At 36.8% G+C, this 144,179-nt stretch overlaps 3 protein-coding genes across 4 annotated transcripts; all 3 read right to left on the bottom strand.

The window, feature by feature from the left end:
- Positions 1-37,297: 37,297 nt before the first annotated feature.
- Positions 37,298-81,204, bottom strand: LOC582705 (protein dopey-1). The gene is given in 28 exon segments (XM_030994912.1): positions 37,298-41,250; positions 41,967-42,072; positions 42,769-42,971; positions 43,687-43,770; positions 49,780-49,985; positions 50,578-50,639; positions 51,250-51,399; positions 51,844-51,953; positions 52,750-52,898; positions 53,424-53,620; positions 54,555-54,715; positions 55,348-55,482; positions 55,814-55,939; positions 57,501-57,689; positions 58,495-58,699; positions 59,545-60,684; positions 60,687-61,688; positions 62,373-62,476; positions 63,282-63,434; positions 63,836-64,107; positions 64,790-64,936; positions 65,534-66,569; positions 67,007-67,873; positions 68,457-68,646; positions 69,360-69,547; positions 71,419-71,583; positions 73,434-73,677; positions 80,208-81,204. Coding segments are annotated over 28 exon segments (7,974 nt in total). The 5' UTR covers positions 80,255-81,204; the 3' UTR covers positions 37,298-40,914.
- Positions 81,205-93,483: 12,279 nt separating this feature from the next.
- On the bottom strand, positions 93,484-125,858 carry LOC100892664 (nose resistant to fluoxetine protein 6). 2 transcript variants are annotated; one of them, XM_030994909.1, is made up of 16 exons: positions 125,725-125,858; positions 111,454-111,736; positions 109,400-109,562; positions 107,175-107,274; positions 106,508-106,613; positions 105,378-105,616; positions 104,337-104,519; positions 102,877-102,970; positions 101,900-101,992; positions 100,804-100,966; positions 99,631-99,710; positions 98,560-98,661; positions 97,291-97,441; positions 96,482-96,668; positions 95,186-95,328; positions 93,484-93,966 (listed from the first exon to the last, which is right to left on the bottom strand). In XM_030994909.1, exons 4-16 carry the CDS (start codon positions 107,242-107,244, stop codon positions 93,838-93,840), a joined length of 1,740 nt encoding a protein of 579 aa, XP_030850769.1. In that variant the 5' UTR covers positions 107,245-107,274; positions 109,400-109,562; positions 111,454-111,736; positions 125,725-125,858; the 3' UTR covers positions 93,484-93,837. The 2 variants fall into 2 exon arrangements, with proteins under 2 accessions (XP_030850769.1, XP_030850770.1); XM_030994910.1 differs by having other exon boundaries at positions 111,454-111,726; positions 125,725-125,851.
- An 11,384-nt stretch (positions 125,859-137,242) lies between these two features.
- LOC105439406 (toll-like receptor 4) lies at positions 137,243-139,486 on the bottom strand. The gene is made up of 2 exons (XM_030994128.1): positions 139,358-139,486; positions 137,243-138,013 (listed from the first exon to the last, which is right to left on the bottom strand). The coding sequence occupies exons 1-2, from the start codon at positions 139,484-139,486 to the stop codon at positions 137,243-137,245; spliced, it is 900 nt and encodes a 299-aa protein (XP_030849988.1).
- Between the last annotated feature and the right edge of the window lie 4,693 nt (positions 139,487-144,179).

Here is a 144,179-nt window from a genome sequence, read left to right as displayed (position 1 = left end):
AGGGGCATTTTTCACATTTCACGAAATGATCTTTAAAAACATATTTTGTATAGACATGGGTCAAAGACATCTTCTAGAGATGAAAAAAGGCCTTTTTGAAAATTAATGAATTTTGGCCAAAATGATGGCTAACCCCTTGCCTTTTTTTCAAAAAAGGGGCATTTGTTACATATCACGAAATGATCTTTAAAAACATATTTTGCATAGACATGGGTCAAAGACATCTTCTAGAGATGAAAAAAGGCCTTTTTGAAATTTAATAAATTTTGGCCAAAATGATGGGCTAACCCCTTGCCATTTTTCTCAAAAAGGGGCATTTTTCACTTTTCACGAAATGATCTGCAAAAGCATATTTTGAACAGACAGGGGTCAAAGACATCTTCTAGAGATGAAAAATGGCCTTTTTGAAAATTTATAAATTTTGGCCAAAATGATGGGCTAACCCCTTGCCATTTTTCTCAAAAAGGGGCATTTTTCACGTTTCACGAAATGATCTTTAAAAACATATTTTGTATAGACATGGGTCAAAGACATCTTCTAGAGATGAAAAAGGGCCTTTTTGAAAATTAATAAATTTTGGCCAAAATGATGGGCTAACCCCTTGCCTTTTTTCTCAAAAAAGGGGCATTTGTTACATATCACGAAATGATCTTTAAAAACATATTTTGCATAGACATGGGTCAAAGACATCTTCTAGAGATGAAAAAGGGCCTTTTTGAAAATTAAGAAATTTTGGCCAAAATGATGGGCTAACCCCTTGCCATTTTTCTCAAAAAGGGGCATTTTTCACATTTCACGAAATGATCTTTAAAAACATATTTTGTATAGACATGGGTCAAAGACATCTTCTAGAGATGAAAAAAGGCCTTTTTGAAAATTAATGAATTTTGGCCAAAATGATGGGCTAACCCCTTGCCATTTTTCTCAAAAAGGGGCATTAGTTACATATCACGAAATGATCTTTAAAAACATATTTTGCATAGACATGGGTCAAAGACATCTTCTAGAGATGAAAAAAAGCCTTTTTGAAAAGTCATGAATTTTGGCCAAATTTTTTTCTCAAAAAGGGGCATTTTTCACATTTCACGAAATGATCTTTGAAAACATATTTTGCATAGACGTGGGTCAAAGACATCTTCTAGAGATGAAAAAAGGCCTTTTTGAAAATTCATGAATTTTGGCCAAAATGATGGGCTAACCCCTTGCCATTTTTCTCAAAAAGGGGCATTTTTCACATTTCACGAAATGATCTTTAAAAACATATTTTGTATAGACATGGGTTAAAGACATCTTCTAGAGATGAAAAAAGGCCTTTTTGAAAATTAATGAATTTTGGCCAAAATGATGAGCCAACCCCTTGCCTTTTTTTTCAAAAAAGGGGCATTTGTTACATATCACGAAATGATCTTTAAAAACATATTTTGCATAGACATGGGTCAAAGACATCTTCTAGAGATGAAAAAAGGCCTTTTTGAAATTTAATAAATTTTGGCCAAAATGATGGGCTAACCCCTTGCCATTTTTCTCAAAAAGGGGCATTTTTCACTTTTCACGAAATGATCTGCAAAAGCATATTTTGAACAGACAGGGGTCAAAGACATCTTCTAGAGATGAAAAATGGCCTTTTTGAAAATTTATAAATTTTGGCCAAAATGATGGGCTAACCCCTTGCCATTTTTCTCAAAAAGGGGCATTTTTCACGTTTCACGAAATGATCTTTAAAAACATATTTTGTATAGACATGGGTCAAAGACATCTTCTAGAGATGAAAAAGGGCCTTTTTGAAAATTAATAAATTTTGGCCAAAATGATGGGCTAACCCCTTGCCTTTTTCTGAAAAAAGGGGCATTTGTTACATATCACGAAATGATCTTTAAAAACATATTTTGCATAGACATGGGTCAAAGACATCTTCTAGAGATGAAAAAGGGCCTTTTTGAAAATTAATAAATTTTGGCCAAAATGATGGGCTAACCCCTTGCCATTTTTCTCAAAAAGGGGCATTTTTCATATTTCACGAAATGATCTGCAAAAACATATTTTGAACAGACAGGGGTCAAAACATCTTCTAGAGATGAAAAAAGGCCTTTTTGAAAATTAATGAATTTTGGCCAAAATGATGGGCTAACCCCTTGCCTTTTTTCTCAAAAAAGGGGCATTTGTAACATATCACGAAATGATCTTTAAAAACATATTTTGCATAGACATGGGTCAAAGACATCTTCTAGAGATGAAAAAAGGCCTTTTTGAAAAGTCATGAATTTTGGCCAAATTTTTTCTCAAAAAGGGGCATTTTTCACATTTCACGAAATGATCTTTGAAAACATATTTTGCATAGACGTGGGTCAAAGACATCTTCTAGAGATGAAAAAAGGCCTTTTTGAAAATTCATGAATTTTGGCCAAAATGATGGGCTAACCCCCTTGCCATTTTTCTCAAAAAGGGGCATTTTTCACATTTCACGAAATGATCTTTAAAAACATATTTTGTATAGACATGGGTTAAAGACATCTTCTAGAGATGAAAAAAGGCCTTTTTGAAAATTAATAAATTTTGGCCAAAATGATGGGCTAACCCCTTGCCATTTGTCTCAAAAAGGGGCATTTTTCATATTTCACGAAATGATCTGCAAAAACATATTTTGAACAGACAGGGGTCAAAACATCTTCTAGAGATGAAAAAAGGCCTTTTTGAAAATTAATGAATTTTGGCCAAAATGATGGGCTAACCCCTTGCCATTTTTCTCAAAAAGGGGCATTTTTCACATTTCACGAAATGATCTTTAAAAACATATTTTGTATAGACATGGGTTAAAGACATCTTCTAGAGATGAAAAAAGGCCTTTTTGAAAATTAATGAATTTTGGCCAAAATGATGAGCTAACCCCTTGCCTTTTTTTTCAAAAAAGGGGCATTTGTTACATATCACGAAATGATCTTTAAAAACATATTTTGCATAGACATGGGTCAAAGACATCTTCTAGAGATGAAAAAAGGCCTTTTTGAAATTAATAAATTTTGGCCAAAATGATGGGCTAACCCCTTGCCATTTTTCTCAAAAAGGGGCATTTTTCACTTTTCACGAAATGATCTGCAAAAGCATATTTTGAACAGACAGGGGTCAAAGAGATCTTCTAGAGATGAAAAATGGCCTTTTTGAAAATTCATAAATTTTGGCCAAAATGATGGGCTAACCCCTTGCCTTTTTTTTCAAAAAAGGGGCATTTGTTACATATCACGAAATGATCTTTAAAAACATATTTTGCATAGACATGGGTCAAAGACATCTTCTAGAGATGAAAAAAGGCCTTTTTGAAAATTAATAAATTTTGGCCAAAATGATGGGCTAACCCCTTGCCATTTGTCTCAAAAATGGGCATTTTTCATATTTCACGAAATGATCTGCAAAAACATATTTTGAACAGACAGGGGTCAAAACATCTTCTAGAGATGAAAAAAGGCCTTTTTGAAAATTAATAAATTTTGGCCAAAATGATGGGCTAACCCCTTGCCATTTTTCTCAAAAAGGGGCATTTTTCACATTTCACAAAATGATCTGCAAAAACATATTTTAAACAGACAGGGGTCAAAGACATCTTCTAGAGATGAAAAAAGGCCTTTTTGAAAATTAATGAATTTTGGCCAAAATGATGGGCTAACCCCTTGCCATTTTTCTCAAAAAAGGGGCATTTGTTACATATCACGAAATGATCTTTAAAAACATATTTTGCATAGACATGGGTCAAAGACATCTTCTAGAGATGAAAAAAGGCCTTTTTGAAAAGTCATGAATTTTGGCCAAATTTTTTCTCAAAAAGGGGCATTTTTCACATTTCACGAAATGATCTTTGAAAACATATTTTGCATAGACGTGGGTCAAAGACATCTTCTAGAGATGAAAAAAGGCCTTTTTGAAAATTCATGAATTTTGGCCAAAATGATGGGCTAAGCCCTTGCCATTTTTCTCAAAAAGGGGCATTTTTCACATTTCACGAAATGATCTTTAAAAACATATTTTGTATAGACATGGGTCAAAGACATCTTCTAGAGATGAAAAAAGGCCTTTTCGAAATTTAATAAATTTTGGCCAAAATGATGGGCTAACCCCTTGCCATTTTTCTCAAAAAGGGGCATTTTTCACTTTTCACGAAATGATCTGCAAAAGCATATTTTGAACAGACAGGGGTCAAAGACATCTTCTAGAGATGAAAAATGGCCTTTTTGAAAATTTATAAATTTTGGCCAAAATGATGGGCTAACCCCTTGCCATTTTTCTCAAAAAGGGGCATTTTTCACATTTCACGAAATGATCTTTAAAAACATATTTTGTATAGACATGGGTCAAAGACATCTTCTAGAGATGAAAAAGGGCCTTTTTGAAAATTAATAAATTTTGGCCAAAATGATGGGCTAACCCCTTGCCTTTTTTCTCAAAAAAGGGGCATTTGTTACATATCACGAAATGATCTTTAAAAACATATTTTGCATAGACATGGGTCAAAGACATCTTCTAGAGATGAAAAAGGGCCTTTTTGAAAATTAATAAATTTTGGCCAAAATGATGGGCTAACCCCTTGCCATTTGTCTCAAAAAGGGGCATTTTTCATATTTCACGAAATGATCTGCAAAAACATATTTTGAACAGACAGGGGTCAAAACATCTTCTAGAGATGAAAAAAGGCCTTTTTGAAAATTAATGAATTTTGGCCAAAATGATGGGCTAACCCCTTGCCTTTTTTCTCAAAAAAGGGGCATTTGTTACATATCACGAAATGATCTTTAAAAACATATTTTGCATAGACATGGGTCAAAGACATCTTCTAGAGATGAAAAAAGGCCTTTTTGAAAAGTCATGAATTTTGGCCAAATTTTTTCTCAAAAAAGGGCATTTTTCACATTTCACGAAATGATCTTTGAAAACATATTTTGCATAGACGTGGGTCAAAGACATCTTCTAGAGATGAAAAAAGGCCTTTTTGAAAATTCATGAATTTTGGCCAAAATGATGGGCTAACCCCTTGCCATTTTTCTCAAAAAGGGGCATTTTTCACATTTCACGAAATGATCTTTAAAAACATATTTTGTATAGACATGGGTTAAAGACATCTTCTAGAGATGAAAAAAGGCCTTTTTGAAAATTAATAAATTTTGGCCAAAATGATGGGCTAACCCCTTGCCATTTGTCTCAAAAAGGGGCATTTTTCATATTTCACGAAATGATCTGCAAAAACATATTTTGAACAGACAGGGGTCAAAACATCTTCTAGAGATGAAAAAAGGCCTTTTTGAAAATTAATGAATTTTGGCCAAAATGATGGGCTAACCCCTTGCCATTTTTCTCAAAAAGGGGCATTTTTCACATTTCACGAAATGATCTTTAAAAACATATTTTGAACAGACAGGGGTCAAAGACATCTTCTAGAGATGAAAAATGGCCTTTTTGAAAATTTATAAATTTTGGCCAAAATGATGGGCTAACCCCTTGCCATTTTTCTCAAAAAGGGGCATTTTTCACATTTCACGAAATGATCTTTAAAAACATATTTTGTATAGACATGGGTCAAAGACATCTTCTAGAGATGAAAAAGGGCCTTTTTGAAAATTAATAAATTTTGGCCAAAATGATGGGCTAACCCCTTGCCTTTTTTCTCAAAAAAGGGGCATTTGTTACATATCACGAAATGATCTTTAAAAACATATTTTGCATAGACATGGGTCAAAGACATCTTCTAGAGATGAAAAAGGGCCTTTTTGAAAATTAATAAATTTTGGCCAAAATGATGGGCTAACCCCTTGCCATTTGTCTCAAAAAGGGGCATTTTTCATATTTCACGAAATGATCTGCAAAAACATATTTTGAACAGACAGGGGTCAAAACATCTTCTAGAGATGAAAAAAGGCCTTTTTGAAAATTAATGAATTTTGGCCAAAATGATGGGCTAACCCCTTGCCTTTTTTCTCAAAAAAGGGGCATTTGTTACATATCACGAAATGATCTTTAAAAACATATTTTGCATAGACATGGGTCAAAGACATCTTCTAGAGATGAAAAAAGGCCTTTTTGAAAAGTCATGAATTTTGGCCAAATTTTTTCTCAAAAAAGGGCATTTTTCACATTTCACGAAATGATCTTTGAAAACATATTTTGCATAGACGTGGGTCAAAGACATCTTCTAGAGATGAAAAAAGGCCTTTTTGAAAATTCATGAATTTTGGCCAAAATGATGGGCTAACCCCCTTGCCATTTTTCTCAAAAAGGGGCATTTTTCACATTTCACGAAATGATCTTTAAAAACATATTTTGTATAGACATGGGTTAAAGACATCTTCTAGAGATGAAAAAAGGCCTTTTTGAAAATTAATGAATTTTGGCCAAAATGATGGGCTAACCCCTTGCCATTTTTCTCAAAAAGGGGCATTTTTCACATTTCACGAAATGATCTTTAAAAACATATTTTGTATAGACATGGGTTAAAGACATCTTCTAGAGATGAAAAAAGGCCTTTTTGAAAATTAATGAATTTTGGCCAAAATGATGAGCTAACCCCTTGCCTTTTTTTTCAAAAAAGGGGCATTTGTTACATATTACGAAATGATCTTTAAAAACATATTTTGCATAGACATGGGTCAAAGACATCTTCTAGAGATGAAAAAAGGCCTTTTTGAAATTTAATAAATTTTGGCCAAAATGATGGGCTAACCCCTTGCCATTTTTCTCAAAAAGGGGCATTTTTCACTTTTCACGAAATGATCTGCAAAAGCATATTTTGAACAGACAGGGGTCAAAGACATCTTCTAGAGATGAAAAATTGCCTTTTTGAAAATTCATAAATTTTGGCCAAAATGATGGGCTAACCCCTTGCCTTTTTTTTCAAAAAAGGGGCATTTGTTACATATCACGAAATGATCTTTAAAAACATATTTTGCATAGACATGGGTCAAAGACATCTTCTAGAGATGAAAAAAGGCCTTTTTGAAAATTAATAAATTTTGGCCAAAATGATGGGCTAACCCCTTGCCATTTTCTCAAAAATGGGCATTTTTCATATTTCACGAAATGATCTGCAAAAACATATTTTGAACAGACAGGGGTCAAAACATCTTCTAGAGATGAAAAAAGGCCTTTTTGAAAATTAATGAATTTTGGCCAAAATGATGGGCTAACCCCTTGCCGTTTTTTTTTCAAAAAAGGGGCATTTGTTACATATCACGAAATGATCTGCAAAAGCATATTTTGAACAGACATGGGTCAAAGACATCTTCTAGAGATGAAAAAGGGCCTTTTTGAAAATTCATAAATTTTGGCCAAAACGATGGGCTAACCCCTTGCCATTTTTCTCAAAAAGGGGCATTTTTCATATTTCACGAAATGATCTGCAAAAACATATTTTGAACAGACAGGGGTCAAAACATCTTCTAGAGATGAAAAAAGGCCTTTTTGAAAATTAATGAATTTTGGCCAAAATGATGGGCTAACCCCTTGCCTTTTTTCTCAAAAAAGGGGCATTTGTTACATATCACGAAATGATCTTTAAAAACATATTTTGCATAGACATGGGTCAAAGACATCTTCTAGAGATGAAAAAGGGCCTTTTTGAAAATTAATAAATTTTGGCCAAAATGATGGGCTAACCCCTTGCCATTTGTCTCAAAAAGGGGCATTTTTCATATTTCACGAAATGATCTGCAAAAACATATTTTGAACAGACAGGGGTCAAAACATCTTCTAGAGATGAAAAAAGGCCTTTTTGAAAATTAATGAATTTTGGCCAAAATGATGGGCTAACCCCTTGCCTTTTTTTTTCAAAAAGGGGCATTTGTTACATATCACGAAATGATCTGCAAAAGCATATTTTGAACAGACATGGGTCAAAGACATCTTCTAGAGATGAAAAAGGGCCTTTTTGAAAATTCATAAATTTTGGCCAAAACGATGGGCTAACCCCTTGCCATTTGTCTCAAAAAGGGGCATTTTTCATATTTCACGAAATGATCTGCAAAAACATATTTTGAACAGACAGGGGTCAAAACATCTTCTAGAGATGAAAAAAGGCCTTTTTGAAAATTAATGAATTTTGGCCAAAATGATGGGCTAACCCCTTGCCTTTTTTCTCAAAAAAGGGGCATTTGTTACATATCACGAAATGATCTTTAAAAACATATTTTGCATAGACATGGGTCAAAGACATCTTCTAGAGATGAAAAAGGGCCTTTTTGAAAATTAATAAATTTTGGCCAAAATGATGGGCTAACCCCTTGCCATTTGTCTCAAAAAGGGGCATTTTTCATATTTCACGAAATGATCTGCAAAAACATATTTTGAACAGACAGGGGTCAAAACATCTTCTAGAGATGAAAAAAGGCCTTTTTGAAAATTAATGAATTTTGGCCAAAATGATGGGCTAACCCCTTGCCTTTTTTCTCAAAAAAGGGGCATTTGTTACATATCACGAAATGATCTTTAAAAACATATTTTGCATAGACATGGGTCAAAGACATCTTCTAGAGATGAAAAAAGGCCTTTTTGAAAAGTCATGAATTTTGGCCAAATTTTTTCTCAAAAAAGGGCATTTTTCACATTTCACGAAATGATCTTTGAAAACATATTTTGCATAGACGTGGGTCAAAGACATCTTCTAGAGATGAAAAAAGGCCTTTTTGAAAATTCATGAATTTTGGCCAAAATGATGGGCTAACCCCTTGCCATTTTTCTCAAAAAGGGGCATTTTTCACATTTCACGAAATGATCTTTAAAAACATATTTTGTATAGACATGGGTCAAAGACATCTTCTAGAGATGAAAAAAGGCCTTTTTGAAAATTAATAAATTTTGGCCAAAATGATGGGCTAACCCCTTGCCATTTTTCTCAAAAAGGGGCATTTTTCATATTTCACGAAATGATCTGCAAAAACATATTTTGAACAGACAGGGGTCAAAACATCTTCTAGAGATGAAAAAAGGCCTTTTTGAAAATTAATGAATTTTGGCCAAAATGATGGGCTAACCCCTTGCCATTTTTCTCAAAAAGGGGCATTTTTCACATTTCACGAAATGATCTTTAAAAACATATTTTGTATAGACATGGGTCAAAGACATCTTCTAGAGATGAAAAAGGGCCTTTTTGAAAATTAATAAATTTTGGCCAAAATGATGGGCTAACCCCTTGCCTTTTTTCTCAAAAAAGGGGCATTTGTTACATATCACGAAATGATCTTTAAAAACATATTTTGCATAGACATGGGTCAAAGACATCTTCTAGAGATGAAAAAGGGCCTTTTTGAAAATTAATAAATTTTGGCCAAAATGATGGGCTAACCCCTTGCCATTTTTCTCAAAAAGGGGCATTTTTCATATTTCACGAAATGATCTGCAAAAACATATTTTGAACAGACAGGGGTCAAAACATCTTCTAGAGATGAAAAAAGGCCTTTTTGAAAATTAATGAATTTTGGCCAAAATGATGGGCTAACCCCTTGCCTTTTTTCTCAAAAAAGGGGCATTTGTTACATATCACGAAATGATCTTTAAAAACATATTTTGCATAGACATGGGTCAAAGACATCTTCTAGAGATGAAAAAAGGCCTTTTTGAAAAGTCATGAATTTTGGCCAAATTTTTTCTCAAAAAAGGGCATTTTTCACATTTCACGAAATGATCTTTGAAAACATATTTTGCATAGACGTGGGTCAAAGACATCTTCTAGAGATGAAAAAAGGCCTTTTTGAAAATTCATGATTTTTGGCCAAAATGATTGCCTAAACCCTTGCCATTTTTCTCAAAAAGGGGCATTTTTCACATTTCACGAAATGATCTTTAAAAACATATTTTGCATAGACATGGGTCAAAGACATCTTCTAGAGATGAAAAAAAGGCCTTTTTGAAAAGTCATAAATTTTGGCCAAATTTTTTCTCAAAAAGGGTCATTTTTCACATTTCACAAAATGATCTGCAGAAACATATTTTGAACAGACAGGGGTCAAAGACATCTTCTAGAGATGAAAAAAGGCCTTTTTGAAAATTAATGAATTTTGGCCAAAATGATGGGCTAACCCCTTGCCATTTTTCTCAAAAAGGAGCAATTTTCACATTTCACAAAATGATCTGCAAAAATATATTTTGAACAGACAGGGGTCAAAACATCTTCTATAGATGAAAAAAAGGCCTTTTTGAAAATTAATGAATTTTGGCCATTTTTCTCAAAAAGGGGCAATTTTCACATTTCACAAAATGATCTGCAAAAACATATATTGAACAGATAGGGGTCAAAGACATCTTCCAGAGATGAAAAAAGGCCTTTTTTAAAAATTCATAAATTTTGGCCAAAATGATGGGCTAACCCCTTGCCATTTTTCTCAAAAAGGGGCATTTTTCACGTTGCACAAAATGAACTTTAAAAACATATTTTGCACAGACATGGGTCAAAGACATCTTCTAGAGATGAAAAAAGGCCTTTTTGAAAAGTCATAAATTTTGGCCAAATTTTTTCTCAAAAAGGGTCATTTTTCACATTTCACAAAATGATCTGCAGAAACATATTTTGAACAGACAGGGGTCAAAGACATCTTCTAGAGATGAAAAAAGGCCTTTTTGAAAATTGATGAATTTTGGCCAAAATGATGGGCTAACCCCTTGCCATTTTTCTCAAAAAGCGGCATTTTTCACATTTTACGAAATGATCTGCAAAAACATATTTTCACAGACATGGGTCAAAGACTTCTTCTAGAGATGAAAAAAGGCCTTTTTGAAAATTCTTAAATTTTGGCCAAAATGATGGGCTAACCCCTTGCCATTTTTCTCAAAAAGGGGCATTTTTCACATTTCACAAAATGATCTGCAAAAACATATTTTGAACAGACAGGGGTCAAAGACATCTTCTAGAGATGAAAAAAAGGCCTTTTTGAAAATTAATGAATTTTGGCCAAAATGATGGACTAACCCCTTGCCCTTTTTCTCAAAAAAGGGGCATTTGTTACATATCACGAAATGATCTTTAAAAACATATTTTGCATAGACATGGGTCAAAGACATCTTCTAGAGATGAAAAAAGGCCTTTTTGAAAATTCATGAATTTTGGCCAAAATGATGGGCTAACCCCTTGCCATTTTTCTCAAAAAGGGGCATTTTTCACATTTCACGAAATGATCTTTAAAACATATTTTGTATAGACATGGGTCAAAGACATCTTCTAGAGATGAAAAAAGGCCTTTTTGAAAATTCATGAATTTTGGCCAAAATGATGAGCTAACCCCTTGCCTTTTTTTTAAAAAAGGGGCATTTGTTACATATCACGAAATGATCTTTAAAAACATATTTTGCATAGACATGGGTCAAAGACATCTTCTAGAGATGAAAAAAGGCCTTTTTGAAAAGTCATAAAATTTTGGCCAAAAATTTTCTCAAAAAGGGGCATTTTTTCACATTTCACAAAATGATCTGCAGAAACATATTTTGAACAGACAGGGGTCAAAGACATCTTCTAGAGATGAAAAAAGGCCTTTTTGAAAATTAATGAATTTTGGCCAAAATGATGGGCTAACCCCTTGCCATTTTTCTCAAAAAGGGGCATTTTTCACATTTCACGAAATGATCTGCAAAAACATATTTTAAACAGACAGGGGTCAAAGACATCTTCTAGAGATGAAAAAAGGCCTTTTTGAAAATTAATGAATTTTGGCCAAAATGATGGGCTAACCCCTTGCCATTTTTCTCAAAAAGGGGCATTTTTCACATTGCACAAAATGAACTTTAAAAACATATTTTGCACAGACATGGGTCAAAGACATCTTCTAGAGATGAAAAAAGGCCTTTTTGAAAATTCATAAATTTTGGCCAAAATGATGGGCTAACCCCTTGCCATTTTTCTCAAAAAGGGGCATTTTTCACATTTCACGAAATGATCTGCAAAAGCATATTTTGAACAGACAGGGGTCAAAGACATCTTCTAGAGATGAAAAATGGCCTTTTTGAAAATTCATAAATTTTGGCCAAAATGATGGGCTAACCCCTTGCCATTTTTCTCAAAAAGGGGCATTTTTCACATTTCACGAAATGATCTTTAAAAACATATTTTGTATAGACATGGGTCAAAGACATCTTCTAGAGATGAAAAAAGGCCTTTTTGAAAATTCATAAATTTTGGCCAAAATGATGGGCTAACCCCTTGCCATTTTTCTCAAAAAGGGGCATTTTTCACATTTCACGAAATGATCTGCAAAAACATATTTTCACAGACATGGGTCAAAGACATCTTCTAGAGATGAAAAAAGGCCTTTTTGAAAATTCATAAATTTTGGCCAAAATGATGGGCTAACCCCTTGCCATTTTTCTCAAAAAGGGGCATTTTTCACATTGCACAAAATGATCTTTAAAAACATATTTTACACAGACATGGGTCAAAGACATCTTCTAGAGATGAAAAAAGGCCTTTTTGAAAATTCATGAATTTTGGCCAAAATGATGGGCTAAACCCTTGCCATTTTTCTCAAAAAGGGGCATTTTTCACATTTCACGAAATGATCTGCAAAAGCATATTTTGAACAGACAGGGGTCAAAGACATCTTCTAGAGATGAAAAATGGCCTTTTTGAAAATTCATAAATTTTGGCCAAAATGATGGGCTAACCCCTTGCCATTTTTCTCAAAAAGGGGCATTTTTCACATTTCACGAAATGATCTTTAAAAACATATTTTGTATAGACATGGGTCAAAGACATCTTCTAGAGATGAAAAAAGGCCTTTTTGAAAATTAATAAATTTTGGCCAAAATGATGGGCTAACCCCTTGCCTTTTTTTTCAAAAAAGGGGCATTTGTTACATATCACGAAATGATCTTTAAAAACATATTTTGCATAGACATGGGTCAAAGACATCTTCTAGAGATGAAAAAAGGCCTTTTTGAAAATTAATAAATTTTGGCCAAAATGATGGGCTAACCCCTTGCCATTTTTCTCAAAAAGGGGCATTTTTCACATTTCACGAAATGATCTGCAAAAACATATTTTGAACAGACAGGGGTCAAAGACATCTTCTAGAGATGAAAAAAGGCCTTTTTGAAAATTCATAAATTTTGGCCAAAATGATGGGCTAACCCCTTGCCATTTTTCTCAAAAAGGGGCATTTTTCACATTGCACAAAATGAACTTTAAAAACATATTTTGCACAGACATGGGTCAAAGACATCTTCTAGAGATGAAAAAAGGCCTTTTGAAATTCATGATTTTTGGCCAAAATGATGGCCTAAACCCTTGCCATTTTTCTCAAAAAGGGGCATTTTTCACATTTCACGAAATGATCTGCAAAAGCATATTTTGAACAGACAGGGGTCAAAGACATCTTCTAGAGATGAAAAAAGGCCTTTTTGAAAATTAATAAATTTTGGCCAAAATGATGGGCTAACCCCTTGCCTTTTTTTTCAAAAAGGGGCATTTGTTACATATCACGAAATGATCTTTAAAAACATATTTTGCATAGACATGGGTCAAAGACATCTTCTAGAGATGAAAAAAGGCCTTTTTGAAAATCATAAATTTTGGCCAAATTTTTTCTCAAAAAGGGTCATTTTTCACATTTCACAAAATGATCTGCAGAAACATATTTTGAACAGACAGGGGTCAAAGACATCTTCTAGAGATGAAAAAAGGCCCTTTTGAAAATTAATGAATTTTGGCCAAAATGATGGGCTAACCCCTTGCCATTTTTCTCAAAAAGGGGCAATTTTCACATTTCACAAAATGATCTGCAAAAATATATTTTGAACAGACAGGGGTCAAAACATCTTCTAGAGATGAAAAAAAGGCCTTTTTGAAAATTAATGAATTTTGGCCATTTTTCTCAAAAAGGGGCAATTTTCACATTTCACAAAATGATCTGCAAAAACATATTTTGAACAGATAGGGGTCAAAGACATCTTCTAGAGATGAAAAAAGGCCTTTTTGAAAATTCATAAATTTTGGCCAAAATGATGGGCTAACCCCTTGCCATTTTTCTCAAAAAGGGGCATTTTTCACATTGCACAAAATGAACTTTAAAAACATATTTTGCACAGACATGGGTCAAAGACATCTTCTAGAGATGAAAAAAGGCCTTTTTGAAAAGTCATAAATTTTGGCCAAATTTTTTCTCAAAAAGGGTCATTTTTCACATTTCACAAAATGATCTGCAGAAACATATTTTGAACAGACAGGGGTCAAAGACATCTTCTAGAGATGAAAAAAGGCCTTTTTGAAAATTGATGAATTTTGGCCAAAATGATGGGCTAACCCCTTGCCATTTTTCTCAAAAAGGGGCATTTTTCACATTTTACGAAATGATCTGCAAAAACATATTTTCACAGACATGGGTCAAAGACTTCTTCTAGAGATGAAAAAAGGCCTTTTTGAAAATTCTTAAATTTTGGCCAAAATGATGGGCTAACCCCTTGCCATTTTTCTCAAAAAGGGGCATTTTTCACATTGCACAAAATGAACTTTAAAAACATATTTTGCACAGACATGGGTCAAAGACATCTTCTAGAGATGAAAAAAGGCCTTTTGGAAATTCATGAATTTTGGCCAAAATGATGGGCTAAACCCTTGCCATTTTTCTCAAAAAGGGGCATTTTTCACATTTCACGAAATGATCTGCAAAAGCATATTTTGAACAGACAGGGGTCAAAGACATCTTCTAGAGATGAAAAATGGCCTTTTTGAAAATTCATAAATTTTGGCCAAAATGATGGGCTAACCCCTTGCCATTTTTCTCAAAAAGGGGCATTTTTCACATTTCACGAAATGATCTTTAAAAACATATTTTGTATAGACATGGGTCAAAGACATCTTCTAGAGATGAAAAAAGGCCTTTTTGAAAATTCATAAATTTTGGCCAAAATGATGGGCTAACCCCTTGCCATTTTTCTCAAAAAGGGGCATTTTTCACATTTCACGAAATGATCTGCAAAAACATATTTTCACAGACATGGGTCAAAGACTCTTCTAGAGATGAAAAAAGGCCTTTTTGAAAATTCATAAATTTTGGCCAAAATGATGGGCTAACCCCTTGCCATTTTTCTCAAAAAGGGGCATTTTTCACATTGCACAAAATGATCTTTAAAAACATATTTTACACAGACATGGGTCAAAGACATCTTCTAGAGATGAAAAAAGGCCTTTTTGAAAATTCATGAATTTTGGCCAAAATGATGGGCTAAACCCTTGCCATTTTTCTCAAAAAGGGGCATTTTTCACATTTCACGAAATGATCTGCAAAAGCATATTTTGAACAGACAGGGGTCAAAGACATCTTCTAGAGATGAAAAAAGGCCTTTTTGAAAATTCATAAATTTTGGCCAAAATGATGGGCTAACCCCTTGCCATTTTTCTCAAAAAGGGGCATTTTTCACATTTCACGAAATGATCTTTAAAAACATATTTTGTATAGACATGGGTCAAAGACATCTTCTAGAGATGAAAAAAGGCCTTTTTGAAAATTAATAAATTTTGGCCAAAATGATGGGCTAACCCCTTGCCTTTTTTTTCAAAAAAGGGGCATTTGTTACATATCACGAAATGATCTTTAAAAACATATTTTGCATAGACATGGTCAAAGACATCTTCTAGAGATGAAAAAAGGCCTTTTTGAAAATTAATAAATTTTGGCCAAAATGATGGGCTAACCCCTTGCCATTTTTCTCAAAAAGGGGCATTTTTCACATTGCACAAAATGAACTTTAAAAACATATTTTGCACAGACATGGGTCAAAGACATCTTCTAGAGATGAAAAAAGGCCTTTTGGAAATTCATGATTTTTGGCCAAAATGATGGCCTAAACCCTTGCCATTTTTCTCAAAAAGGGGCATTTTTCACATTTCACGAAATGATCTGCAAAAGCATATTTTGAACAGACAGGGGTCAAAGACATCTTCTAGAGATGAAAAAAGGCCTTTTTGAAAATTAATAAATTTTGGCCAAAATGATGGGCTAACCCCTTGCCTTTTTTTTCAAAAAGGGGCATTTGTTACATATCACGAAATGATCTTTAAAAACATATTTTGCATAGACATGGGTCAAAGACATCTTCTAGAGATGAAAAAAGGCCTTTTTGAAAAGTCATAAATTTTGGCCAAATTTTTTCTCAAAAAGGGTCATTTTTCACATTTCACAAAATGATCTGCAAAAACATATTTTGAACAGACAGGGGTCAAAGACATCTTCTAGAGATGAAAAAAGGCCTTTTTGAAAATTAATGAATTTTGGCCAAAATGATGGGCTAACCCCTTGCCATTTTTCTCAAAAAGGAGCAATTTTCACATTTCACAAAATGATCTGCAAAAATATATTTTGAACAGACAGGGGTCAAAACATCTTCTAGAGATGAAAAAAGGCCTTTTTGAAAATTAATGAATTTTGGCCATTTTTCTCAAAAAGGGGCAATTTTCACATTTCACAAAATGATCTGCAAAAACATATATTGAACAGATAGGGGTCAAAGACATCTTCCAGAGATGAAAAAAGGCCTTTTTGAAAATTCATAAATTTTGGCCAAAATGATGGGCTAACCCCTTGCCATTTTTCTCAAAAAGGGGCATTTTTCACGTTGCACAAAATGAACTTTAAAAACATATTTTGCACAGACATGGGTCAAAGACATCTTCTAGAGATGAAAAAAGGCCTTTTTGAAAATCATAAATTTTGGCCAAATTTTTTCTCAAAAAGGGTCATTTTTCACATTTCACAAAATGATCTGCAGAAACATATTTTGAACAGACAGGGGTCAAAGACATCTTCTAGAGATGAAAAAAGGCCTTTTGAAAATTGATGAATTTTGGCCAAAATGATGGGCTAACCCCTTGCCGTTTTTTTTTCAAAAAAGGGGCATTTTTACATATCACGAAATGATCTTTAAAAACATATTTTGCATAGACATGGGTCAAAGACATCTTCTAGAGATGAAAAAAGGCCTTTTTGAAAATTAATAAATTTTGGCCAAAATGATGGGCTAACCCCTTGCCATTTTTCTCAAAAAGGGGCATTTTTCATATTTCACGAAATGATCTGCAAAAACATATTTTAAACAGACAGGGGTCAAAGACATCTTCTAGAGATGAAAAAAGGCCTTTTTGAAAATTCATGAATTTTGGCCAAAATGATGGGCTAACCCTTGCCATTTTTCTCAAAAAGGGGCATTTTTCATATTTCACGAAATGATCTGCAAAAACATATTTTAAACAGACAGGGGTCAAAACATCTTCTAGAGATGAAAAAAGGCCTTTTTGAAAATTAATGAATTTTGGCCAAAATGATGGGCTAACCCCTTGCCTTTTTTCTCAAAAAGGGGCATTTTTCACATTTCACGAAATGATCTTTAAAAACATATTTTGCATAGACAGGGGTCAAAGACATCTTCTAGAGATGAAAAAAGGCCTTTTTGAAAAGTCATAAATTTTGGCCAAATTTTTTCTCCAAAAGGGGCATTTTTCACATTTCACAAAATGATCTGCAGAAACATATTTTGAACAGACAGGGGTCAAAGACATCTTCTAGAGATGAAAAAAGGCCTTTTTGAAAATTCATAAATTTTGGCCAAAATGATGGGCTAACCCCTTGCCATTTTTCTCAAAAAGGGGCAATTTTCACATTTCACAAAATGATCTGCAAAAACATATTTTGAACAGACAGGGGTCAAAACATCTTCTAGAGATGAAAAAAGGCCTTTTTGAAAATTAATGAATTTTGGCCATTTTTCTCAAAAAGGGGCAATTTTCACATTTCACAAAATGATCTGCAAAAACATATTTTGAACAGATAGGGGTCAAAGACATCTTCTAGAGATGAAAAAAGGCCTTTTTGAAAATTCATAAATTTTGGCCAAAATGATGGGCTAACCCCTTGCCATTTTTCTCAAAAAGGGGCATTTTTCACATTGCACAAAATGAACTTTAAAAACATATTTTGCACAGACATGGGTCAAAGACATCTTCTAGAGATGAAAAAAGGCCTTTTTGAAAATCATAAATTTTGGCCAAATTTTTTCTCAAAAAGGGTCATTTTTCACATTTCACAAAATGATCTGCAAAACATATTTTGAACAGACAGGGGTCAAAGACATCTTCTAGAGATGAAAAAAGGCCCTTTTGAAAATTGATGAATTTTGGCCAAAATGATGGGCTAACCCCTTGCCTTTTTTTTCAAAAAAGGGGCATTTGTTACATATCACGAAATGATCTTTAAAAACATATTTTGCATAGACATGGGTCAAAGACATCTTCTAGAGATGAAAAAAGGCCTTTTTGAAAATTAATAAATTTTGGCCAAAATGATGGGCTAACCCCTTGCCATTTTTCTCAAAAAGGGGCATTTTTCATATTTCACGAAATGATCTGCAAAAACATATTTTAAACAGACAGGGGTCAAAGACATCTTCTAGAGATGAAAAAAGGCCTTTTTGAAAATTCATGAATTTTGGCCAAAATGATGGGCTAACCCTTGCCATTTTTCTCAAAAAGGGGCATTTTTCATATTTCACGAAATGATCTGCAAAAACATATTTTAAACAGACAGGGGTCAAAACATCTTCTAGAGATGAAAAAAGGCCTTTTTGAAAATTAATGAATTTTGGCCAAAATGATGGGCTAACCTCTTGCCTTTTTTCTCAAAAAGGGGCAATTTTCACATTTCACGAAATGATCTTTAAAAACATATTTTGCATAGACAGGGGTCAAAGACATCTTCTAGAGATGAAAAAAGGCCTTTTTGAAAAGTCATAAATTTTGGCCAAATTTTTTCTCCAAAAGGGGCATTTTTCACATTTCACAAAATGATCTGCAGAAACATATTTTGAACAGACAGGGGTCAAAGACATCTTCTAGAGATGAAAAAAGGCCTTTTTGAAAATTCATAAATTTTGGCCAAAATGATGGGCTAACCCCTTGCCATTTTTCTCAAAAAGGGGCATTTTTCATATTTCACGAAATGATCTGCAAAAACATATTTTAAACAGACAGGGGTCAAAGACATCTTCTAGAGATGAAAAAAGGCCTTTTTGAAAATTCATAAATTTTGGCCAAAATGATGGGCTAACCCCTTGCCATTTTTCTCAAAAAGGGGCAATTTTCACATTTCACAAAATGATCTGCAAAAACATATTTTGAACAGACAGGGGTCAAAGACATCTTCTAGAGATGAAAAAAGGCCTTTTTGAAAATTCATGAATTTTGGCCAAAATGATGGGCTAAACCCTTGCCATTTTTCTCAAAAAGGGGCATTTTTCACATTTCACGAAATGATCTGCAAAAACATATTTTGAACAGACAGGGGTCAAAGACATCTTCTAGAGATGAAAAAAGGCCTTTTTGAAAATTCATAAATTTTGGCCAAAATGATGGGCTAACCCCTTGCCATTTTTCTCAAAAAGGGGCATTTTTCACATTTCACGAAATGATCTGCAAAAACATATTTTGAACAGACAGGGGTCAAAGACATCTTCTAGAGATGAAAAAAGGCCTTTTTGAAAATTCATAAATTTTGGCCAAAATGATGGGCTAACCCCTTGCCTTTTTTTTCAAAAAAGGGGCATTTGTTACATATCACGAAATGATCTTTAAAAACATATTTTGCATAGACATGGGTCAAAGACATCTTCTAGAGATGAAAAAGGGCCTTTTTGAAAATTAATAAATTTTGGCCAAAATGATGGGCTAACCCCTTGCCGTTTTTTTTTTCAAAAAAGGGGCATTTGTTACATATCACGAAATGATCTTTAAAAACATATTTTGCATAGACATGGGTCAAAGACATCTTCTAGAGATGAAAAAAAGGCCTTTTTGAAAATTAATAAATTTTGGCCAAAATGATGGGCTAACCCCTTGCCATTTTTCTCAAAAAGGGGCATTTTTCATATTTCACGAAATGATCTGCAAAAACATATTTTAACAGACAGGGGTCAAAGACATCTTCTAGAGATGAAAAAAGGCCTTTTTGAAAATTCATGAATTTTGGCCAAAATGATGGGCTAACCCCTTGCCATTTTTCTCAAAAAGGGGCATTTTTCACATTTCACGAAATGATCTGCAAAAACATATTTTAAACAGACAGGGGTCAAAGACATCTTCTAGAGATGAAAAAAGGCCTTTTTGAAAATTAATGAATTTTGGCCAAAATGATGGGCTAACCCCTTGCCATTTTTCTCAAAAAGGGGCATTTTCACATTTCACAAAATGATCTGCAAAAACATATATTAAACAGATAGGGGTCAAAGACATCTTCTAGAGATGAAAAAAGGCCTTTTTGAAAATTCATAAATTTTGGCCAAAATGATGGGCTAACCCCTTGCCATTTTTCTCAAAAAGGGGCATTTTTCACATTGCACAAAATGAACTTTAAAAACATATTTTGCACAGACATGGGTCAAAGACATCTTCTAGAGATGAAAAAAGGCCTTTTTGAAAATTCATAAATTTTGGCCAAAATGATGGGCTAACCCCTTGCCATTTTTCTCAAAAAGGGGCAATTTTCACATTTCACAAAATGATCTGCAAAAACATATTTAAACAGATAGGGGTCAAAGACATCTTCTAGAGATGAAAAAAGGCCTTTTTGAAAATTCATAAATTTTGGCCAAAATGATGGGCTAACCCCTTGCCATTTTTCTCAAAAAGGGGCATTTTTCACATTGCACAAAATGAACTTTAAAAACATATTTTGCACAGACATGGGTCAAAGACATCTTCTAGAGATGAAAAAAGGCCTTTTTGAAAATTCATAAATTTTGGCCAAAATGATGGGCTAACCCCTTGCCATTTTTCTCAAAAAGGGGCATTTTTCACATTTCACGAAATGATCTGCAAAAGCATATTTTGAACAGACAGGGGTCAAAGACATCTTCTAGAGATGAAAAATGGCCTTTTTGAAAATTCATAAATTTTGGCCAAAATGATGGGCTAACCCCTTGCCATTTTTCTCAAAAAGGGGCATTTTTCACATTTCACGAAATGATCTTTAAAAACATATTTTGTATAGACATGGGTCAAAGACATCTTCTAGAGATGAAAAAAGGCCTTTTTGAAAATTAATAAATTTTGGCCAAAATGATGGGCTAACCCCTTGCCATTTTTCTCAAAAAGGGGCATTTTTCACATTTCACGAAATGATCTGCAAAAACATATTTTCACAGACATGGGTCAAAGACATCTTCTAGAGATGAAAAAAGGCCTTTTTGAAAATTCATAAATTTTGGCCAAAATGATGGGCTAACCCCTTGCCATTTTTCTCAAAAAGGGGCATTTTTCACATTGCACAAAATGAACTTTAAAAACATATTTTACACAGACATGGGTCAAAGATATCTTCTAGAGATGAAAAAAGGCCTTTTTGAAAATTCATGAATTTTGGCCAAAATGATGGGCTAAACCCTTGCCATTTTTCTCAAAAAGGGGCATTTTTCACATTTCACAAAATGATCTGCAAAAACATATTTTGAACAGACAGGGGTCAAAGACATCTTCTAGAGATGAAAAAAGGCCTTTTTGAAAATTAATGAATTTTGGCCAAAATGATGGACTAACCCCTTGCCCTTTTTCTCAAAAAAGGGGCATTTGTTACATATCACGAAATGATCTTTAAAAACATATTTTGCATAGACATTAGTCAAAGACATCTTCTAGAGATTAAAAAAGGCCTTTTTGAAAATTAATAAATTTTGGCCAAAATGATGGGCTAACCCCTTGCCATTTTTCTCAAAAAGGGGCATTTTTCACATTTCACGAAATGATCTGCAAAAACATATTTTGCACAGACATGGGTCAAAGACATCTTCTAGAGATGAAAAAAGGCCTTTTGGAAATTCATGATTTTTGGCCAAAATGATTGCCTAAACCCTTGCCATTTTTCTCAAAAAGGGGCATTTTTCACATTTCACGAAATGATCTGCAAAAGCATATTTTGAACAGACAGGGGTCAAAGACATCTTCTAGAGATGAAAAAGGGCCTTTTTGAAAATTAATAAATTTTGGCCAAAATGATGGGCTAACCCCTTGCCTTTTTTTTCAAAAAGGGGCATTTGTTACATATCACGAAATGATCTTTAAAAACATATTTTGCATAGACATGGGTCAAAGACATCTTCTAGAGATGAAAAAAGGCCTTTTTGAAAAGTCATAAATTTTGGCCAAATTTTTCTCAAAAAGGGTCATTTTTCACATTTCACAAAATGATCTGCAAAAATATATTTTGAACAGACAGGGGTCAAAACATCTTCTAGAGATGAAAAAAAGGCCTTTTTGAAAATTAATGAATTTTGGCCATTTTTCTCAAAAAGGGGCAATTTTCACATTTCACAAAATGATCTGCAAAAACATATATTGAACAGATAGGGGTCAAAGACATCTTCCAGAGATGAAAAAAGGCCTTTTTGAAAATTCATAAATTTTGGCCAAAATGATGGGCTAACCCCTTGCCATTTTTCTCAAAAAGGGGCATTTTTCACATTGCACAAAATGAACTTTAAAAACATATTTTGCACAGACATGGGTCAAAGACATCTTCTAGAGATGAAAAAAGGCCTTTTTGAAAAGTCATAAATTTTGGCCAAATTTTTTCTCAAAAAGGGTCATTTTTCACATTTCACAAAATGATCTGCAGAAACATATTTTGAACAGACAGGGGTCAAAGACATCTTCTAGAGATGAAAAAAGGCCTTTTTGAAAATTCTTAAATTTTGGCCAAAATGATGGGCTAACCCCTTGCCATTTTTCTCAAAAAGGGGCATTTTTCACATTTCACAAAATGATCTGCAGAAACATATTTTGAACAGACAGGGGTCAAAGACATCTTCTAGAGATGAAAAAAGGCCTTTTTGAAAATTGATGAATTTTGGCCAAAATGATGGGCTAACCCCTTGCCATTTTTCTCAAAAAGCGGCATTTTTCACATTTTACGAAATGATCTGCAAAAACATATTTTCACAGACATGGGTCAAAGACTTCTTCTAGAGATGAAAAAAGGCCTTTTTGAAAATTCTTAAATTTTGGCCAAAATGATGGGCTAACCCCTTGCCATTTTTCTCAAAAAGGGGCATTTTTCACATTTCACAAAATGATCTGCAAAAACATATTTTGAACAGACAGGGGTCAAAGACATCTTCTAGAGATGAAAAAAGGCCTTGTTGAAAATTAATGAATTTTGGCCAAAATGATGGACTAACCCCTTGCCCTTTTTCTCAAAAAAGGGGCATTTGTTACATATCACGAAATGATCTTTAAAAACATATTTTGCATAGACATGGGTCAAAGACATCTTCTAGAGATGAAAAAAGGCCTTTTTGAAAATTCATGAATTTTGGCCAAAATGATGGGCTAACCCCTTGCCATTTTTCTCAAAAAGGGGCATTTTTCACATTTCACGAAATGATCTTTAAAAACATATTTTGTATAGACATGGGTTAAAGACATCTTCTAGAGATGAAAAAAGGCCTTTTTGAAAATTCATGAATTTTGGCCAAAATGATGGGCTAACCCCTTGCCTTTTTTTTCAAAAAAGGGGCATTTGTTACATATCACGAAATGATCTTTAAAAACATATTTTGCATAGACATGGGTCAAAGACATCTTCTAGAGATGAAAAAAAGGCCTTTTTGAAAAGTCATAAAATTTTGGCCAAAAATTTTCTCAAAAAGGGGCATTTTTCACATTTCACAAAATGATCTGCAGAAACATATTTTGAACAGACAGGGGTCAAAGACATCTTTTAGAGATGAAAAAAGGCCTTTTTGAAAATTAATGAATTTTGGCCAAAATGATGGGCTAACCCCTTGCCATTTTTCTCAAAAAGGGGCATTTTTCACATTTCACGAAATGATCTGCAAAAACATATTTTAAACAGACAGGGGTCAAAGACATCTTCTAGAGATGAAAAAAGGCCTTTTTGAAAATTAATGAATTTTGGCCAAAATGATGGGCTAACCCCTTGCCATTTTTCTCAAAAAGGGGCAATTTTCACATTTCACAAAATGATCTGCAAAAACATATATTAAACAGATAGGGGTCAAAGACATCTTCCAGAGATGAAAAAAGGCCTTTTTGAAAATTCATAAATTTTGGCCAAAATGATGGGCTAACCCCTTGCCATTTTTCTCAAAAAGGGGCATTTTTCACGTTGCACAAAATGAACTTTAAAAACATATTTTGCACAGACATGGGTCAAAGACATCTTCTAGAGATGAAAAAAGGCCTTTTTGAAAATTCATAAATTTTGGCCAAAATGATGGGCTAACCCCTTGCCATTTTTCTCAAAAAGGGGCATTTTTCACATTTCACGAAATGATCTGCAAAAGCATATTTTGAACAGACAGGGGTCAAAGACATCTTCTAGAGATGAAAAATGGCCTTTTTGAAAATTCATAAATTTTGGCTAAAATGATGGGCTAACCCCTTGCCATTTTTCTCAAAAAGGGGCATTTTTCACATTTCACGAAATGATCTTTAAAAACATATTTTGTATAGACATGGGTCAAAGACATCTTCTAGAGATGAAAAAAGGCCTTTTTGAAAATTAATAAATTTTGGCCAAAATGATGGGCTAACCCCTTGCCATTTTTCTCAAAAAGGGGCATTTTTCACATTTCACGAAATGATCTGCAAAAACATATTTTCACAGACATGGGTCAAAGACTTCTTCTAGAGATGAAAAAAGCCTTTTTGAAAATTCATAAATTTTGGCCAAAATGATGGGCTAACCCCTTGCCATTTTTCTCAAAAAGGGGCATTTTTCACATTGCACAAAATGAACTTTAAAAACATATTTTACACAGACATGGGTCAAAGATATCTTCTAGAGATGAAAAAAGGCCTTTTTGAAAATTCATGAATTTTGGCCAAAATGATGGGCTAAACCCTTGCCATTTTTCTCAAAAAGGGGCATTTTTCACATTTCACGAAATGATCTGCAAAAGCATATTTTGAACAGACAGGGGTCAAAGACATCTTCTAGAGATGAAAAATGGCCTTTTTGAAAATTCATAAATTTTGGCTAAAATGATGGGCTAACCCCTTGCCATTTTTCTCAAAAAGGGGCATTTTTCACATTTCACGAAATGATCTTTAAAAACATATTTTGTATAGACATGGGTCAAAGACATCTTCTAGAGATGAAAAAAGGCCTTTTTGAAAATTAATAAATTTTGGCCAAAATGATGGGCTAACCCCTTGCCTTTTTTTTTCAAAAAAGGGGCATTTGTTACATATCACGAAATGATCTTTAAAAACATATTTTGCATAGACATTAGTCAAAGACATCTTCTAGAGATTAAAAAAGGCCGTTTTGAAAATTAATAAATTTTGTCCAAAATGATGGGCTAACCCCTTGCCATTTTTCTCAAAAAGGGGCATTTTTCACATTTCACGAAATGATCTGCAAAAACATATTTTGAACAGACAGGGGTCAAAGACATCTTCCAGAGATGAAAAAAGGCCTTTTTGAAAATTCATAAATTTTGGCCAAAATGATGGGCTAACCCCTTGCCATTTGTCTCAAAAAGGGGCATTTTTCACATTGCACAAAATGAACTTTAAAAACATATTTTGCACAGACATGGGTCAAAGATATCTTCTAGAGATGAAAAAAGGCCTTTTGGAAATTCATGATTTTTGGCCAAAATGATTGCCTAAACCCTTGCCATTTTTCTCAAAAAGGGGCATTTTTCACATTTCACGAAATGATCTGCAAAAGCATATTTTGAACAGACAGGGGTCAAAGACATCTTCTAGAGATGAAAAAAGGCCTTTTTGAAAATTAATAAATTTTGGCCAAAATGATGGGCTAACCCCTTGCCTTTTTTTTCAAAAAGGGGCATTTGTTACATATCACGAAATGATCTTTAAAAACATATTTTGCATAGACATGGGTCAAAGACATCTTCTAGAGATGAAAAAAAGGCCTTTTTGAAAAGTCATAAATTTTGGCCAAATTTTTTCTCAAAAAGGGTCATTTTTCACATTTCACAAAATGATCTGCAGAAACATATTTTGAACAGACAGGGGTCAAAGACATCTTCTAGAGATGAAAAAAGGCCCTTTTGAAAATTAATGAATTTTGGCCAAAATGATGGGCTAACCCCTTGCCATTTTTCTCAAAAAGGAGCAATTTTCACATTTCACAAAATGATCTGCAAAAATATATTTTGAACAGACAGGGGTCATAAACATCTTCTATAGATGAAAAAAGGCCTTTTTGAAAATTAATGAATTTTGGCCATTTTTCTCAAAAAGGGGCAATTTTCACATTTCACAAAATGATCTGCAAAAACATATATTGAACAGATAGAGGTCAAAGACATCTTCCAGAGATGAAAAAAGGCCTTTTTGAAAATTCATAAATTTTGGCCAAAATGATGGGCTAACCCCTTGCCATTTTTCTCAAAAAGGGGCATTTTTCACGTTGCACAAAATGAACTTTAAAAACATATTTTGCACAGACATGGGTCAAAGACATCTTCTAGAGATGAAAAAAGGCCTTTTTGAAAAGTCATAAATTTTGGCCAAATTTTTTCTCAAAAAGGGTCATTTTTCACATTTCACAAAATGATCTGCAGAAACATATTTTGAACAGACAGGGGTCAAAGACATCTTCTAGAGATGAAAAAAGGCCCTTTTGAAAATTGATGAATTTTGGCCAAAATGATGGGCTAACCCCTTGCTATTTTTCTCAAAAAGCGGCATTTTTCACATTTTACGAAATGATCTGCAAAAACATATTTTCACAGACATGGGTCAAAGACTTCTTCTAGAGATGAAAAAAGGCCTTTTTGAAAATTCTTAAATTTTGGCCAAAATGATGGGCTAACCCCTTGCCATTTTTCTCAAAAAGGGGCATTTTTCACATTGCACAAAATGAACTTTAAAAACATATTTTGTATAGACATGGGTCAAAGACATCTTCTAGAGATGAAAAAAGGCCTTTTTGAAAATTCATAAATTTTGGCCAAAATGATGGGCTAACCCCTTGCCATTTTTCTCAAAAAGGGGCATTTTTCACATTTCACGAAATGATCTGCAAAAACATATTTTCACAGACATGGGTCAAAGACTTCTTCTAGAGATGAAAAAAGGCCTTTTTGAAAATTCATAAATTTTGGCCAAAATGATGGGCTAACCCCTTGCCATTTTTCTCAAAAAGGGGCATTTTTCACATTGCACAAAATGAACTTTAAAAACATATTTTACACAGACATGGGTCAAAGACATCTTCTAGAGATGAAAAAAGGCCTTTTTGAAAATTCATGAATTTTGGCCAAAATGATGGGCTAAACCCTTGCCATTTTTCTCAAAAAGGGGCATTTTTCACATTTCACGAAATGATCTGCAAAAGCATATTTTGAACAGACAGGGGTCAAAGACATCTTCTAGAGATGAAAAATGGCCTTTTTGAAAATTCATAAATTTTGGCTAAAATGATGGGCTAACCCCTTGCCATTTTTCTCAAAAAGGGGCATTTTTCACATTTCACGAAATGATCTTTAAAAACATATTTTGTATAGACATGGGTCAAAGACATCTTCTAGAGATGAAAAAAGGCCTTTTTGAAAATTAATAAATTTTGGCCAAAATGATGGGCTAACCCCTTGCCATTTTTCTCAAAAAGGGGCATTTTTCACATTTCACGAAATGATCTGCAAAAACATATTTTCACAGACATGGGTCAAAGACTTCTTCTAGAGATGAAAAAAGGCCTTTTTGAAAATTCATAAATTTTGGCCAAAATGATGGGCTAACCCCTTGCCATTTTTCTCAAAAAGGGGCATTTTTCACATTGCACAAAATGAACTTTAAAAACATATTTTACACAGACATGGGTCAAAGATATCTTCTAGAGATGAAAAAAGGCCTTTTTGAAAATTCATGAATTTTGGCCAAAATGATGGGCTAAACCCTTGCCATTTTTCTCAAAAAGGGGCATTTTTCACATTTCACAAAATGATCTGCAGAAACATATTTTGAACAGACAGGGGTCAAAGACATCTTCTAGAGATGAAAAAAGGCCTTTTTGAAAATTAATGAATTTTGGCCAAAATGATGGACTAACCCCTTGCCCTTTTTCTCAAAAAAGGGGCATTTGTTACATATCACGAAATGATCTTTAAAAACATATTTTGCATAGACATTAGTCAAAGACATCTTCTAGAGATTAAAAAAGGCCGTTTTGAAAATTAATAAATTTTGTCCAAAATGATGGGCTAACCCCTTGCCATTTTTCTCAAAAAGGGGCATTTTTCACATTTCACGAAATGATCTGCAAAAACATATTTTGCACAGACATGGGTCAAAGATATCTTCTAGAGATGAAAAAAGGCCTTTTGGAAATTCATGATTTTTGGCCAAAATGATTGCCTAAACCCTTGCCATTTTTCTCAAAAAGGGGCATTTTTCACATTTCACGAAATGATCTGCAAAAGCATATTTTGAACAGACAGGGGTCAAAGACATCTTCTAGAGATGAAAAAGGGCCTTTTTGAAAATTAATAAATTTTGGCCAAAATGATGGGCTAACCCCTTGCCTTTTTTTTCAAAAAGGGGCATTTGTTACATATCACGAAATGATCTTTAAAAACATATTTTGCATAGACATGGGTCAAAGACATCTTCTAGAGATGAAAAAAAGGCCTTTTTGAAAAGTCATAAATTTTGGCCAAATTTTTCTCAAAAAGGGTCATTTTTCACATTTCACAAAATGATCTGCAAAAATATATTTTGAACAGACAGGGGTCATAAACATCTTCTATAGATGAAAAAAAGGCCTTTTTGAAAATTAATGAATTTTGGCCATTTTTCTCAAAAAGGGGCAATTTTCACATTTCACAAAATGATCTGCAAAAACATATATTGAACAGATAGGGGTCAAAGACATCTTCCAGAGATGAAAAAAGGCCTTTTTGAAAATTCATAAATTTTCGCCAAAATGATGGGCTAACCCCTTGCCTTTTTTTTTTCAAAAAAGGGGCATTTGTTACATATCACGAAATGATCTTTAAAAACATATTTTGCATAGACATTAGTCAAAGACATCTTCTAGAGATTAAAAAAGGCCGTTTTGAAAATTAATAAATTTTGTCCAAAATGATGGGCTAACCCCTTGCCATTTTTCTCAAAAAGGGGCATTTTTCACATTTCACGAAATGATCTGCAAAAACATATTTTGAACAGACAGGGGTCAAAGACATCTTCCAGAGATGAAAAAAGGCCTTTTTGAAAATTCATAAATTTTGGCCAAAATGATGGGCTAACCCCTTGCCATTTGTCTCAAAAAGGGGCATTTTTCACATTGCACAAAATGAACTTTAAAAACATATTTTGCACAGACATGGGTCAAAGATATCTTCTAGAGATGAAAAAAGGCCTTTTGGAAATTCATGATTTTTGGCCAAAATGATTGCCTAAACCCTTGCCATTTTTCTCAAAAAGGGGCATTTTTCACATTTCACGAAATGATCTGCAAAAGCATATTTTGAACAGACAGGGGTCAAAGACATCTTCTAGAGATGAAAAAAGGCCTTTTTGAAAATTAATAAATTTTGGCCAAAATGATGGGCTAACCCCTTGCCTTTTTTTTCAAAAAGGGGCATTTGTTACATATCACGAAATGATCTTTAAAAACATATTTTGCATAGACATGGGTCAAAGACATCTTCTAGAGATGAAAAAAAGGCCTTTTTGAAAAGTCATAAATTTTGGCCAAATTTTTTCTCAAAAAGGGTCATTTTTCACATTTCACAAAATGATCTGCAGAAACATATTTTGAACAGACAGGGGTCAAAGACATCTTCTAGAGATGAAAAAAGGCCCTTTTGAAAATTAATGAATTTTGGCCAAAATGATGGGCTAACCCCTTGCCATTTTTCTCAAAAAGGAGCAATTTTCACATTTCACAAAATGATCTGCAAAAATATATTTTGAACAGACAGGGGTCATAAACATCTTCTATAGATGAAAAAAGGCCTTTTTGAAAATTAATGAATTTTGGCCATTTTTCTCAAAAAGGGGCAATTTTCACATTTCACAAAATGATCTGCAAAAACATATATTGAACAGATAGGGGTCAAAGACATCTTCCAGAGATGAAAAAAGGCCTTTTTGAAAATTCATAAATTTTGGCCAAAATGATGGGCTAACCCCTTGCCATTTTTCTCAAAAAGGGGCATTTTTCACGTTGCACAAAATGAACTTTAAAAACATATTTTGCACAGACATGGGTCAAAGACATCTTCTAGAGATGAAAAAAGGCCTTTTTGAAAAGTCATAAATTTTGGCCAAATTTTTTCTCAAAAAGGGTCATTTTTCACATTTCACAAAATGATCTGCAGAAACATATTTTGAACAGACAGGGGTCAAAGACATCTTCTAGAGATGAAAAAAGGCCCTTTTGAAAATTGATGAATTTTGGCCAAAATGATGGGCTAACCCCTTGCTATTTTTCTCAAAAAGCGGCATTTTTCACATTTTACGAAATGATCTGCAAAAACATATTTTCACAGACATGGGTCAAAGACTTCTTCTAGAGATGAAAAAAGGCCTTTTTGAAAATTCTTAAATTTTGGCCAAAATGATGGGCTAACCCCTTGCCATTTTTCTCAAAAAGGGGCATTTTTCACATTGCACAAAATGAACTTTAAAAACATATTTTGTATAGACATGGGTCAAAGACATCTTCTAGAGATGAAAAAAGGCCTTTTTGAAAATTCATAAATTTTGGCCAAAATGATGGGCTAACCCCTTGCCATTTTTCTCAAAAAGGGGCATTTTTCACATTTCACGAAATGATCTGCAAAAACATATTTTCACAGACATGGGTCAAAGACTTCTTCTAGAGATGAAAAAAGGCCTTTTTGAAAATTCATAAATTTTGGCCAAAATGATGGGCTAACCCCTTGCCATTTTTCTCAAAAAGGGGCATTTTTCACATTGCACAAAATGAACTTTAAAAACATATTTTACACAGACATGGGTCAAAGATATCTTCTAGAGATGAAAAAAGGCCTTTTTGAAAATTCATGAATTTTGGCCAAAATGATGGGCTAAACCCTTGCCATTTTTCTCAAAAAGGGGCATTTTTCACATTTCACGAAATGATCTGCAAAAGCATATTTTGAACAGACAGGGGTCAAAGACATCTTCTAGAGATGAAAAATGGCCTTTTTGAAAATTCATAAATTTTGGCTAAAATGATGGGCTAACCCCTTGCCATTTTTCTCAAAAAGGGGCATTTTTCACATTTCACGAAATGATCTTTAAAAACATATTTTGTATAGACATGGGTCAAAGACATCTTCTAGAGATGAAAAAAGGCCTTTTTTTGAAAATTAATAAATTTTGGCCAAAATGATGGGCTAACCCCTTGCCTTTTTTTTCAAAAAAGGGGCATTTGTTACATATCACGAAATGATCTTTAAAAACATATTTTGCATAGACATTAGTCAAAGACATCTTCTAGAGATTAAAAAAGGCCGTTTTGAAAATTAATAAATTTTGTCCAAAATGATGGGCTAACCCCTTGCCATTTGTCTCAAAAAGGGGCATTTTTCACATTGCACAAAATGAACTTTAAAAACATATTTTGCACAGACATGGGTCAAAGATATCTTCTAGAGATGAAAAAAGGCCTTTTGGAAATTCATGATTTTTGGCCAAAATGATTGCCTAAACCCTTGCCATTTTTCTCAAAAAGGGGCATTTTTCACATTTCACGAAATGATCTGCAAAAGCATATTTTGAACAGACAGGGGTCAAAGACATCTTCTAGAGATGAAAAAAGGCCTTTTTGAAAATTAATAAATTTTGGCCAAAATGATGGGCTAACCCCTTGCCTTTTTTTTCAAAAAGGGGCATTTGTTACATATCACGAAATGATCTTTAAAAACATATTTTGCATAGACATGGGTCAAAGACATCTTCTAGAGATGAAAAAAAGGCCTTTTTGAAAAGTCATAAATTTTGGCCAAATTTTTTCTCAAAAAGGGTCATTTTTCACATTTCACAAAATGATCTGCAGAAACATATTTTGAACAGACAGGGGTCATAAACATCTTCTATAGATGAAAAAAAGGCCTTATTGAAAATTAATGAATTTTGGCCATTTTTCTCAAAAAGGGGCAATTTTCACATTTCACAAAATGATCTGCAAAAACATATATTGAACAGATAGGGGTCAAAGACATCTTCCAGAGATGAAAAAAGGCCTTTTTGAAAATTCATAAATTTTGGCCAAAATGATGGGCTAACCCCTTGCCATTTTTCTCAAAAAGGGGCATTTTTCACGTTGCACAAAATGAACTTTAAAAACATATTTTGCACAGACATGGGTCAAAGACATCTTCTAGAGATGAAAAAAGGCCTTTTTGAAAAGTCATAAATTTTGGCCAAATTTTTTCTCAAAAAGGGTCATTTTTCACATTTCACAAAATGATCTGCAGAAACATATTTTGAACAGACAGGGGTCAAAGACATCTTCTAGAGATGAAAAAAGGCCCTTTTGAAAATTGATGAATTTTGGCCAAAATGATGGGCTAACCCCTTGCCATTTTTCTCAAAAAGCGGCATTTTTCACATTTTACGAAATGATCTGCAAAAACATATTTTCACAGACATGGGTCAAAGACTTCTTCTAGAGATGAAAAAAGGCCTTTTTGAAAATTCTTAAATTTTGGCCAAAATGATGGGCTAACCCCTTGCCATTTTTCTCAAAAAGGGGCATTTTTCACATTGCACAAAATGAACTTTAAAAACATATTTTGCACAGACATGGGTCAAAGATATCTTCTAGAGATGAAAAAAGGCCTTTTTGAAAATTCATGAATTTTGGCCAAAATGATTGCCTAAACCCTTGCCATTTTTCTCAAAAAGGGGCATTTTTCACATTTCACGAAATGATCTGCAAAAGCATATTTTGAACAGACAGGGGTCATAAACATCTTCTAGAGATGAAAAAAGGCCTTTTTGAAAATTAATAAATTTTGGCCAAAATGATGGGCTAACCCCTTGCCTTTTTTTTCAAAAAAGGGGCATTTGTTACATATCACGAAATGATCTTTAAAAACATATTTTGCATAGACATGGGTCAAAGACATCTTCTAGAGATGAAAAAAGGCCTTTTTGAAAATTCATAAATTTTGGCCAAAATGATGGGCTAACCCCTTGCCATTTTTCTCAAAAAGGGGCATTTTTCATATTTCACGAAATGGTCTGCAAAAACAAATTTTAAACAGACAGGGGTCATAAACATCTTCTAGAGATGAAAAAAGGCCTTTTTGAAAATTAATTTTGGCCAAAATGATGGGCTAACCCCTTGCCATTTTTCTCAAAAAGGGGCATTTTTCACATTTCACGAAATGATCTGCAAAAACATATTTTAAACAGACAGGGGTCATAGACATCTTCTAGAGATGAAAAAAGGCCTGTTTGAAAATTAATGAATTTTGGCCAAAATGATGGGCTAACCCCTTGCCATTTTTCTCAAAAAGGGGCATTTTTCACATTGCACAAAATGAACTTTAAAAACATATTTTGCACAGACATGGGTCAAAGATATCTTCTAGAGATGAAAAAAGGCCTTTTTGAAAATTCATGAATTTTGGCCAAAATGATTGCCTAAACCCTTGCCATTTTTCTCAAAAAGGGGCATTTTTCACATTTCACGAAATGATCTGCAAAAGCATATTTTGAACAGACAGGGGTCATAAACATCTTCTAGAGATGAAAAAAGGCCTTTTTGAAAATTAATAAATTTTGGCCAAAATGATGGGCTAACCCCTTGCCTTTTTTTTCAAAAAAGGGGCATTTGTTACATATCACGAAATGATCTTTAAAAACATATTTTGCATAGACATGGGTCAAAGACATCTTCTAGAGATGAAAAAAGGCCTTTTTGAAAATTCATAAATTTTGGCCAAAATGATGGGCTAACCCCTTGCCATTTTTCTCAAAAAGGGGCATTTTTCATATTTCACGAAATGGTCTGCAAAAACAAATTTTAAACAGACAGGGGTCATAAACATCTTCTAGAGATGAAAAAAGGCCTTTTTGAAAATTAATTTTGGCCAAAATGATGGGCTAACCCCTTGCCATTTTTCTCAAAAAGGGGCATTTTTCACATTTCACGAAATGATCTGCAAAAACATATTTTAAACAGACAGGGGTCATAGACATCTTCTAGAGATGAAAAAAGGCCTGTTTGAAAATTAATGAATTTTGGCCAAAATGATGGGCTAACCCCTTGCCTTTTTTCTCAAAAAGGGGCAATTTTCACATTTCACGAAATGATCTTTAAAAACATATTTTGCATAGACAGGGGTCAAAGACATCTTCTAGAGATGAAAAAAAGGCCTTTTTGAAAAGTCATAAATTTTGGCCAAATTTTTTCTCCAAAAGGGGCATTTTTCACATTTCACAAAATGATCTGCAGAAACATATTTTGAACAGACAGGGGTCAAAGACATCTTCTAGAGATGAAAAAAGGCCTTTTTGAAAATTCATAAATTTTGGCCAAAATGATGGGCTAACCCCTTGCCATTTTTCTCAAAAAGGGGCATTTTTCATATTTCACGAAATGATCTGCAAAAACATATTTTAAACAGACAGGGGTCAAAGACATCTTCTAGAGATGAAAAAAGGCCTTTTTGAAAATTCATGAATTTTGGCCAAAATGATGGGCTACCCTTGCCATTTTTCTCAAAAAGGGGCATTTTTCATATTTCACGAAATGATCTGCAAAAACATATTTTAAACAGACAGGGGTCAAAGACATCTTCTAGAGATGAAAAAAGGCCTTTTTGAAAATTAATAAATTTTGGCCAAAATGATGGGCCAACCCCTTGCCATTTTTCTCAAAAAGGGGCAATTTTCACATTTCACGAAATGATCTGCAAAAACATATTTTGAACAGACAGGGGTCAAAGACATCTTCTAGAGATGAAAAAAAGGCCTTTTTGAAAATTCATAAATTTTGGCCAAAATGATGGGTTAACCCCTTGCCTTTTTTTTCAAAAAAGAGGCATTTGTTACATATCACGAAATGATCTTTAAAAACATATTTTGCATAGACATGGGTCAAAGACATCTTCTAGAGATGAAAAAGGGCCTTTTTGAAAATTAATAAATTTTGGCCAAAATGATGGGCTAACCCCTTGCCGTTTTTTTTTTTCAAAAAAGGGGCATTTGTTACATATCACGAAATGACCTTTAAAAACTTATTTTGCATAGACATGGGTCAAAGACATCTTCTAGAGATGAAAAAAGGCCTTTTTGAAAATTAATAAATTTTGGCCAAAATGATGGGCCAACCCCTTGCCATTTTTCTCAAAAAGGGGCATTTTTCATATTTCACGAAATGATCTGCAAAAACATATTTTAAACAGACAGGGGTCAAAGACATCTTCTAGAGATGAAAAAAGGCCTTTTTGAAAATTCATGAATTTTGGCCAAAATGATGGGCTACCCTTGCCATTTTTCTCAAAAAGGGGCATTTTTCATATTTCACGAAATGATCTGCAAAAACATATTTTAAACAGACAGGGGTCATAAACATCTTCTAGAGATGAAAAAAGGCCTGTTTGAAAATTAATGAATTTTGGCCAAAATGATGGGCTAACCCCTTGCCTTTTTTCTCAAAAAGGGGCAATTTTCACATTTCACGAAATGATCTTTAAAAACATATTTTGCATAGACAGGGGTCAAAGACATCTTCTAGAGATGAAAAAAAGGCCTTTTTGAAAAGTCATAAATTTTGGCCAAATTTTTTCTCCAAAAGGGGCATTTTTCACATTTCACAAAATGATCTGCAGAAACATATTTTGAACAGACAGGGGTCAAAGACATCTTCTAGAGATGAAAAAAGGCCTTTTTGAAAATTCATAAATTTTGGCCAAAATGATGGGCTAACCCCTTGCCATTTTTCTCAAAAAGGGGCATTTTTCACATTTCACGAAATGATCTGCAAAAACATATTTTAAACAGACAGGGGTTAAAGACATCTTCTAGAGATGAGAAAAGGCCTTTTTGAAAATTCATAAATTTTGGCCAAAATGATGGGCTACCCCCTTGCCATTTTTCTCAAAAAGGGGCAATTTTCACATTTCACAAAATGATCTGCAAAAACATATTTTGAACAGACAGGGGTCAAAGACATCTTCTAGAGATGAAAAAAGGCCTTTTTGAAAATTCATGAATTTTGGCCAAAATGATGGGCTAAACCCTTGCCATTTTTCTCAAAAAGGGGCATTTTTCACATTTCACGAAATGATCTGCAAAAACATAGTTTGAACAGACAGGGGTCAAAGACATCTTCTAGAGATGAAAAAAGGCCTTTTTGAAAATTCATAAATTTTGGCCAAAATGATGGGCTAACCCCTTGCCATTTTTCTCAAAAAGGGGCATTTTTCACATTTCACGAAATGATCTGCAAAAACATATTTTGAACAGACAGGGGTCAAAGACATCTTCTAGAGATGAAAAAAGGCCTTTTTGAAAATTCATAAATTTTGACCAAAATGATGGGCTAACCCCTTGCCATTTTTCTCAAAAAGGGGCATTTTTCACATTTCACAAAATGATCTGCAAAAACATATTTTGAACAGACAGGGGTCAAAGACATCTTTGACAGTTGAAAAAAGGCCTTTTGAAAATTGATAAATTTTGGCAAAATAATCTGCAGTTACATATTTTGAATTAAAGGCATCGTTATCAATGTTAATACTGAGATGCACGGCCCTATGACTTATCGGTGTATGTGATATGGTGTAATATTGAAGCCCTAAAAAAATTGTGATTCAAAATGATCAAGAAGTGCCTTAAAAGTGTAAAAATCTTTGAGTGACCAGCTTTACCATACTGATTTTCCCCAATAGACTGTAGTGCTATGAATACCTTTAGGAAAACGCAAAACTTGATTTCGATTTCTAATCATAAATATCTTGATAATCAGACACGCGATCAGCTTGTAAAAGTCATGGGGTTTCCGACTGACCGTCTCAAGGTTTATAATTATCATTGCAGCATGAGCTAAATCCAGGATTTTGTTTAGAATCTGAGATAAAATTACCCAATCCCTTTAACAGGGGTCATAGACACCTTCCACAGATGAGATGAGGCCTCTTTGAAAATGTTCGAATTTTAACCCACAATGATGGGCTAACCTCTTGCCATTTATTTATCTTTTTTTTGTTGAGAGAGAGAGAGAGACAAGAGAGATTTAAGAGATGGCTGGATGGAAAAAGAACTAAAATCAAAAGACATGTGATTGAGAGTTAGAGAGGGCTACAACACAATAATGAACACAGAATAAACTTGTGTTGTCATACAAAGTGCATCAAATCTACTTTGTTTCTGTATTTATTCCCATAAACTCCATTTATCTCCTCCAATTTAGAACGTACAATAGGCAGCCACACTGAAAACATCAAGCCTTTAAAGACAACATACAGACTTCTGTCATAGAATATTCTAAACACTTGCATGTACAACTGTTAACTTTTTAACTTTCTTTGTTAAACAATTTCTTTTACATAGAGCCACTTCATTTTTCATTAAGCCGATTAACAAAGTATAGAATCTTTATCCACAAAATAAGAAAGAGTAGATTATACATGTACATATAGAAAGGCAAGTACGTTTGTACATTCATGTTAAATAAATGTCCAAAGGAATTCATCCATATACAAGTACTGAAGGCTCATATAGCATATCAATAAAAACTATTGTCTTTCAAATAAATTTAAAATGAAAGAAAGAAGATTAAAATGCTAAATATTATCGAAATTTTCTTCTTGGTTCACATGATATGCCTGTAGACTTGTACATGTTGTTTTATTCATGAATATGTTAATGTATAAATCTAATAATTTGAATATAAGATACGAAAATTTTCTTTTCACCAAATATGTACACATAAATAATGAGGTCACTTGCAGTGATATGAAGTATACACCATAACATTTCAGAACAATATGGTCCTATGCTATCCACTCTGTTGAGTATTCTATTCTATTTTTCACTGCCTATGTCATCCAATGCACATGCTTTGAAAAGAGAGTTTAATATATAACAAGCAGCATATAATAATCTATATTCAAAACAATATTACAGGTAGATAAATAAAACACGTTATATTCTTTCAGTTATACATTCCCATGAACATAAAAAACATTGATATAAACTTTCTGATGATTGAATTGTTTGCTTTTCAAAGATTTACAAACTCTTCATATTAAGAGGTACATGTATGTAAACTACCTCACTCAACTCTTTCTGCACTTTTTGTCAATTTTCTTTTGGATAAAAGAACCTCGAAACAGATTAATTAGGAAAGAAAAGATAAATTTCTTGTTAAATCATCTGATCGCCTACATGTAAATCACCATATTTGTGTCCATGTATCTCTAAGGCAATATTGACTTCAACCAAGAGTTTAACAAAAATTAAATGTTTTTATCTACGACTGCATGGAGCTGAGAAATACTATACTTCTTGAACAGATCTTGTTACATATTAAAGGCTTCACAAATATTAATAATGAAATAATTTATGAATATTTACATATCATTCTCCTGCTGTTGACTTTATTACAACAGAATAAACGGAGTCAATCGATCTCTTGAGAGAACAGAAAGTCATCTTTTCGACAAAATGTTGTAAAGCACAAGTTATTTAATGTCAGTGAAACTGCTCAATTTAGAATAATGAGTCTAAATTTTTATCCAATCTTGTTCATATATCCTAAGGATGATAGACTATACATGTACTTGTACAATGTTTTATCTCGTTTCATATTTTTCTTTACAGTGAAATATTCGAACATTATGTTACGTACATGAAATATTTGATGTATGAAACAAAATAAAATCCCTATGAAAAGAATTTTTTTTTTTTTTTACTAAACTTTATAAAATGGAATGGTATGAATAATAGAAACATAATAAAAATAACAGGCAATTATTATTTCTTTTCAGAAAATGGCACTTAACTTTTACATGTCTTTGACAGGAATATTAATATAAATAAAAACAAAGACTGTAATTGTAAATTGGAACGCAATGGAATCTCTGTATGAAGGAATCAGTGTTACGTACGATGAAATGACATGCATAACATCAATGAGGTTAAGAGCATCGATGAGCCCACTTACAGTTCAAACTTTAATGTCAGTTACACAAACATTGCTTGGGGAACATACGTACGATACAAAGTTCATCTGGCAGCATGGGACCTCAGGTTATACAGTTAAGTTGCAGAAAGTCATCCATTAATCAACCAATCAATCAATCAAACATATAATTTTTCTAGCAGTATACATGTACATGTAGATCACATATAATCATACCACTGACAGTACAAGTATGGCAAAATTACATCCAAATATCATTAATTGAACTACAGGTACTGCTTCTAAGAGTGAAGGGGCTATGTTATTTATGGACTTTGTAACCCTTTCGGTTCGAATCTATGTAGATGTTACATGTATTCAGAACATCTCAATTCACTTTCATTTGGTGTGGCACTACACACAGCATACATGTATATTCTATCTTACAATCATTTCCATACACGTATCACATTCAATGGCATATTTTTCAGGCACATCTTTAATTTGAATGAAAATAAAACAAAAATATTGCACTACAGAGAACCTGGACAAATCCATCATTGGAAAAGGTGAACTTCTTTCAAGGCTTTTGCAATATTCCACTCATAAACAAACCATCATGTCTGTCATGACACCCATGGCTCACTCACTCACACCGGGTACTAGGAAACATGTTTGTTTTTCTGGTGGATTACATCAATAAATCTCTTAATCATTGTAAGATCTATCTACCTCGCCAAATAATTAAATCATTTATATTCAGGACATTCGTGAATGAATAGGATGAATTCAATTCTGATAAACTGCATGACGTCATTTGGAATGCATAATATATTCCCCTTAAATAAGTAACATATCTAAAATCTTATGTCCAAGCTCAGTATACATATTCTTCCAAGTTTCAACACTGACATCTTTTATTGTATATACACACCTCCATGTGTATACATACAAAAGCTTTAGATAATTTGTAAAAGAAAAATTGTAAAGAAAAATGCCCAATACAAGTAAAAGGTAAATATCTTTGAGGAATTTGATATATTAGAGCAAAATAGACAAAAAGACAAAAAAGAGCAAGCATGCATTAACAATGAAAGCAATTAAAGGAAAATCTAAAATATTGGTAATCCTGAAATTCTGCTAGAATTAACAGAAATCAATTTTGGTTATATAAGGTTCCATAAGTTCATCATCATGGTCTGTTTTTGAACCTCCAATAATATATTTGCACATTGATGCAGCATCTCCTTCAATTTTGAAGCAAACAATTTTCTTTTAATAGAAATTAATAGGAATGAATATCAGTTGGTTTTGACATAAATAGCAACAAAATAACCGTCACCTAATTTCACCAAGCATATGCTTGTACTTGTGGTTCAGTTTCTCTTGTTAACACTTCAGCTCCTCTACATACATACATCTCTTGTTCTTAATTGCATGTATACCTTTGCCCCTGGCATAAAGAGGTAGATCTTTAGAACAGGTCTTCAGTCACAGAAGGAGGACTTTTACATCAGTCGTGTTGTTCAACTAGGAAAACCTAGCAACTGTCAAAAGGATCTCCTTTCTTTTTGTTATAATGGTCTTTTTGTGTGGTATTGCCTATACATCGTGTTGCAAGATACTGGCATCATAAAAGGAATGAAACCTGTGTTTAGCAACCATGTGTAAAGAAATATGACCTGTCTATAAAGACCATGTGTCTTGTCTTCTGTGAGAAGTTTTGCACAGGTTTGACTGTATCACACTCGAGATGGCAAACTCTTTATCTTCCCATCCTCCATCTTTCTTCCCATCTAGTTTGAGTTCCATCCTCACTGCATCATCACGCTATGAGGAGGAAATCTCTTTCCACCAGATGTTCTATCAGCTCGTCATCAGCCATGGCAGACTGGACACTGCTCTCCTTCTTGTCCCAGACGACAACCACCTCCTCCTCGTCATCAGCCCGGCCGTTACTCTGCCTGTTGTCATGGCTACCGGAGGGCGTGGTCGGTCCCTGAGATGATGTGGTCCGAGGTCTGGCAGTGGATGACTGCTGCATGCTGCATAGCGTGTTGAAGAAAGGCATGAGCTCTTCCACTGAGCGGATGTGATGCATGGCCAACAGAGGGCGCCCTTGGCTAGTCCTCTGCATGATGGTGTGGTTCAGACTCTGGTCCTGAAAAAAATTGAAAGAAAAAATATTTAATAACAATAATAGCTCACATTTCTAATGCACCTAATACTTTGTTTCTAGGCGCAGTACATATTATTACCCCTGTCATCGGATTCAGGCTTACCCACACACAATGTATGCACATTCTCCACTCCCTGGGGAGTATTACAGCCAGTCGGCATTTACAAGCGCGACTAGCTCATCAATGTTGGGACTACTACACAGTAAGTCCATAAAAGGTGAATACATGTACATGTACATACATTGTTTTGTTCCTCTCTGTAACAGGTTAAGGGATATCTTACATTTATGACATGAATATTTTGACACAAAAGTTTATCTCATAGATCATTATCTTGAATGAAGTTGGTTGAAATCTCTTTAAGAATATTCAATGGTGAGTCGATGTATCAATATAGTTAAGTCAAGCATGTATACTCTCATAACAGTTTTATTTATGTTCATATTTCCAGTTGAATTTGTAATATGTCCTTTTCCAATTGGTTTGAAATTTGACATTATCATCACTATTCACACCAACATTGTACATATCATCTCTAGATTAAATCAAATGTTCAGAGTTATAATATGATATTATCCTTACATATTATTTATGAAACAATCTTCATCTTGTACAGAATACATGCAAGTCTGAGCATTATACATTGAAGCACCACAATACATTGTTATGATATCAGAGTTGAGTGAATGATTTGTACCTGTTTCTTCTTGGCTCTAAGCAGCTTGGTGACCCTGGCAATATGAGGAACAAATCTGGTCTGAGAATCACCCTCATTGCTCTCACCAACAAATGCCCACTTGTAACTGCATGTAGAAAAAATTATAATAATACCATAACAAAAAATAACATACAAAATGGCATATGAAGGTAATTATCATCATGTTGTCCGAGGAAGGGCACCAAAATCAAATTTCTTGACTCTATACATGTAACTGTTCAAACCACCAAAAAACAGAGTCCAACCCGACAGAATTTGGAAAGAAAAATCTTTTTCTTGTGGTCTGTTTTAGGTCTGGTGTCTCAGTCTGGCTTGTTAATATGCTGGGGTATAGGTTTCGATTACTAAACAATTATTATCATTGTTTTCAAATTTGTATGATACACAGACTAATAAAATGTAGTTAAACTTAAATACCTTTTTCTCACAGTGTTTATCTGTTGTATGTCATTATTCCACAAAGTAGGGTTGCCACATATCAATGAACAAATTATTAAAGTACAATTATAGTAACTCGCTTCTGACGAGTAATAATTTCTTTGTATGTTTCTAAACATCCTCATACATGCCAACATTTGAAAATCAGAAATCTGTACAAATTATGCTATTTTAAAAAAAAAGAGGAACAATCCTAACTCTCCTATTCAATACTACAGACAAATTTGTACAGGAAGAGGAACACCTGCATTAAAATGATAATTATCTTCTCCCAAAAAGAGGAATGTTCCTCTTTAATCTGAACAGTTGGCATGTATGCATCCCTGATGAGTGTAGAACTTACACTTGGAACTGAGGAAGCGATTCCGAAGGCAAGCAGAGTGCGAGGTCAAGGAACTTTGAAGCAGCGAGGTAGAGATTAAGGAATGTCTTCAATGCGTTGCCTCCATTGGAACCCAGCTGGAAGAAACTGACCAGTGCTGACCGTTTGGAACCATCCTGGGCGCTCTTAGCTAACTGCTCCTCCATGTGAAGGAATACTTGAACCTAACAAGATCAAAACAGATTATAACACTTATGAGGAGGGTGACAAAAGCAATAATGAACATCAAAACAATATTCAATGTCTAGACTATGCCATGGACTAGAAATAGCCTGGCCCTGTGTTACAGCATTATTTTCTCTTACAAAATTTCTCCCATAAAGCTTATTAACGTTACAGACACACACACAAACAAAAATCTGTATCAATTTTATGGCTTCAATGCAAGGAGAGAATAGGACATCGGGTTTAGTACATCTTCAAATTGATTATCCACTATTAGAATTTGTATCTTCTTACCGGTATATATTTTGTCCTTTTTTCTTCTAATTTCTCACTTCTTTTGACATTTTTTTTATTGGTTATCCTGTTTTCAGTGACACATACTCTAGCAACTGATTCTGAATTTAGTTATTTGGTATTCTACAAATACATGTACCTTGAACATGGACATGGTAGCCCCTTGGGAACTGTAACTCATGGAAATGGTGATTTATAGATAATCATAATAACCAAATCTAATCTGAACAGACAAGTTTTCACTGCAATAATTAAAAAAACTCATAAACCTTGGGTTGTTTCACAAAACTTGCTATCAGTGACAAATGGCAGTTTTTGTTATAAGCTATGGAAATCCTTGCCTCTGATTGGTTATCAGCAGGTTTGTCATTGAAAAAAGGTTTGTGAAACACCCCCCTGATCTATCACAAGGATATTTACCATCTCAGTGATCATGGTGGGCCAGAGACCGGTCAGGTGATGAGGGGACACCCGAAGAAGGAGAACTCGGAAGAACATAAACACCTGCAGAATGACAAGAAACAAATAATGATGAAATATGTCTGAAATTATTAGTACATGCTATCTCTTCATTTAATAGCTAGATATACATTTATAAATGGCAGTTCTCTTTAGTCACAATTCTGTCTTTAAGGGCTGTGATGGCAGGGGAGCTATAGCTATTTTCGGGCGCGTATCGAACAAGACGAAAGAATCATATCGAGCAAGCCGAGGAGAGCCAACATGATTTCTTAAATCATATTACCGAAATAATGTTTTACTTCGGCGGGGGTAGGGGGGGGGGGGGGGGTAGGGGACGATGTTAAGCTCCTAATGCCGCTTGAATGCCCAGAAAATATGCTTCTATGTATATCGTATGATTCAAGATGAGAGCAAATTAAAGACATGCAAACCAATGAATCACACTTTTAAAGCAATTCAACAGACTTCTTGGTAAATGACTTAACAAATACATGTACCAACAATAATGTTGACCTGATTGAGAAAGATTAGAGCCCAAGCTGAGTTTTGTTTGTCATTTTGCTTGAACTCTGTGTAGCTTCCGAGTTTAATTTTGTTCACCTCTCTATAAGTATTGCATGATGATCATGATGACAATGTATTTATCATTGTTCACAATTCAGCTCCATTTTGACATGATGATAATGGAAGTTGTAATATTTGTTTTGACATTGACTGAATGGTTAAGATATTATATACATGTAAATAACAGGTGTGTCTTATACTTTAGTCACACAGACTAGGCAGATACCAAACTGACATATTTTTTTTGTTTAAAATATATGGATTTAAAACAAATATATAAATAACCCCCCTCTCCCCCCCAAAAAAAAAATTTGGCATGTTTTTTATATGGATATTAAAACCAAACCAAACGAAAGTGATAGATATCAGGAGTGATCTGTAGGGCATTTTAAATAACTTTACACAGCTTTACACAACAAATTTACAGTGTATGCGCTTGGAGAGCAAAATAATTATTCTGTTTTATTTACTAATGTAAAGTGCTTTGAGCATATTTATGTAAAGGCGCTATATACCAATGTAAGATCTAAGCCCGACGTTCAAAAGGTTTTGCAACTGAAACTAAAGTTAGTCTTCACCCACCCATTTTTGTTATAAAGAAATCTAGACAATGAGTAATTTCAAAAGTTAAATTAAGTGGTTTGTTTGTTAGTCTTCAAGTCTCTTACAGATCATCTTTCAATGATATTTATACAATTAAAATAAAAGTGATCACTTGTGACTGACTGGTTAAGCTGTGATTTGGCGCTTTAGCCTAGTTGCCGATTAACGATCAATATCTGACACTTGATACCCTCAAGAGGGTAATATCTGAAACCATGGCTAATTTGTATCTTTACATACATGTAATATGAAAAGAAAGTAAGACAATGGCCTTTTTTTATTCACGCCTCAAACAGATAATGTTCCAACATAATTATTCACATAAAATTAAAGTGATCACTTGTAGTTGGATTGTCAAGCTGTGATTGGGCGAGTTGTAATAGGTTGGTGGATACAGCTTCATGCTCTGAAAGTATCTTCCAAAAGATATATTGGTACTTTGTGGACGTCTTCATATATCATGTCGAGTCTAACTGCTCTATATACCTGCACATCTGAGTTCTCACTCTTCAAAAGCCAGTTAGTTCACAAACTTAACATTTAGAATATTGTCAAGAATGTTTTTGATCCTCACCATGAAACTATTTCTACTTCTTTTCATTCTGCAAGTTTTCTATCAGAAGTCTATTTCTACTGAAGTTTGTGGTAATTATATATACCAATCTTTCGAGGGAGTTATTGGCAAAAATGTCTCTGTTAAATTTAAGGTTACACAATCACTGCTTACAATGCAAAGTCTACGGTGGACGAAATATCGGAATATTATACTTGGGACGTACGACAGTTCCAGTCGTAATTTCACACGCTTTGTGGGTAATGAACGTTTTACATTGGCTAAAGGATTCGATGACAACACTTTTGAAATATCTATAGAACTCGCACAAGAAACAGATTCAGGGACTCACAGCATTTACATTTACAACGGGCTTCGTTCAGTATGTTTGGCTTTCCAACTAACTTTAATAGTGTATAATAGCAACCCTACTTGCAATGCTCTTCTTTACCATACAGCGGGTAAGGTAGAGTTGTCTTGTCGCTGGATCCAGTTTGATAAAGGAGACTACGCAGAGATTGTATCGAGAGAAAGTGTAGTATCCAAGGATGTGACTGGAATGAACTATTTGGGTTATGTCCACAGGAAAATAACTAACACCTTCAGCGTTTATGTGACAATGAAAAACCTACTGGCTGGAAATGAATTGCCCGTCAAATGTTTATTTGTTCATGGACAGTTGACTGTGAATAAGACGTGTGATTTTCCATCAATGATGCAACACACGATTCGGAACGACCAAACTGAGCAGTTCATGATTGAGCGTTGCGTTCCAAGTAAGCATATTTCCCCTACGTGGTGGTACAGTGTTGATGAAACATTGATCCCTCTCAAATCTACAACAAATTATACTTTGTCTAACATTCATAATATCGTTTTCTTTTATGGAGAACAGGATGATCACTCAAATATGATCCTACATAGCATGGACAAATTACATTTATTGGACTACCGGTTCAGTAATATTTCGTTCATTGTTGAATCTAGCAACAACACACAACGGCAAGCACATTCAACAGAAAATCTGCAATGCAAAACCCTCACTGTGACCGTCAACGTAACAGCTCTTACAATGATTTCTACTTCAAATTTCACAAGGCCTAGTGCTCCATTAGCCGACATGGCAACTACTGAAAGTACATTTCCAAATACATATATTGCCGAAGGTCATACAACACGTTGGATCTTCGTGACTGCGGGAGTAGCATCAACGCTTGGATTCATAATTTGCATTTGTTTTACAAAACTGTATGGCATGTTCCGAGAAAAATATAAGACGATGGGTCTTCAAAGGAGTTCAGCGACTGCAGTAGTTGAAGATAACGCAGAATCTGTGGGGATGGTCACCCAGTCACCTCGACCTGATGAACGTTCTCTTCCACATGGGACTGTCTCAAATCAGCCATTAGAAGATATGTCAATTAATGATCCACGGTTTGATTCCCTGCATTCTGGTCGGCACATTACATCAAGCCTTCCTGCCTCTCAGTCATTGGTAAAGAAAGAGGACAATTCTACTTCACATCTCACAAACAACTGCAGTGAAGCTAACTTTGCCTCTTCAAGACTTCTTGGTAATTCTAGACGCATCTACGAAAACTCGGGAGGAAATACTCCCAATGATGGAGAGATCCGAAAGACACACACTCCGAGTACAGTCATTGGGAGTGGGTCATCTCTGGAAATCACTTATTGTTCTGTGGATGATATTGATGGCTCCCCCTTGAAAACTGAGATGGAAGATCTGCCGTTGTCATCGACTCCCATGAAACGGACCCTCCGATTCAGTGGCCACAAGGATTGCAAGAGTCCATTCAGTATCAGTGAAGGGACTCTACCACCTGTTACACCAACTAATGCGCAGAAAGACGTATCGGTCAAACCGATGGTAGACGTGGAGGGCCTTTACGCCAATCTTGACATGAGCCGAAAGACCAAGAAGATCTATCCCTCTGCAGCATCCAGAGGTGCTACCAAGCAGCATGATCAAGGAGACAGAGCTCCAAAGAATGACTGGGGGAATCTGAAGATAGCAATAAATCAGACAAATCGTGTTGCAGAAAATGATGTAGACCCTGATGTTCTTGTCGATGTTCCTATCTATGGTAACAGTGCGAGCATTCTTAATCTTGAATATAAATCTGCTGAAGAATACTCTTTGTATGAGAATTTTTCTGGAGAACAGTATAATTGAAGACAGTGCAGAACTACATGCAGCCATGGATACCTTAAACAGATTCATAATGGATACACAATGCACTGTATATTTTATAATTATAACAAGATTAGTAATATGAAGCAAAAAAAAGGGTAACTATAAATAATGTCTTCATTTAAATGCACACATTATAGTCTCCAGCATCAATGGAGTTTGAAGTTGATGATGTATTTAAAACCTATGAGATACATGTATAAAGACATTGGTGTGTGTGTGTGTATTGGGTTTTTACAGACGTGTATCAATCAGATATGATTATTTACGTCTGGGACCGACCTTTAAACGTCACCATCCGAAAGACGTGACTCAGTTTCGAACCTACGTCCTCGGCTGAATCAGTTTGTAACTTCCACTTTTTTTTAGCTGGATTACAGGCGCACGCCACAACGCCTAGTTGGATATATTACATTCCAATACAAGGTCTTATGATGTATAGCCGGTAACGGTTATCTGCTTTATGCAATTGTTCCAACATTTAAAGTTCTACACAAGCAAACACATTTATCATGTGATTTTCATGTAGGAATCTTGGATAATATTATTCTATCTCACAGCGTTAATCGGATTGCAAGTTCCTAATTATTTCACAGATTTGCGTAACGTTAATCGCATCGTGGGTTATCGGCTAAAAAGAGTGTATATGCAGGTAAGTTCAACGCTATAATAAACTCTTAAATCATTGAATATAAAGAAGCAAATGCGGGTCTTGTTGAAAAGATAATTCCCAGTAGAGACCATTTTTAGCTAAAAGTCTATCGGATGTCATGATAAATATTTTCCTTCTGTCATTGAGAAGACGATTTATTTTTCCTCACGAGCTAAATTTCTTTACATAAGATGAGAACACTCAAGAAATTATTTATTATTGCTCGTCAAATTAATCATTATAACTTCTAGATTCATGCCTTATGTCTTCATTCATTTCAAGAAATGGTGTGGGAAGGATGCTAAAGTTTGTCTTCATCAATGTTCAAAACTAAAGAAAACCAGCAAATGACCTTTATGTAGATTCATAAACTCCGCCCATCACAAACCACTTCTTTTATTTTAAATTATTGTTGGTCTAAGTTAGTTTCCAAACGAAAGATGGGCAGGTAATGTAATCATCATAATTGCCTGAGAGAATGTAAGGTGATATATGAATATGAAACGACTCAGATAAACCACAAAGGTTGATTGCATACATTGCTCTAAAAAAAACATATTTAACAAAGAGATCATACCGAGCAAGTGTGCTATATCAAATGACAAGGGGACAAGAATGGAATATGTACATTTTCTACAATACAATCACTTTTGATTAGAAAAGACCACAATTTAGGTGCTGTTTCTGACGTTTGCAAGTTAAAATACTCAAAAGTCGCATCATGTTGGTAAGGTACTGATGGTAATCTGGTCCCATTCGGTATGATCTCTTACAGTCTCCAGCTGTACAGGTATTTTGAGGGCCTTTTTTGATCCGAACATAAAGTTGAAATGATATCATCTTTTCTCGATTTTTTTCCACGTAACTTTATTAATTTTTTAATAGATGAGATGAATGAATATACCTAAATAACACTTCAAAGAACTTCAGCACATAATAGCTAATAATAAGCTGGAAAACTTTGTCAAATTATTAGGGATACATCTCGGCTTCTGTAGAAGCCCGTTGTCACAGACTTAACAACTCGCTCGGCTTCTGTAGAAGCCCGTTGTCTCCAAAGTGTTAATATTCCCACAGGGTAAAAGGAGTCATTGAACAATACACATGCAAGCTGGAATATGCATAGATAGGAACAAACAAATGAAGACTGTTATGATGGAGAATGTCTCAACAGAAGGAATACCATGCTTGAACGTGTGTTTTAGAAGAAAAGAGTTAACAAGAGGTTGAAGAAATGTAAGGAATGAAGTATTTTAATAAATAGTAAATTTTAGTAAACATAAATGAATTATTTTAGGATGACAATATGGGGAAGGAAATGAAGAGAACAAATTTATGAAAAAAGAGAGAAAGGAGAAGGCGGGAAAGGGAAATATGATCGAGCTGATAAAGAAGATCAAGAAGAAAACAGGTATCAAAATATAACTTAAAATTCAATTACAGAAGAGACAAAAAAGGGAATCTGACCTGTTCATGAACGACAGGGCTCTGACTAAGTCTCAGACTCTCAGCCAGTCTCTCCTGTATATCTGGTAAGGAGCGTACATACTGATCTCTCTCACTGCAGAAGACTACGAAGCTAAGCCTCTTCAGGAGCTGAGCTCTCTGCTCCATCTCCTGCTCCTTGCTTGCAAAGATACTCAGGGATGTATTCTGTAAGGCTGCTACTCGAGCTGTTAAGCAATAGGGAAATGTACAATGCATCATATTAACTAGAGTCTTACATTATCATATCCATTAGTTGTGGGGTTGTTACAATCCATAGTCCTTTGGAAGTGAATGGAGATTTTGATCATAAACGATATGTGCTATGCACAAACAGAACATTATTATTATTTGATATCATTACAATGAATTTTGTAAGTTTATTCTTTAACCTTTTGCTCCCCTCGTAGTAAAGTGTTGTTTGTTCTCTTGTACTTATAAATGAGTAATTCCTTGTTCTTCATGAAGTCCTGTCTATGTATTATTATGAAATATTTACTTATATTAACATATTCATAAATTTGTGAAAGTAAAAGTAATTGTCATATCTTTTCAGTTGAGGATGAGAAAAAACAAATTCAGTTTTATGAATTGTACAGCTAAAGTAAAATAAACATGTAAAATTAACTGAAACAATAGAATGAAACATTTATTTTTCATATTCCAACGTACAACACAATAAATAGATATGTAATGACTACAACACATTAGAGATATGTGTAGTGAATGTTGGAGGGGGTAAAAGGAGAGATGGAATTAAGATGGACAATTACTACTTACTCATGAGATCTTTGAAAGTTGTTCTGTCATGCGTCATGAGATTATCAATGATACATCTCCACCTGGAATATAAAGTAAAAGACATGGAAGAACATTTTAAAGATGTTTGCCGACACCATAATTCTCACATATCTAGGATCTTTAATGTTCAAAGATGCGTTCTCTACTACTATCATGGCCATTATCATCATTGTCCTCTTCTTCAAAATCAGTCCTTAAATGATGGAAGAACAAATTAAAGTATTAAGAGTATCATAACCAACCATCAATCACTTTAACCCCAAAATGCAATAAAACGATTGCCATCACCATTGCCGTTCCCACCAATGTCATAATGACCACTACCAACATCAGGACCATTACAATAACAATACAAAGATAATAAATGATCAGAAACAATATCATGATTACCACCACTCAATCCTAAATTTTAATCTTTACAGAACAATAAGCGATCCACTGGGCCCCGTCTTAGAAAGAGTTAAAATTGATCCAAATCAATCGCAAGCCCTCCAATCAATCGCAAGTTTGCAGTGTTCTATTTCTTATGTAAATAGTTGCGATTAATATCAATCGTGAATAAGCTGCGATTGATATCAACTCTTTGTAAGATGGGGCCAAGAAGTGAAATTTAATCTGAGTGTTGAATAACATTTCAAAAGTGTATCTCACCCTCCTATACAAGATGTGTCCATCTGAAAGAATGAAGCATCTACCAGCAGATCAAAGGCATCCTTCTTCCAAGCTTTCCTGGTATACTGGTAGTCACTCAGACTTGAGACGAGTGATGTGCAGGCACGGAAACTGGGCATGTTTAGGGCACTATCCAATAGAATAAGAAAGTGGGACGTGTACCTTAGTTTGAAACTCGATCATTTAGCAACTGGCAAGGGATAACAGTACTTGTTAATGATTAATGTAAAGGAGATGACTTCAATTTCATTCAACACAATTTTCATGTACCTATGTCTCGGTATTTACCAGTTTACAGTTGAAATGGATATGCAATATATATATGTACAATGTGTTATTTACTGCACAAGATAACTCAGAAAAAGTAAATGGAATGAAAATTACTTTTCATACTTTGTTATATTTCAACATCCAAACATGACAATCATTTACATGTAGCTTGAAGTTGACACCATCCACTACCATTTTCCCCCCAACAATTCAAAATAGTTTTTTAAACAATTCATCTGCAGAAGAGTAATTTTAGATGGTAGACGTATAGCTTCTATTGCAGTGCTTGGTAGATGAACTTACCTATGGTTCTTGAGGTACGGTGTGACATTGTGCATAATGGATGTAAGGAGAGGTACCACTTTGTCTTTCTCATCGCTGCCATACACCATGTCCAACAGAGGAGCCATCAACTGGTAAAAGAAAACAATATTGACTAGCCATAAATGTAAAATTTTGGTTGGTGCAAATTACAGGAATTAATATTTTATCTTTTTCTCCAGAGTTTTTCATGTATCCTTTTGTTGTATATTATAAACACATATTATCCAAGTGTATAAACGCTTTGTTTCTGCAACTACTACATGTTATAAAGAAAAAGAAAAAGGTTATTCTTTCTATTGTTGAAAATCAATGTAACTTGTAACTGACAAATACTGGTCTATACAATTGAATGATACAAAGAAAGGACAATGAGGCGATTGAATGATTATCTAGTTTATATGTTTCATATCTCACAAGATAATCACATTCTAGAAAAACAAGATGACATAGGAGAGAAAAGTATGAAGAACAAAATGGAGAAAGGAAAACAAAATCATAGTCACAGCTCATCTATTTCCCCTTTCCAATAAACACTTTCCTGATGTCAAATGTATAGATGTCTCTTCTTAGAGCCTAGTGACATTAAATATATTATTATAATATCACAAAGCATAGCCAAAGCATACAAATTCAGCAGATTCATTTTTATACCGACAATGACTGGAGGAAAGTGCTGTACAACATTTACAGGGTGATATCATTACGTACATTTCAAAGCCATTGGTCTTTGAACAATGTAAGCCACGCATTCATCCTCGCTTACCCAGTCCCTCTGATAGGCTTAAAATAGTGAGTCCCCTGGAGTTTTCTTTCAAGCACATACATGTTTGTTCACATGCTTTCTTACCATCTAGATAACATATGAAATCATTTTCATGAACTTACCTCTGCAAGCAGAGTGAGTGCTTGCACGCTGTATTGTGAATAGGAATGCTGTGCAGGCGGGGTGCTGAGGGGAGGGGAGGTCAATGCACTATTGCCATTATTGACAGCGCCCTCTGTGGGTGACTCTGGGCCAGCTGCTGAATCTGAGACTGAAAAAAGAAAGGAGACAGAGTAATGTTTAAACCCGATGATCTGATAGATTAGCTGGTTTATAGTGGATTGTACAAGACACGTTCCAGCAACAATTGATTCCTAGTCAACTTTTAACAGTAACCTAACAGTATACATGGACCCAACACTTATACCTTACCCAAACCATAACCCCAAACCTACCTTCAATCCTATTCACATCCTTATCGCTAACTATGTTACTCTGATGAATTAAAGCCCTGAGTCTTGTTATTGAAGCAAATATCAGACCAATGATCAGTGATGTTAATAATCATAATGACTGTGACCAAGGATGACTGCAGATCTTGCAGGAAAGCCTAATAGGTTTTACTTTCTCCAATGTTCTAATTTGTGTGAGCATACCAAACACATAAAAGTGTTCGGTCGACAAAGGAAAACTATGTTAACCTGGCTTCAAATTTCTTCTGTCAACATAATTATTGAGAAAAGGTCTGTTGACGACAGCACCAACACATTTGAGAAAGAAATTTGAGTCCCCTTACCATCAGCATCAGATTCTGAGATTTGAGAAGCATTGATTTTGACAGAGACGTTTCTCCTGAGCCATGTGGTCTGTTCCAGTGAGGATCCAGCAATGGTGTTTGCTGCCTCCATCAGACGCTGGCTGATCTCCTGTAGGTCTCTCTGATCCTTACGCTCATCAAACGGAAGCAGTTTATGGACAATCACATTCAGGATCCTGCACAGAAGATATGCATTGTAAACATTCATCAGATCCAGTTTTAACCAAATCTAAATCTAATCATTTCAGTAATCAACTGCATCCATTATTTTGTGGGAAATACACACTTCACCAACACGCACACACATAAAGAAGAAAAATAAGATACTTGAAAGATTTAATGAATGATTGTTGTGAGAGCAGAAAGAGAGATCAAAGAAACAAGACCTGTTGGAATCCAGGATTGGTATTTCAAGTGACCAGAGGACACATTGGAGACTCCCAAATCAATCAAGTACCAGCTGGACATTCTCAAAGACAATGTGTCAACTAAGGCTGTGCATAACCGTGTAATGAGGGACTTGAGTACACTCCCAGGCTTACAGGCGAATACTCAAATATTCGGACGCCATGTGTTTTTTTTTAATTTTTGATATTTTTGTTGTTGATTTTTTTGATTGTTTTTTGCCACCACCATACTACTGCAGAAGTATCCCAAGTCTGTCCCTGAAAACTCAAGCGATTTTACTTCGAGTAGCAGTTGAAGGCACTGAACTTATAATAATAATAATAGTAAACATGCTGTTTTATAAACCAAAGATGACAGAATAATCCATTTTCCTCTGAGTCCAAAAATAAATCGGGACATTTGGTCCCAGTTTCTGAGTGGTGAGTTGACAGTAATTGAGCTGGGAAACATTTTTACCCGCTGTACCATGCCGGCGCTGCCTCCTGGGCACGGGTGAGCGTCGGCCTGGACAGTGCCAGGCGCTGGCAACAAAACAAAAAACAAAAAACAAAATGGCGGCCGAGTATCGTACTCGAGTAGTTGTTAACAGTGCAAGTACTCAAGTATTTGACTGCTTGTCGCTAGCTTAGTGTCCAACTACCACCTTATACTCACATGGAAATGACAGTAGACAGAGCTTTACAGGCCCAGTATAATACTTACCCTAGTAATAGAAACTGAGCTGGAGCAGACAGGTTGAGTTGAAGACCATCCTTGAGTAGTCCTAAGATGGAAGGCCAGGAGTCCCTGAGGGGCGCAACAGCCATCTTCTGGACATAGGCATAGAGGAACTGAAGCATGCTCACCTCAAGTCCAGGTTGGTTCTATAAAACACATTGAGAACATAATACCATAAAAAGGAAATCCTGCTAAAGCCTGTTCACTACTTGCAGATGTTTTTGAAAACAACTCTTTGTTACAGAAGCTTCTTTGAAATTTTCAATATAAAAATGAGATCTTCTGTATTTTGCCCCTTTTTTTAAAATTTCCCATGCCTATTTCACATAAGTATCAGTTTAAAGAGCTCAGTCTCACTCTCACATCATGTACATGTAAACAATTTTTGCCGCTTGTTCAACAACAGCATGTTTTGGAGAAATTGTATGAATTTTCAAATACTAACTAAATTTAGTACAATAGCACAATAGGTTAAAACAGCAAGGGAAAGATGTTTCTACATGGAAGTAAACTTTCAAGCAAAGGCTAAGACAAAAGACAAAAGCTGATACAGGCCATAAAAACAAAAACAACAACAACAGTTTCTTCAGCATTCTACAACATCAAAGCAGTCTAATTTTGTTTAAATTCATATGCACACAAATTTAATTATATACTCTATCGGAAGAGCTTCTAACAAAATAAACAGAAAGTGACAAAGCCTAAGGATTCTAATTTGCTTCCTTCCCACAAAGGAATAGGTGATAGTCTGTTAAGCTTCCTGGAGTCGTTACCATACCTTGTCTCTGATTGTGAATGGTGGTGCCTTGAGAACCAGCTTGATGGTCTGGACCAGGGTGTCTGTCGGTAGAGCTTTGATGGCACTCACAAGCTGGACCAGGACTAGCTGTTCTTCAGAAGGCTGGGCTAGGACCTGAGAGGAGAGGAAAGAAATCATGGAAACTTCATTTATCAGATAACAGGTGGAATATCTACAGGTGTACAGAATATTTACTACTTGTTTAGTATCATATTCATCTTTCTGTATATGTTTTATCATCTTTCTTTTTTTCCCAATATTCTGTCAAGCTAATTTACAGAATTTACATTTTAAGATAATTCATTATTGAAGGAAAAAATATTATCTGAAGATCATAATGGTTTGGGCAACCAATGGCATGAATGGCCTGCCATAGTTAAGTCCAACTTAAAGTTGATCTTAGTCTTTTTGAAACACCCCCCTGACTTAAAGAAAGTGTACTCACCTTTCCCTTGGGTGGTTTGTGCCTGCGTCTGCTATCACTCCACACCACTCCTACAGCAGCTAGGAGGTTGGTAGAATGGTGCAGTGCAATAGGGCTTAACAGCTCCATGATCTGTTGCCTCACAGCCTGCAAAAGAAAAATGCACTCTCATGTTATAAAGAATAATGAAGTAAATTCATCAAGGCTTTAGTTATCTAGCACTTACGATATATCATTTGAAATGAAATAAATTCAAAAGCACAATTCACATTCCTTGCACAATCTTTAGGATTGTAATATTTTGAGATGAATAACACTTTAGGTATCTTACAAGACAAACATTAAAGCAGATGTTTTGGTTTCATATAAAAAAATGTTTTAAAGAGTACTGCTGGATGCATTTCACCTAATGAATTATCCAGAAGAGTCTTTCTTACAATTACAACAGACAGAAAGGTAAGGGGTGCTCTATTCTCAGATAAGGAGGAGAAAATACAAATAACATCTTCTTACTACACGATGAATGATGTTAACAAGCCATTACCTGCAGTTCATCATGAAAAGGATCTGGGAGTAATATTCGATGATAAAATGTCCTTTTCTAATCACATTGACACTGCTTGCAATGCTGCAAACCGGAAACTGGGTATCATCAAGCGTACTTTTTCAACAATGGACAACAAGGGACTCACACAGTTATATAAGTAAATTGTGAGACCAGCACTAGAATACTGCTCTCCCGTGTGGCACCCTTATATGAAGAAACATATTCTCAAAGTGGAAAAAGTTCAACGCCGTGCAACTAAACTCCTTCAACCTCTCAGAAGTCTTCAGTACAAGTTAAGGCTAGAGCAACTAAAATTGCCTTCATTATCATACAGACGTCATAGAAGTGACATGCTACAGGTCTATAAGATAATGCATGGAATCGACGACCTCCAGTCAACTAATTTCTTTCATCGTACCCCTGTCACAGTAACAAGAGGTCACCAGTTTAAACTACAAAAGAAACATGTAAAATCTAAATTGAGGCAGAGCTCTTTTTCACAGAGAGTAGTAAATGAATGGAATGGTCTCCCATCATATGTAGCAGAAAGTCCATCACTCAATTCTTTCAAATCAAATCTTGACAAGTACTGGTCACTGAAGAAGGACAAGTTTAATCCTGATGAACTATTCAACTGTCCATGTTCATCCGTAACTGCACAACGCCAAATTCAAGAGTAACCCACTAGCAGACACCGAGGGGCAAATAAGTTTTGTATAACTTTATGCCTACTTCCAAGGTATGATATCCAAGGTATGATATAATAATTGTGAAATTCATATCTACTGTACATTTCCAAAGGAACTACAAATTAACAGGATTAGTTTCCCAAGAACATATTGCAGTGAATATTCTGCTGCCTCCCCCCCCCCCCTTCCAACACAGCCCTTTGGGTTTGAAACACATCCATCTAACATTATGTTTCATGTTCATTTCATTTCATTTATTGACCATTAAAAATAACAAAATATGCAAAATCATCAATACAATAGAAGAATCATATCAAAGAACAACAACATAAGAAGTAGTAATGGCCAGGGCCCCTAAGAAGCAAGACTGCTTTTAATCGGGACCCTACATACAAGTACATTATAATAGAAATATAAATTTGTATACATCCATGTACAGTACCATGGTCTTCAATTCAATGCTCAATCTTACCTTTGGTGTTCCCATGCTGAAGCTAGGATACTCCTGCGTCTTCTCCAGGTCTTCCCTGAGGAGCTCAGAGCTCTGCACAGCGCTCCACAGACGTGCTATACTGGCCATGATCCTGGGTAGCATACCGAGGAGCCCCTTCCTGGCCTCCGTCTTGGGGCTGCTCATCGGGCCATCAGGTGTGGCAGCACCCTGCAGGGATACATCCAAAACAAACAGCAGACAATTACAGAAATACCCTTAAATGCAATACCTTGGACATAAACCTTGGAAGTAGGCATTTAAAGTTAAAAATTTATTTGCCTCTTGTTGACATCAGGATGAAGAATCCATACTGGAAAAACATGTTTATTGGTGCTGTACAGCAGTTCACGAACATGGACAAACAAAGGACTCTTCTGGATCAAACTATCTTTTCTTGACGACCAAAATTTCGACAAATTGAATTTAATGCATAACAAGTCCTAGAATGTTTTTGTCCCAAATTTTACAAACGAGTCTATTTTGTTAATGCTGTTGGTTAGGTCTATGTCTCCAGTTACAAATCAACAGAATATGTTGTAGCTGAGATTAAATTTAATTTGATGACCAATTCTCTGTCTAAACATCAACCCCCAGTCTGGCCTGAATAGAATCAAATCAAAATCTCAAGCCCCATGGTTGCTTACCCCCAGGCAATCACTTCTTTTCTGGGAACGTTAAAACATGTAACTTGATTGTGAATCTGTAGCTCTTGAGTAAAAATTTCAGATTACAGACAGGACTGGGTGGTCGGAGTTGACTCATTCTCGGGACTGGATGCGCTGTGTCTGACGGTCATCGACGACAGACTCGATGTCGACTCCAGCAGGACTAAGTAAATCAAATTTCTTGAAAGCTTCACACATTATTTCATTTTTTAAAGCACATCCTAATCACATGTCAATGAGCAGAGTCTGATCTCAAAGAATCCACAAAATGGAATGGCCAATTTGAAGATCCCCCAACGACTACTGACCTTTGTTTTATCTCTGGTCAGAGCACCGATCAAGCTGCTGAAGAGCTGAGTGGTCGGAGTCGACTCATTCTCGGGACTGGATGCGCTGTGTCTGACGGTCATCGACGACAGGCTCGACGTCGACTCCAGCAAGCAGAAGTGACAGATTTGGGTGAGGCCTTCAAGCATGGTGATTACATGATCAGGGGGAAGGTCTTCCTTGTCACTGATGAAATAAGAAAGTTCTTACTTTATTTAGTGATCATAACAAAATGTGTAAAATATCTGTAAAGCGCTTTATAGACACATCATTGTATCAATGTATTGGGCGCTATATAAAAGCGGAATATCATTATTACTAATATTGTGGTGGTGGTTATTTTAAGCTGGCTGCTAAGAAAGCATAAATGCTAGTACTAACAGAGTACAAGATGGAGGCTTCAAAATGTCTATACATTTAAAATACTGACACTTTTATTTACAAATGACCGAGCCAGAGATTCAACAAGTATGATGTAGTAAGGGTGAATATTGACAAATTATCATAAAAAGCATATTGAAATATTACTGATTATAACAGTATTACATAATTGTATGATCTTAAATAAATATATCAATGGTACGATAAAGATGTTTCACAATGTACATGCCATAATGATTAGTTTTCTTCTACTCAAAATTATCTTTCTTCATTTCAACAGGGAAGCAAGAAGATTCTTGGTTTTACATAGAATACATTTACACTATATTCGTGCATTTCTACTTTTAAAGGAGAATTCCTAACAATCAAGGCCACCTGGCATAATTACAAATGCCTGCAGAACTAGCATATCTCAATGGTCTGCTAATAAAGAACAATTTAACATTATACAGTCTAACCTGTCTACAGCGACCGCCCAAGGGAAGCACAAAAAGTGGTCTTTGTAGACAGGTTCCTTTAGTACATGTTTCAATGAGAAACCATTTTCAAGGGGAACAAAAAATGTGCTTGTTGTAGACAGGTGGTCTTTGTAGACAAGTGGTCACTAAAGCAGGTTTGACTGTATATTAAGCATGATAACCTGAATTTACCTTTTACTACTCTCCTGTAGCTTGTAGACGCCAGCCAGGGATTCCAGATTGCGGCACAGTTGACTGGTAAGGGGGATGACCAGCTTAGGCAGACCCCTCTCCAAGTAGGGCAGTGATTCTGTCATGAGGGCTATCCAGTGACGATGCATCTTGGCATTGTGGTGCTGCTTGAGGGCGGTCTGTACCGCTGTCAGGAGTAGACCCTGACACGACAACCGCTCTGACTTGAGGAAACCCATGGCAGAGTTCGGCGACTGGAACTTGAGATGGCGGAACTCCCATTCCCCGTCGTCCGCTGCGGCTGATTCTAGAGACGAATCCCTGAGGGGAAAGAGGTGGTCTTCCAGGACGATGATCGTCAGGACCAGTTTCAGGAGTTGGATTTGGAAAGTTTGAGCAACCTCTGTGAGAAGCTCTGGATGGGCATCCTGTATGATGGTTTTGTCCTTGTCCGCCAGTGATGACTTGGACTTCCTGGCACCATACACTGACGCCAGTAAACAATACACAACAGCCTTTTGGACCTTGCACCTGACTAGGAGATCGCTGATAAAGGTGGCTAGTCCTCGACCACCATTCTTGACAACATCCACTAGTTCAAACAAAACATGCTGGAGGACTTCCATGCTTGCTGTCTGGACATCCCGATTCCCAAGGGCATCTCTCTCTCTGGCACGGCCGTCCTGAGGGTAGTAGCTGCGCATGAAGTAGACACAAGTGAGGATGAGAACCTCCAGATAGGTGGTGCTCCTGAAACTGAGAAGTGCTTCTTGCTCAAGCTGGGTGTAGAAGTCCCATCCCGTGATGCAACGCTTATGACGGGCAAGCAGCTGCTGAAGCTTGATCAGCTGGGGAGTGTTCGTGCTACTGATATTTGTGGAGGACATTGCACAGACAAACTGTCGTGGGCACGTGTGAAGGATAGATTTTAGCCTCGCAAGAACATGCAAGATTTGTTCCTCATCATAGACTTGAACATAAAGTAGGATATGCTGCTGAAGTGGGTGCAAGGAAGTCAGTTTTGATTCCGGCAAAAGACGGATGCGTTTCACATCAAACGCCTGACAGTATTCTTGAGGATATCTCCATGTGATTTCAGAGTCGCTTGTTGGTTCTGTTTCCATGCCTGACATGACTCCTTCTAGATCGTCCAACATGAACTCTTCTGATCCTTTGACAGGGGAAGTAGGTGCAGCTGTACCTCCTTTGGCTCTAATATAACCCTTAGTACTATGGTGTGTACTAGCAGGTGGTGATGACGATGGGGCGCTCTTATAACAGACATGGAGTCCGATTCGTCAATCTCCTTCTCCTCAACGTTTGCAATAACCTTATCCACCAATGCATAGAGGATACTTCTGACTGCATCCTCTATGGATTCATCTACCTCTTCGTTGTACACATAGGATGGTTCATCATAGCCATCACTCACAGACAGATCATCGGTGCTCCCCTCTCCGCTTCCTCTGACAGGGGTAGCAGTGTCTGAACCTGAGTCTGTCTTTCTGTCTGAAGCCATCTTCCCTTTAGTACTGATGCTTAGCTTGGATTTATCCCCAACACTTGTCCCACTGGATTTCCTCCTCTCTGATGATCCTTCGGGGTTCTTGGAGGTTGGCGCGCTGGCATCGCTATCAGAATCGCTGAACGACGCCGCGTGCGCACCCATCATCATCGGATTGATCGTCACACTGAGAGGCTTGTGATGGAAATCTGGCGGCTGGCTGAAACGTAATCCCAGGTTACTCCGCGTCACAAAGTTCATCTTCTCGTCGACACTCGTGCAGGCAAAGACCGGGTCCTGCTTTCCTGCATTCATCACAAACTTCTGCTCCCCATCTTTCAGGACGTAGAACCTGACGTCCCCGTCGACATTGCTGATACTGTAGATGCGATTCTCGATACCATCCAGGTGCTGCTCTCGCTCCCGGAGCTCCTCCTCCATCTGTTTCCTCCGCATGGCGTCAGCTCCAAGGAATTGGACCGACGCCCTAGCTGTTGCGGGATGAAGCAGGACCAGTAGGATGGGTTCTAAGAGCCTCGCTATGTCACCACGGTTGATAGCATCTAATAGCCAGCTCTGTGTGGTGGAGCGTATCATGCTGCTAGGGTGCTCCATACTGTCTAGGACCACTAATAGAGATCTGTAAAAACAACAGCATCAACATCTCTTGATATACATCTTACCAATCTGACCCATGATGAAGTAAAGGAAACATATTTGATTGGAAGCCTACTCCAGTGGATGGATTGTGCCTAAGTGACATTGTAAGTTGTTTTTCAAAATCAGGGACTGACCATATCAAGATAAATTATCTCAACATAGTACTATAATGGGATTTTACTCTTTATTCCATGAGGAAATCACAGTTTAATATGTACATTTAAAATTATCCCATAACACCAGACAATTATATGAGCGCTATACAAGAACCCAATAATATTATTAATATTATTATTATTATTATTATATACAATGGATCTTACTCTATGTTTGTGTTCTTTAGTATTCTGTAACCCATAATAATTTCTACTGGTTATAAATTAAGATACACAAAAAACTGGCCTTGAGTAAATTTATGAATGACATTTTACCATATTCAATACCCTAATTCATCAACAGTAACAATCAAATAAATGTTTGTTTAAACATATTTGTGGCTTACACCCAGTAAATAAGATCGATTGATCGATGTTATTTACTGGATGTAAGCCACAAATATGTTTACCGGTAAATAATTGACATTTCTGCCAGGAAGCATTACATTTATAAAAACAAATAATTGTTTTGTTTATTATTTCACAAAGAGTAGAGACAAGTTTCTCACCTGTCAAATGTTCTGATCTTGGAAGCTGGGCTACTTGATCTTATCTGGCTACGTATCAGGTGCCATAGCAGAGCAAACTTGGTGTGAGCTTCCAATGATCCAGTCTGAACAAAATCAAGTGATAAAGGATGTTAATTAACAGTATACCATAAATCAAAGGCTCTACTCGATTGCTAAGAATCCATCTTTATCTTAATTTAAAAAGGGACTGGAGAATGATCTGCAACAAAATTTGTGAGGTTAATATATAAATACCAAACAAAGGAATTAAGAGCCAATACAAAATAGTAATAACAAAAAGAAGTTGATTTTGAAGCAATAACTGTACAATCACAATAACATTTAATGTTTTTACGCAATCTTCATAAATATCATTATTTTTAAATGAGAACTCTGAAAATGCATGTAGGTTATTCTCAATAAAAGCAGTGGAAAAATGTCAAAACATCTTTTGAGGAACATCGCGACACCCGAAAGTGTAATACATTAATGATATGATGAAGTTTGTTGTGATAAATTTGGGAAATCCATTCATCAATCTATGATGTCTTTAATAGCAAAACTATCCAGTGGACTTTAATGTCGCCATCTGGAAGATGTGACTCAGGATCCAACACAAAAAGACCCTAGAGTCACCCACCAAACCAGATCAAACCAGCCTCTGCATTCATCTTAGTATTCACTATACAGTCAGACCTGTCTATAAAGTATTCACTATACAGTCAGACCTGCCTATAACGACCACCCAAGGGAAACAGAAAAAGTGGCCACTGTAAACAGGTTGCCTTTCTAGACAGGTTCTACAATACATTCTCTCTCATGGGATACAAAATGCATGGCCACTATAAACAGGTGGTCTTTATAGAGAGGTGGTTGCTAATACAGGTTTGACTGTAGTTCTTATCTTACCGTTCTGCTCTGGACCAGTGAGTTTCCGATGATGTCTTCACAGATGTACGCATCAGGTGTAGCATTATGAAGCTGATGAAGCAGATCTGCACTACGGGCGTGGTAGTCTGGTGTCTGGGGGCTCAGGTGGGACCAAAGACCTACTGCAACTCTCTGTATAAACATGATCAGCAAATGTGATATTTAGTTGTAGTTGGAAAATGAAAAAATAGCTTGACACTGTTGGATATTCTACATGAACTTATGTTAAATGACGTGTGTCAGATATTCAAATGTTCTGTCCATGATTTCCAATTAACACAAGTGTAAATATCTCAAAGGCGCACGCACCATCTCAAGGATATTGCTCAACATCATTTATGCTGGAACGGTGAAACCTATCAAAGAGATTTGTACAGTTACAGTGATATCTAGCTATGTCCATTTTCTGGGAACATGTTGTATCTTCAGCGCCTAATCATGGCAGATACCACGATCATTTTAATCTAAAGACAGTTCTACGCGAACCTGCTGTACTTCATTTCTCCAGAGAAAAACAAAAAGGCTTTCCCTACCTGGAAATAGCTGGAGCTGTAGTTGAGGCATTCCAAGTGTTTGGATGAGATGGCCGGGATGAGAACCACTGATATTGTGCCTGATTCAAAGCGGGGTGAGTTGGGCGGGTTGGGCAGCACCAGTTTGTTGTCTGAGCTTGACATAACTGATTTGGTCAGGGTTATGAGTTCCAGGACAGTTGAGATGGCCATGGTCTGTGTTTTAAAGTCTTTGAGGAAGCAGCAACAGGTAAGGAGGTTTTGAAGCCAGTCTGGCAGGCCTAGCATACTCCCTGTGGTAGGAAATGTGGAAACATAAGAACAAATATGTGGGACTAAATATAAATAATAAATTCTAAATATACTAATAAAACAATAAGACTTTTCATGGTTATGCGTTCCAGGACCATACAGATGGCCATGGTCTAAGTTTAAAAGTCTTTAAGGGAGCAGCAACAGGTCACGAGGTTCTGAAGCCAGTCTGGCAGGCTTAGCATACTCCATATAGGTAAATCATAAGACAGGCAAGTTGGAATTAGATTAATCATCATATTCCCAGGAAACCCCAATCAATTCGGGAGGACCATCTTCTAAAGATATTCTATTTAAAATTACACTCTATACATCAACAAAGTATGCAGTGTTTTCATAATCTGGTGACCCGGGTATCGAAAACCAATCAATGTGCTAGAGCCTTTTGGTAAGGCATTAATCCTCAATACCAGGTCCCTCAGAGAGGACCTAAAGCCGTTGGCCATCTGGTTGCTTACTTACAAGCATTTATGCTTTCTTAGCAGTCAGGTTTTAAAAATAAAAAAACCCACAACCACCACCACCTCTTTTTGCTTGTGCTTATTCTGCATTATTAATGAAATACAATGCACTATAAGATCACAGAGCCATCTCTTTCATATATATCTGAAGTGATTTTTGTACAGTATATTGAAGATATAGATGAGAGTTCCGCTTACTTACCTTTGATCCTGGGTGCTTTGAGTAATGAAGCTGAAACGGTTTCATTACAGTACATTGGAAAGCAAGCAAACTCAACTAACAGATTACAAGCTGTACTGAACGCCTGACATAGCACCTTGGATGATGAACAATTGATAGTCACATCAGCTACATAGGACACAAAAATAATAGTGATTTACAATTATACATTTCAAACAAAAATATCGTCAACATTCACAAAGATATCATAGAGATCATCATACATGTACACTTTCTCAAAGATTTTAAAAAAAATGCACATGAATATGAATGCAATGTATATACAAAGTATTTTGTTTGGAAAACTAAGGACAAAGCTTACATTGTGTATTAAAATGTTGTTCATGGGCCACGATATGTAGTGCACAAGTAAACTTAATTTCAAAAAATTAATTGATGCTATATTTCTGAGTACACATATATTATCAAGCTAATAAAATTTACAGTTCAAACTACTAAGATTATCATTAGCCATAAAAGCCTTTACTCTCTTGACTTAATGTACATGTAAGTACAGTATATCAAAATCGAGTCAGTTTCAATTGTCAATAATGAAGCCTGATATCACGTGTCCCCCCTAAAAAAAAAAAAAATTAAACAGATTTTTTTTATTTTTTTTAATCTGAGCATTTGAGTTTCAAATGGTTATATCCACACAGATATCCCAAAAGTGCTGGTACTGTTAAAATGAAATCAGGCATAGAGGAAAAGGTTCAATTTGCTCACCTAAATACTGCCTGGCAGCCTCATCACTTGTCAATGCAGAGTCTGTTCTTGTCCTCACATCCTCCATCTTGTCACTCTTTGGTTTCCATGGCAACTCCTCCCATGAATTCCTCTTCTTTGTCTCTCCCTCCTCTGCCTGATCATTGTCTTTGTCAGAAGCATCCTCAGGCTCTTCCTGACCATTTTCCGAGGGACCTTTGACAGGGGAAGCAACCACGTCACCCACCTGAAGCTTGGTCATGCACGTCTTGACGATGTCCGCGTTGGGCAAGATCTTCTTGGTGATCAGTTTGGCAAAGAATGTCTGAAAGCACTGGACGCAGGCCTGCATCAAGAACATGGGAGGTCCATCCTTGTCACTCTCGCTGTTGCCCATGGATGAGATGCTAGGATTAGGTGGCTTTCTGTCAACTGTTTTGGCCTGTTCAGGACTGTCCATAGATTCGTCCAGGAGGGAACTGGAGTCCTGTCTACTGCTGAGACTGGTGGGACGACGCAGACGGGTGGGAGGGGGGTTGTTCTCGCTGAATTTCGTAGGCTGCGAGGAAAGGCGGTCAAGCGATTGCACTGTCCCAGAATCATCATCACTATCCTTGTCCTTAGCATCAATTAGTGTACTAAACTCATCATCCTCCTCTTCCTCATCCTGCTTCTCCCCTTCCTTATCCTTCAGTTCTGTTCCTACATTCATCCCCTTCCCATCAGACTGCTCACCCTTGCGTGTGGGAACTGGCGCTCTCTCTTGCCTGGCTTCACTACGCTCAGGTTCAATCATCTCGTACCCATTCTCTATCCCCTCCAACTGCTTGAGAAGAGCCTGCGGAAGCTGGTCTGGTTCGGGGTGTGGTATCAGAACGGTCTTGGTATCAGGGCTGGTCACCATGGATGGCTGGACTTTGGTCAGTAGTTTGAGGCACAGCCCAAGGGCGTGGTGAATGTCACTCAGGTCCAGGTAGCCACAATAGTTGGTCAGGGTCATGATGATCTTGCAGAGAAGCTGCGGTAGATATTCTGTTGGGGTTTCAGGGTAGGTTTCCTGTGTGGAGAATGTCATTGAAATAACAGTTAATGGAGCCAACAGAAAAGACTCTGAATCCTCTAACATTTATCAAGGATCAATAAGAAAAGAGAAACATAGTACATACATGTAGTCAACTTTCTCTACAAGAATTTATCTTGACTTAAGTCCTAAATTATGAGAATTATCTTTTTTTATAAATTAACATTTGTAATTTAATTTTGAAATAAAATTAAGTCAAATTATTTGCAGGTAATCCCCTATTAAATGTGACAACTAATGAAACCAAGTATGAAGTTCAAAGTTTAAATAGACATTGAGATACAGTACTAACAGTGTTGTCCGGTAGACCACCCAAAAATAAACTGCTCTAGAACTACCATCAGCAGTAGTGGTATACTAAATCAGCAATATGTATGAATTTGGAAAATGCAAAAGAAAGGGTAAGTACTCACTAAGGCCACAATGTCCAAGAGAAAACTGACAAGGACACAAAGTTTGGTACAAGTAAAGTTAGTACTGGTAGAGCTGGTAGAGACAGAGCCCTGTGCAGTACTTCGAAGCACACTATGCTGACAGCACAGTTCAAATTGCTGGGCAATGTATTCCCATATGAAGTACGGTTCAAACGAGTTAAAGAGCAAGTTAGCCGTCTTGATCAGCTCGATGGGCTTCTCTGCTCCCTGCAGCATCTCCCAATGAGCAAAGTCCACTTCGTTGTTTGTCGCCAAGGGAACAGAGTTGTCCGGTTTTGAGGGTGCCTTCCGCTTGGTGCAGTGGGTGAAGAGAGCCAGGAATACTTCCAGGAGGATTTCATCGATGATAGGGGTGCTGATCTCGGGCTTGTCCAGAAGGCTGATCAGGATGCGATACGGCTTGAAGAATCGCTGCTTGCTGTCCAGGTTGTACGGATCCAGCGGCGGATCGTGGAGCCACTTCCGCAGCCCCTGGATCAGCAACCGTTTGGAATGAATCTCAAAGTACTCCGACACCTCATCCTCATTGCTAACCATACTGTCATTGGTAAGCACGCTATTGGTTCTTCGATGCGCCATCATGGATTTGTCCATCCCTACCGGAGGAGCGGGAGGCAGGCTGGGTAGCTTCTTACCGTTCTCGATACCCAGCAACCAGGAGAAGAGTCTTCTGTTCAAGGACATGTCCCGACGTAGAAGAACACCGAGAGATGCCGTGAGTAGCTGGGCAAGTTCATCAGGCTCTAAGCCGCAGTTGTGGATGGGGAAGCAGATCATTATGAGGTCTAGCACACTGCGTTGAACGAGCACCACAGCATCGTTGATGGCTGCACATACAGCTTTCACCTGCAAAATAATCATTTCCATTACAAATGCAATAAATGTACATATCATTTCCAGTATCACTCATATTTTACTTCATGGCTACATCTCATTGCATTACCACAAAAAGATCTTCATAAGTTCCCCTTTCTTTTTTTCATTATTGAGATTACCAAGTACATTGTGTATGACGGTGTCTCATCCCTGTTCTGATATCCATAATTTACTTGAATACTATTTGATTGTTACGACACAAGTTTTTCATAGACCCTCAACTTTCATGTATCTTGGGCTTTGTACTCAATGGCAATTGTACGCATATGAAAAGAACATGCATTTAGAGAGTAAAAGTACACCATCTATACCTGATCTCACTATAAAACAATCTGAATTTAATATGACCATGCAAAAAGCGATACAAAGTGTAGATAACATAACCCATGTATATAGTTTTCAACTCCCAGAAAAATCTGCACTCAATAGGAATTATGTAATTGTTCTCCTGATTCTGATGTTTGTCATAATATTGCTAATAATGTAATGTTAATTGCACAAAGCAGAATTACTCAATGATGATAAAGAGATAAAGAGAAATATAAGTACTGACCATGATGCATTTGTTACTACCAAGGAAGTACTTCTGGTCACTGATAGGCAGTTTTCTGTCCACCTGAGACAGGATGAAGGAGATGGCCGGTAGTCTGACCACTGGACTGGACAGAACACATTCCCACAAAGCACCATAGAAGTTTGACTTGACCATACCGGCACATAGCTGCTCTAGCAGCGCGTTGGTACTAGGATAAACAAAAAGAAAAGAAAAACGATGGGGTTACTCTTTCTTCAAAATAATCATTCATGAAAGTTAACTGAAACGCCATTCTGATGCATGAAAATGAAAAATATGTGGAGATTATAAAGAGCTACTACTACGCTGTATCATTAAGTGCCCTCCAAGCAAACACATTTTAAACAACCTCTAAACCATTTCAATGATTGATTGCTGAAGTAATACTTTAAAGTATAGCTAGGAATAATTTAGACAATGTAAAGATTCAATGCCCTGTAGTCAACTAATTTCAAACCTGACACTGGGTTGAGGCTTTTGTCCTAATAAAGTTGGGTGGAAGTTGTCTGAGGTCTATGTTTTCCTTTAGTTAAACATGATTTTAGAATCAGGGTCAGGTTCAACTGAATTAGTGGAATACAGACCTACATGTACATGTAAGAGTTTGGCAATGAGAACTAGTAGAGTCAACACAATGCCGACTTGGTCAGGGTTATTTTTTCTGAGGAAGTATACAAACTCCTTCCAGCCTCGTTCAGATATGGGGTGGCGAAAAGTGGAGAATTTTGTTGTGATAACATAAAGTATAATAAGCTTCATATTTCTGTATCTTTAAACACGGAGCTCAGTCAGTACGGTAGGACCTTTGTCACATGCAGTTGCCATTCAATTATCTGAACAAGCCTTTAGCTTGTTAGCCAGGTTTGTTCTCATGTGCCATACCTGTCAAAAAAATCTGAACCTTCCTCTAAACCAGGAAGGATGCCCTGGAGGAGACCTGTGAGGGCAGGCTTCAGATGCTCTCCTAACGGAAGATAATGCTCCTCGTATATATTGAGTAGAACAGGCTTGACCGACATGGAGGCATTGCCGAGCAGAGGGAATAGACCTGCACTGTATATGAACATGTCCTGAAAAGAAAACAATGTTTTTTCTTCTAAGTATAATTCTAAGTATACTGTTATAAGTATACTTTCTTACAGACATGTTTTAAAAATGTAAATGTAAGGTATCTTAATATGCAATACCATTCATATAGCATTTCTACAATATCACTTTATAGTTGTTAAGCCTTATAAAAACTATAATTGTACCACTTTATACATTCCATTGTTCTACAGTTGTCCTTAACAAAAAAATAGATTGCTCAAGACTTCTGGCAATGACTTCTGTTTTGTTTGTTTTGTTTTACTATAGTATAAAAACTCAAGATACTATACACATTACCTTTTTTTTCCCCCACCAATATGTTCACGATTGTTATACAAAATTGGGTTTTTATTTTAAATTAAGATTCATTGCACATAGCTGTATGAATAAGTTAAAATCAATCCTAACTCTCAAGCTTTGAATCTAGCTGGCATTTGTTTGAATCCACCATAACTGATATCTTGATCTTCATAATGCTAAAGATTGACATCATAAACGGTAGCAAGTGAATGCAATCAGGTGATAATAATAATAATAATAGCCTAATAGTCCACTCCAAATTTTATTAAACCGAAACAGAAATTATTTTTGCCCAATTGATCGTGAGCCCGGCAGCCACTGAGCAGCGCCAGATCGACGTTGCTCTAACCCTTATTGTTGAACGCCAAACAAGGTAGCAACAACTCCCATCTTTTAACGTCTTTTGGTATGATGCGGCCGGGTTCGAACCCACGACCTCCCGGTTGTGAGGCGGACGCTCTACTGACTGAGCCAACACTCCCGTTTCATAGATATATATATATATATATATATATAAAGAGTAAACACAAAATAAAACCAGCTGTTCAGTTTTAAAGGCCAGATGCTATTAACCATGAGATTTTCCCACAATAATAAAGCAGTGGTTTCTGCTGTGCGATGTAAGCTACCGGTACACATACAGTGTAGCAGATATATCTTTAATTATGTACAATGTTCTACATGTAAGCATTGAAAAAAGGCAGGTACCAATTTCTTCTTGCATTAAGCAAACAGACATGATAAATGAGAGCTACAATGACAGATATATATATATATATATATATCTGCTGAGTACATACATGTACAATGTATATCTGTCATTATGAACAATGTTTACAAACATAATTAATATGTAAGCATTGTAGAAAGTTATGCCCTACGCAAACTGACATTTAAAAAAAACAGACTCAGTTGCTGAATTGAAACAAAATCCCTCAGTACCCTGAAGATATCCTTTGGTAAAAATGATTGAAAAATGTGGATTCACGCAGCCATATGGCATTGCAGCATCTGCCATGGATGCTGAATACAAAACACCACAATCTGGCTTAATGCCACATATTTCAAGGGATGTTTCTACAAATTGTTGGATCAATGAGATTCAGTGCATCTAATATCATAAAAACATGAATATTTTGTTGCTTTGATTGATCCTGTAGGGATAAATACTGCAAACTTTGGTACATAATACTTCATTAGTATGTACTTTGAATACATAATCACCTATTGGTAATGGAGCGGAAAAGTGTGTGACAAAAAATCTATCCAATGTACATGTACACACCATTACAAAATTGCATTAGGATAGTTGTCATGCTTCAATTATCTTTCTCATGGACACATGGAAGAAATAGTCATGTTGCAGACTTACTTTACATTTCAGTGCACGTCATGGTTTTATGCCCTTTATTATGGGTATGCCCGTTTGGTTGTACTCTTTGGGCCTCTCCACACTCTTGCTCTAACAGCTTACCTGACATAGCAGCTTTGGTCCGATGAATCTAAAGATAAGATCATAAGTTTCTAAGGCCTTGAGGTTACCTGAGCTTACCTGACATAGCAGCTTTGGTCCGATGAATCTGAAGATAAGATCATATGTTTCTAAGGCCTTGAGATGGACCCCGCTAGGAAGGGCAGGATGCGTGCACTGGGCCAAACGTTTCCCAATCAAGAGACGCTTTGGAATGATACGGTACCGCGAGTTTGTTTGCAGGACCTAGATGTAGATATATAAAGGATAAACAGAAGTTACATGTATCTTCAATCACATTATTAAATTAAGGTTAAACAAATATTTTTTGGGAAGTCAATGGAATATTGATGTTAAAGTAGTGTAAGCCATTCGCAGTGGGTTATAAGGATTAGGTGATGTGGGCTTGTGGAGAAGTCTCCAGACTGTAAATCACAAGGTACAGGGTTCAAATTCCTCCCTTTGGCAAGACAAAGGGATTTGCTAAAATTGATTTTGATTTATCATTATTGATTTACCAATTTACCTCTACATTTGCCACACTCAACACTGGTGTAAGTGGATACTACATGCATACCTGCCAACCTGAGACAAGAGAAATTAGGAGTAAATTTTTCTGGACGGACTACGAGGTCGCGAACCACCGAAGGATTGGGGTAGTAGCTCGTAGATTGGGGGGGGGGGGTACACAGGACTTTAGGGTCTATTTTTTTTTCCATGTCGCTGTGTATATCTTCTATGAGCGCCAGCGCGGATGTCGGCGTGATCTGGTTATCAGTGCTGTGTTATGCTTTAGTCTTATACATATTGGTATTTATTGAGCGCCTTTACATGAACATGCTCAAGGCGCTTTACATTTCAAAATACAAACATAATAGTTATATACTCTCCAAGTGCATTACACTCTTTTTAAAAATTAAAAAAATTAAAAAAAATTAAATTTTTTTTTTTTTTAAATCAGAGTTTTGAGGCATGCACTCGGAATTCGGAGTTGGTATGAAAAATGCGGAGGAACTCCGCCTAAATCGGGGTGGTTGGCAGGTATGTACATGTATGTAGGATTATTTCCTTGAATTTACTGAGCTCTACAGTTGCTGGAGCGAAAAGCTGGATTATATATCCAAAGTCCTTTGGAAGCGCATAGAGATGTTATTTCATAATGTAATAAGTGCTATACAAGAACGGAATATTATCGTATTAAGGGTTAGCCAGGGAATTCAAACATGTATTCTCTATCATAAATACACAACAAAATGTGTATGAATGTTACGGGCATGAATTGGCTCTACTCTGCATGTCTAAGACTCAAAATCTTAGTAATAGAATACTATTAGAAAATAGAAATTCAGTCAAAGTTTTGGTTCTCATTATTTGTTCTACACTCTTAATTAATGAATGGCTTTCCCCTTCGTACAGGAAAGGAAGTCACATGAAGTATAAAGGCTAATCACATTGTTTATCTCACTCACAATGGAAAAGATACAAAATGAAAATGAAACTTGTTTGAAATGGAAGTGGTAAAATCCTGCTGCAGTTACTTGTAAATATTTAGACCACAAATAATACAAAGAGAAGTAGTTTCACAATTGGCAAGATATATATTTGATTTAATTTATGATCATGTGATTTTTGTTTTCTTCTCTTGTTTAATACTTGCCCTATGTGTTGAACCATATGGATCTTTTGAATTTTTATTTAAATTTATGTAAACAAGGAGGATTTTTGTCTTACAACATTAATTCACTTATTTGAAAATCATATGTACATGTGTATATTGTATAGGTCTTCCCAGACAAGACTAAAAAAAAATGTAGTGTAAAGCCTCATTCACATATTGTAGGACATGGTAAACCAAGTAAACAAAGTAAAAACCTTTTAGCATGTAAATGGCAGGCATGTAAGGACGAAAAAGAAGTAGCTGTTTGCAACAAAGGTCCGTACCTGGACTCATTTATCTATATGATATCAGAAACAGAAATGTGAAGAGCACTATGCTTAATTTTGCCGAGCCAGTTTTGAGCCAGTTTTGAGCCAGTTTACCACATCCTACCATGTTAGTGAAAGGGGTCTAGCCCTGACGGTAATACCATCCATACCTTGTTCAGCTTTCCCAATGCCGAGATGAGGTCCGCCCATTCACTGGAGTACTCGAAGGCCTTGAGCGCCTTCTCTACCGCGCTGACATAGGCACGGTACTTGGGCTCCGACAGCAGCTCGTTCTCATCCATGTTCATGGAATCTGGTAAAGAACGCTGTCCATTGGATTGACCAAGGATGATAGGTCCTAGGCTGACCTTGGGAAGGTTCTTCACACCGTTGTTGATTGCAGTCACTCCCTTCCTGTTTGAAGATTTAAAAAACAAAGATGCATATTAGGCTAGATTTTCCACCAAAAAATGATAGCTTCTTTTCAGTTGGTGAATACACATACCGGTACCCTGTCAAATCTATTTTTGCTGTCAGAGTGCAGTTAATATTTCATGGGTATAGCAGAGAATGCTTTTGATTGGACAGACCACTGATGACAGTTTCCAGGCTGGCCTTAGGAAGGTACTTGACCCCCCTGTTGATAGTGGTCACTCCCTTTATTCGAGATTCAGAGTCTGGAATACAACAATTTGGTTAATTTTCTTCAAAAATTTAAACATGGAGCTCTTCTCTTTTTTTTAAAGTGCCATATCAATTGACTTTGGCGATCATGCTGTTCCACAACCCTTGGCTCCTAGTCTTCTATATTAGCACCACTCCCAGTTCTTTCACTCCTCTTTCTTCTAATAATTTCTGCAGACTGTCCATCCAAAGTATCCTCCTTCTTCCCCTACTCCTCCTTCCCACAATTTTCCCTGTCAAAGCAAGATGCTCTAGGCCTTCTTTACATGCAATGTGACCCATGAACTACCTAATTAACATCTCATGTATCATTTCTCTTTGCACTCCAGGGGGGTATTTCATAAAGAGTTTGTAAAGTTACGCATGACTTTACGCACGACTTGTATATGAAGTGCCAGATAGGATGCCCTAAATTTTTTCTGATATTTCCAATAACCTCAATTAAATTATGGCAAAAAATAAACTTTGTATTAAAAATGTTTGTTATAATAAGAATGTTAATCTACATCATCACAGTTCAACTTAATAAATAATAATCAAGAATGATTAAGTATCCCATTTCATATACAAGTCGTTCGTAAAGTCATACGTATAACTTTACGAACAGCTTTATGAAACACCCCCAGCTCTTCTAAGAACTTCCTCATTACTAACTTTGTCAGTCCAAGGGAATTTTATCATTCTTCTTAAAAACCATGTTTTGCAACTTTCCAAATGCTTTTTTAGTATCAGAGGCTAAAGTCCATGTTTCACTTAGTTCAATGACTAGTAAAAAAAAAAATTATTGAAAAAAAAGGAAAAAAGCTTGAAGTAACTGGAAAAAGCTACTTGACAATCAATGTAGATGCTTCTACGTACGCTTCTGCCTAATCAACATCTCACATATCATTTTCCTTTGCACTCCAGCTCTTCTAAGAACTTCCTCATTACTAACTTTGTCAGTTCAAGGGATTTTCATCATTCTTCTTAAAAGCTACATTTCGCAACTTTCCAAATGCTTTTTAGTATCAGAGGCTAAAGTCCATGTTTCACTGAGTTTCAATGAGTATATAGTAAACAAATTATTCTTAAAAAGAAAGAAAAAAGCTTGAAGTCACTTGAAAAAGCTACTTGACAATCAGTGGAGACGCTTCTACGTACAAAATATGTACAAGGGATTTTCATCATTCTTCTTAAAAAACACATTTCGCAACTTTCCAAATGCTTTTTTAGTATCAGAGGCTAAAGTCTATTTTTTACTGAGTTTCAATGAGTAGTACAAAAATTATATATAAAAAAGAAAGAAAAAGCTTGAAGTCACTTGAAAAGGCTACTTGACCTTCAGTTGAGATGCTTCTACAGTACGTACACAAAATGTACAAGGTGTTTGCTACATTTTACAGAGCATGTACAATTTTATATTCCACTTACAATCGCAGAAAGTTTGTATTGTAACACTAGAAAAAAATGAACTCTTTCTCTGTACCAAGAGCTGCAAGTATAAAAAAGAGATGATTAAAAACTCCATGGATCAACACTAATTCCTCTCTAATCCCTGCTAATATTATCTAATCCTCAATGACATAATAGTGCATAAGCTTTGACAATAATCTCTTTATTCTCTCCCCTCTCTCTCTCTCTCTATCTGACACATTCACTCTCTCTCTCTCTCTCTCTCTCTCTCTATCTATCTCTCTCTCTTGCTTTCTCTCTGCCTCGATACATTTTGCAAGAGCCAATTTCCATTCATCAGATTTCCCTGATTTTGAGATGCTTATTCTAAACAGCTGTGAAGTTTCTGTCTTCTACAGTCAAGTAACAGTAACACATTTTGAAGAGAGAGTTGAAAAATTATTTGCAGGCTGCCACATTATTTTCCTTTGCTTTCTTACATAATTTGCATCTACATGTAAGCCTCTGTGTGTTCAAATGATGCAAGTTTAAATACAAGATGATCGAGAGTAAGTTTTACGCTCAGTTCACAGTAGGCTACTGCAGAAAGACGTTTGTGACTTGCAGTTATGAGAATATTCTTATGGCAGACAGTATGCACTCATAAATTCCAGAAAGTTCATGATTTAAAAAAAGAACAAAATCTTTGCATTCACTGATCCACTTTAAAAACAAAATTGCATTATAAGTCAGTTATTAGTGGGGTAATTAACATTTTCATACTTTGCCTTTAAGGTTTTTTTTCCCCCCTCCCCCCAGCACTACTTTTCAAGTTTTCCATGGGTGCAACCAACAACCAAATTGCTCTCCGCTCCTACATGTACATGTATGTACACATATTCCTTCATGGTGCATAATATTGCAGGGAGTCTGAGCTTGTAGACTACTAAGCATCTACACAGCAGGGAAGTTTTCAACTTGAGAGAACATTCAAAGGAAGTGAGATGACAGCGATAGGATGACACATCAAGACATCATCGGAAAGAAACATCATCATCTTCTTCCACCTGCGCATGTACAATGTAGTCTTTATCTCAGACCAGGTAGATTAACCCCATCTCCCTGCCTGGACTCATAAATGATGCAACTAAATCAATCATAAATCGTCGCTGTTTTCACGAAGTGACGGTAGTGAAAAAAAATTGCATTCACTTTGCGTTACGATTTTCCTCACTACCGTCACTTCGTGAAAACAAGGACGAAATGATGCAATTTGTTCTCACCTAAGATGAGGACATTTCCTCAAAATGAGTTTAAAAGTATAAAATTAGAGCAAAATAGAAGAAGTAATTCATTCTGTACGATTCTCTGTACAGGTACATGTAGAGTGAAGAAGAAGGTAAACAAATCTGTCAGACGTGTAGTCTAAATATTCAGACTCAATGGTCTCGACAAGAAGGGCTACATGTTAACATTACACACAGGCAATGTGCAATGTACACATACATGGACATCTTGTCTATAGAGTTCAGACCCTGAATCATGACTAATAAGGATAAGTTCTAGCACGCCAGGACATTCAGGGTTATGTACAGGGTGTAGAGCAATATTGGTTGATATTCCTATGTAGATACGTGACACATCTCAATCAGCTAATATTGACTCAATTAGTGATCTAAATCTATCCATGTTGGATCCTATGTACAAAAGGAAGTACCATCTGCTTGTAAACACAAGTTTCTCTTGCCATCAAATGCCATCAAACCTTCAAAGCATACTGTACATGCATATTAAAAAATTATAAATCAGAAAATTGAGTTGCACAAAATGAAGTACACTTCTAAAGTTGATAGCGATATGATAATGATAATTTTCATGACTTACATCCTTTGTCTGTTGACATTCATTAGGATAGTAGCTCTGTTCCTCTAAATATACATGTACATGGAGGAGTAATACGCACTTCCAATCAGGTCTCAAATGGCTTACAACATGTACACACTGTATTCCTTTCCTGCATTTGCTGCTCAAGGGTCACAAGCGGCATAAGGACCTTGTCTAGAAACCTGAAGTACACCACTGTACCAGCAGTTTTAGCTTTGTTTTACAAGCAATATTAACCAGCATTTCTTACGGGTTCTTGTTGCTTTTTTGTTTGTTTTTAATAATAAATAAATAATGCAACTGCAGTGTCTTAATGATCTGATGGGGTCATGTTGGAATGCACGTAGCAAAGCTCGTAAATTGTACACATTTATTGGCTGTACAGTACAATGTTCACTGAAAGGTATATAAAAGATGACTCATTATAGGCGAGAGGCATACATGTATTAGCACAGTATATACAAATGTACCTGGCAGTGTCTATGCATGATCATCAATTTGAGACAAGGCTGGGAGGAAAAAAAAGAGAATGAAATTGACTGTCCACTATTTTTGTGTCTCTTTTTCATGCCACAACTCCCACACCTCTCTACATCCCCTCCCCCTCCTCTCTCTTTCTCTCTCTCTCTAAATTGTTCTCTATTTATTCCCCCCCCCCTCCCCCCCCCCCCCCCCTCTCTCTCTCTCTCTCTCTCAGTAGATAATCTCGTTCATACATTGTATCTCTCTTCCTCAACGTTCCTCTTCCTCCTCCTCCTCCTTTGTCTCTCTGTCCTTTACCCCCCCCCCCCCTCCCCCCCAGCTCTTACTCTCTCTCTCCCTCTCTCTCTCTCTCTCTCTCTCTCTCTCTCTCTCTCTCAGTAGATAATCTCGTTCATACATTGTATCTCTCTTCCTCAACGTTCCTCTTCCTCCTCCTCCTCCTTTGTCTCTCTGTCCTTTACCCCCCCCCCCCCCCCTCCCCCCAGCTCTTACTCTCTCTCTCCCTCTCTCTCTCTCTCTCTCTCTCTCTCTCTCAGTAGATAATCTCGTTCATACATTGTATCTCTCTTCCTCAACGTTCCTCTTCCTCCTCCTCCTCCTTTGTCTCTCTGTCCTTTACTCCCCCCCCCCCCAGCTCTTACTCTCTCTCTCCCTCTCTCTCTCTCTCTCTCTCTCTCTCTCTCTCAGTAGATAATCTCGTTCATACATTGTATCTCTCTTCCTCAACGTTCCTCTTCCTCCTCCTCCTCCTTTGTCTCTCTGTCCTTTACCCCCCCCCCCCCCCCCCCCCCCCCCCCCTCTTTCTCTCTCTATCTCTTTCTCTCTCTCTCTTCCTCTCTTTTCCTTCCTTCTTTCCTTATAATGGTACTCCTGGTTCTTCCACAAGTTAAATTAAGTACAAAAAGTCATCCATGAACATATTTGTTCATACTCTCGTCCATTCCATACCTAAAAGCAATTACACATCTTTCCTGATCTCACACGATTCAGGTAATGCACCGTACAGCTACAGTACATACAGGTTGTATCAAACAACCCATACACATCGCTGTTTGATCTATGGTTAATCATTAGGCCGAACCTTTTAATAAAACCTTTATGTTCTGTTGCAAGCTCCAGTACAGGCAGTACTCAACGCATTTCCAAAACTAATTTTCTTTATTGCTCACTTGGAGAAGCATGCAGGGATCGCTAAGCCTAGGCTGTGCTGGCAGACTACATGTCAGTCAGCTGGTCAGGAAACTGACCTTGAATGTGGACAAGTTGGCAAGGTCAACAAACTTTTCAACAGTCGCCAGGTTTAAACACTTTTACTGTAGTGTAAACAGCTTTCACACTTTAATACTGTAGTGTAAACAGCTTTCCTCACACTGCCGCAAGAGCAAGATCCGGATGCATTGTGTTCCAAATGGGTCACTAGACACTACACAGCTGACAATAATCAATACAATTCCCTTTTTGCTTCAATGCATTCTATATTTTTAGAAAATCTCGCCACCTACAGTACAGTAGTTTACAGTTTACACACAATTACACGTATGAAGAATTACACCTACATGTAAATCTCTTTTGGTTTTTTTGTATGTGTGTTGTTGTTCTGTCCAAGCTATAACTTAAACTACATGTACATGAACATACATTATCATGCTCATGTACATTTACTACCCTTGTGATAGACATACATGTACAGTGTTTCGTCATCTTTTCTTTAACAGACTTATCCTCTTTGTTTTCTGCATTGTACGCACCTAGAAGCTGTTGCGCCCCATTTTCAAGTTTTAATTTTTGAATAAATCTGTCACCACTTGACAAAGGCTTATATCCTTAAATTTAAATATTTGCATCTCCTACAGTTCTTCCCTATGCCTACATGCCTACATTTTAATAACCGTAAATTTGTTTCATATTGTGAAACATACGTGTGTACCCATCATTACTAGAAGTCCATATTATACAGTGTACCTTTAAATTGTTCATACCAGCATTATTATTTCATCACGTGCCCATGATATATCATATACATGTAGAAGAAATATGATCTTTCGAACAACAGGATAGTTTTGAGTTTTACAATGAGCATTAAACACAATTTTGCTTTGTCATGAAAAAACAGTTCTTGGCTAGGAGATTCAAATTGTTAACTTGGAAAATGTTTCATGCTCAGCACTATCACAACCTTCCAATAAAAGTTGTCATAATTTATTGGGGTGGGGGGGGGGGGGGAATAGAAATTCATAGCTTTGTCAGATTTTATTCCAACTTACATAAATCTGTTCCTCTTATTTTTTTTACTATGTTCCTTCAGAGCAACTTGCTATCATTCTATCAAGGTTTGATTTATCTTAATAGTTCAAGTTCAAGAACAGATTATGGATAAACTGAGTTTTAGCAAACAGCGCTGAAATGGCAAAAAGCACACTTATGGGGGGGTTAAAAATTAACTTAAAATTAAGCTGAATAAAGAACATAAAATATTGTAATTATACAGAAAGCATATTTCAAAATTTATATCCTGTTATTACCTGACTTTGTCCTTCATGGACGTTGTGGTGCTTTCACTTCGCTTCATGGTATATCCTAATTAATCCGGCACGATAAGTAAACATCCAAGAGGAACATAGCTATGTGTACCAACTAATCCTTGCCTGGCATTAGAGAGTATGATAATGATCCTGAGTACACAATCAATGTTCATTAGCGTGTGATTCATGCAAAGATGTGCAGGCCAGGGTTGATTTGTAGATGGAGATCACTATCAAACAGAGTAAAATCAGACACATAGATGCTTTCAGGGAATACACTGTAGATGGGTACTGGTACATACATGTAATCATCACAATTGCTCAACAGAAGTTTGCATGTTAAAAATCTCTTGAGTAGTAAACGCGAGTTCAACTTCACAGAGTCTCACAAATCAAAATAGTGATGTTAGCACCTTAATGTCAAAGAACCAGAGAGAAGTCAGAACCAATGGCTAGGAAAAGAGACATCCAGACATAGCCTCCAGGAGCATCTACGTGTAACATCCATTAGAGAGCCAAGCGCCCACACAAATTTCTACGCCTTCTGTCTGGGAAGATCTGATTCCTCAGCAAAGGCCCTTTTTGACCTCAGCTGATCATACCTTCTGAAAATAAAAATGTATTCCAGCATGAAAATGTAGACATGGACTCAGGGTTCCTGCATGATCCTCACTTTTAAAAATTCAACACACCTGACGAGTCTCTTTCATTCAATAGCTCTTATGTTTACTGTGACATTAATATGCAAAAGATAAGTTCTCTTTCTGGTGTACTTCCAAAGAGCAGCTGCAATGGGATTGTCATTGAATGTTCAAGTTAAAGAAAATACTCCCTCCTCTGCATGCAGATATTCTTTTGACGACTCACAGTTGGGCTTAAAGAATCTATCATGCTAATTTTGAAAGCCTTTGAGACCTGTAAATTTACGCCAGATCCATGGTTGTGACTCAATTTCTGATGCAAACAAAATAAACAATGTTGAAATCCTTGTCTCCTCATAGAGAGTCCAATAAACATCTACATGTATTTGCAGAATCTATACAAAGAACTAGTTTTTACAACCCAGGACAGACAGTGCCTATTCAGTATTGATGCAGTGACGTCTGTACTGCAAAGACCTACTGATGGCATATGTGTGGCAGGGGGCAGTAGGCGTGACACGGATCAATAAGATCTACTGATCCTTAGTCAGCCTTCAGAATAGAATAGATAGAATTATTGAAATTGTGAATAGCCATTGATTCAAAAGCTTGGCAATGCTATAGATATTACTAGGAGAGAATATTACTTGGAATCTGGCTCCACAACAAATCAATGAATGAAAGAACAAACGGTTTGACGCTGTACGCAAGGTTACATCGACTTGATCAAGATCGCACTTCTGGCTGGCAACCAAAGACATTGATCCATAATGACAAATTTGTAGAATACATGGAACAATCCATTCATACGTCAGTTGCACTTCAAAACATTTATCCAACACAAGTATGTTCCTTTCAATGATGTCCATACCGTATAACCATTCACTGGCTACAAGAGTATCTTGATGCATAAACAATTAATATTCTGCAATTGCAATTATTGGAAGACTAAAACAACATTAGCCCAAGCAAACAAGAATTTAAGACAGTAAGCTTGTACGTATGTACATGTAGGACTGAATGAATTCCTTCGAAACTGTTGGAAGAATAGTAAATAGAATCCTTTTCTGTCACGGTAAACACACTGCAGAACACATTCTCGACAAATGAACATTCATGACTCTTCAACAATGACTGAACAAGATCCAATGATCTGTAGGAAGGACATCAGCACAAAAGGCCCTCAAGAACACTCCTCGAAGATGAAAGTACAAAACGGAGGGTGAAGGACATTAGAACACTGTCTATGAAGGATCACAAAAAGAGAAACCTGGAAGCAATTATCCGGCTAAAGAGAAAAATCAAAACTTTCCAATACAGTTCCTAACATTAATGATATCACTCGATAACGAAGGCCTTCATGGCTGGTATCACTCCAATACCACACAAGAATACTACAGTCCTGGCCAACTTGAGTAAAGTCCAAGTGTTTGGATGTACACCAACATGTGTAACTACATGTAGACCAAGGATCTCCTTTCTATCTCTTATAGTGACCTGAACTACCTGTATATATTTTTTCCCCTATACTGTAGAATGGGATGTTTTATTTTAAAAACGATTACCGGTATGTGGAACGCTTTATCGGACCATTACAAAAGAACATCCCTGGGAATGGAGCAGAGGGGAGATCTACAAGTATCACCCTCTTTTATACCATTCTTATAACCTCCACTGCACAGAGATTTTTACCAGGGCTGCGTTCAGATCAGACTACAGAAATCCATTGTATAGCTATAAGAGAATCGTTTCTAGCTATACAATAAAAGTGATTACATTGTAGGATCTGTAGTCTGAACACCATATAAAGAAATGCTGTTTGGGCATCATTTGGAGCAAAAAGATGATGAAGAATCAGCATCCCAGTCTAGTCTGAACATCGTATCGTTTCAAAAATCATATTAATTCTTCAATCAACGTTTCTTTATACGATTTTCATATGAATTACCTATAGTCTGAATGGGCTTTCAGTTTATTCCTCATGGACCAACTGAAGAAAGGTGGGATCTCAAGACATGTAAGGGACATGTACATGTACATGTAGATCTACTAATTAATTGACTCTCCCATACATTATGTATTACAAGGTACAATAGTACATGTACCCCCTACCTTTGGAGTTGAAAAGGTCAATATCAATGATGGTAACAATAATTACACGTAGCAAGTAATACACTGTTGAATACAGGTACTGATCAACAGTATTTGTGGTATAAACAACAACAACAAAAATCATTAAAGTAAACAATGATCCTTTTTACTACCAATATTTTCACTTTTTGTTTCATATTTGGTGTCTGGTGGTGTTATTTTTTAAGATGTATTTTTTGCACAGTTAGGCAGTACATTCCAACCTCCTATATCCCATTCATTTTAAGTGCTACATGTTTTTGTTGCCTTCATTTATAGAAATAAATTCAACCATTTTGATTTAATGTTTTCTTCAATATAAATACTTCTCTTGACCTACCATTAGAAGAATGATTACAGTTATATCTATCATCGACATACTTGTAAGTAGGACTAGGTATTATACAAAGAAAAAATATGGTTTAACTTACTCAATTTTCATAACACTCCATTGATGGCCAGGTGAAAACATCTTGAATTCTCAATTTTTACCAAGTAAAGCTCAAGTCCTTTTTCATATGTGTAGAAATCTATACCTCTTCATTTGATAACAACAAACCCTACACTGCCATATTTCCACTACTTTCACTCGGAAAATGGTGTTTTAATGTACAATGTACATTCAATGTACTTTTGTAAATCTGCAGTAATAAAATGATCATCAGTAAAATCCAACTGGAAAATTAATCCTCATCAACAAAATACACTGCCATATTTCCACGACACTAAATTGGCATTCGGTGTTTTACAGTCAATGTACTATTGTACAAAAATTGCAGAACTGAATAATCACCACTGACCAGTAGAATCTAATTGGAATATTAATCCTCATTAACAATTAGAAAGACAGTATGTATGTAATGTGCTTGACTGCTGTATTGATGCCCTGATTGAACTGTTTCAAGTAGCCAGACAAGCTTTGTAGTGGGGCCATGTTGTAACTAACACCCTCAATTCTTATGTTGAGTAACTCCCATCCAATACCAGATAAGGACCTATCGACCTCATTATGACTGATTACATAAAGCCCTATCTATTAGTATCTCCCCTCAAATACCAGCATTATCTCCTCAATTACGTCTGCATGAACATGTGACCTCTAATATTGGGTTCATCTATTGCTACAATATACAGTATAGCTCCCAGATGAAATTAAAAATCAAAAGTTCTGGTCATCAGTGTATGAAAATACTTTTAGTCTAGATAGGAGCTCTTTTTTCATTTCCTACAAAAAATGGGATTTCATCAGAGATGATTTTGTTGATTATTATTATTATTTTTGTGTGCGTGTTTTATTTTTCCTGAGGTCTTTTTGAGATTCCCAGGGAAATTAAAAAGTCTCCCACAACTACAGTGATTTCCACACCCACATCCCATTTCACTGTTGACCACCGGTCCACCGCCTTATTCAGGATATGGTTAGCAGCCGACAGTGTACCTTGTACTTATGGACATAACAAATACGGTAGCAGGTGGTACTGTACACCTTTTTTTATCATTCTCTCAACTAGTAATGACCTTTTTATTTTTAAAAGCATTCTTAGCCAGTTCAAATGAAATGGATGACATTTACCTTAAAAGGGACATACAAATACTATACATCTATACAAATACTATACATACATGTACAATGTATCAGAGAACAAAACTACATGTTGGGACTATATCCAATGATCTGTTTATTTGGCAGGTAGATTTTCTTCCAACTGTACCACAAATTAAATATAATAAAAGATGTGGGCTTTTTCAAATGGTTTTATCTTGACTTGTTGTATACATCTGCAATATTCTCAAATTGAACATTTGTCAATGACTATTAGAATTACATGTACATGTACATATACAGTGAACTATACAATTATTGATACCATTACCAAATTTTGAATAGTTGTGAAAAATTGATTTGTCCTGATTTTTGTTTCTTGGGAATATGACATAATAAAGCTTACATCTCAAAGTCTTCAACAAAGGTCCTAATTCAATCAGACCACCTTTCATTCTTGAGTTACACAAAAAATAAAAATAAATTAAAACAAATCCAAGGGTATACATAATCTACCTTTGTTGTTAACTGTACATTTTGTTGTTGTAATGAATGAATAAAGAATGGCAGTATATTAATACTGAATCAATATTGAATACATGTACATCTTATCTTATGCAGGTTCTCCTTTCATTTCAGACTCTACCACATGTGTATAAGTGCCCCATAAACAAAGTCTATAAAAGGCAAACAAACGTGGTCATGTGACCCATGCACATGCCCACATCATTTAGATCAAAACAGTCAATGCATTTACGTGTAAGGTATAGATATTTCCTAATTCTAAATCTAGGCTGACTGGTTGTAAACCATTCATCATCCCTACCTCATGACTAGCTTTAGAGTTTGATACCTCAATGGGATGCTATTGTCACTGAATAAAGTCAATAAATGCACACGATCATTTCCACGTGGTCAGTATTGAGCTAAAATTAGATATGAGGAAATACTATGCTTTCACACTGGCAGTGTCACACATCAGTGCTCAAAATTGTACATGTACATGGGAGAGCAAAGTGTGAATTATTGAATGTTACCTTCATGTGTGTGTATTTTAAGAATTTCTAAAAACAGTGTATAAATTATATGTATTAGATTTGAATTTGATCCATGATTCTTTACACTCTATAACATGTACAGCACCAATATTATATATCACAGCAAAACACAATGATAAAACTCTACAGGCTAAATTACAAATAAGTAAAAGTAATACTCCTAAAAATCTGGAGAAATTACAATTTCGAAATTTGTCAGATAAACAAAAATATAGAAACATCAGGTTCAAACTGACGGATATGAGTTTATAAACCTATTATTATAAAGATTCCTCAAACAGGATGTTATATGGACTGTAGAGGAGAGTCACCACCTGTTGCACTATGATCTGAATATAAAGAGTAGGGGGAAAACCACACCTAAAACACACATTACACTTTCATGATGTTTGTTAGAATTGATTTTAATCCAGAAAAGTTCAAAAAAATGGATCATTTGGTTTACACCTAAAGCTAGTATGAGGTCCATCCCCTTTACGGTTAGACTTCATGCATTGTACATGTAGGAGTGGGAAAAACCCAGTGCAGTGGTCCACCTGCACATCCTAATCAGTTACATTGGATTACACTCACTAAATTTGCTTTCCCCTCCCATTCATAAACTTGGAGACCCCAATGTTGTATCAGAGAATATTTGATTTAGATGCTGCTTGTAAATGACCCTGGCTTCTAGTTCTATCCTCCTCAGTCCTCATTCTTCTTTTTATTTTTCCTTCTTTTTTCTTTCTTTCTTCTTGTTTCTTCTTTTTCCTTCTACTTCTTCTCCTTCTTTCTATTTTTCTCCTTGAAAAAAGATAATTGTAATGATGATCATAATAATTATTGTAATTAATAATAATAATAAATAAATATTAATAATAATAAGAAGAACAACAATAATACTACTACTACCAATACTAATAATGACAATAATAACAATAAAAATGATAACAGTATTACTTCAATGCACCACATTTTAGTGAAATGTCAGCGAACTTGAACTAAGGCAATCATCCAGACCAGCGCCCCTACCGTTAAACGGAACGACTTGATGAGTGGTGCCTTATCGCGCTTATTTTGAAAAAAGCTGTTAGTGTATGTGATTGTGAAGTTACATACAGGTGTACATGTACACATACATTGTACATGTAGGCCTAAGCTTCTATTGTGCAGGACAGATGACGGCAACTTTTCACAAAACATTGCCGTCATCTGTCCTGCACAATAGAAGCTTAGGCCTACATGTACAATGTATGTGTACATGTATGTAACTTCACAATCACATACACTAACAGCTTTTTTCAAAATAAGCGCGATAAGGCACCACTCATCAAGTCGTTCCGTTTAACGGTAGGGGCGCTGGTCTGGATGATTGCCTTGTAAAGCGGACAAATAGCATCCTAAAATATATATGGATCGTCTCGTTTTCTTCAACGTTTTTTTTCATCGGCGCTCTGCAGTTTCCGCGTTAGAAAATAACCCCAGTTTACCTTCTACTTTTATGGGTTGTCCGTCTTCCCGAGGATTTATCGCTCATACTTGAAAGTCTCTGTACAAAGTCAATGTAAAATGCATCAGGAAAATCACTGCACAAAATGAAACTCAGTTTTTGTGGACGATGCTTATTTTTGCAGACGCATCTGTCCGCGTTTACGAAGACGATCACGATCTTCGTTTATGAAGACGATCCTTATTCTCGGACCAGCACCCCTACTGTCTGTACCGATTAGTTTATTTTATATCAGATAATTGCACAAGTTAAATTGTTAACCTCTTTTAGTCCTTGCTCTTTTAAATTTCGACCTGCCATAAAAAAAGAAGTCACAAATCATTCTTCCAAATAGAGTAAAGGAGCCCGTTTTCGGCCACTTAAGACAAAATCCTATTTTTAGGACTCTTTACTTCCTATTTATTATCATTTCTTGTTCAAATCATGAAGCAAATATTATTATTATTTAAACAAAAAAAGAATCCCAGAAAAAAAATAACGAATTGCCATGACAATATTCATTTCAATTTTCACTGTTTTGGAGCCGGTTATCGGCCGAGCGTTTCAGTTTACGGCCGCATGTACAAAGTCAATAGGAAGCGCTCGCGCGCGCCGTGCGTTTCCGCGCTGATGTACAGCACAAGCGGGCGGAGCAGGTATCCCACGCCTGAGCTCCCTGGTGCTCGCCTGGCCGAAGACAGGCACAGCGGTGATCGGAAGTTGGAATCTGAATTAGACAGAGATATCGTGTGTGCGTCGCGGTGTGCGGCTGCATTGATTTAATACATGCGATGAGATACTTTTGAGCTTGCGACTAACACAAAATCGGGCTCTAAATCTGAAAAATACTTGAAATAAAGCTCATTTTATGGTACCCATATTTCTTACAGACACGCGTAAGATACTCGATTTTTCAGATTCGGGTAGCGGGACCGGCGATTACATCGCTAAAATGTGATATTTTAGGATATATTTTTCATTGCAAATGTGGTTCTTCAGTGACACTGGCATGGTATGGTATGTGTGGGATATGTGTTACGCTATTATGCGATGTATTTTAGAGTGATTTTACCTTGCATCCAACCAATCGGCCGAAAACGGGAGCTGGCCGATTACGGGCTCCTTTACTCTAAAGGCAATAATTACAAAAATAACGCACCCAATCAATCGCTATTATTAAAGTTAATTAATCGCCACACACGACACAGTCAGGGCTACACACTAACGTCATAGTTTCATACTCTCATGTTTTACAAATTCGATTTCAAATCTCCTTCATTTTTTAGTGTTAGTAGATTGCAGTCTGACTAGACTCGACTCGACTCTAGCTGTATTAACAAAACAAGCATCAGCCAAATTGAACGTCTGGGACTACACATGTACTATGACAGAGTCTGTGCAAGGCACAGTCACAGGCGAGAAAATCGGGATCGGTCATCTATTTTATATCTAAATTCTGAAATAATTTCGATTACGAATTGTATACGAATTCTTACCTTAAAAATCAGAAGTTTCCGTGAAAGTTAGATGAATTTGGAATGAACAAACAGATGCTTCCAGATCCTGTTCAGAACAGAAAATGACGTGTGTACACTATTTTGTACCAGCAGGAATAATAATAATAGCTAGTCTAGAAATTCAGGCAGCGCAGTGCTAGTGCAGTGCAGAACATGCCCACATAACTATTAAAGGTACTAGATCTAGGCCTATGTCCCATTTGCAGGCCAAAAAAATGAAAAAGTTAAATTCCAACTGCATTTGAAAGATAATACTAATTTAGAACTTCCCTAAAAAAGGTGGGGCTTGAAAACGTCTTCAAGTGGGAAAATAACGACTATTAATAATAATAATAATAATAATAATAATAATAGCCTAGATCTAATAGTCCACTCCAAATTTTATTAAACCGAAACGGAAATTCTTTTTGCCCAATTGATCGTGAGCCCGGCAGCCACTGAGCAGCGCCAGATCGACGTTGCTCTATCCCCTTGTTGTTGAACGCCAAACAAGGTAGCAACAACTCCCATCTTTTAACGTCTTTTGGTATGACGCGGCTATAGAGCCCAAAAGTAATAGTCTTGATTTTCAGACAATTGTACCGAATGGTCATACGTTTTATGCTGCGCAAAGATTCAATCAGTTTAATCTTGGCCATCACAAGAAGTGGGTTATTGATGTGGACAAATGTTTCCCCCCATGATTGTTCGTTCGTGTCTCCTTAGATCAAGATTAATGTAAAGTTCCTTAATTAAATTAAATTAAATTAAGTTCTTCCAACGCCCGATGTAGAGGAAATGGTCTAGAGAACTTAAACAAGAATTAATAAAAACTTAAGAGGAGTCAGAAAAGTAAAATTATGTTAATTTTCAGATCACTACATAATGATATGAGAATCTCTCTCTCTCTCTCTCTCTCTCTCTCTCTCTCTCTCTCTTTTCCAATGATGGATGGAATGTCATGTGTGATGTACATGTACTCCCATTTGTTGTGTAGGCCATCAAATTACCTAGAATTATTTGAAATATACCCCTTTTCAGCATCAGAATATATTTTATGATATATAACATCATCCTTTTTTTTCTTTCTATTCTTCTCCAATAATGATGATTGTAATGATGATGATAATGATGATGATGATAATAATGATAATAATAGTAAAAAAATGTAGTAATGATAATAATTATATTAATCACAAATTACATTTAGCACTAAATATGTTTCTGAGCGCATAATTTCAAGAAGGAATAGACAAGACGGATAGAGACAGAGAGAAGAGCTAGAGTTGGAAATCGAGTAAGAAAGAGAGAACATTTCAGAATGAGAATATTAAATTAACATATACACACACACAAAAGACTGATGAAAAAAAAAGATTCTCTGACAATAATCAGTTTATTTGTCGATCATCTTATTCTTTAAGCTGATGCAATAATTTGCATCTGACATTTAGTTGTTGACATTCAACATTCCATATTTCCCAATTGCTTTTCAAATTGCAGCATTGGTACAGGACTATAAGATAACTGTGCCAAATTCTAAGATGATAGCCAGTCTATTAAGTAAAGTTCAACTCACTGCACCTCATACTTTTGAAGTTAAAACAAACACTTTGCACCCAATATAGTTTACTTTGCCAGAATTCTACTTTTTCTATCTCAATTCAATTTTCTAAAATACAGTCAGTGAAAATAGCCCATGAAATTTTTCTCACATTATCAAGGAGGCACAATGGCTCAGTGGTAGAGCAGCGCAGTCTTTTAACTGGGAGGTCCCAGGTTCAAAACCAAATTGATGCGCTGGTACCCTTTGGTAAGGCATTTTGTCTTCTTAGCAAAGTCGCTCGGAGAGAAATTTTAATTGGTCAGTCCTCTGGATTAAAGTAAACAAGCATATGCATGCTTTCTTTAATAGCAGTAAGGTAAGATAAAATCATCAAACCAATCCAAACCATATTGAAAGTCTATAATGATGTCAAGCCAGAAAGATGCACACATTTAACAAATCCATCACCTTGACTATAAAATAAAAGGTATATATACTGTAATTTAGTAAATTTTCTGGAAAAAAAGAAACATATTAAAATGAAAAAATTGCACTATCATACAGTCTCATTAAAAACAAACATTATAGCTTTTAGCACTTTTGAGTGCTGCATTTTCAGCTGGATGAGATATTTAAAAGACAACAAAACTAATATGGGCAAGGTTCAGCTTTTACATACATAAAAGTTACACCGTATCTGCTGGGCCTTCGTTATGGAATACTCTCCCTCAATGGGTTAAGAATAGCAGTTCTGCTGAGGTGTTAAAAAACAATCTTAAGAAATATCTGTTTAATTTAGCTTATAATTGATTACCATCACCTTTCATGTCTGTACCTTTCCTATCGCACTTTGTATAAATGTATCATGTATGTATTTCATCTTTTGCACAAGCTGCGCCTTGAGCATTTGACTGTCAAGTGGATTTGGCGCCTTATAAATCATATGTATTATTATTATTAATGCAAGACTTGGTTGATTGATTGATTTGTTTCACCAACAGCAATACAGTTATACATTTCATACAATGTGTTTACATATACAAGAAGAGAAACTATTGGTTGGTAAAAGGGGCCAGATAATAGCACATGTGCTAGTTGAGCCTAACCCCTTAAACAGCTAAACAAAGTATTGTGGTACAAATCAGTTTAGAAAACATAGCAAAACAAAAATAATGAATTTACCATTACAATCGATTCTTTGAAAAATAAGAATACTAAACAATGTCTTACAATATACAAACTAATAATGTAAAATATAATTTGTGTACATATGCAGATAATTGAACTTGACATATCATTCAGACTTCTCGCAGAATTTCCAATATCAAACAAATTTATAATTTAAATATTTGAAGCTACTGACATCTGTGTGGAAAGCAAGATGGGCTACGTGCATTCATTTTGAGATTAGAGTTGCACCCACAAGACTTTCTAAACAGGATTGTCTAAAGAATGTACTTTTTGTGACCTGTGCAGCATGCATGGTTCACGATCATGTACATGTAAATCACAGACCAGATACATGCTACGTGTAGAGGTGTTATGGGCTAGTGGTTAAGTCTCCACACTGTGTACCACAAGGTACAAGGTTTGAACCTCTGCACCAAACCCCTGAACCATCACTAACTTTGTCAAAAAATTAATCAACACTTGCCATACTATACCCAGGTATAATAGTAAGTGGGTATTATGCATTAGGATTTCTTCCTTGAATGCACTGAGCGCTACAGTTGTCGGAGCTAAAGCCGGGGTAATAATGTCCAAAGTCCTCTGGAAGTGCAAAGAGACGTTATTATCATTATTATAATTACTATCAGATATACTGCAACAACAACACATGCAGTATCAAGTTTAACAAGGACCAAGGCATACGCAATGTAAGAAAGCCTGTTGTATACATAATCAAAACTATTTGGAATTTTGCAAATAGTGATATAACATTTACTACATTTACAAGAGTACAAATAATTCATACATGTATGCATATTTCTATTGTTTGAGTTCATTTGAATGAAGTTGGTTATAAAGAATTAAACAAATTAAATATAATTATAAAAATCGTGAAAATACAAACTTCACTTACAAACCAGATATTCATGATTCACAATAGATACCTACCGCATACATGCCAACATTTGAAAATCAGAAATCTGTACAAATTATGCTATTTTCAAAAAAAAGAGGAACAATCCTAACTCTCCTATTCAATACTACAGACAAATTTGTACAGGAAGAGGAACACCTGCATTAAAATGATAATTATCTTCTCCCAAAAAGAGGAATGTTCCTCTTTAATCTGAACAGTTGGCATGTATGCTACCGGTACATCACTGTATATGGAATAAAACAGAGGATATTGATTTTATCTGTTTTTCTTTTTCAGTGAATGATACTAATTACATCATAAGTTCTACAAAAATTTAACAATGTAATCTTATACACAACCTGAATTTCATTGCTGAAAAATTATGAGAAATAGTGGACAAGAGGTCACATACGATTTGCAAAATCATCTTGTTCTATAAAGTATGCTTCCATGTACATTTAGATTTCTTTAACTAGATAATTTCATCTCTTTATATAAATATATATGTATTGACCGTTTCACAATGAATAATAATGTGTTGTTGAAAAAAAATCACATTTAATATGACACTTGGAATATAAAATATACTATTTGCACTTATCATTTTCTTACATTTCTCTTTACATTTAAAATGCAATCACAGATTAGCATTTGATACTTAAAAATCACAACTAGTAGAATAAAATATGACATAAAGTACATACATTGTAATATAGAAATTCACAATATCAGTTCTACAATTTCACTTTTTTCCAATGACACCACTAAATAACTTCATTTTTTCCATTAATTTCCATATTATTCAGGATTAATAAAATTGAGATGTGGCAAGTTTTATCACTATGGCACATAGATTATTAAATACCTTATTAGCACTTTGCCTTTTTACATTCTTATCTCACATTGCTGATGCAATCACATGTTAAACTTTTCATTCTCAATCAAGACTGACATGAAATTCATTATGGCACATTATAAAAAATAATCAATTGGGCAGTTAGTCATTTGCAGCTATTTTCTTGGTCAGTGTATAACATTTGGCAGCAATTTAAAATATTTATCATTATTCAAATTATCTCTCCAAAAACTGAATACGGACTAATGCAATATATGTAAAGGTTGAATCAAAGTTCAAACCAACTTTTGTATGAATATCCATGATGGTCAAGTGTAACATAGCACATTCTAAATCTTTTGTTACATGCTTTAAAGGTCCACTGCACTACTTGTAGCTTAGCTTGCGCCCTCTATATAACAAACAATGCCTAATCAGTGACCATTGGTCCCCCGTGATCCTCTTTTTCTTATGTTAACTGAGAGCTGAATTGATGAGATAACCACCTGTCCAGTGACCTTGTAGGGCGGTCTAATCCCTCCTGTAAACTATGGCAGATAAGCTTTAACCAATACACATCTGTGCTGTCCTATATGGCATGCATATCGATGTGTGTTACTTTTCAGCGTTTCTGATGTTCAGCTAGATTTATTAATTTCATATAATGCTTGTTAAAGTACTCAATTGTATTTTCTATTTCATAATTACATTATAATCAACTTTAAAGAATAGCTTGCATATTTTTGTTCTTTCTCGAAAATGCAATTCTAACACAGCTTTACTCAATATCTCCTGGGAAACATGGCTGTATATATAAAGGAGCCGAATCATTTTCTTTTCTTTTCCGCCAAGGGCATGAACAACTTTTCCAGGTTTCCTAGAGGGAATTCGATGGCTACAGCCATCAGAATTGCGGCGACGTAGGCTAGCGTAACGATGGCTGTTACCTCGAAGGCCTGCAATTCAAAGATATGATATAACTATCACAATACCAGATTATAAATAACCCTATGCCTCATTTTTCTTTAAATTTGTAGAATGATTAATAATAGACACAGTCAACATCAATAAGCAAGTGGACAAGGGTGCAGTATAAACTAATTAGAAATAATGCATTTTAAATACAAAAACAATTCAAAGTGTACCAATCACCTGAAAAGAATATTTTTTTGTGCGTAGCTAGAATGTATCAAATCAACCTAAAAAACCTTTACTTGCCATTCTAAAGATTTAAAGGTTAATGAGTACCGGGTATGAAGAAAATAAAGCATTTAACACCCGTCTAGAGGGCTCACTCGGAATCAAAGTCGTAATTGGGTTCCTTACGCCCTATTTTCTATTTGTTCACTAAGAATATGCTTGAATTACAGTATCTCCTTGTAGAAGTGATGATGTTTGAACCTCATATTTTGAATACGGTATCGTCACATAGAAACCCTTACATCAAGAGCAAAATTAGTTTTGGTGATCGACCTTTCATTTTATTCCTACAATACTTTAAACTTCTGGACAATGAAATTTGGTAAAAGGGTGGAGCCTGATCCAATTTGCCAAATGCTTTTGTGCACGTGACCTATTCATCTATATCTTTTAATATGTCTATGATAAATAACTTACAGGTTGAAATATGCCTATGAAATATACTTCCAGTTAAAAAATTATGAAATAAATAAGTAATAGTAGTAGTAGAAATCATGGTATTAATAGAAGTAGTAGTAGTAGTAGTAGTAGCAGTAGTAGTAGTAGTAGTAGTAGTAGTAGTAGTAGCAGCAGCAATTATTAGTAGTAGCAGTAGTAGTAAAATAAGTAGTACTAGTAGTAAATGTAGAACTAATAGTAGTAGTAGTAGCAGCAGCAGTAGAAGTAGTAGCAGTAGCAGTAATTAGTAGTAGCAGTACAAGTAATAGAAGTAGTAGTAGAAGATGTAGTAGATAACTTGTTCAGCAAAAGGTAAGTCTGCCACAAGATATATGATTAGTGGTAGTTTGGAAACAAAAATTGGATGGTCAATATGAATGAAGTTAAAAGGAACAACCTTTTGAAAGTTATTATCACTAGAAACACAGGAATCGTGAATTGATAAAAAGTGATAAATGTGTAATGTTAGCTCATGTGACTTCAATGCCATAACCAATAATTGCATTCTGATCATTTATACACAGTAATGCTACTCACCAGCATATAGATCGAGTAGAAGTAGTTGTTCCCATGATTGAAATCGTAGACCATGATTATAATAGGATGTAGAAGATAGGCGGAATATGTCAGACGGCTCATTGGTATCCACAGCTCCCAACTCAGGAAGTCGTTGATCCAACCTATATTAAAGTACATGGAAGAAAGAAGAAAAAAAATAACATACGTTTTAGAAGGTATTACAGTTGTATATTCCACAAACTAAGAATCTTGTTCTACGATTGGTCAAAAGTAAATCATGTGACGAAAGATAGTTCGCCCATCATTGCTGGGAGAAGCAAAGAGATAGGCTACTATCTACACAGTGCAACGCACTTTCACTGAAGATAGAAGTCCTATCCTATTTACACAGTGCAACACACTTTAATTGTATACACTGCATATTGCTCTCCTCTTTAAGCACTTTTAGTGTTAGTGCGTGAACTTTGGCCAGGCGCGAACTACATGCATATGGTCACACCACCATGCATGCACTGTACGTATCATACACCGTTTACTAGCTGTTAATTGATGACTTGTTGCTCTAAAATGACGGAAGAAGTGAAGTGTTTCCGATGTGGAATATAAAGCCTCGGCGATCTGAGTGTATACGCTATCTTTCCGAAGCGAAGCTGAGGAAAGATAGCGTATACACTCAGATCGCCTCGAAAGTGATAGTTTGTCCCATCACCTTCATCAACGGTAGTTATTTGCTTATTATCTGCCATTCGATATAGCAGCGATTTCAATTAGGCGTTTTGAGCAGCACATTATTATTAACAAGCCCAAGCCAATATTTCTATATTTTTCGCATTTCTACTCCAACTCCCTCCCAACTTGAAAAGGAACCTTGCACAGCTAGATCAGCGTTTGTCACCTGGAAGCCCGACTGCTGAGAACACAGCATTCTTCCAGAATCTTGGGTAAAGATAAGGTAAAGTACCTCTGGGCTGTTCTGATATACCTTGTAACAAAAGGTATCCAAACCTGACTCAAAGGGATTTGTTCACAAAAACAACGTACTCTGGCGTGATAATTATTGCATTTAAAAATTACAGAAAACAACTGAATTATTCATACCCTTACAAATTTAGTAACCTTTTCAGTAGGCAAAAAATGTATTTGTCCTGATTCATGTTTCTTAAAAATGTGACCTATTAAAACTCACATCTAAAAGTATTCAAATGCCCTAATAATTTAACCGGTCTACCTTTCATTCTTGAATTACAAAAAAAAAATATCAAATTTACAAGGGGTAAGAACAATTTAGTTGTAAAAACTGTAAATTATGCATACCTCCATATCCATAATGACATGCAAAGACCACCCAAGAGAGAGAGACAGCCCAAGTGAATCGACACAGAGCCATGTAGGCAGCATTCTCTGCAGTACTCAAGGGATGACCGTGAAAAGAAGGATATAATCCATACACCAGTGACATGCCAACTGCGGTTGCAAAGACCCACCCTATCATAGCCACAATCTGAGATGAAAAATCATATGATACAATACAATATTTTACATTTAATCTAATTTGAAGTAATGTATAAATACATACTTGTAGAATTATTTATATTGTTTCCATGTTTCTTTCAAAATCATTATGTGTCGATGTTGTAAAACTAAATATCCATGCACTATGTGAATGAAGTTTTCATAATAAATACAAATACAGAATAAAGCCAATACAATACCATATACTGTAATACATGTACAACATTAGATAGTTCTTACTGATACAATGATGTGTTTGTACTCAGCTCGTCACATGATATCAATTGCGAGGATCATATATAGGATATTTCATTCCCGATAATTTGTCAATGGTTATATTGACCATAAGGTCAAATGAGTATATTTTTGCGTCATACAGTATCCAAGCAACGCTGTGCATGTTTGCATTCTCTAACTGCATGCATCGGACGCGAAAGGTGGGACTGCTGGAGACAAATTTGGCATGAGATCGGAACTACCCTAAATTTTATACAACAAACTGTTATTAAGGTTATCTAATATAACAAGTATTCAATGGAAGGGTGTGTAATAAATACATTTGTGGTGCCCTCTTCGCAATACATTTGTCCTGGTTTCTACATTGCACTTACTGGATGCATCTTGAAGGCCTTGTTCTTGTAGAGATGGAAGAAATATCCCATCGCCATACCAACCAGATACGGAGCGATGCGGCAGTAGGGCTTGACATAGATCTCTTCCATGAAAGAATGGTTTGGATCTTGATGGGGGTTTGTACCATCCCTAGCAGATAGGAAGAGTTAATATTATCGTAACAACATAACCAACGAGATAATTGGTACTACAAAATTGAGGTATAGCTACCAATACAGAGAGACTAGGTCTGGGATTTCAGGAATCTTTTTAACTTGGTATCCAGAGAAATTTTGGACGGGTACCCGAAAGTGATACAATTTAAAACATCTGAATATCTCATATGAAGTTATTTTCATCCATGCTTAGCGGTGTTTAGTGTTATATCATGCCTCTGAAAGTAAAAAACTGAGGAAAAATAGAAAGAGAACATGTGTTCTTCATTCATGCAGGATGAAAGAATCAGGCTAAAAAAACACTGAAAACACTTGGAAAATGATATTTAATTAGTTATCACTGATCAATATCAAGTTACAAGTCTTGAAATATGCTATTGAAATCCCTGTATCTGATAACTTGTCAGTAAGTTTTTTTGTAAAATTGTGGCAGTTTATATTTGTCATTACAAACAGGATCTAGATTCATTATAAAGCAATAAATCAGAGCTGGCAACCTTGTGCAACCAAAAAAAGGAACCATGATGGCAAAAAAAAGGAATATCAAGCAAAAAGAGGAATTCATTAAAACGAAACTTACAACCACGTGCGACAAACTTCCAATGCAGAAATGTCGATTCCTCATGCTGTTTTTTTTTTCATACAATTACGTACTACCGTAATTTGGAGGGAAAAACAGAGTAATTCCGGCAAAAAGGAATGGTTGGCAGGTCTGAAGCATACTAGTGGTAAAGTTATACCCTTTTTGTGAAAACTTTGAATTTGATGCCAATTTTTTTGTTATTGTGGTATTATCAGCATTTCATTTTTTGTGAGAATATTTTTCTCTTCCACTATGTATGTTTTAAACTTAGTTTTCTATTGAATTTGTGATCAAATCAACATTTCAGGGCAGTTATTTGATGTGCGGTATGTAAAAAAAATCAAAACAATATCAATAAATTTTTAAAAAACATAATTTGGAGGGGAAAAAAAAGAGTAATTCCGGCAAAAAACGGAATGGTTGGCAGGTCTGAAGCATACACTAGTGGTAAAGTTATACCCTTTTTGTGAAAACTTTGAATTTGATGCCAATTTGAAGATCAGACTTACATGATGACTGCATAGAAGTTATATTTGACCATCAGAACAGCCGTCGAAATAAAGCTTGCAAGGCACATTACTCCCATGGTCACGAGCCCTACGATGGGGACCCTATACAGGATCAGAGAAAACAAGTACGATGGTCGAAAGGTTTCTAACTCTCAAGACAATAATAGTATCAACATTAATGATACTTGTCATGATAAAATTCATTAACATACTTTAAAGATTATTCAGCTGAAACTTATATATGATTTGATATGGTTTATTGATATTTATATATGGTTTGATGTTTTTCCATCAAAACTTAAAAGTTACAGTAGCTAGATATGTTGATGTCTCATCCGTGGATGCTTTCCCATGATCTTTTAGTGTAACTTTCAGAATGTTGAGAAAGGAACTCAAAATCAAGGCTATCAGTAGTATCCATCAGTATGTGTAGTTAACTGCACCACAATCTTATTGAGGTTTATAATACCGAGCATAGAGCTGTCTCTTGGGTCCTCAAATATTTACAAATTGCACATGAGAATCTAGATCCTTTCAAGATCTGTATTCGTAAGCACTATCAAGTTACTTTTAATTTTTAGCACTCCTAAAATTATCAAGAGGTTAAATCTCTATGCCCCACTACTTTATGTATAATGGATACATACATGTAGATCAAAAATTTGTGATATTTGAGAATACTACTTTTTAATACCTCAATAAGTTGTACATACCAGTGTTTTTTTAATTACCCCATCAAAATATTTGCACCCTGCCTCTACCAGCTTAAGTATATTGGTAAGAAAATTATGATATCATTAATGTTTAATACAAATTATTAATAAATGTGCTTGCAATTTTTATCTTCTTTTCGTAGGTCCATACGATATACCATTTCATGTTATTCACAATTATCATTCATAGAAATTATTATTTTTAATGGATAACTTATGTTGCTTGTTATTTTTCCACGATTGTACATTAATAGACTCGGTATGTTCTGATGCATGATTGTTTTTAATAAATTCTGTCTGATCATAAGATCATAATATTGATATCATTTTGTGATGTTCATTGGGGGTGTCTACTCACCTGTAAAGCATAATCAATAAGAAAGGGCTTATCACAAAGAACTGCATGTCGTTAGCGAGGTACCACACCCATCCAATGCACTGAAAGTTGGAATACACAACACCGACTATTAGCGATGACGATTTACTGAGCATGTATCCAACAATGAGCAAGATATAGTATAAAACATGCTCCGGTGATAATTCTTGCTACCACATATATATAGCAATCTACATTCCCCGTAATGCATTCCACCTTAAATACCGCAGCGATTTAGCAGACACACTAATTCCAGTGATTCTAAAACACGTATTCTGCTATACTAAGATATACTAAAAATTCATTATCTGCAATCTTTAATCTTGCTTGATAGTTACAAATGTTGAAAAATATAAAATCCCAGAAAAATTTGCTAGTAAAAATAGAGTGGCACTTACGTTGGCGTGTTTTCAGTTATATGCGGTACAGAGAATTACCGAGATGTTCATTTTTAACATCTATCCAAATTCCAAACTTCAACCCTAGACAATATCTAATCCATACGCCACAGTGCAACCCAAGCACTAACCCTTTACAGTGGACGAAGCCAAGTTTGGAGCAAATGTCATCGATGAAAATGATGCAACACCGAACAAGAAATCTAATTTTCTTCAAGAGAAAAAGTTATATATAAATCGGATGACAATGTCTGCCAAAACAGTTCTTTCACTGTTCACTGTTCATTTTATCTACATCGCTCACTCCATCCAGGTTTAAGCGATTACTCGGCAGGAAGTTAAAGTCAGGGAGGTTTAAAGTTAACCCATGGTTTAAACCCTCATTTACATCACCCATGGTTTGAAATTAGTGCAAATTAAGCACACATTGCCTTGCACGCGTCAAATATTGGACCTCTGACTGTGTCGCACTTATTTTTAGGCTGATTTTAGACCATGGGTTAATATGTAAATGAAGATTTAAACCATGGGTTATATTTAAACCGTCTTTGTGAATTCGGGCCAATTTGATTAGATTAGCATTCATGTGCTCTCCTGTCATAAGGCAACTGGCTGGAATTCTTCTCAATGGAGTGGGCAGTGTGTACTGCACAGTACAGAATCGTAAATGAATCCAGTGCTTTGGTCTTTTACCTTGTAAAGCACTTTAGAAGAAGAAAAAGTAATTATCACTAGAATTTTTATCAGTCTTTCTTACTAGTCCTGAATCTGGAACAAAATTATTGATGTAGAGAATATTGGCCCACCAGTACTTCTCACAAGATGGGTTAGAAGCCTCGACCTGCCATATAGGACCGCTTCCAATGTAGGGCTGGAGGTAGAGAGCAATCAGCATTGTCATACCCAGTGCTGGCGTGAGCCTGGTGAGAAAATAAACAAGCGGATCATAATTTATGAAAAATTAAAGGTACAGACCAGTTCTGGTCATGCGATTGAATTGTGAAAGAAACGTTTAGGAATCGATCAGAAAAAGTTTTAGATTTCAAGTTTTCAGAGAGCTGGGATGTCTCGGACAGACACTAAAATAGCATACCGATATAGGTAATTGATATTATTGTAATCTAAGACTTATAAGCTTATGTTGATATTCAATTTATCTCTTTTTTTTTTTTTTTTTTTGTCTGACACATTTTTTTTCATGACGTATGCATATTGTGTTTCACATATCTGTATCTCAACACTCTGCTAATATTTTCTTTGCCTCGCGTTTGGCACACATGGGCTTTGAACAAAACAACAGGTACCAACTCTCGCTGCTGCATATAACAATATATATTCCCACAATGCATTGGCCTCTGATACCTCAGCGATTTTGCAGACAAGCTAACTTCCGGTGATTCTAAAATACATATTCTGCTCTCCTACGATATACTAATAATTCCTTATCTGCTATTCTCAATCTTGCTCGATAGTAACAAATTTTGAAAATTTCAGACGCAGTATGCATATTTTTTAATTGAAAGTTATTTACCAGCAATTGCCAGTGCCAGCAAAAATTGGCACGCTACAACGCAAGGGGCTTCTTTTCCCAAGCCATGATTGTGTGCTATTGTCAATAATCTAAAGAGTTTCTTATCATACAGTCGAAACACAAGAACACATGCCGAATGATGTTTGAAAATTTGAAATATTAAAGTTTCTTGCAATGAAAATTTTAAAAAAGTTTCACGTTGTAAAATTTCCTGGTTTAACAGTACACCAAGGTCCCACTCTACATGTATGTACACTCCCCATCTAGCCAATTTAAATGACTGCCACACAAAGAAGCAGGTTACTACTTCTACTTCATTTACCTCCAATATCTATGGAAATAGAACCAGAGCCATGGAAGCTTTCCGTTGGTCTTCACCATCCTTCCAAGAGCCATATACGCCACCAACAACCCACTGTGTGATACAAATTAAAGTTACAATGTATATTAAAACCCCACTGCACAACTTAGAGCTACTTGCGCCCTCTATAAAGCAAACAATGCCTAATCGGTTCCTGTTAATTGGTCCCCCATGATCCCCTTTTTCTTATGTTAATTGAGAGATGATTTGATGAGATAACCACCTGTCAGTGACCGTATAATAACTTCAAATGTTCCTTACATATTTTCATTTACAAATAAGCATTCATATACATACATTGGAGAGCTGCAAAATATTTTTTTTCTCAGAAGAATGTTGATAATTCCATTAAAGGGATAGTTGAGTTCTGTTGCAGAGGGCGCTACACAAAATAATTTTTTGTGAGAGTGTCAAATTTGAAAGAACATACAATTTAAATGACAAAATCATCTTTGTTTGATCAAAATTGGTTCAGAGACGGCTGAAATATCTATAAATATAATGATTTCTAATACATGTACTTGTGTACCACCACAAATATTAGATAATTTGAAAAAGCCGTTGAAAAAACAAAATAGCGCCTTTTACGTTTTACATCGTATTTCAGCATTTTCGTGTTGGTTAAATTACGCACAACCAGCCGGCCCATATTGTACTGTTATTTTTAATTAAAATAATGAATTAACGGTCACCATATTTTTTGAATGAGGAGCTGAATTGGTATGATCGTTATGGCTTAATTTTACACATTTTGGGGTCTAAAATTACCTTCATAGCAATTTTAGGTTCTAAAAGGGCACTAGATATGTCATAGATAAGAATAAGAGCAATAACCATGCACTTTGAAGGCATTTGAGGTCTGGAAATAGAACTCAACTACCTAGATAGAGTGAGTAATGATTTCATTGATAGATCTACCCTGTATGCTAGGAGCTTACCTGAGAAAGAAGAAAGAGTCAACAGAGAAGAAAGCGTTGGAGACAGCTTGGAAGCCAAAACGGGCGATGAATCCATAGCTGTGAAGTGGGTTACCTGCATGATAGTACACAAACAAGATACAGAATGAGACAGAAAATAATAATAATAATAATAGTCACATTTTGAACAGCCCTTAATACTACATTTCTAAGCCCTTTATACATTGCAATCATTATTATTGGATTAAATTGCAAATCCACACATGGCAGTGCACAAGCCTTTGATGTTTCAATGAGAAACCATTTTCAAGGGAAACAAGAAAAATGTGGTCTTTGTAGACAGGTGGTCGTGAAGGTTTGACTTTTAATTACGAAGTTCTTTACTGCTGCTCATTTTCATATCTTGGTCAAATTTAATTTGTTTCCATAATTATGGCATGGAACTTACAAGTTGATATTTGGCGTTACAATCAATCAGTGGACTTAAGCCAGGCTTCTTAACATACCGTAAATCTCTGTGTATAAGGCAAAAAAATTTCCCGTCGGCAAAAATCAAAAGTCGGGGATGCGCCTTATACAGAGGTAGAGGATATTTTGAGTCCTCAAAATGCTACTTTTTAGTGGTTTTCGAAAATATCTGTGTCTCAACATGAATTACATAATGCAAATAAAGAATAGGATCTACTATTTGAAGTTAAACTACATTCCTAATTTGAAGGGAAGAGAGTTTTTTTTTTGTTTTTTTTCAGTCTCGATAAATTATGCCCCTTCACACAGCACTTTGCCAGCCGAAGCTCTCCTGTGTCCTCCGCTCACTCACCTGTATGATGCAGCTCACTTACACAGGGATAATGAATCACCACTTGAAAACTAGCCTGTCCAAATTTCTGTTTGGACTCGGAGGAAATTTGTTTGTTGGCTTGTTTGTGTGGCTTTGGGGGCTTTTTGGGCTTTTTGTTAACCAGATCAGATCGCCTCTCGTTTCAGTGTTCAAAAATACTTTCATTTTATTCCGAGGCACAGTTGAAGTGTTTGTGAACTAAGTTAGACCTAGTAATAATGTCGTTTTCAAAACTAAAGATGACAGATTTTTCTTTTTTTCCAGAATTTTTTTTCCCTGATTTTTTTATTTTTTTTATTTTTTTTTTTTTTTTTGTCTTGAAAATAGGGGTGTGCCTTATACACAGAGATTTACGGAGGCCAATTTTAAGAACATGGGCAATTGTATTTACAAACAGCTTAAATTTCTTTTATCTCACAATGTTTTTAAGCAACAACCTTCACACAAAGGCCACAGACTATTTTCCAATGATTTGGCCTTTTCCACCAGTTTGACTTAATAACCTTCAAAAACCTTTCAATTGTGTTCTATAAATCAATTACAAGGTGTCAAATGTATTCAGTTTTCACGAGAATGAAGGTATTGACACATCTATTGAAACAAATTTAGAGCCTTATGAAAAAATTGAGATATCCCTTACCTACAATTCCACTTCCAATCATAAAGGATGACACGTGACCTAGGATGACCCAGGTCATACTGATGACTCGAATACCGTTCAGGCATGTTATACTGCCCTCTGGTGTCTTAGCCCCAAGCAGCTTGGCCAAGTTGCGGTTGACGGCAAAGGAAAGCACAATCTGATGCCAGAATTTGGTACATGCTGATGAAATGGATGGATAAAAATGATATTATTGGTTAATTAAACGTGGACCGATCACCCATGAAAGTGTGAATAATAGTGGATATAAAATCAAGTCCATTAATCATTACCTCGCATTCTATGGGTTAACACATAGAGAGTATAAAGAAACTAAACAACAGCATAAACACCCAATACGCCTAGAACCCAAGTAAAACTCGGGTCCCACGTACATCGACCAATGCACATCTACCCATGCACTTCCATAGCATTTAAACTTGCAATTTCTATTTACAGAAGTACTATTTGAAGCTGATAATCTAATACAGTATACCAGCATGGTACCAACAATTTTCAGAGCAAATTATTATTTGGTGACAGGTCCCCTTCTAAAATTTGAGTTATTAAATCTTTATAAAAGTTGTTATATTAATAATAACATAGAATAAAGGTGGATATATGTTTGCCTAACAAATTAATAATAGTAACAAGAGTTATGCTACCGGACAGTTTTAACAAATGAGAGTAAAACAATCACTCAAGAGATACAACTGATAGGACAATATGAGAAAGTAAGGGCTGACTTCATCTTAGACACATATTTCTTTTCAAGAATGCAGAAGTGAAAGAGACAATATCAGCGTTGCCAATTTGAAGAGGAAGACCAGGGGGTGTTTCACAAAGCCTTTTTTCAATGACAAATGACAAAAATCAGTGACAAATCTGCTGATAACCAATCAGAAGCAAGGATTTCAGTAGCTTATAACAAAGACTGTCATTTGTCACTGATGACAAGTTTTGTGAAATGCCCCCCAGATTCTTCAGCACCTTAGAATTTCATTATCCTTGATGGTTCCCTGACATCAATGAAACATTTACCTGTGGGTACCGCCTCCTCCAGCTCTCGCTCCTCCCCCTGGTGCTCTGATTCCACCTGTCCTTCTCTACCGGTATCTCTCACCCTTTGGTAGGGGTACGCATCCACCACTCTGATGGGTCCATTGATAGGAACCCCAGGGGTGGGGGCGGTGGCAGGTGGCTTGTAGTCAATAGAACGCAGTGTCTTGTCAAGGAAGGCACCCAACACCATCAGGCAGGCAATTAACCCAAGAAAGAACCTGACAAAAATTGAAGAACAGAAAGAAGTGAAAGTGTAAGATATTATTTAACACTACCAAGTATCTTTGGTTAAAGGTAAAGACCAGTATTGGAAACACCCCAATTTCAAAAAGGAAATGGAAGCTCTTATTAACAATCATGTGAAAGAATATGTTTTGACTAATACATGATGATAAAAATTTTGCCGGGAAACCGACTACTAATTGATATATTTGGTAAATTAGTTTATCTATTGGGCCTGTGTAAGATAAACGCACGTGTCGCGCACGTGTGTGTAGTCCCATATACATCTTTCTTTCTGTGTACAGTGCTTGTAACTTACGAAGACTGGGCCAAATTTCTTATCATTTTGATGATTCTAGAACCTTGCAGTACACACCAATACTTACATGCTAGATGATCAACCTTTTCTTATCAATTCCCCAACGTTTCTTTCACAATGCAATCGCATGAACATAACTGGTCTTTATCTTTAATCAACTATCCATATTGTTTATAATCATCTATCAGACATGCTTGTGATGTCAGAGTTTTTCTTATTTGTGGTTTATCTTGGTTATGCTGGTGATAAATAGATGTAAGGGCATCAACTCATAATGTCACAGAGTTAATGCCCTTTTGGCTCTAAACTATGGCTCTATATTTTTATTGTTAACCGATTATTGTTGCTGTGCAAATATTTGAAAATGATGGACATAAAATATTGAAGTTTTAAGGCAAACTTTTTCCATTTGGCAAAATTAAAAAACAGACTTTATATATTCTTGAATACATATTGCTCTCAACCTATCCTTTGACTTAGAAAAAAAAACTACAAATGAACCCTACACCATTATACATACGTATATCAAAGTATATACTAGGACTGTAGATATTAGGACTGTACTCACAGAGTGACAATGAATCCCGTACTGTTATATGGAACAGGAGGGTCTTGGGCACAGACTACTGACGACGCATTCACAGCCGATAAATTGAAAGGAGCTTCGACTAATTCTGTTTAGAAGAGATGTCACAATGAAAGAAAATAATAAAAATATCCCTTTCAAGTTAATTGCATTCAATAAAGCAATCTGACAAATTTGAATTTGTCAGATTCTGTTTGAGAATTATTATTCCGGAATATGACGTTGAAAATATGATTGGATAAAGTTTCAATGAAATTGACAAAATATTCTTAAATTACGCTTTTCTACACTTAGAAATCAATATGAACCTGCCAAAGATAAATCACGCTAGTTATGGTGGTACATTATGCTGGCATCACTGCATGATGCCAGCTGTATTCCTACTACCTCTTTTTCCCCATTTTGTTTGCTTCTTTAAAGCGATTACAGGCAATGTGTCCTGTACAATGTATGTCTTTTTTCCAAATATTTTATCCAAAAATGAAGAATCTCCTGACATATCAAGAGATTTTTTCATTCACACATTTTCATGTGTGAATGTTTGTTGAATAACGTACATGTATGGGACACATATTGCACGTAATCGTCCTTTACAGCTTTGATATTAAATTTAACAAAATGGACGTGCATGCAACATTAGTATTCTTACCTAACAGGTCTTGCAGAGAGAAGAGTATATCAGAGTCTGAGCATGATTCTGGTACACACAGTCCCCACATTAGCTTTAAAGGCAAAGCCCCCGGCGAAGCCTAAATAACAAAAACAAAATAATACAGTCTAATCTGCCTTAGCAACCACCTGTTTATAAAGATCACACTTTTTGTATCCACTGAAAATGCTTTCTCATTGAAACATGTATTTCAGGAACTTGTACATAGAGGTGTGCTTTATACTATAAAGAACACTATTCTTGTCTACCTTAAATCCAACGGCACACTACACGATCCGTTTATGATATGATTTTGAAAGAATTTGCAACTGCATTTAAAACCAACATTTAAACATGTAAATTCTTAATGACCGAGGATCAAAATAGTCACATGAATTTCAAGGATTTCATGAGTTCTTGAAAGAAGAAAAGCTAAAATCTGCTCAGAATCATATCGATGTCAGAACAGAAGTGTTGACGATTTGACTATTATTCTGACTAGAAGAGTTAAATGTACCAGTACTAAAATTTTATATCATTATTTAGAACCTAAAAAATACTTATATCATTATTTAGAAGCTAAGTCAGGAAAAGAATGTTTGCTTAGATTTCTTATCTAACAAAATTGCCATTCTTTGAAAATCGCAGGAAGATTGTAAAGTGTGCACTAGTCTTATGTAATCTTTATACTGAATACAGGTTTCACTATACAGTAACATTATATCAACCAGGTTTTAACCCTTTACTTGCTTTCGTTGCCTAATGGAGCACACACTGTTAGGTACGGCAAGCAATAATGTTTGACCTATCTAGCAGCAATTAATGTATGCAATTATCTTCTATGAAATTCATGAAATGTAAATCTCACAGCTTAGCACCAAAGGAGTCATAGTCATATACATAAGTACTTTGTTTGATCAATCATCTTACATAAGGTTCCATGAGATTGACCAACTTGGTCATGTGTTTGATGCATGCAATGAAAGACCAGAGGACAACAGGGGTCAAATTCCATTCTCTAGACCCATAATAATGTGCATTGTGCAAGTAATTAAAACAAAATTATGTCACCGTCCCATGCCTATTTATGATCCAAATTGAACTTTGATCTGACATGGATTTCTGTTTTTCCTCTGTGTACATAAACCAGTACAAAAACCTTCAAGGTAGTATTCCTTGAAGGTATTTGTACTGGTCTAAACTAAACAACCCTACACACACAGGTAGCCTAGGTTTTACAAAAATTTGAAGATTGGCACTAAAGAGAAGTCCACTGTCTATACACTCTGCTATTGAAGTGGCCTTCGGTCTACAAAGGAGCAAAACAGAGAACTTTGCGGAAAGTCTGATAAAAAATAAGAAACTTTAATGTTGCGATTGATCAAACCCAAATTGGCAACTGTTAATTACCATTGGTCGACCAGCATCTCTCCATTTATTTTGTACTAAATATTTCATGAATTTTAGCTTGTCTCCAAACATAATATATTTGAATACCTGTGCCCCAGATCCATATTTATTATTGGATACATGTTTCACATAACCCTTCAATGACGCATTGTACAGTTCTATGTGAAGATGCACATACAGCCCTTCACCACTAGCTAAAGAGAGAGACATTCTTGTTAATTCCAAGTAAAAATCAAAAGGAGAGCTACTTGATAGAAAAAAGTAAAATTGGTGATCTAGGCCCTGGTGATTTCAATTTTGAAACTTCACAACTCAAATGATATTTATATAAGATTTTCCTAGAACTTATAGAAATATATATTTCTCAATTTTTTCTTCATCCACTTAAGTATATTTGAGGCCACAGTTTTCTGTTTACTTCACTTTAAGATCTGTATCTATATTTTATCTGACAGTTGCCCTCAAACGCAATTTAAATATAGGAACTTAAAATTATCACGTTCGGTCAATGAATATTGAGAGCAAATATAAAAGTTTGATGTTAAATTAATTAAAAAATAACTACTGTACATAACAAAATAAAGAAACCAAGAAATCAAATAGAATAGATAAATAAATAAATAAGTAAATAAATAAACAAGTAAACAAATTTAATTACTCAATGAATAAATAAACAAATAAATTAATTAATAAACAAATAAATAAATAAATAAATAAATCAATCAATCAAATTAATAAATAAATAAACAAATTTGTAAAGAGACAAATCTGTGTAAATAAAATAAATATTAATATGTATAAAAACTTCTACTTACACCATATGCGTTGGGAGCATTGCTAGAATTGGCAGGCAGCTGCAGCTGTAGGTATGTTAGGCAGTAGTTGAAACCAGTAACACTCTTGCATTCATCAAAATGTCCCAGCCAGGCTAGATTACCATGCAAAATCCAGGCTGAGGTTTACCAATGGCATCCAGAACTACATGAAAACAAGGATAAAAGAACATACAGTTATAGGGACACTGATTTTCCGTTTAAAAAAATGGCCTTTTCCGTTTCAGAAAATCTTGAATTCCGTTTCAGATGGGCTGAAAAACGGAAATTCCGTTTTGCCATAGACTTTGTACACATGAAAAAACTAAAATTCCGTTTACATAAGATTTTCATTAAAACATGAACTTGTAGGGTACAAAAGTTCTATTAAAGCCGCCACCTTTGACAAGCCACTGATAACCACTCAAAACATACGGACGGGACTGGATAAACTTGATGCAAAATACTAGTGAAAATATAGACCCCTACGGGCCCTAGAATCTAGGCTAGACCTACGAAAAATTATCAAATGTTTAGATTTACCAACTTCAAATTCGAACTTAGACTAGCAGACTAAAGTCAGCGGAATGTATCAGAACACGACATATTCTTGACGGAAATGCTGAGTAGTACCGACGTCAACGAACATATTCAGTCTTGGCTGTCATGTCCGCGATCGATCGATTTTAGGCGCACATGCCAGCCCCTTTTTCGAACTGTACAACAGCGTGTGTACAATCTTGCCGCACGTAGCGCCCGCTACTGGCGTGTGTGTGCCTAGTATTACGTCTACGTAATACTAGGCGCCTAGCTGGCATAATCGGATCGTTTCGCTGCTATTTGTACCGTGTTTTACGTCATGATCTCTATTGGTCCAGCGAAACAAAATGGCAGCGCCCGGTCTCCTAAGAATCTGACGAATATCGCTAAATATTCGGAATTATTAACCATGATTTGAGGCCCAATATTTTTTCACTGCATAACGAGTCACAAAAATAGTGTAAGATTTACTATTTTCTTCTTGAAAATTGAAAAGTTTTGGGGTAAAAGGGGTTTTCCGCGATTTTCCGTTCGAAATTGCATTTTCCGTTTCAAATGGTCAATTCCGTGAATTCCGTCCGTTTTCCGTGATCGCGGAAAATCAGTGTCCCTACAGTTAGTATCCTGGAAAGAATAGTTCATGTCTGTTTTGTTTGTTGCAAGTGAAACGATATTATAATTATTATTGTTATAAATTACTAAGTATTAGTCACCTGTGCCTGGGACTCAGGCGAAAAAGCAAACCGAATCACTGTGTTAAACCTTCACGTTTCTTTAACCCAGTAAAATTGATTGGAATGTGCAGGTTGAGGGAAACCTTATTCTTTTTCGAAGGGGTTTATGCATGAAGAGGTGTCATGGTTTAGTGAATCACATGGTTTGAGGTTCAAGTCCTGCTGTGGCACTAATATCCTTTGGCAAAATATTTATCTACGATTGATGCTCTCAACCCAGGTGTAGTAAATGGGTACCTGTAGGAAGAAATTCCTTGAATGCTTGTGCGCCATACATGTATCACTGCATGTAGCCATGCTAAAGCCAGGGTAATTATGATTGCAGGGCCCTCGATCAGTAGTATTACTGATATTAATGGCCCACTGCACTACTTATAGCTACTTGCGCCCTCTTTATAGCAAACAATGCCTAATCAATGACCGTTGGTCCCCCATGATCCTTTTTTTCTTATGTTATTTGAGAGCTGATTTGATGAGATAACCACCTTGGTCACCGATTAGGCATTGTTTTCTATATAGAGGGAGCAAGTAGCTACAAGTAGTACAGTAGGGCTTTAATACTGATGAGGCTAACCTTGGTAAACAAGACATATTCCTATCATTATTTATATTATTGTTATTATTATCATCATTGTTCTTCTTATTATTATCATTATTATCATTATTATTATTATCATTATTATTAATTCTTATTACTGCTACTAATACTGCTAGCATTACTATTATTATTATTATTATTATTATGTAACCATGTTTTAGCTACGAGAATAACTAATTGCAGACCTGATACAAGTTGACCCGTCTCTGTTGCTACCAGTTCAGCCAGATCAGCTTCACATTTTGAAGAGACTTGACCGGCCTGGACCTGAGGTCTTAGAGGAGGCCGCCCAGCAGTAGCCATCCTTCCAATCATATCAGGGGTCATCAGCCCAGAGGTCGTACGAATACAGAATGAGGTCAGGAAGAAAAGGGCCTGCACTGCCAATTTGATGCTCATATTCTGGGTGCGATGGTGGCTCCGTGTTGAAATCAATTTGTCCATCCTGTATGTTTAACCTGCAAAAAGCTGAATAAACATGCACAAGATAACATAAAGAGAATTTTATTTTTATCATGGTCTACATTTTCAAGGGAATATTTTTTGTCTTCTCTCGATCATGTTGAATGCATGTACAGATTTAAGATTTAAGATGATTTCAGGGGCTTACCTCAACCCCCCCCCCCCCCTTTCATGCTAGTATACTACCACACTAGCTGCCAAAGCAACAAAAAAAATTTGGAGGGGTAAATAATTGTCACATTTATTATAATTTAAAGGGGGTGATTTGAGACACTTATTGCTGCTTGTTGCAAATTTTGTGTACAAAAGTGACCACTGCACTGGTGACAGCTTTATTTTTGTTAGTGTTACGTAATTGTTAGGTCTTTATAATAAAAGGACTTAATTAGGCAGGGCTGTCAACCCTCCCGCATTTGGAGGGAGTCTCCAAACGCTCATTCTCCCGCTGTCCCACCAGCTCGTAGCGGGAGACTCCTGCCACTATGCCCTTTCTACCACTCTCTCGCAATCTCCCGGTTTATGAAAAAACCTCCCGTCAAACGTATGCATTTTTTTTTGCTCAATGGAGCTACAGTAGGACAGTAGGTAGTGAGCGCTTCAAATAAAAAATAAAAAATCTCAACACCCCCCCCCCCCCCCCCCCCCCCCCCCCCCGTTGACCAAACAAACATTGCCTAAGATCTCCCTCGAAGTAGTTCCCCAAAGTTGACAGCGCTGAATTAGGTGTATTTAGAAAACTACATGGGGTATGGACTATGTTGCGTGTTAACTAGTAATCCCACATAATTCCCTTTTTTAATTAAACTACTAAAAAGCAGTATCCCTCCAGACAAGAAAACACTTAATAAATGATCACATCCAGACAAATTGATTATGGTTAAAAACTGGTTCTATATTCTATAATTTCACATAAGATACAATGATTACAGAATTATCAGAAACCTCTTCTGTCTATCTCAACAGTGACAGACAATTAAACTATCACTAGGCCCTTGGTAGTTACTATTAATAATCAAACATAGATAACTTCCAACAGCACATTAATGTAAAGGAGACTCAACTTAGTCACTATGGTATTAATGATTACCGCTGAATACAAGTCTCGAAATATCAGGAGTCTAGCTGTTCAGTACAACTTAAAACAGTACTAAAACAAGTCAGTTAAATATCATTCCCACTGCATGAATAATAACAGTCAAGAAAATACTACTCAAACCTAAGCTAGACAGCGTTTAGATTTACTTACATAGGCACGAAATATTGTGGTTCAAGAAACCGCTAAACAAATCTCTACTTGTGTATGTGTACGGAATGCACAACACGAGAATACCACAATATATCGGTGGATCTAGACTATAGCAGATCTAGATCAGTAGACCAGGCATAGGCCTAGAACTAGTGCAATTATAAACATGTAAAATATGTGTCAGTAAGCGTACGCACTCAACAACAGGCACTCAGTCAGTCAAAATAAGGCCTCACAATGATAAACAATGCAAAGCATAAATCACAATATAATTAACGTTACGTGAGTCATTGGAGTTGAATTCAAAGTAGATCTTCTTCAAGTTCTAGGTAGATGTAGAAACTAGCTAGTCGAAAACAGTGGTCGACGAGCTGGTTGTCGATCGCGTAGGATATGCAGACGATGATCGACGCTAGGTGAATACCACGATGATGAAGACAACGATGATGACAACAATGATGAAGACGACGCTGGTGAAGACAGCGATGATGAAGTCGACGATGAAGACGACGCTGGTGAAGACAGCGATGATGAAGACAACGGTGATGAAGACAACGATGATGAATCAGTTAACAGATGAATACAATGATGATGCAGTCAATGTCAATAGATCAACTTCAGTGACTTGCGATGCAGGTCGAAGAATCAAATGTCGAGACAATATAGGTCTATATGAAGTCGATGATAAAAGGTTGTCAAACAATAATGCAGGTGAGAAAAACGTTAGATCATATTAAATGTTCTATTCTCACTGCTGGTGAATTAAAGTGTCGTCAATGTTGAACATCGAGAGAGTCAAAATATATCTTGCAAAACGTACAAGATGTAAATAGGTGAGCACGTCCACCGGGAATGGTCCGGGGACGTAGCAGTTCAATCCTCGTTGGATACAATTTTCTAGGTACAAATATCAACACAATAACAGCATGTGTGTATACCAATATTAAAACAGCTCACTGATTCCCGCACAGGAAAATCAGAAGAGCGCCAATCAACTACAGCGCGATTGGTTCAAAACAAGCGCACATGTATGTTAATAAGGCACGTGATCTAAATACTTATGAATAAATACGCGTACATCTATGTTAATTGGTCATGTGATGAAAATACTAATGAATAAACATCGTTATATAATAAATCGAGTTAAAACCAGTTCTGAGGACATGGCGTAATACCAAATCCTCGAACTCTCAATGACTTCTTAAGCGGCCATTTTGGATTAAAAACACAATATGTATACCAGTGAATTATAAATGAATGCACTGTAACATTTGTCGCTACATTAACCCCCCTACTAGACCCGAGCTTGCGTAAGCTCCGAGGGGCGAAAATACACACTTAAAAATAGAAAGGAAACATATGTACAAAATACATTAATATACATGAAAATAACCACTATTTATGCGACACGTTCAATGTAGTGAACCTGAACGTACCTCTGCGGCCAGTGGACGTGGCGGCCTGAACGTGTGACACGCGCAGCAGGTTGCGATTTCACCAGAGCAGGAGCAGGCGTAGGAGCAGGTGCAGGAGCAGGCGCAGAGGTTGCGCGAAGTGCTGTGCGCAGAGGGGAGGAGACGGTAGGCTCTCCCTCTAGAGGCACGTCAGCCGCGGTAGTCCTAGCCGAAACGCTTTCCAAAAATGCGGGTTTCAGTCGATCAATGCTTACAGAAACATGCTTGCCCTTTTGCTCAATAACGAAAAACTTCGGGTTTCGTTTGAGAACCTTGAACGGACCCAAATACGGAGGCTGTAATGGCTTACGGACAGCATCGATACGCAAGAAAATATGCGTACAAGTATCGAGAGACCTATGTACAAAACTGGTCTGTGGTGACCTACGTGTCGCTGTAGGCGCTAAAGCAGACATATGGTCCTTCAAGCGTTGGACGTAGTCCGCGGGGTCAACAGTATCGTGTCGCGTAGGCACTATCAGCTGGCCTGGAAGACGCAACGCCGTCCCGTAGACTAGTTCGGCAGCGGAAGCTCCGATGTCTTCCTTAATAGCTGCGCGGATACCCAACATGACCAAAGGAAGGTATTCTTGCCAACGGTTCGGCTCGGGTTGAGATTTGAGAGAGGCTTTAAGTTGCCGATGGAACCGTTCCACCATACCGTTGGCCTGCGGGTGGTAGGCCGTGGTGGCTATGGTCCGACAACCTAGCAAATTAGCTAATGCAGTGAAAAGCGCAGATTGAAACTGACGACCTCGATCATGCGTAATCGTGGCTGGAGCTCCAAAGCGAGCTACCCAGTTCTCCACTAGAGCTATGGCTACTGTCTCGGCAGTGGCATCCGCTATCGGGATCGCTTCGGGCCAACGGGTGAACCTGTCGATACAAGTCAGCAGATAAATGTGCCCTTTCGAGGGCGGTAGTGGCCCAACAAGATCAATATGAACGTGTGCAAAACGGGCATCGGGGTTGGCAAAAGTGCCAAGCGGTGAGTGTGTATGACGTTGGATTTTTGCGCGCTGACATGGGATGCAAGTACGCGCCCATGCACAAATGTCCTTGTTCATACCCCGCCACACAAAACGGGCCGCGATAAGCTTTTGCGAAGCTTTAATGCCCGGATGCGCGAGATTGTGCAGATTGTCAAACAACGATCGCCGGTGCGCTACCGATACATACGGCCGCGGATGCCCTGTGGACATGTCGCACCAAATGTGCGCGTCCCCTTCCGGAAGGAGGACCTTCTCAAATTTGAGCGAGGTTGACGTGTCTGAGCGCAGAGCAGCGAGCTCAACGTCATCGACTTGGTCGGTCGCGACTACACGCAGGTTAATCGAGTTCGGTAATTGCACTGAGTCAATCTCGGTGCGAGAAAGTGCATCAGCTACCTGATTATCAACGCCTCGAATATGGCGTATGTCGGAGGTAAACTGTGACACGTAATCGAGTTGCCGCGCTTCCCTAGGGGAATGTCGATCGGGCGATGTCTTGAGTGCGAAGGTAAGAGGCTTGTGGTCTGTAAAAACAAAAAATCACGCCCCTCTAAGAAGTATCGGAAATGGCGTATTCCGAGGTAAATGGCTAGCAGCTCTCGACCAAAGGTACTATACCTAGTCTCGGGAGGCTTGAGGCGGCGAGAAAAGAACGCAAGCGGTCGCCACTCCCCTTCATGGAGTTGCTGTAACACACCACCTACGGCGAGATCGGAAGCGTCTACCGCGAGGCTTGTAGGTAGCTCAACAGACGGGTATGTAAGCATCGTGACGTTCGCGAGGTCCTCTTTGACAGCCGCGAAAGCAGAGTCGCACACAGGGGACCAATCTAACGCCTTTCGAGAGCGCTTAGGTTGCTTGCGCAGCAAATCAGTCAAGGCGGCCAGCGAGGATGCGCACTTAGGCATAAATCGGCGGTAAAAATTAACCATGCTAAGAACCGGCGCAGCTGGCGTAGCGAGGTAGGGCGCGGAAATTTGCGAATTACCGCGACCTTGTCATCCATCGGGGAGACGCCCTGGGCAGTCACATGGTGCCCTAGAAAGTCTAGTGCTTCGACTCCAAACTGGCATTTGTCAGGATGCACTACTACTCCATAATCACGGAGGCTTGTGAACAGCTGGCGCAAATGAGTCTCGTGCTGTTCGGGATTCTCGCTGGCAACAAGAATATCATCAAGATACACGAATACAAATGGCAGGTCACGGACGACCCTATCAATAAACCTTTGAAAGGTTTGCGCCGCGTTGCGTAGTCCGAATGGCATGCGTCGGAAATGGAATAACCCAAAAGGGGTTGTCAGCGCGGTCTTCTTCACATCATCAGGGTGTACGGGGATCTGATGATATGCGCGCACTAAGTCAACTTTGGAAAATACGCACTTGTCTCGCAACTGTGCGGCAAAGTCGTGAAGGTGCGGAATGGGATAGCGATCCGGGACGGTCACGCGATTAAGAGCGCGGTAATCGCCACATGGTCGCCAACCGCCTGACTTCTTTGGCACCATGTGGAGCGGCGACGCCCATGAACTGTCTGAGGGCTCGACAATGCCCAAATCGAGTAACCGGCCAAACTCGTCTTTAGCGATCTTGTGTTTGTCCGGCGCTAAGCGTCGAGGTCGTGCCGAAACTGGTGGGCCGGTTGTGAGTATTCTATGTGTGACGTCATGTTTCAACGGACAGTTCTTAAACATGGGCCGAGTTACTTCCGTGAACTCGGCAAGTAAGCGTTTGTAGACAGAATCGGAGTCTACTTGCACTATTGTGAGATTCAGCGACGGTAAGTCGGAGGCGATGCCATGTACGGACAGACTAGTGGTGGCATCCCAAAGTCGGTTGGTGCGCAAATCCACCAGTAAGCCGTAATGCCTCAAAAAATCTGCGCCGAGGATAGGCTGCGAAACATCGGCCAATATGAATGACCACTTAAACGAACGCCGCAGCCCAATACACACTGTGAGCTCACGCTGCCCATATGTGCATATGCGCGTCTTGTTTGCAGCCTGCAAAACGAGTGGCATAAGGTGCCTCTTATCAGCGGTGTTGGCAGGAATTACGCTTACCGCGGCACCCGTATCGACCAAAAATCGTGTCCCAGAATCTCTATCTGTGACATAGAACAAGCGACCGTCACGAAGAGGGCCAGTGAGGGGTGTCGCGCCCACCTCCTGGCCTAGTTGTTTTCCGCCGGCTTGCTATATGTGCATGGCGGGCGGCACTGGTGAGCCTTGTCACCCCACTTCTCATGATACCAGCAAACTTCAAAAGTGCTCGCTGATTTATAGCCGGATGAGTCGCGCTTCCGGTTGCTGCTCATGCTGCTGCTTCGGCTCCGCATGCAACCGATAGTGGCGGTCAATTCCTTGACCAATTTCGTGAGCGCAGCAACTTGGTGCTGAAGACTATTTGGTTCAGTCATGACGCCGCGCCACGCCCACTGTTCGCACAACTAAATTCAATGAATTAAGTGTATCAGTAAGAAATGTGATTATCTAATGGTAAAAAAAAATATATTAATAAGCAAAGGTAATCTAACTAAATGTTTCTTATCTCAGGGGTATCACGTCGGGGTCACCAATTTGGAAAACTACATGGGGTATGGACTATGTTGCGTGTTAACTAGTAATCCCACATAATTCCCTTTTTTAATTAAACTACTAAAAAGCAGTATCCCTCCAGACAAGAAAACACTTAATAAATGATCACATCCAGACAAATTGATTATGGTTAAAAACTGGTTCTATATTCTATAATTTCACATAAGATACAATGATTACAGAATTATCAGAAACCTCTTCTGTCTATCTCAACAGTGACAGACAATTAAACTATCACTAGGCCCTTGGTAGTTACTATTAATAATCAAACATAGATAACTTCCAACAGCACATTAATGTAAAGGAGACTCAACTTAGTCACTATGGTATTAATGATTACCGCTGAATACAAGTCTCGAAATATCAGGAGTCTAGCTGTTCAGTACAACTTAAAACAGTACTAAAACAAGTCAGTTAAATATCATTCCCACTGCATGAATAATAACAGTCAAGAAAATACTACTCAAACCTAAGCTAGACAGCGTTTAGATTTACTTACATAGGCACGAAATATTGTGGTTCAAGAAACCGCTAAACAAATCTCTACTTGTGTATGTGTACGGAATGCACAACACGAGAATACCACAATATATCGGTGGATCTAGACTATAGCAGATCTAGATCAGTAGACCAGGCATAGGCCTAGAACTAGTGCAATTATAAACATGTAAAATATGTGTCAGTAAGCGTACGCACTCAACAACAGGCACTCAGTCAGTCAAAATAAGGCCTCACAATGATAAACAATGCAAAGCATAAATCACAATATAATTAACGTTACGTGAGTCATTGGAGTTGAATTCAAAGTAGATCTTCTTCAAGTTCTAGGTAGATGTAGAAACTAGCTAGTCGAAAACAGTGGTCGACGAGCTGGTTGTCGATCGCGTAGGATATGCAGACGATGATCGACGCTAGGTGAATACCACGATGATGAAGACAACGATGATGACAACAATGATGAAGACGACGCTGGTGAAGACAGCGATGATGAAGTCGACGATGAAGACGACGCTGGTGAAGACAGCGATGATGAAGACAACGGTGATGAAGACAACGATGATGAATCAGTTAACAGATGAATACAATGATGATGCAGTCAATGTCAATAGATCAACTTCAGTGACTTGCGATGCAGGTCGAAGAATCAAATGTCGAGACAATATAGGTCTATATGAAGTCGATGATAAAAGGTTGTCAAACAATAATGCAGGTGAGAAAAACGTTAGATCATATTAAATGTTCTATTCTCACTGCTGGTGAATTAAAGTGTCGTCAATGTTGAACATCGAGAGAGTCAAAATATATCTTGCAAAACGTACAAGATGTAAATAGGTGAGCACGTCCACCGGGAATGGTCCGGGGACGTAGCAGTTCAATCCTCGTTGGATACAATTTTCTAGGTACAAATATCAACACAATAACAGCATGTGTGTATACCAATATTAAAACAGCTCACTGATTCCCGCACAGGAAAATCAGAAGAGCGCCAATCAACTACAGCGCGATTGGTTCAAAACAAGCGCACATGTATGTTAATAAGGCACGTGATCTAAATACTTATGAATAAATACGCGTACATCTATGTTAATTGGTCATGTGATGAAAATACTAATGAATAAACATCGTTATATAATAAATCGAGTTAAAACCAGTTCTGAGGACATGGCGTAATACCAAATCCTCGAACTCTCAATGACTTCTTAAGCGGCCATTTTGGATTAAAAACACAATATGTATACCAGTGAATTATAAATGAATGCACTGTAACATTTGTCGCTACATTAACCCCCCTACTAGACCCGAGCTTGCGTAAGCTCCGAGGGGCGAAAATACACACTTAAAAATAGAAAGGAAACATATGTACAAAATACATTAATATACATGAAAATAACCACTATTTATGCGACACGTTCAATGTAGTGAACCTGAACGTACCTCTGCGGCCAGTGGACGTGGCGGCCTGAACGTGTGACACGCGCAGCAGGTTGCGATTTCACCAGAGCAGGAGCAGGCGTAGGAGCAGGTGCAGGAGCAGGCGCAGAGGTTGCGCGAAGTGCTGTGCGCAGAGGGGAGGAGACGGTAGGCTCTCCCTCTAGAGGCACGTCAGCCGCGGTAGTCCTAGCCGAAACGCTTTCCAAAAATGCGGGTTTCAGTCGATCAATGCTTACAGAAACATGCTTGCCCTTTTGCTCAATAACGAAAAACTTCGGGTTTCGTTTGAGAACCTTGAACGGACCCAAATACGGAGGCTGTAATGGCTTACGGACAGCATCGATACGCAAGAAAATATGCGTACAAGTATCGAGAGACCTATGTACAAAACTGGTCTGTGGTGACCTACGTGTCGCTGTAGGCGCTAAAGCAGACATATGGTCCTTCAAGCGTTGGACGTAGTCCGCGGGGTCAACAGTATCGTGTCGCGTAGGCACTATCAGCTGGCCTGGAAGACGCAACGCCGTCCCGTAGACTAGTTCGGCAGCGGAAGCTCCGATGTCTTCCTTAATAGCTGCGCGGATACCCAACATGACCAAAGGAAGGTATTCTTGCCAACGGTTCGGCTCGGGTTGAGATTTGAGAGAGGCTTTAAGTTGCCGATGGAACCGTTCCACCATACCGTTGGCCTGCGGGTGGTAGGCCGTGGTGGCTATGGTCCGACAACCTAGCAAATTAGCTAATGCAGTGAAAAGCGCAGATTGAAACTGACGACCTCGATCATGCGTAATCGTGGCTGGAGCTCCAAAGCGAGCTACCCAGTTCTCCACTAGAGCTATGGCTACTGTCTCGGCAGTGGCATCCGCTATCGGGATCGCTTCGGGCCAACGGGTGAACCTGTCGATACAAGTCAGCAGATAAATGTGCCCTTTCGAGGGCGGTAGTGGCCCAACAAGATCAATATGAACGTGTGCAAAACGGGCATCGGGGTTGGCAAAAGTGCCAAGCGGTGAGTGTGTATGACGTTGGATTTTTGCGCGCTGACATGGGATGCAAGTACGCGCCCATGCACAAATGTCCTTGTTCATACCCCGCCACACAAAACGGGCCGCGATAAGCTTTTGCGAAGCTTTAATGCCCGGATGCGCGAGATTGTGCAGATTGTCAAACAACGATCGCCGGTGCGCTACCGATACATACGGCCGCGGATGCCCTGTGGACATGTCGCACCAAATGTGCGCGTCCCCTTCCGGAAGGAGGACCTTCTCAAATTTGAGCGAGGTTGACGTGTCTGAGCGCAGAGCAGCGAGCTCAACGTCATCGACTTGGTCGGTCGCGACTACACGCAGGTTAATCGAGTTCGGTAATTGCACTGAGTCAATCTCGGTGCGAGAAAGTGCATCAGCTACCTGATTATCAACGCCTCGAATATGGCGTATGTCGGAGGTAAACTGTGACACGTAATCGAGTTGCCGCGCTTCCCTAGGGGAATGTCGATCGGGCGATGTCTTGAGTGCGAAGGTAAGAGGCTTGTGGTCTGTAAAAACAAAAAAATCACGCCCCTCTAAGAAGTATCGGAAATGGCGTATTCCGAGGTAAATGGCTAGCAGCTCTCGACCAAAGGTACTATACCTAGTCTCGGGAGGCTTGAGGCGGCGAGAAAAGAACGCAAGCGGTCGCCACTCCCCTTCATGGAGTTGCTGTAACACACCACCTACGGCGAGATCGGAAGCGTCTACCGCGAGGCTTGTAGGTAGCTCAACAGACGGGTATGTAAGCATCGTGACGTTCGCGAGGTCCTCTTTGACAGCCGCGAAAGCAGAGTCGCACACAGGGGACCAATCTAACGCCTTTCGAGAGCGCTTAGGTTGCTTGCGCAGCAAATCAGTCAAGGCGGCCAGCGAGGATGCGCACTTAGGCATAAATCGGCGGTAAAAATTAACCATGCTAAGAACCGGCGCAGCTGGCGTAGCGAGGTAGGGCGCGGAAATTTGCGAATTACCGCGACCTTGTCATCCATCGGGGAGACGCCCTGGGCAGTCACATGGTGCCCTAGAAAGTCTAGTGCTTCGACTCCAAACTGGCATTTGTCAGGATGCACTACTACTCCATAATCACGGAGGCTTGTGAACAGCTGGCGCAAATGAGTCTCGTGCTGTTCGGGATTCTCGCTGGCAACAAGAATATCATCAAGATACACGAATACAAATGGCAGGTCACGGACGACCCTATCAATAAACCTTTGAAAGGTTTGCGCCGCGTTGCGTAGTCCGAATGGCATGCGTCGGAAATGGAATAACCCAAAAGGGGTTGTCAGCGCGGTCTTCTTCACATCATCAGGGTGTACGGGGATCTGATGATATGCGCGCACTAAGTCAACTTTGGAAAATACGCACTTGTCTCGCAACTGTGCGGCAAAGTCGTGAAGGTGCGGAATGGGATAGCGATCCGGGACGGTCACGCGATTAAGAGCGCGGTAATCGCCACATGGTCGCCAACCGCCTGACTTCTTTGGCACCATGTGGAGCGGCGACGCCCATGAACTGTCTGAGGGCTCGACAATGCCCAAATCGAGTAACCGGCCAAACTCGTCTTTAGCGATCTTGTGTTTGTCCGGCGCTAAGCGTCGAGGTCGTGCCGAAACTGGTGGGCCGGTTGTGAGTATTCTATGTGTGACGTCATGTTTCAACGGACAGTTCTTAAACATGGGCCGAGTTACTTCCGTGAACTCGGCAAGTAAGCGTTTGTAGACAGAATCGGAGTCTACTTGCACTATTGTGAGATTCAGCGACGGTAAGTCGGAGGCGATGCCATGTACGGACAGACTAGTGGTGGCATCCCAAAGTCGGTTGGTGCGCAAATCCACCAGTAAGCCGTAATGCCTCAAAAAATCTGCGCCGAGGATAGGCTGCGAAACATCGGCCAATATGAATGACCACTTAAACGAACGCCGCAGCCCAATACACACTGTGAGCTCACGCTGCCCATATGTGCATATGCGCGTCTTGTTTGCAGCCTGCAAAACGAGTGGCATAAGGTGCCTCTTATCAGCGGTGTTGGCAGGAATTACGCTTACCGCGGCACCCGTATCGACCAAAAATCGTGTCCCAGAATCTCTATCTGTGACATAGAACAAGCGACCGTCACGAAGAGGGCCAGTGAGGGGTGTCGCGCCCACCTCCTGGCCTAGTTGTTTTCCGCCGGCTTGCTATATGTGCATGGCGGGCGGCACTGGTGAGCCTTGTCACCCCACTTCTCATGATACCAGCAAACTTCAAAAGTGCTCGCTGATTTATAGCCGGATGAGTCGCGCTTCCGGTTGCTGCTCATGCTGCTGCTTCGGCTCCGCATGCAACCGATAGTGGCGGTCAATTCCTTGACCAATTTCGTGAGCGCAGCAACTTGGTGCTGAAGACTATTTGGTTCAGTCATGACGCCGCGCCACGCCCACTGTTCGCACAACTAAATTCAATGAATTAAGTGTATCAGTAAGAAATGTGATTATCTAATGGTAAAAAAAATATATTAATAAGCAAAGGTAATCTAACTAAATGTTTCTTATCTCAGGGGTATCACGTCGGGGTCACCAATTTGGAAAACTACATGGGGTATGGACTATGTTGCGTGTTAACTAGTAATCCCACATAATTCCCTTTTTTAATTAAACTACTAAAAAGCAGTATCCCTCCAGACAAGAAAACACTTAATAAATGATCACATCCAGACAAATTGATTATGGTTAAAAACTGGTTCTATATTCTATAATTTCACATAAGATACAATGATTACAGAATTATCAGAAACCTCTTCTGTCTATCTCAACAGTGACAGACAATTAAACTATCACTAGGCCCTTGGTAGTTACTATTAATAATCAAACATAGATAACTTCCAACAGCACATTAATGTAAAGGAGACTCAACTTAGTCACTATGGTATTAATGATTACCGCTGAATACAAGTCTCGAAATATCAGGAGTCTAGCTGTTCAGTACAACTTAAAACAGTACTAAAACAAGTCAGTTAAATATCATTCCCACTGCATGAATAATAACAGTCAAGAAAATACTACTCAAACCTAAGCTAGACAGCGTTTAGATTTACTTACATAGGCACGAAATATTGTGGTTCAAGAAACCGCTAAACAAATCTCTACTTGTGTATGTGTACGGAATGCACAACACGAGAATACCACAATATATCGGTGGATCTAGACTATAGCAGATCTAGATCAGTAGACCAGGCATAGGCCTAGAACTAGTGCAATTATAAACATGTAAAATATGTGTCAGTAAGCGTACGCACTCAACAACAGGCACTCAGTCAGTCAAAATAAGGCCTCACAATGATAAACAATGCAAAGCATAAATCACAATATAATTAACGTTACGTGAGTCATTGGAGTTGAATTCAAAGTAGATCTTCTTCAAGTTCTAGGTAGATGTAGAAACTAGCTAGTCGAAAACAGTGGTCGACGAGCTGGTTGTCGATCGCGTAGGATATGCAGACGATGATCGACGCTAGGTGAATACCACGATGATGAAGACAACGATGATGACAACAATGATGAAGACGACGCTGGTGAAGACAGCGATGATGAAGTCGACGATGAAGACGACGCTGGTGAAGACAGCGATGATGAAGACAACGGTGATGAAGACAACGATGATGAATCAGTTAACAGATGAATACAATGATGATGCAGTCAATGTCAATAGATCAACTTCAGTGACTTGCGATGCAGGTCGAAGAATCAAATGTCGAGACAATATAGGTCTATATGAAGTCGATGATAAAAGGTTGTCAAACAATAATGCAGGTGAGAAAAACGTTAGATCATATTAAATGTTCTATTCTCACTGCTGGTGAATTAAAGTGTCGTCAATGTTGAACATCGAGAGAGTCAAAATATATCTTGCAAAACGTACAAGATGTAAATAGGTGAGCACGTCCACCGGGAATGGTCCGGGGACGTAGCAGTTCAATCCTCGTTGGATACAATTTTCTAGGTACAAATATCAACACAATAACAGCATGTGTGTATACCAATATTAAAACAGCTCACTGATTCCCGCACAGGAAAATCAGAAGAGCGCCAATCAACTACAGCGCGATTGGTTCAAAACAAGCGCACATGTATGTTAATAAGGCACGTGATCTAAATACTTATGAATAAATACGCGTACATCTATGTTAATTGGTCATGTGATGAAAATACTAATGAATAAACATCGTTATATAATAAATCGAGTTAAAACCAGTTCTGAGGACATGGCGTAATACCAAATCCTCGAACTCTCAATGACTTCTTAAGCGGCCATTTTGGATTAAAAACACAATATGTATACCAGTGAATTATAAATGAATGCACTGTAACATTTGTCGCTACATGTATACGGACAACGCAACGCTGCCCCCATCCCCTCCCCCCCCCCCCCCCCAATCATGATCATGTGTGCATCAGGAAGGGTTAGCATTAGAAACAGTTGGGATTTTTGCTATTTTTAGAAACATGCCTCCTATTAGTTTTAACAGTTACTTACAACTGATTAAACAATGCTTTAGTCTAGATCTAGTTCTGCAGGCAAAGGCGCAATTAGCCGAACTAAGCTGCATCCATCGGCCCCGCGCGCTCGACGGGCGCTGGCCGCGCCGAGCATAGATGCACGTCGCGGCGCTCAGTCCTGAGACTCAAAAACTTCATTTTATTACTTAGCAAAAACAATTTTACGATAATAAGAATATAATACGATGACAACAAGATTTCAACTTACCGAGTAGTCAGATGCTAAGTGAGAGATGTAGATTCTTACGTTATATGAATTAATCACAGCTGCAGCCAGCGCCGGAGCAGAGGCTCTCTCTATGCTCAGCTGGAATGGATATCTGTACGTACAAACTGCCATTCGTCATCATTGCACATAGACACGTGATAAAATTATGCAATGTTTACTTTTACGATGACGTCATTCTCGGGGTGTCTCGCTAGTACATGCAAAAGTGCCTTTGATGCAAATTCACCTGTTACGAATACTTTATTTCAATGGTCAGAATGCGAGTTGCTTAGATTAGTTGTTGCTAGGTATAGATAATGGCTTTTCCTACCTAACAACATGTAGACCTAGCTATAATATATGACATTTACATAATACCATTAGGCATTTCAGGTGAATCAGGATTCGTATCCGGGCACTTCACAAAGAGGTAGTCTATTTGGTTACATTACAAAAATGACCTATTCGAATAATATAGTACCAAACGTCAGAGATACAAAATTCCAGATGCAAACAAAACGATCACTGAATATTGTAGGATCGCATATGCTTCCAATATGTTCATTTGAACCAAATTCATGACCCCATACCAAAACTTTGTATTACCTTTAAGGTCATTCAAAAAGCACTGTCATATTATGCATCGACAGAACTTTTATTTGCAGTTTCCCCAACTCATTTCTATTGCTGATTAACTTTGTATAATTCCGGTATGTTTGTAGACATGTTTCCATTTTCTGTGTGTTCTGTGTTTTTATAGTAATCTGTATCTTAATTTGTTTTATGGATTTGAATTGAAATAAAACTTGAACTTGAATTTATATAATTTGGGGTGTTTTTTTAAACATTAAAGTCATGATCATTAAATGGTATACGCTCTGAAGAGAAAATAAATAAAACGCAGCATTAAAGGTGTAGACCAGTTTTGGAAACGCCCCCCTCTCAAAAAAAAAATGAAATGGAAGCTCTTATTACCAATCATTTGAAATAATAAGACTTCTTAAAATGGCAAAAAGAATTCTCAGATTAGAGAATTTCTAAAAAGATCACTAGATTTATCCATTGCATACAATTCACAAATATTGGATTTTATTTTTATTTGTTTTTGGTAGATGCTCCCAAATTGTAAATGGAAGAAACACGTGGTCAAAATCTGTGATATTACAGTAATATGCATTTTTCGTACTTGAATTCTAGTCCACAGAGAAGGAGAAGAAGGAGAAGAAGAAAATTAAGAATGGGTTTTGTTAATACCCCCATCTTATACTCTGCCATTATCACAATGATTGCACATCGTTATTCCCATTCAGGTATTTATATAAATTTAATAGCTTTTGATTGGAAATGTATATATAATGTTCATTTATGTATATTAAATGATTGTGGGATATTTTAAATTTTAATGTCGTTTCTAATATATTTGTTTGTTATCTTTCTGCTTGTATGGAGATGAGTGGGAGTTTGATACACTCATATATTTTGTTGATACATCAGGAAAGAGAAAAAGAAAGTGTGGAAAAAGGGAAATAGACATGAGGAGAGAAGGGTGAAGAAAGTGAGAAAACAAGAATGAAGGGATTAAAGTAGAGAGGGAAGACAAGTGTTGAAGAAATAAGGAGTAGCAGGAGGAAACATAAATGTGTGTGTGTCTCTCTCTCTTAGTGCCATATCGTTTGACTTTGGCGATCATGCCGTTCCACAACCCTCGGCTCCTAGCCTTCTGTATTAGTACCACTCCCTGATCTTTCACTCCTCTCTCTTCCAACAATTTCTGCAGACTGTCCATCCAAAGTATCCTCCTTCTTCCCCTACTCCTTCTTCCCACAATTTTCCCTGTCAAAGCAAGATTCTCTAGGCCTTCTTTACGTGTAATGATTGTGACCCATGAACTTCAACTGCCTAATCAACATCTCACGTATCACTTTCCTTTGCACTCCAGCTCGTGTAAGAACTTCCTCATTACTAACTGTGTAATAAATATGTATATATATATATATATATATATAATATATATATATATATATATATATAAAGCGAGAGAGAGAGAGAGAGAGAGAGAGAGAGAGAGAGAGAGTGAGAGCGAGAGAGGAAGAGATATCTCCACAACTATCTTTTGTACTTTCCGATTTTGAAAAGACAAGAGATTACTAGTTTTCTATCTCATATCTTCATATTCTTAAGTTTTCAAGTGCTCATATTAATAGACAAAGAAAGAGAACCAGGGCCCGGTTTCATGAAGCTTTTCATCAATAAATAACAATTTAGAATGCGTAGGAGTTTGATACACTCATATATTTTGTTGATACATCAGAAAAAGAGAAAGAGAAAGTGTGAAAAGAAAAGGGAAATAGACATACAAAGAGATAGGCGAAGAAAGTGAGAAAACAAGAATGAAGGGATTACAGTAAAGAGGTATAAGAGAAGTGTTGAAGAAAGGAGGAGAAGCAGGAAGGGGATATACAATGTGTGTGTGTGTATGTGTGTGTGTGGTGTGTGTTGTGTGTGTATATATTATATATATATATAGAGAGAGAGAGAGAGAGGGGGGGGGGCATGGGAGAAACAGAAGAGAGAAAGGTGGTAGAAGTCTGAAGAATTTTTACTTGAATATTGGCAGCAGTTAAATAAATTAGATAAAAGTAAAAGAGTTATTTAAGTTCGTATAACTACGCGGGGGGGGGGTGGAGAGGCGGGGTTCGATGTTTCAAACACTCCCGCCAGCCTGATATAACTACATGTATAGAGAGCAGACATCATTTCAAATAGAAATTTAAATCTCTAGCACAGACTAATATGTTATGAAGAATTTTGATCAAGAAATAAATGTTTTAAAGCGGGCAGTTGCTATAGCGTGACTAGAATTTAAAAATAAAATAAATGTCCTTAATTTCCCTGGGTGTACGAGGAAAATCCCTCTCACTCCATAACTATTTCCTGTTACTTTCCGTTGACATTGTTCGATTTCGACTTTTTGTTTCATTCTTGCGTTTAACTTTGATGAGTGCAAGACGGAAAACTTTAGTATGGCTCTTTTCAACGCTATTCTCCGATTTTGTAGTACTAATCATCTTTTAAGTTCGTTTTGAAAAGACAAGAGATTGCTAGTTTTCAGGTACTCGAAATTCTCATCACTCTTTTATCTTGTATCTTCAGGTTCTCACGTTTTCTTCAAGTGCTCACATTAAAAGATAAAGAAGGGGGACCAGGCTCCAGTTTCATAAATCTTTTCATAAATAAATAACAATTTAGAATGCGTAGGTCCTGAGCTTGATACACTCATGTACTTTGTTGATAAATCAGAAAAAGAGAAAGAGAAAATGTGAAAGGAGTAGGGAAATAGGCATAAGGAGAGATGGGTGAAGAAAGTGATAAAAACAAGAATGTAGGGATTAAAGAAGAGAGGTTAGAGAAGTTTTGAAAAAAATGAGGAGTAGCAGGGAGATATATACAGTGTATATATATATATATATAGAGAGAGAGAGAGAGAGAGAGAGAGAGAGAGAGAGAGAGAGAGAGGAGGCATGTCAGAAACAGGAGAGAAAAGGGTGTATAGAAGTTTAAATAAATTTTACTTAAAATATTAGCAGGAGTTAAATAAATTAGGTAATAGTTATGTTTTGGACTTGTGCTATCTAAAGTCCAAATATGTTTTCTTTCCTTTTCGTTTATGTGTTATTCACACATTATGCGTAAATTAACTACGGCGTTATATGATTTATCGATCGTATACAATTACAAAATATTAGATTTTTAAAAAATTTGTTTATGGGAGATGCTCCCAAATTGCAAATGGGGAAATGCGTGGTCAAAATCTGTGATATTACGGTAATATGCATTTTTCGTACGGTGTGGAATCGATCTGAAAAGGTTGATCATGTAACATATCAGTAATGGTGTGTACTGCAAGTGCAAATTATAAGAAATTTGAACCAGTCTTGGTAAAAGTAACAACACTGTATACACAGAAAGATGTATTTAGGAGTACACAAACATGTGGCATAAAAATGAGGCCAATCTTTTTAAAGCTGTTACTCGTCATACACTGTTGGTCATAAAGATGGAATAATTATTTTATACCCCAATTCATGGAATGATTTTGACAATGATTTATTCCTAATAGATCTTAATAATAGTATACATTCTCAGATTTTATTGAATAATGATTTGCGAGTGTTATTTTGCGTGACTGCTAAAGCATGTGTGTGCTACTATGCTAATCAACTAGGGGACCTACGTCTTAACTGACAGTAATGAGGATTAATGCCTCACAAAAGGGCACTAATATAGCTGATCGAATCGGTTTTTATTCTGGGGCCTCACAGTAACGAGGCCATTGCTTCGCCACTGAATCATGACTGTACGCAGCGGGACTAGGGTACGTCGCCACCCCCACAAATACTAAAAAAATCAAAGAAAATGCAATTAATTATCAATAATTCATTGCATTTTCCCCGGTCCCCAACAGATAAAATCCCCCTGTAGGGCCGTGCATTTGGTTCAAGGCATGCCCACATAGAGGATTTTTGTATGTTGGGGGTCGGGGCAAAATGCAATAAGTTATTGATAATTTATTGCATTTTCTTTGTTATTTTGTATTTGTGTGGGCTGCTACATACCCTAGCCGTCAGTGCGTCACAGAAAAAACGAAACTGAGAACTATCGATGTTTTATCATAACTTAGTCACATTTATATTTAATAAATGACACATATTTGAAAAAGCTTAGATCCTCCTCTTTCATTTGATGCAACTCATATGAGGCATATTTCACGCATGAGTGATTAAAATGAATTTGAAGAGAGGAAAACAAAAAGTAATTTGGCGGACGGTATCTGAATTTCAAAAAGAAAATCACATTTCTAGAAAGTTGATTTTCTGCCCTATCATATGACACCTCAGTCAGGACAAATGAGCTAGGAATAACAAAGTTCTGTTTGCATTTCCATAATTTCATTAAACGAAATCGTTTTCACTGGCTGTCTGATGTAGCAACAAACGGAATTAACAAAAGACTTAACTCCGTTTCGTTGACAATCAGCCGTAGACGAAAGACTTCATGCATGGCTGATTGTCAACGAAACGGAGTTAAGTCTTTTGTCAATTCTGCTTGTTGCTACGGCAGGGAGCCAGTGAAAACGAATTCGTTGATAACATTATGGAAAAGCAAGCACTACTTTAAACAACAGAACTTTGTCATTCCTTGCTCGTTTTTCCTGATTGAGGTGTCATATGAAAGGGTAATAACTCAACTTTCTAGATATGTGATTTTCTCTTTGAAATTCAGATACCGCCCGCCAAATGACTTTTTGGTTTCCTCTCTTCATATTCATTTTAATCAGTCATGCATGAAATATGCCTCATATGAGTTGCATCAAATGAAAGAGGAGGATCTAAGCTTTTTCAAATATGTATCATCTATTAAATATAAATGTGACTAAGTTATGATAAAACATCGATAGTTCTCGGTTTCGTTTTTTCTGGGACGCACTGTATATATAAAGAGAGGGACAGAGAGAGAGAGAAAGAGAGAGAGAGAGAGAGAGAGAGAGAGAGAGAGAGAGAATGCATGGCAGAAACAGAAGAGAGAAAAGTGGTATAGAAGTCTTTACAAAATGTTACTTGAATAGTGGCAACAGTTGATAAATTAGGTTTTCCCGGCCAATTTCGTAAAAGGAGCAATCAATTTCATGTTCAAGCAGATTTTCTCCACTCGTTGCTCCCTTGTTTCATTTTTAAACTTGTTGCATTCAATTTCGTTTCGAGTCACCGAATTTTCTAAACACGCACATTCAAATGAAAGCTTGGTTCAGTCAACTCGGAAATGCGTAAGGGTCATTCAATTTCGCCAATGTTGAGTGGGAGATGAATTCTTTGGCGAATTGCGGTTTTCGTCTATGGGCAACCTCTTTCGCAATCGGGTCATTTAAATTAAAACTAGACCTCATAATCATAGTATGAGGCTCGATGTTCATTCGGATATTCAGTATTTCATGTTCATATTTTATTTATTCTATTTCTCTATGATCTTTTCTAACATAATTTCACATTATACAATCGTCTTATTTGTCTGATATATTTATATTGCATTTTATGTTTTCTCTTTCTTTCGACGTACTTTATTTCTGTTGAAACATCTTTTTATTCATATCTTCATATTTTTCATTATAAATGCCTTAGGGGTTATTTTTTGAATGGTTTGTTTTTATCAATCTTTATTGAGTAGGTGATCTTTCTTTCTTTTCATTTAACATCTTTTTCTTTATTCACAATTGTATTTTTTTCCACCATGTCCATGTTTATTAAACCTAACCTCTACTTCAGTCCAAGATCTGTTTATATATAGCTTGTGCTTAGAAGAGAAGTCACAAATTGTGCACCTTCTCTGGGGACAGTTACCTGTGTAATAACAAAATACGCATGTTATTCCTCCAAGTAAACTTTGCATAAAATTATTCAAACAGAAGTATATTAAGTGACAAATTAACATCAAATGAAAAGCAATGCACACATGTCACATATGCCTAATCACAAAATTCAATGCACGAAGACATACCACCGTCTGTCCGGCGCGAATTTGAATGCTCTTTGCACGCTTTTCTAAATTGAATGCTTGTTTTGCACGTCTCCGTGACAAGAGTATGAAATCGCGTGCTACTAACTCAAATTGAATGACGCAATTAGCTTTTTGAATGTTGATCTACATAGTCATTCAATTTCGCACGAACTTGAATGAACGTAACGTTAAATTCGGATGCTAAGTTTACGAAGTTGGGCGGGGAAACCTGTAGTAAAAGAGTTTTTTACGTATACATGTAACAAGGGGTGGTGGAGATCGAGGCTGGGTTCGATATTTCGAACATTCCCATCAGCCTGATATGATAACATGCGTAGAGAGCAGACATCCTTTCAAATAGAAATTTAAATTTCTAGCACAGACTAATGTTATGAAGAATTTGAGACAAGAAATAATTGTTTTAAAGCGGGCAGTTGCTAGCGTGACTAAAATGTAAAAATAAAATAATGTCCTAAATTTCCCTGGCTGTACGAGGAAAATCCCTATCACTTCATAACTATCTTTTGTAAGTTTCCGTTTATATTGTTCGATTTCGGCTCTCTGTTTTATTCTTGCGTTTTACTTTGATGAGTGCAAGACGAAAAGCTGGCTCTATTCATTACCAATCATCTTTTAAGTTCGTTTTGAAAAGACAAGAGATTGCTAGTTTTTAGGTACTCGAAATTCTCATCACTTTCTATCTCGTATCTTCAGGTTCTCACGTTTTCTTCAAGTGCTCACATTAATAGACAAAGAAAGGGAACCAGGGTCCAGTTTCATAAAGCTTTTCATCAAATAATAACAATTTAGAATGCGTAGGAGTTTAATACATTTTGTCGAAACATCAGAAAAGAAGAAAACGAGAGTGTGGAAGGAGTAGGGAAATATGTATGAGGAGAGATGGGTAAAGAAAGTGAGAAAACAAGAATGAAGGGATTAAAGTAAAGAGGTATAAGAGAAGTGTTGAAGAAAGGAGGATTAGCAGGAAGGGGATATACAATATGTGTGTGTGTGTGTGTGTGTGTGTGTGTGTAGAAGCGTTCGGGTAGGGGGCGGGGCTGCACATCCAAAATTTGTGAATAACACGGACAAGGCAAACACATATAGACTTCAGATAGCACAAGTCCAAAAAACACAACTATTTTACTACTATTTATTTTATTCAACGGCTGCCAATATTCAAGTAAAGTTTCTTCAGACTTCTATACCACCTTTCTCTTTTCTGTTTCTGCCATGCCTTCTCTCCCTCTCTCTCTCTCTCTCTGTCTGTCTGTCTCTGTCTCTGTCTCTGTCTGTCTCTCTCTCTATCTCTCTCTCTCTCTCTATATATATATATACATACACACACACGCACACACACACACACACACACACATGCACACACACGCACACACGCACACGCACACACAGACACACTTTTTTAATAGTAATTTTGTTTTATTCCTCCAGATGTAATATAAACAAGAACATACAATTGAATAAAGTAAATAAACGTTTAAAATATTAATTGCTTATACATGAACATAAACATAAACATACATTAAACCAAAAGTCATTTGCAGTATATATAACAATTACTGAGCAACAAAGTAAACTTAAAGGTATAGACCCGTTCTGGTCATGCGATTGCATTGTGAAAGAAACGTTGTGGAATCGATCAGAAAAGGGTGATCATCTAGCATAAAAGTATTGGTGTGTACTGCAAGGTTCTGGAATCATCAAAATAATAAGAAATTTGTATCAGCAAAATGTGTATCATCACGTATCAGTCAAAACATGTTCTTTCACATGATTGGTAATAAGAGCTTCTATTTCATTTTATGAGAGGGGGGGCGTTTCCAAAACTGGTATATACCTTTAAAGTACATAAACATAATTTATAAGTCAATTGTACGTGCATTTTATTCACTTTAATTAACTGTAAATCTAAGCATATCAGGAGCTCTTGTAGCGCAGTAGAATATAAACTTAATGTTGGAAAGTTTCTGCGCTCTATAAATGTACTGTTATTATTGTTATTATTATTATTATTATTATTTATTATTATATATAAAACAAACTTAAACAAATCTGGAGTTATTTCATTGGTACAAAGCCCTGCTCCTCCCTGCCCCTCCCTCCCACAAACACACCCACACAGACACAGACACACACACACACACACACACACACACACCCCCACTACTCACTCAGTGGATGTCTGCTAACATTCTCAACTCAAGAAATATACTAAATAAGTAAGTTAACTAGCCTGCAAAATAGAGCTACACTTTAACAGACTCACGGTGGAGAGGAAAATAAATCTTAATTAAGACTAAGCTGCTCTCACTTCAGAAAAGGTACTCCCAGCTTTTCCATTATAATGGCCATTTTCTTTTCCTTATCCCTATAATTTAAAATGGTTTTCTTCATCTTTTATGAAGTTGGTAGTTCCCCCCCCCCCCCCACCCCCGATCTTGACATAAATATAACATACTTCATTATGAAAAATATAGTATTACAGATTTGTATTGTATATGAACTACCTGCCAACCCAACAAATATATCTCGCCATTCTAAATCTTTAAAGTTGTACTAAAGCCTGCCATATCATTTGAACGCTCCCGCAAGATAACAAATAATATTTATATGTTTCTATATTTCCTGTTTACAAAACAAATACATTATCACCGACAAAATCAAATCTATGAATATGCTCATTTAAAGTATATATGGCTCCAAGCAATAATTTAGATTGAAATTCTCGTTGTTTTTTAATGAGTATAGTAATTATTAGTCTAACACACACAAAAGCGCACACACACACACACACACGCACACATACACATTCTCTCTCCCTTATATATATATATATATATATATCCCTCTCACTCTCCACCATATCTTTCTCTCTCATCATATCATTCTCTATATTCACCTCCATTCTCTCTGTATCCGTTTTCATGCACTCCACCATATCTCTTTCTCTCTTCGTTTTGATTTACATGTGATTAATTACCTCCCCCTCATTCACTTCCTCTCCAAATCCATTTTTTCTTTCTCTTGATATCATGTTTTTATCTCTTCCAGGTTCTGCTAATAACATTCACGAAGTCATGTATGTACGTGTAACTAGAGGGGACGGGGTGGCAGGGTTCGAGGTTTCGAAAACACCCGTCAGCCTAAAAGCAGATATCGTTTCAAGGAGAAATTGAAATATCTAGCACAGACAATGACAGACTAGTAAGGCTATGAAGAATCCAGGAAATACATATTTTTATGCGGACAGTAGCTAGCATGGCTCTATAACAGGTCTATAAAGAAGGGGGTGGTGATGCCATTTTGACATAGTACAAATTGTTGTCACTATCCCCCCCCCCCCCCCCCCCTCTCCTATTGCACGGGAAACATTGTTCATTGTATGACTACATTTCCACGGGCTTTCAGGAGGACACCTTTGACAGTTAAACTCGTTTTATGTTCATATTTCCGGGTACAAATAATGTCCTAAATTTTCCTGACTGTAAGAAGAAAATGCTTCTCATTCCATAGTTATCTTCTGTAAGTTCGTTTCGAAAAGACAACAGATTGCTATTTCTCATCACTGATTATGCATGTTTAAAAATACTCGAATTGGACGGGGACACCCCATCCTCCTCCTTTCTCGCTCCGTACATCCATAGTTTGACCTGTTCGTCTAAACTATGAGAAACACAGATACACATAAATTTTGTTGTAATACGCCATAATATTCCTTTGACACAGAGTTTTAAAATGAAAAGGTGAACTATCATACATCAATGTGAAAATAATGTGTGCAGTATTCCAAATACTATTAAAAACATGCAAATTTTGTTGTGACTGGCATAATTTACAGAAATGTACATAAATGTATATAATCATAAAGCATTAAGCTATTCCACAGTCATGTTCGACATGTTCGATGGCGAGAATTTCTATAGCATTTCAGAGATCGGTATTCTTAAAGAAATCTCCTTGACACCGAGAGATTTAAGATACAATGTTGTATTAAAAAAAGACAATGAGAAAAAACCTTAATTTTACCTCGAATTATCATCATAGCTTCTCGTGTTATGTTCCAAAACTTAATCTACAGAAAAGTTCGTTGATAAAGAGGTTTCATGGACATGGCTTTTTGGTTGCCTCGAAGAGATTCACTTCTCCATAAATACTTACACTAACACTTACCGGCGCACACTTCACGATCCGACTGCGATCTGTTTCTCGAAGAAGTAAGCTTGAAATCCCCTAAAAGTTAGATTCTATTAATCAATGAATAAACAAATCCTCAAACATTTTACATGTTGAAATGTTCATATAAAATGCTGTTGTAAATTCTTCCAAAATCGGATCGCTGTCAGATCGCGTATAGTGTGCGCTAAGCTTTAGAGTAATAGGACTCAGTACGTATAAACCTTTAAATGCAAATTCTCTTATTCAGCGAATGGTGATTCTAATTCTGACATTGAAAAATAGAAAGAAACTGCGATACACGTATTATAAAGATTTGCATCCAACCATGTCATGAAACCATCATACCACGGTGAAACACGCTAATTCTATGATTGTCAATTATCTAACAGATTTAAGTTCCAAAGTATATCTTTAACAGAAACAGGAAAAACAACATCAACAACAACAATGCTAATGGTGATGATGATGATGATGTTAACAATAATAATAATGATAATGATGATAATATTAATAACAATAATAACGATGGTAATGTTAATAATAATGATGATGATGAGGATGGGGATAATGATGATAATGATACTGATGATAGTGAATGAGAACATCAAAAAGACAATTATGTATAACAGTATCAATAGAGCGATCCATCTGCTACTGCTACCACTACTACGACTACTACGACTAACACTTCTGCTGTTGCTGCTGCTACTACTATCACTGTCATTACTGTTAACCATCAAACGTTTCTCTAGGTTCCTTTATGACTGTTATGCTACTCATTTGGGATCAAGTCATTTGTCCTTAGATTAATGGTCAGATTTTTGGCCAATTTATCCCAGAAATATTCTTGTCCTCTCATGTCCTCAGTCCAGTGGATATATGGTCTGCCATCATTGAGATACAACCTCGCCAAGAATGGCATTTCATCATCAGGGATGTCTTCGAGGAAGACCACGACTACGAATTCAGTCAAAGTGTCACTCACGTGGTCCATGGCCGTACGGAACTTGAGTGTGAACCAGCGGTCTTGCACAGCAGCTCTGCTAAGCACTATGATGGTCTTGTAACTGTGGCTCACCACGTAATCGACGGAATCCAAATAATGTATACCCAATACAAGGTCTTCGTCACCGAAGACGTTCCTCTGAAACTGTGGAAGCCGTTCTTCGAGAGCCGGTCGGAGCTGTTCGCGAATCCATTCCTCGTCATCTTCGCCATCGTCGTAGAAAATGATGTTCACGTCAAACTCGTAGTCGTTGTGGTCTCGAGCGCCTCGCATCTCTTTATAGCCCACTGCGGCCAGTTTCAAGAGAAAGAGTTTGTACCTCAACTGCCGTCGGCAGTGATACAATAGCACGCTGACTACAACCAAGCCAATGGAGGCGAGGGGAATCAGAAACAATAGACCATTTATTATACAGAGTTCATTTGGATCAACATCAAGCAGGGGTTTCTCACGAAGAGTATCCAGAGATTCTGATGAACAAATGGTTTTGTCCTTGTCTATCAGGTGTATAGGTTTGTTAATCCAAACAATAAGCCACTTTAGATCACAGTTACAATCAATTGGGTTCATTGATAGATCAATTGAAGAAATGGAGGAAAGGATCGGCTTGAAAGTCCTTTGATTAAAGCGATTTAATTGGTTGTCGGCCAAGGAAAGATTTGTGAGTTTCCGGTTATTTGAGAACATTAGCTCATCCAAGTATATGATCTGGTTTCCTTCTAGGTCGATAATGTTAACTTGACCTAACCCCGACAATACATCATCAGGAATATGTTGGATGTTGTTTCCTTTCAAACTCAACTTCTGAAGCGATTCCAACCCCGAGAAGACAAGAGGATGTAGATTTCTAATTTGGCAGTATTCTAGATTTAGCTCTTGTAAAACTGAGAGTTGCCGGAATATCCCTGGCGGTAAAAAACTCGGGAAAGAGTTTCTACTCAAATCCAAATGATTAAGACCCAATAATCCATCGAAAAGAGACGCGTTTCCATTCCATATGTTATTCGTAATGTCAAGCCCAGCGTCTTTCATGTCTAACTTAACAAGAGAATGTAAATGTTTAAACGAGGCTGGTCCGATATGAACCCCGATGTCTAACGGATTAATAGAGTTAAGGAAAAGTGATCTTAATATTGGGGTGTTCAATTCCAAATTTGTATATAATTGACATCCGGACAAATCAATGGTTTGAATATTGTCAAGTCCCGAAAAGGCCGTCAGCTCAAAGACACCAAGTAGTCTGTTATAGCTCATGTTTAAGAAAGTTAAATTTCCTAAACCCCGAAATACAGATGCAGATATGTTTGTAATCATATTACCGGATAAGTCTAACTCCAATAAGTCAACTGTCCAAGTCTGTTTATGAGGATTTATTTGTTTTACTTGGTTATTGTTGATTATTAGTACCTTTAATGCCTTCATGCCCTCGAAAAAGTCTGGTTGAATTTTGTCGATGGGGAGTTCGTTATAATTGAAAATTAATTTTTTGAGTTTTGTTAAATTCGAGAAGACTAAAGGATGGAGGCTTTTAAGTTTATTGCTTTCTAAGTACAGAAGAGAGAGAGAAGAATCGCGCAGTGGATCAAAGAAACCTTTAGGAAACGCACCGACAGAGCCTTCCTGGATTATAAGCTCATCGATGTCTGATTTTGAGATGCCGAGGATGATGTTCGTTAACACCTCGTTACTCAAAGGGTAGCCACCTAGCATCAAACAGCGAACATGTAATGATGTGATCACATCAGGGTCTACGGATTGGATTGGGTTTTGTCTAAGATCTAGAATAGAAGTGTTGCACACAAAGGTGAAATCTCCCGCCGTAAGGTGTTTTATTTGATTAGTATCCATGTATACTATGTTGGCCATGCCACAATAACTCACATTGATGAAGGAGAGCCGGTTGATGTACAGAACAACAGTATCTAGGTGTGGACTCCATTTTAGAATGTCATTGGGGAGCGCCGCCAAGTTTGTTTTCGTTAAATCGAGCATGGAAAGCTGTGAAGACATCATAAAGACGCCTGTTGCCGGAAGCACAAGACGCTGGTTCATCAATAGAGACAGGTTAATTAAGCCTTTGAGGGGGTAAAAAGTGCCGGATTCTATTGATCTTACATCGTTGTGAGAAATGTCCAAGGAGTAAATTTGAGGGTATACTTTAAACGAGGAGTTCAAGAGTTTGGTGATATTGTTATAAGACAAGTCAAGCACCTCGGTATCCCCCAAAAGTTTCTGCGGAACCGTCTCCAGGCCTTTATTGATGCAAGAAGCTTTTTTCAGTTCAAGATTCTGATCACATCTGTGGAAAGATTTGTCCATGTCCAGAGTTAAGGATGTCACCGCCGAATCTCCATCGTGTCGATGCAAATATTGAAAGGATGAGCTGACGAGGAGACAAGCGACGAGCAATGGGTATAATATTGAGCTGTTTGCCATGACGTCAATATATCGCCTCTGGAAAAGGAAAGGTACACCTTTGTCGGATGATAATGTCGTGGGTAAACTTCCAATGAAGGAAAGTGTAGACGTGGTGTATTTTTAGTTCATCGTTTTATTTTGTCATCAGACGAAACCAAAAAAAAGCCCTGCAAGAAACAGGAGAATATCAATCAATTAATACTTCAGTCATTTATAATATCGATGAATGTAAATAAACAGATTTTGTTGAATAACAATCAATATTGTCATAACATGAAATATAATTTCTATCAGCTAGTAACGCTGACACATTACCTATTAACCATCGGAAGTCTGTACCTCCATCCACAGACCACAATGGAATAATTGAGTCAGAACTTCGAGAATATTATCATTATCATAAAATGGCAGACAAATCCCCGTATTTGCATTCTCACTAGCCACCATCATTTTCCGCTGATAACATGCCTCCGTCTTAGAACAAAGACAATTTAGGAATTTGGAATGATTCAATCAGAATTACCCACTATAGTAGCATTGCTATCAAATAATATAAAAATTGAAAGAGTAGAATTAAAATGATTAAACCATATTCAATTTTTATATTCATTTTTAGTCATTTCCAATTTAGATTCTTATAGAAAATATGCTGTTCCATGATAGAATAATCAACAAATTTTACCAGTGTAAAGACACATGATTAAAATCATTTTGAATGTGATTGCTTCCTGAGCAATTGTACCGAACTACAAGATTACTGTGCTATTATAGTCATCTTGAGAATAAACCTGCATTATGATTTAAACCTATACATTTCGCCAAAATATTGTAAATATCAAGACCAATTTTAAGTATCAGTGAGTGTGACTAATTAAACCTAATTCAAAATGCCTACACAAGATCGACATCACCCTGGCACGAAGCCGATTTACTATGAACCGAAACCACCCAAGAGATAACCATCATTTCCCATGGTCGCCCTCTGGCTCTAATACTACAACCATGCATTGTAACTGCAGTTCAGCTGAAGCTTTTTTGCCAAAATCAAATATTAATCATTCAATTTCAATTACTCACTGCTCTGTTTCCACGTCTATCTATTTGTACCATTGATACAATGAACTATGAATTCAAATATTCGCTGTTCACTTACAGCATGTAATCATTTTGTCCTGACACTACAGCATAACTGCACAGGTTATTTACAATGTATGATTACTCATGAATTCATATAAACAAGTTCCAACTAAATGTTGAATTACTACCTGCTTTCTTAATCACTATAAACACAGCTTAGCTAATCACAGATTATACTAAATTTTGTGTATCAATACAAGGTTATAACAAGATGGGTAGATTACTATCAACAACTAGTATTCCTTTTGTGAGACCAAAGACACAAACATAATACCAAGTTCAGAATTGCCAACTTGAAATCTGTTGACAACTACAGAATAATTATCACTAATTATATGTACTCGTTTAGTCTACATATCGTATACTTGTGTTTATAGCAACAACAAAAACAAACATTGTAATTGTTTTCTATATGAGCTGAACGTACATTATGAAGCAAATTGATCTTTTTAATTTCTCGATATCCCCGCCCCAAACAATTATATTTCAATGTTATGATTTCAAAATAAATCGTTTTCGCCTTTATACTTAAGGGAGAACTTACCAAAAAATAGCTATGCATCAATATAGGCATCTTCTAAAATTAAAGTGTAAATGCATCACAATGTGAGGATTGGATGTCCATTCTGCATGTCACGGTGGAGTTACTACACTAATATAATGGAATATCAAATGGAGCAGATAGGGCACGTTGAGTATTAACGTAAGTTTTAAAAAAAATGATATGGTCCTTTGACAAAATAATACATAGTTAAAAGAGCAAATTATTCAAAGAGGGCATTTCAACCAATAAAATGAAACAACTAAAATAATAAAATAACAATATTTAATGTTATGAAAATGTTACATTAATTTTTAAATACTTATCGGGATTCAGGTCATGAGATTTCAACACGATAGGATTTGGGGTTATCAATTAACAGTTGTTTGTTAATGAGGCATAACAAAACTCTCTTTCATGCATAACAGGGTCTGCGAGGATAAAACTATTTGATGTGTCACTTCTTGAAGTATTTCCAAAGTGAGTGTTCAATCGCATTCCGACTGATACTAATACACAACTTCATCATCATGGGAAAGCAAATTTGATATAAAAAGCATTAAATTATAATCTTAATCTGTGATCAGCAAGTTCGATACAAAAACCTGCGTTTTGTTCTCCCCCACACAGTAAAAACGCTGCTTAAAAAAGTGATGTTCACTTACAGTTGTACACTATCTTAAACAACAGTTGAATAAATTGTAAACAATGTTGCTCGAAACGAAAGTAATTTTGTTAAACATTAGCTGTTTAAAATTTAATGACTGCTATATTTACTATACGAGAGCTTTTAGACAGCGTTGTTTACATATGACGTCATGTGTCTCGTGCCAGTAAAGTGCGCGTTGGCTAAAAGCTTTATTTCACATTGTTATGTTTAGAAACAGGTTCCTTGAAACTAACATGCAATTGAAATTAACATGCCACTTAGAAATGCAGTGCAGCTGTTTAGGCACAGCTCATTGTTATTCATATTAGATGCATACACACAATGCAAGTGTATGCAAAGGTCTTCTGTTGACTACATAGGCCCCCCCCCCCCCCCCCACTCAGGTTTCGAAATGACCGCATGCGTGTTGCCAAAATGTCCGGTAAAGGGGTACTTTTCGTGCGACAAAGTCCGGCCCGAGAATTGTAAAAAAAAAAGGGGTGTATTTGACTTTTCACCCGGAGATTTTTTTTAAAAGGGGGTGTTTTTCTCTTTTTTTCTCTCATCTCTTTGGAATCCTGAGAAATTATTCCGAATTTAGGGGGGTACATTGAGCATTTTTCCCAATTTAGGGGGGTCTCCAAGGCAGGAAAAGCCCGCGAAAAGCCCGCGAAAGGGGGGTTCGGAAATGTTGGCAGTCCTCAGATAGGGGGTGCTTTCAAAAAGAGGGAACGAGCATATGCGTACCCTAAATAACACTGAGTGGGGGGCCGGGCAAGCTACGCGCCTGCATTTAAATATATAGCTATGATACTGACTAAGTTAACGAAATAATTCTTATATTTATGTCGAGGAAAATAAAAATAAAAAAACATTTGCGCATACGCTAGTACTATAGATAGTTCATAGAAAAAACAATTTAGCCTTAGGCCCCGGGTTGAAAGGGTTAAATTTGTAGACACGGGGACATTAAATTTTGTCGGTAATTGGTGGCTAGTTTTGTCGGTAATCGGTGGTCTCTACACCCCGCCACTGAAAAAGGTCTAGCGACGCCTCTGTTTGTGAATTCAGTTAAATTTAATGTATATGCTTTATAAACATTGTAGAGATAGACATAGATTGTACAATATTAGTGAGAGCAATAAACCGTGAGTTTGACTTTGGAAAAGTATAAACATCGACTCAAAACCTACCGTTGTGTTCCATGAAACTCACGGGGACAACTCATGGTTCCTTGTACAAATCTAGCATACACTATTAGCCTGAAACGTTTCATAATGACTTTGTATTTTTCAGTTAAATTTGTTTTAACTCAGCATTTTCATAATTTCGGACATTTTAACTAAAAAAAGCACTTTACTCTCTTTGACGGATAAGAACATGTATAGCCTGGCCTGATTGTATTCCCTTTATTGATCAATAAAGTGATTTAGAAGGGGAAAATGCTTTACATGTAGGTTGAAATATAAATCAGTTATTGCACTTTGAAATACTTGAAATCATGAAAGCCACTTTATATTTGGGGGTAGTTACCACGCTCAATTTTTATCACAAAAAAAAAATTCTTTGCTCAAAATTTGAAAGAATGTCCAATATCCTGATTTTCATTTTTTGACCCGAATATGTTGAAAAACATTTCAGTTGATATTTATTTCATTCTGAGTTTGAAGTAACAGAACTGTTGGGTATACATTCGAAAGTTGGTAATTACACACATATATTTCAAAGTTTTGAAAACACAATAAAGCTGTCCATGATTGAAACACTTGTTCTTGGTAACATATAATATATTATATGTTTTCGTGCAACACAGAGAAAAAGATCAGATAATGTGATGGAAAATAAATTACTTTAAGCTATGCCAAATGAGTTGATGCCTTTTTACGTGATGCGCAATTTGAGTGGAAAACACTCCAAGCACAGTGTACATGTGCCATACGTATAAGGCAATTTTCAAA

The sequence above is a fragment of the Strongylocentrotus purpuratus genome, unplaced genomic scaffold, assembly GCF_000002235.5.
Source record: "Strongylocentrotus purpuratus isolate Spur 01 unplaced genomic scaffold, Spur_5.0 spur5_scaffold_21, whole genome shotgun sequence".
NCBI lineage: Eukaryota > Metazoa > Echinodermata > Echinoidea > Camarodonta > Strongylocentrotidae > Strongylocentrotus > Strongylocentrotus purpuratus.
The sequence above is the reverse complement of the archived record's forward strand: the minus strand, read 5'-3'. Positions and strand labels throughout refer to the sequence as shown.

What these genes read in the sequence shown, in the direction of transcription:
- LOC105439406 (XM_030994128.1), bottom strand. Translation starts at nt 139,486, where the DNA reads ATGTCTTCACAGCTTTCCATGCTCGATTTAACGAAAACAAACTTGGCG. An exon ending in ACCGGCTCTCCTTCATCAAT is followed by an intron (nt 138,014 to 139,357) that starts GTGAGTTATTGT and finishes TGTGATCTAAAG; the next exon opens with TGGCTTATTGTTTGGATTAA.
- LOC100892664 (XM_030994909.1), bottom strand. Translation starts at nt 107,244, where the DNA reads ATGTGGGGACTGTGTGTACCAGAATCATGCTCAGACTCTGATATACTC. An exon ending in GGAGGAGGCGGTACCCACAG is followed by an intron (nt 104,520 to 105,377) that starts GTAAATGTTTCA and finishes CCATTTCATCAG; the next exon opens with CATGTACCAAATTCTGGCAT. An exon ending in AGGCCTTCAAGATGCATCCA is followed by an intron (nt 96,669 to 97,290) that starts GTAAGTGCAATG and finishes TTTTCATCTCAG; the next exon opens with ATTGTGGCTATGATAGGGTG.